Below are 138,289 nucleotides of genomic sequence, written 5' to 3'. Positions count from 1 at the left end.
TATTAATATCTTTATTATTTTTAATATTACTTTTTTATTATAGCTATTTTAATAATTTATTAGTAATAATATATTTGGTTTCTTTAATATATTTGATTTTGAAATTAAATAGTTAAATCTATATTAGCTAATAAATAATTAGAGTTCTAGACAGATTTATAATTACTTTATTTAGTTATATAACAAATATATTAGTATTTAATTTAAGAATAAAATAAACTTTATATAGCCAGAATTATACTTTTTATAAATATTTTATTAATTCTTAATATTCTCTTTTAATAATATTATATTTTTATTTAATATTATTCCAGATTTTAAACTTATATTATATAACTCTTTTTTTTTCTTTATTATTATATTAATTAAGAGTTCTATTCTATTTATCTAGGCTAATATCTATTACTAATATAATTATTTTCTAATCTTCTAATAGATTATAATATAATTTATAGAATATTAGAATAATACTAAGCTTTTTTTAAAGAATTTATATAACTTATATTTATTTATTATTTCAATTCTATATTATATCTTTCTTTATTAAATAATAAATGGGTTTAATAATAATTATAAAGCCTTTAATCCAAATATATTAATAAATAATAATTCTAATAAATACTTTATTTTTAGTTATATTATTATAATATTTCTATTTTAAGATCTTAGTAATTCCTGAATTCAAAAAACTTCTTTTAAATATTCTATAAATAAAGCCAATAATAATTATATTATTATAATAAAACTATAATTTTTTTCTAATACTAGTTTTGGCTTATTTAATTCTATTTAAGATTATATTCAGGTTTTAAAAGTATTTAAATATAAAATATTAAATACTAGATAAAATAAGCTATTTATTATAATTAATATAAGATCTTTTAATTCTAATATTATTAATAAATAATATAGTAATTTTAGGAAATAGATTTTCTAGAATAATTATAATAATTTATATAAATTATATAACGGAATTAATAATTCCCTAAAATAGTATAGTTATTTTTAATAGTTCTAAAGATATTATAAATATAGTTAATTCTCTATTATAAGTATCTAATATAAATTAATTATATTCGAAAAAGAAATTAATTAGAAAAATATAAATATATCTAATAAATTCCTTTAAAATTTTATTAATAAATAGAAATAAATTAATATTTTATAAAATTATTAAATTTATTTTTATAATAATATTAATTAATCTATAAGTTTTAATAACCTTTTTTATATTTAAAAACTATAGATTTTAATAAAATTTATTATATTTTTTAAGGATTTTATAATCTAGATATTCTAATAATATTTTTATTATTATTAGTATTAGAACTTTGAAATATAGGAAATTCTTCTTTTATTAGGCTTTATATTTAATAGTTTTAATTAGAATAAATAGGCTAATATCCTTATAAACTTTTTCGATTTTTTTTTAATTAAATATAATTATATTTTTTTAATTAACTATTAATTCTTGAAATATAGCTAGTTCCTTTTTCCAGAGCTAGTTTCTAATATCTAATTACTTAAAATATTTCGGAATAAGTTATAAATCTCTTAGAATAATTAATATTTTTAATAAAAAATAATTCTTATATTTTATAATATATTTTTATAAATATTTTCTAATTTTGGATTTTTTAAACTAATTCGGATATTTATTAGAGTCTTTTCTAGTTCTATTATTAATATCTATTAGTCGAATTTTTTTATTTTTTATTTTATATACTTTTATAACTAAAAATAAATTATAATTTTTTTTTAAAAGCTATAGCTATTTTCTCTAATACTCTTTTTATTTAATTTCCGGAATTTATAACCTTTTTATTTAGCTCTTTTCTAATTAAATATAAAAAGTATCTTTTTATCTAATATTTTAATATATTTTCTTTAAGTTTCTATATATTCCAGAATTCTTTCTAGTTTTGAATTCTATATTTCTTAGCTTTAGGAATATATTTCTTTATTATTAAAAGATATTAGTTTATTTCTTTTTTAGAAATATCTTTATTTAATACCCTTTTTATTTCTTTTTCTATTAATTCCGGAATTACTCTTAATAATATTTTAATTAGAGTTTTTTCTGCTTTAATTTTCCTAAAAATATTATTAATTTCCTAAATTCCTAAATTTAAAATAAAAGAATTAATAAAAAATCTTAATATTTTTCTGTTTTTTTTAATATTATTATTAATTATAATATTAGGTTTTATTTTTTCTTTTTATTTTTAGTTTCTTATTTTATATTATTTAATTTTTAAATTCTAGAAACTTAATATTTTTAAACTATTATTTTTTTTTCATTTTCCTATATTTTTTAAAAATAGAATAATTATAATAATACAGGTATTTTAATTATTTTTAGAATTAATAAATTTCTTATTTTATAAATTATTACTTTTATATTTAATTTTTATTTTTATTTTTATTAAAAATAATTAATTAAATAAAATCTTTAGAGTTTTTTTAACTAAAAAAAATATATCTTTATATTCTATTCCGTTTATAATTTTAGTTTTAAGTTTTATTATTCCTGTAAATTCAAATTTAGTTCTAATAATAATAGATATTTAATAATTTATAATATTATATATTATTCTATTAATATTTCTGGAAATCTTTTCGGAAAAAAATATTAATTTCAATTCTAGTATTAATTATTTCTTTATATTTAATATTTTCTTAAAGTTCTCGAAATACAAATTAGAAATATAAAGATTAGATATCTAAACTAATATTTCTAATTCTTTAAATATTTTATTTATTATATAAATTATAACTACTAGTTCTATAAATTTTCTAATATATTTAATTATATTTATTATAATAATATTTCCTATTTATAAAATAATAAAATAAGAAATATTATTTTTAATTTATTAATTCTGAAATATAATAGCTAAATTTAATATTTTTAAAATAATAATAAATATATTTTTTTTTTGAGTTTTTAGAAATAAAATAGTTATTTTTTTTAATAACCTTATTAAAATATTATTAATTTCAGGAATTCTATATTTATTATAATTAAAAGTATATTAGGTTTCTAATTTATTTTATTTATTTCTATAAATATTAATATTTATATTTTTAGCTAAATTATTTCTTTATTTATTATTTCTTAAAATAATATTTTTCTAATCTTTTATATAAAATAGATTTTTTTCTATTTTGGCTTGTTTTTAAAAAACCTTTTTAGCTATTTCTTTTTCTTTTTCTTTTCTTTTTAATAAAAAATCTATTATAGTATTAATAGAAATATTATTTATAGCCAAATCTTAATATTATTTATTAATTCCAGATTCTAAAATATTAGTAATTCTAATATAATTTCTTTTAAAATAAAATAGCTATTCAGATTTTCTAAATATAATTTACTTGCTTTTATATATAAATTCCGATTAGCTAGTTCCCTTTTTTATTTTTTATTTAATAAACTAGATATTTTCTATTAATTTCTAGATATTCTTAGATTAAGTATTTAAGTTATAATTAAATTCTTCTTTTCGGATTTGGGAAATAATTTAATTAAACTACTAGTATTTATTAATAAGAAAAAAAAATACTTTTTTATTTAGGCTTAAATAGTTCTTTATATTATTTTTTATTAAATTAATAAATATATTTATAATTTATAAGCTTTTTTATTAATAAATAATAGAATTAAAAAACATAAATATATTCTGAATTAATATTATTATTCTTTTTTCTATTATAATATTTATAGTAAATTCGTTCTTTTGGTTCTGGGTTTATATTATAGGTTATATTAATTTAAATAATATTTTCTAATATTATTTAAGATTAATTTCTTTTAAAATATAATTATTTAGGTTTTTTATTTATTCTAGTTCAACTATTATAGCTATTATAATATTCTTTATATTTTTTATTATAATTTCTAATATATTCTTTTCGAGAATCCGAATTATATTTATTAGGCTATTAATACTATTATATCTATTATAATTAGTTAAATTGTATAAATAGACTATAAATATTTTTTTGAATTATAATAATAGCTATATTAAATTATTTCTATAGATTCTCTTAAATTATTATAATAATAAATAATTTTTCTAGATTCTTTACTAGCTAGTTAATATTATTTCTCTTGGATTTATTACTTTTAGTAAATTTCATATAATTAGCTATAGGCTAAATTCTTTTTTTACTTATATTTATAATAGCTTTAGGAAATATAATAAAAGAAACTAGTAAAAAATAATTATTTTCTAATTTAAAAACTATATTATAAATTATTATATTCAAGTATTTTTATTTAAGTTTAAATATATCTAAATTATTAATAATATTAAAACGGTATTTCTTTTCTTTATACTAATAGAATATTATTATTTTTTATATATTTTATTATATTTATTAGTAAAAATATTTATAGATTTGAAATTTATATTTTTAAAAATATAATTTTTTACTAGAATAAATAATTTCATCTATTTCTTTTCTTTTTAGTAATTCCTTTAATATTTTATTAAATATATTAGTATAAGACTTAGATAAGATTTCTTTATTCTAGACTTATATAATAATCTAATTAAAAAAATTATAGCTAATTTTAAATATTTCTTAATTATATTTTCGGAATTCCTTTAATAAAGCTTTAAAGAATTTAGTTTTCTAGTAATCTCCTGGATTACTAGTATAGTATTCTAATATAGCTTTAATCTAATTCTTATAAATATAAAAAATATAATAAATAATTTTTTTTTATTTAATATTATTAGAAATATAATAATTCTTATATATATTATAATATAATAAGCTATATTTTCTAAAAATTATATTATTTTAGTAGTTTTAAGGTTTTAATTATATAATAAAAGCTATAGTTTTTTATATATAACTTATAGAAATTATATAAGAAAACTAGTTTTTCTATAGTTTTAGAAAATAATTCTTTTTTAATATTTATTTAATTGAGCTTTTATATATTATATATTATTTATATTTTACTATTTATACTTTTAATTTAATATTTTACTATTAAATTATATTTTATATTCTGGTATATTTTATATAGGTTTTTGTTTTATTATAGTTTCTTTCTTATATATTTTATAATAAATAATTTAGGGAAGATCAAAACTTTATAATTAAAATAATACTTTTATAAAGTTCTAAAAAGCATTTATAAGGCGAATTATTAGTTTAGTAAGTTTAGAGAAAAAAAAGGCTATTATAATATTTTGAGCCTAAGGCTAAAATATTAAAAATATATAAATATTAATTTTAGTATCTTATATTAATTTCTAATATATTTAGTAATTTAAATATAAATTAGCTATAAGATATAGTTATTAGTATAATATATAGGAATAATAGAAATAGAGGCTAATTATAAAAAGAAAAGAAATAAAGGAAATAGAATAAAAAATATTATATTAAAATAATATAAGTTAAACCTTAGTTAGAAATAGATTTTAATATATAGAAATAAAATTATATTATTAATTTATATATTATTTTTAGTTATAATAAAAGCCGGAATTAAAATAGCTTTAATCTTAATAATAAAGCTTATTTTTAAGTCCGAAAAAAATATTTGAATTAGGAAATATCTTTAATTTTAAATAGAATAATAAATAGAAATCGGAAATAAAAATCGAAAAGAAATCGGAAATAAAAGATTATATAAATAATTTAGGAAAGCTTTTAGAAAAAGAAAAGAATATTAAATAGAAAAGAATATTAAATAGAAAAGAATATTAAATAGAAAAGAATATTAAATAGAAAAGAATATTAAATAGAAAAGAATAGAATATTAAATAGAAAAGAATATTAAATAGAAAAGAATATTAAATAGAAAAGAATATTAAATAGAAAAGAATATTAAATAGAAAAGAATATTAAATAGAAAAAAGAAAAAGAATTTAGAAAAGTTAAAAAAATTAGTAAAATTATATTTATTATTTTTATTATTATTTTTAATAATATTATTAAATATATTTAATTTAGTAAAATTAAAAGAAAATACTATAGGTATTAAATTAAAGAAATAGGAAAGAGAATATAAATAATAGAAATTAAACTAGAAAAGCTATTATTTTATTACTACTAATATTAAAACTCGAATCTTAATTATATCTATTATTATTAACCGGTTTTTTCTAATTCCGGTTTTTAAACCAAAAAATATATTTAAATAGAAAATTAGTTCTTTAAGAATTTTATTAATAAAAGTTTTAAATATAGAAATTCTATAATTAATTATAAAAGAAATTATAGAAATTAATATTTTTATATTCTTGAAATAATATATAAATATATATAAAAACTATTATATTTCTAATAATACTAAAAGAAAAAAATCATTTATTATATTTCTTTTATTTATAAGAATTAAATTAAGGCTATATTAAAATATTATATTAATAATTCAGAAAATTATTAGAAAATTAAGTTTTTTAAGACTTTATTAATAGAATTCCGGAAATATAACTAGAAAATATTTAAAATTAGCTATAATTTTTTTAATTAAATTATTATATAAATTTAGAATAAAAAAATCTTTTTCAAGTTTTATATTAATATATTTAATAGAATATTAAAAGAATTACTAAAAAGAAAAGAAATAAATAAAATTATTTAATATTAAGAATTTATAAAAAAATTATTTATTCTAATAAAAGATTATATTTTTAAGAATATAAACTTTAAATTTATAGATATTTCTATTTATAAATATAGTAAAATATATAAAAAGATAATAATATTTTATTAGTATAAAAAAAAGAAATATTATTTTAATATTATTAATAATCCAAATATATTTAAATTTAGATAAAAATACTTAAATATAATAGTTTATAATATAGTTTCTATATTAGAAAATAATTATTTTTTATTAATTTCTTTTATTATATTTTCTGAAACTATTATAAATATAAATAAAAAAAAGAATCCAATTTATAACTAATTATATAAAACCTATTAAAAGTAGTAAATCTAAAAGAAATAATATTAATTAGCTAATAAAGAATCTAGAAAAACTATCTATTATTACTATAATTTAAGAAAACCTATAAAAATAATTTAATATAATTACTATTATAATTTGAGAGAATATTTATAGCCTATTTATATAATTTAGTTAATTATAATAAATATAATAATATTAATAGACTAATAAATATAATTCAGGTTTTTAAAAAGAATATATTAGAAGTTATAGTAAAAGATATAAAGAATATTATAGTAGCTATAATAATTAAATTAAAATAAATAAAAAATCCGGATAATTATATTTTAGAAAAAGTTAATTTTAAATATAATTAAAAAATATTATTTAAATTAATATAGCCTATAATATAAACCTAAAACCGAGAAAACGAATTTACTATAAATATTATAGTAAAAATAAAAATAATAATATTAATCTAAAATATATCTATATCTTTTAATTCTATTATATATTAATAGAAGAATTTATAAATTATAAATATATTTATTAATTTAATAAAAAATAATATAAAAAGCTATTTAAGCCTAAATAAAAAAGTATTTTCTTTTTTCTTATTAATAAATACTAGTAATTTAATTAAATTATTTCCTAAACCTAAAAAAATAAATTTAATTATAATCCAAATATTTAATTTAAGAATATCTAAAAATTAATAGAAGATATCTAGTTTATTAAATAAGAAAAAGAAAAGAAAACTAGTTAATTAAAATCTATATATAAAAGTAAATAAATTAAATTTAAAAAATCTAAATAGCTACTTTACCTTAGAAGAAATTATATTAGAATTACTAATATTTCAGGTTCTGAAATTAATAAATAATATTAAGATTTAATTATAAATAGTATTTCTATTAATATTATAATAAGTTCCTTATTAAAAATAAATAAAAATAAATAGAAATAGCTAAAAAGGTTTTTTGAAAATAAGCCAAAGTAGAAAAAAAGCTATTTTATATAAGAGGCTAAAAGAATACTATTCCAAAAAGTAATAAATAAAGAAATAGTTTAGCTAAAAATATAAATATTAATATTTTCGGAAATAAATAAAACAAATTAGAAATCTAGTATATTTTTAATTATAATAAATATATAATTTCTAAAATTAATAATATTTTAATAAGGCTATTAAAAAAAGTAATTATTTTATTTTTAAATTTTTTTAAAAAAACAAGAATATTTATTAATACTTTTTAGTTTACTATTTTATAAATAGGAAATACTATTATAATAAATATAATTAAATATATTAGGAAATCTATAAAATTAGTAATTATAATTTATATAATAAATAAAATATTTAAGGAATTAGAAATATTAGTTCAAATATTTAATATTAATAGAATTATTTAATTTGAAAATAATAGTATTAATATTCAAATATTATTAGCTTATAAATATATTATATAATTTCTATATTTTTAATTTATATTTTAAGAATTTTAAGGAAATATTAAATATAAAAAAAATAATTAATATTAGAACTAAAAGTAATATTTTCCTTAAAAAAATCTCTAGAAATATTAGTAAAATAATATATAATATTATAGATTATTAAATATCTACTATTATTAGAACTAAATTTGAATTTATAAAAATAGTAAAGTTTAAAGCTAAGGTTATAAATAAAATAAAATAAAATACGAAAATATTTTTTTTCTAATTAAAAAAGCTTTAAAAATCCTATTTAGTTAACCGTTTTTAATAAAAATAAAGATAAATATTATATATAAAAGTAATAGTTTATAGAATAAAAGATTTATTAATTCTAGAAATAATTAGAATACTTATATTATTATAATTATTTTATTTTTAAAAAATACTAGAAAATAAAAGAAAATAATAATTTAAAAGTATTAAGCTTCTAAAATTAAGAAATTAAATAATACGAAATAGGAAATTAAAAAGAAAAAAGAAAAATAGAACCTGGTATTATAACTAATAGTAATATTAGAGAAAATAGAAAAATACCGGAATTCTTTACTAATTTTTTTATTTTGGATTTAGGAATTCAGGAAATTAATAATATTTTTGAGAAAATTAAAGCAGAAAAGGCTCTAATTAGAATATTATTAAAGATAGTTCTGGAATTAATAAAAAAAGAAATAAAAAAGTATTAAATAAAAATATTTCTAAAAAAAAAATAAAGTAATATTTTCTAATAATAAAGAAATATATTTTTAAAGTTAAGAAATATAGAATCCAAAACTAGAAAGGATTTTAGAATATATAAAAGCTTAAGAAAAGTATATTAAAATATTAGATAAAAAGATATTCTTTATATCTAATTAGAAAAGAACTAAATAGAAAAGTTATAAATTCCAGAAATTAAATAAAAAGAATACTAGAGAAAATAGCTATAGTATTTAAAGAAAAAAATAATAATTATAATCTATTTCTAGTTATAGAAATATATAAAATAAAGAATAAAAAGATTTAATTAATAAATATTAATAATAAAACTAGAAAAGGCCCTAATAAATATTTAAACTAATTTAAGAAATCCAAAACTAAAAAATACTTATAGAAATATACTAGGAAATATAAGAACTATTTTTTACTAAAAATATTAATTATTTTAAAAGATTTATAACTTATTTCGGAATATTTTAAATAATTAGATATTAGTAACTAGTTCTAAAAAGAGAAATTAGCTATATTTTAATAATTAATAATTAATTAAGAAAAAGTAATTATATTTAATTAAAAAGAAATAGAAAAAGTCTATAAAAATATTAGTCTATTTATTTTAATTAAAACTATTAAATATAAAACATAATAAAAAAAGAATTTTCTATATTTTAAAATTCTAATATTAATAATAGTAAAAATATTATTAGAATATCTAAATTATAAAATTTTTAAAAAATATAATAAATCTTATTAAAATCTATAATTCTTGGTTATAAAAAAGATTACTGGAACTTATAGACTAATTAATACTACTATAAAAATGAATTTAATAATTTTATAAAATATTAATTTATTTCTATTTATTAATAAAATCTCAAAAGAATTTACTAGATATATTTATATTTTTTTAATTAATTTCTTTTTCGAATATAATTAACTTATATTAAATATTTATAATAGAAATTTAATTATATTTATAATATTCCTAGAACTATTAAAAATAATTATATTACCTTAAAAAGCTACTAATTCTATTATATAATTTATATGAATTATTATAACTATTCTAAAGAATTTATTTCCCAAAATTACTATACTATTTATTAATAATATTAGAATTAAGAAACGTTATATAGACTATAATAAATAGTTTATTTTATCCGGTATTCGATATTTTATATTTAAATACCTTTAAAACCTAAATATAATCTTAAATAGAATTAAATAAACCAGAACTAGTATTAAAAAAAAATTATAATTCTATTATAATAGTATAATTATTATTAGTTTTATTTATAGAATACTTAAAAGAAGCCTTTTAAGCTCAGGAATTATTAAGATTTTAAAATAGAAATATTATAATAATATAACTAAAACTAAGGTATTTATTAGAATTATTATTTATTATTATATTTGGATTAAAGGCTTTATAGTTATTATTAAACCTATTTATTATTTAATAAGAAAAGATATAATATAGAATTAGAATAATAAATAAATATTAATTATATAAATGTTTTAAAAAAAGCTTATTATTATTTTAATATTTTATAAATTATATTATAATCTATTAGAAAATCAGGAAATAATTATATTAGTAATAAATATTAGCCTAGATAAATGAGATAGAATTCTTAGTTAATATAATAATAAAAGAAAAAAGAAAATTATATAATATAAATCTGGAATTTGAAATATTATTAAATAGAAATATAATATTATTAAAAGAGAATACCGAAGGCTAGTAAAGTATTTATAGAAAGTATAATTCTAGTTATATAGAATTTATTTTATTTTTAAACTAGATATTAATATATTTGTTATATAGCTAAATAAAGTAGTTATGGATTTTCCTAGAGCTCTAATTATTTACTAGCTAATATAGATTTAATTATTTAATTTTAAAATTAAATATATTAAAGAAATCAAGTATATTATTACTAATAAATTATTGAAATATCTATAGTAAAAAAGTAATATCGAAAATAATAAGAATATTAATAAATAATTAGTAATAAAGCTTAATACTATTAAATAAAAAGTTTAATTAAAAAAAGTAGTTCCGGTTTAGTTATATAATATTATTTTAAGAAATTAAATTCCAGAAACCTTTATTAGATATTTAAATAATAGTATTTAGTTACTAGAAATTAATAATTAAAGCCTTATTATATCTAGAAGCAAATTAATAATATTAAAAAATAATAATATTCGGAAATTATATAGTAAAGGCTATAGCCTTTTATATATAACCTTTAGTAAAATAATAAATAATAATACTAACTTCTATATTTTATTTAATAACCCGATTATTTTATTAGATTTCTTAAATAATAGCTATTTCGAATAATATTTTATAATACTTTTTAAATCGGAAAAAGTATCTAAAACCGAGTTTTAAAAATTAAATAAAAAAGCTTTAAATTATAATATAAGAAATTAATTATTATAGAAAATAATATCTAAAATATATTTATTTCGATTTATTATTAATAATTTAAAGTAAAGAAAAATTATTATTAAAAAGCTATATAATAAGATTAAATATACCGGAAAGAAAAATACTTTTTATTTAATAGCCAGCTATTATTATTAGAAAGATTACTATAATTATATATAAAAGTATATTAATATCTATAAAGTCTATTAATATAAAAGTAAAAAAAGATAAAAAGAAGCTTTATATTTAATAAAAGCTATATTTCTTTTCTATTATATTAGAATTAATATAATTAAATTACTAGATTATAAAGGATATAATTTATTAGTTATTATTAAAAATGATTTCTCGAAATAGATTAAAGCTAGACTTTTAAAGAATCTAACTAGTAAAAAGATTATTAAATTTATTTAAAAAGAAATTATTTATAAATATAATTTATTTAGATAATTTAAAGTAAATAATAAATCGGAATTTAAAGAAATAATAATTTAGGAACTCAATAAGCTAGAAATTAATAGAATTATTATTTTAATTTATAATTCTAAAAGAAATAATATAATTAAAAGAAAATATTAATTAATTATTTAAATATTTATTATATTTATAATAAATAAAAAAAAGCCTTAGGTAAATTTATTATTATATATAAATTAACTGGATTTATTTCTTTTTATATAGTTTATAATAAAAAAGCTATATTATTTATAAAAATATATTTTTTAATCTGGAAAATATTTAAATAAAATAAAATTTATAATAGAAAAATACTTTTAAAAATATATATAAAGTAAATATAAATAAGAAATAAAAATATTAAAAAAGCCAGAATTAAAAAAAATAAAAGATATTAAAAGAGAAAGAAATAATTTAATATTATTTACTAGATTTATTTAAAACCAATTTCTAAAAAAAATCTAATTCTTATATATAATATTAAATTAATAGATTAAAATAAGTTAAAAAATATAAAACTATTATATTACTAGTTTGGCCTATATAAAATAAGATATATAAATTAATTAAAAGAATATTATATATTAAAAGAGCTTAATAGTATTATATTCCAAAAAATATATATTAGGAATTAATTTAAATAATTTATTAAAAGAAATAGATTCTAGTATTTTTCTAAAAACAAAATTAATAATAAATATATTTTTATAAATAAATATTTTAAAATAAATATAAAATTAGAAAAAGAAATAATTATAGAATATTATAAATAAAATAGTATTTAAGAGATTAAAAAAGCTATTAATATTATTATATATATTTTAAAATTATTAGAATTAAAAAGAATAAAATATATCTCTTTTATAAAAAATTAAAAGAAAGTATTTAATAATAGAAACTCTTTTTAACCTGAATTAAAGCTTATTACCTTTAATTCTTTATATATTTTTTATTTTTTTCTTTTAATTATTATTTATAGCTTTTAGAAAATATTATTATTAGATTACTATTCTGGAAATTAAATAAATCTTACTATTACTTATTTCTTATTATTATCTAATTATTACTATTAAATAATATTTTTAATATAAGATTCTATTATTAGATTTTAGAAATTAAATATAAAATATTTTTTTTAATGTAAAAATAAATAAGAAATTAAAAGATTATTTTATAGATTTTTAATTTCGAACTATAATATTTTTTAAAAAGTTTTTATAATATAAATAATAATTATATATAAAAATAAAAAATAAAAAAAAAGCCTTTTATATATTTTTTACTAAATAGGAAATCTTTTAAAAGCTTTATTTATTTTTTTAACTAGCTATTTTTATAGCTTATATTAATTTAAAGCTTAATTATAATATTTATAAATTTCGATTTTAATTTAAATTACTATTATAAATTTATATATAATATTTAAATAAATTTCCTAAATAAAGGTTATATATAAACGAAATAGCTAACTAGAAGCCCTATAAAAGAAAAGAAAAACCTTATTAGATCTAATAGTTATTTCTAAAAGAGTTTAATAATATATAATTCTAGAAATCTTTTAAATATTAGATAAACTAAATCTATTTATTTAAAGTCTATTTTATATTAAAAAACCTATTTTTTTTTAATATAATTATAATTATTTTTAAAACTTATATTAAGGCTTAATTAGTATATTATATATTTCTATTTTTATATAAAAAGAACTTTTTTTATATAGAACTCTTTTTTTAATTATAATATTATTTTATTACTAGAAATTAATTATTTCTTTAAAAAGCTAATATAATTTATTAATTCTTATTATTAATTTATTTCTTATTATTAAATATTATCTAAATAATTTCTATATTTTTAATATTAATTTAAAATATCTAATCTCTCTATATTCTATATTAATTTTAATATTAACTATTTTAAATTTAATAATAATATTATAAATTCTATTTATATTATTTTATAGTTCTTTTTTCTATAACTTTTAATATTTTTAATATTATCTTTATAAATATAAATATTATTTTAAAATCCTAATTAATTAAATAGTTTTATATTATATAAAATTAATTTTAATAAATATTAAATAAATATAATTAGTTTTTGGAAAAGATATAAATTAGTTTTAGAAAATATAATATTTTATTTTAAACTATTTTTTAATTCTATTATTCTAATTTCTTTTTACTAATATTTATTTTTCTAATATCTTTAATATATTTATATATTTTATCTTTTATATATTTCCTATATTATTTGCCTTCTTTTATATTATTCTTTAAATTAATAGAAATATTTTCGAATAAATAAAAAATTAGAATATATCTATATTATAAAATTTTTTTTTTTTTTTTTATATTCTAATATTTTAAATACTATTATTATATTTATATATCTATTATATTATCTTTCTATTTTTCTATTATTACTATTTAATTTAACTTGCCTTAATTATTTCCTAAATTATATTTCCTTAAATATATATATTTATATTCTTTTTTATAATAAAAGTCTAATTTTATATTTTATATTTTATAATTATTTCTAATTTATAATTATATTATTTTAAATATATCTAATTATTATATCTACTTTTTTTATTATATATATTACTATTTTAGCTTTGCTTTTTTATTAGAAAAAAGAAAAACTCGAATATATATAATATTTTTATATAATTCAAGTCTATTTTAATTTATTTTTTATTTTAGAAAATATTTAAAAGAAATTCTTATAATTTTAAAAACCTTTAATTTTATAATTTATAATTATTATATTAATAATATTTATATAATTTCTTTAAAAATAGCAAAATAGCCAAAAAACAGATTTTTTAAACTAGTAAAATATAATAGCTAGTTTTTATAAGCTATAATATTATTAAAAGCCTATAAATTAATAATATTAAAGTTTAAAATATTAAAAAAGCTTGAATAATTATAAAAGGCCTACTAATACTAGAAAAAATAACTATAATTATTAAATTTAATACAAATATTCTAGATAAGCTAAATAATATATATAATAAGGTTTTAAAATAGAAAACCTTTATTAGAAACAGAACTGGACTAGAATTAACTAAAAAGAAATTAAAGAACTATTAAGCTAATAATAAAGAGTTTGAGAATATTATTAAAAGTATTTCTAAAGATAAATAAAAAAAGCTTAATAAAATTAAGACTATAGTAAATAGTCTAGAAACTAAAAATTAAAATGGAATTATATTATATAATAAAGCTTTTAGCTAATATATTAATAATATTTATAATAACTTTAATAAAAACATTTATAAAATATTATATTTCTTTTTTAAAATAAAAGCTTTAATATATAAAGCTATTTAGTTAATTAATAAAGCTATTTTGGAATATATTAAAAATAAGAAATATTTATATATTTATATATTTATTAAATTAGATATTATTAAAGTATTTAAGTATATTAAAATTATTTCGAAATCTGAAGAATTGGTTTTTAAACTATTATTAGCTAATATTTTTAAAGCTAAATAATATACTTTTAATATTTCCGAAATTCTAATTAAAAGAATTTATAATAATAAGCCTTTTTCTATTTTCTGAAATAAATCTAAAAAATAGGCTTCTATTATAATTTCAATTTTAATTTAATCGGATCCAGCTAATAAGAATAGAACTAATTTAATATAGTCTGGTAATAAATCTACTAATAAGATTAATAGAACTAATATAACTAGATAAGAAGAATTTAGTAAAAATAGAAATAAATTAAGCCTAAAATTCCTGAAAAATAGTAAAAATCTAAATACTAATTCAAATATAAAACTAGTAAAATAGAAGAAAATAAAAAGGAAAGTAAAAAGGAATCTTCTATTTTAAAAGAAAAAATATTATTTAGAAAGACTTTTATATTTATATCCAGAACTAAAAAGCGAAAAGCGAAAAACCAAAAATATTAAATCCGGAAAACTTAATAGTATCTAGTATATTTGTAAAATATTAGCTAAATAGAAGTTAATATTTACTTAATAGAATAAATATATTTTTAAGAAAATATATAATAGTATTTTGGAACTCATTTATAAACGAGAATATTATAGAATTATTAATAGATTCCTTAAACCTTTTTATATAATATATATTTAATAGCTAATAAATATTCTTTTTATTAATATAAGAGATATTAATAATATTAAGGATATTTTAAAGCTAGTTATTAAAATTTATAAAATTACTAAAGGCAAGAAATATATTTCTATTACTTGAATAGATAAAGAAATATAAGATTTCTTTTTTAAAATCCAAGAAATTAAAAAATCTAAATCTAAATACTATATTTTCGATTAATTCTATTCAAATCTATAGTTTTAATTCAATATTATAGTTTCTATTTCTGAATCTGGTATTACTAATCTGAATATAAATAGTTATATTTATAAAAAGAATTACCTGAAATAAATTAAAAAGCTTAATATTTAAAAGTTTTTAATATAGGAAATAGAAATATTATAATTCTATTTCCGAAAAAATAATATAATAAAATATAGAAATCTAAATAATAGCTATTTTATTTTAGCTTTTTAACTTTTAATAGTAGATTTATTAATATAGCTCGGATTTTATAAGATATTAAACAAGTATTCTATTTATCTAATTATTTATTCTTAGCTAATCCGATATTATATTTCTGGAAATATTAATTATAATTAATATAAAAGTAATATTAAAGATCTGGCTATTACTAAAGCTTTAAATAATAAATTCTATTTTAATAAAAAATATCGAAATATTAGCTATATTTTTCTTATAAATTATAAAAAGGTTATTATTTTTAGTAAAAAGTTCTTTAAGAATATTAATTATTTTTTTATTTCTAATAATTTTAAGCCAGAAGTAATTAAAGAAATAAACAAGTATTTATTAAAGGTAATAGAAGAAAAGATTCCGAATATAATCTATTTAACTAGATAAATAAATACCTTTAGCTAGATAATTTATAAATCTGGAATTATAAATAAATAATAATTTTAGAATAATATAAAAACCAAAGAATAATTTAATAATAATTTGCTATTTAATAGATCTTTTATTATAATTTTAATAAATTTAGTTATTATTAAAAATAGAATATATAAAAATGAAATCTTTTATAAGGTTATTAAAGCCTTTTATTTAGAGCTTTTTTCTTTTATTAAAGGTCGATTTAAGGATATTACAAATAATATAAAATTCGAAGAAGCTATTTATTTAAAATATATTAATATAATTTATAATATAATTTACTATAATAAGCCTTTTTAATATCTAATAATAAAAGCAGAAATTAAATAATAGTTAAAAGCAGATACTAATTAATATAAAGAATTATATTAGATTTGATATAAGAATATAATTAAACGGGTTCGAATTGCTTTTAAATAAGTTCGGAAATATAAAATAAGTCTATTTAAGAGTAATAGATCTTATTTTAGATATATTAAAAAGAAATTAAATTAGCTAATAAATGAGAATTCCGATTATTTTATTATTTCGAATTCTAAATAGAATCTTTCTATTATTTTTGATATTTAAAAAACAAGTATAAATAAATAGGAAATCAAATATAGTATAGTAGATTATATTTTCCAAAAATTATATTATTTTGGTAATTTTAAGGTTTTAATTATATAATAAATACTATAGTCTTTTATATATAATTTATAGAAATTATATAAGAAAGCTGGTTTTTCTATAGTTCTAGAAAATAATCTCTTTTTAATATTTATTTAATTAAGCTTTTATATATTATATACTATTATATTTTACTATTTATACTTTTAATTTATTAATTTACTATTAAGTTATGTTTTATATTCTAATATACTTTATATGGGTTTTTGTTTTATTATAGTTTTCTTTTTATACTATTCGGAATAATTTCTTTTTCCAATTATCTTTATTATTTTAAATAATATAACGGATTCTAATATAATATATAATATTAATAATATTCTAGAAATAAAGCAGAAATATTTGGAAATTTATTCGTTTCTTTAATTTATTAATATTATTCTTAATAGTTTTAAATGGAATATTATATTATTTCGGGTTTTTTCAAAAATATAATAATATAATATATTTGTATTTTATTCTTTTATTTATAAAGTTTACTAAATACAAACTAGAATTTATTCTAATATTCAGGTTAATAAGATATATAAAAGAGAAACAATTATTATTTATAATATAAGTTATTAAATAATTAATATTATATTAATTTAATTAGAATTTAATTTGGCTAATAATATAATATATATTTCAAACTAGCAAATTTTCAATTCTTAAATACTTTCTAATATTATTATTTGACTATTTATAAATATAATAATCGTTTATATAAAATAATAAATATATTTAAAGTACTTTTAATTAAAAACTTAATATTTTTCTTTATATCTATTTCCGGTAATTAGTATTCTATTATAAAGTATTTTAGATTGCTTTTAATATAGCTTTTATAAAATATAAGAATCTTGTATTTAATTGAATCTTTTAGAGCTTTAATAGTAAAAAGGCTATAGTATAAAAGAAAAAAATATAGCTTATATCCGGTATTTATTAAAGTATTTAGTTTAGAGAATCGAGATCTCAAATCTTCGAGCCTATAATTAAAAGAAATTATTTTAGAAAAATCTCTATCTAGTATTTTAGAACTAGTCTTTTTATTTTTATATCTTTTTAATATAGGCCCAATTATAACTATTTCTAGTCTAATTAATATAGTTTATACTTTTTCAAATATATTATAAAGCTCTTTATTTAATAAAATAGTAGTATAGTTATTATATAATTAAATAATTGAAATTTGCTATAGTTTTATTATAGCTATAAAATGAATTACAAGTAAAAAAAAGTATAATAAGATATATAAAGGTTATAATAAAAAATTATAGAAATACAGGCTTTATTTATATAGGACCTAATTATAATAATTAGAATAGAAATAGAAATAGAAATAATTATATAGTAATAGTTTAATATTATAGCTATTTATAAAAGTTTCTAAAAGAATATTATATTTTATATAAATTTGATATAATATATAATATTTTATAATTAATATAATTATAATTACTATATTATATAAGTGCCATTTTTGCTTATTATAATATTTAATATTTTATATATTTTCTATTTTATTCGAATAAATTCAATATATAAATTTCCTTATATTTTATATTTTCAAACCTTAGAATTATATTCTTTCTTAATAAAAGCTTTATATAATAATCCCGAATTTCGGAAACAGGCCAATAATTATAATAAAATAGAATAGAATAATTAAAAGGGCTTTTAATACTATTAATAAAATAATTAATAATATAATTATAATAAAAGTATTTTTTTATTATAAATTAAACCTTTATAAAGAAATAGCTAAAAAATAATAGTAAATTAATTATAACTTTATAGATTTATATAATAGAGATTTAAGACCCTAAAACTATAAAGTTATTCCGGTATATAAAGTTTTCTACTATATAGAAATAAATGTTATTCAAACTTTTCCTTAATAATTATACTTCTTTTATATATAATAGTCGGGAAGCTAGTAATATATCAAAGCCCTAATTATATATCTGGTATATCTTTTATATAAGTCTGTATTTGTTTCTCTTTTTCCCGTTTTCCTATTTGCTTTCTTCTGCCCTAGCTACTAATTATAGGACAAGCTGTAATTTTCGGAAGCAAGTATATTATCTCAAAGCCTAAGGCATTAGTATTGTTTATAAAGGTGGCTAGCTAAATAGAAGGTACTTTAAAGTTACTCAGATAGCTATATTAACCGGTATACTTTATCTAGCCTATTATCTCATTTAAGGTATAAGAAGCTCATCCGGGTACTATTAGTATTCTCGTATTCCAGAAGAGACTGCTTTATTAATAGAGAGGGATAAAAGTCTATAAGACTTTGGATTCGGAGACTATATCCGGATTAATCTACTATATATCTATAGAAATATTAGGAAATATAGCCGAGTATTTTTTAATTCCTTTCTTGCCTTTTAATTCCAGTTAGTCAAATCCTAAGAAATAAAAGAAAAGAACTTACCAGATAATTATAATCTATTATACTTTTCTCTCTCGCTTTTATATATAGTATATCCTATATATAACCTGGTATAAATTTTTCGTCCGGGCTCCAAACTTATAATATACCTATATAATTACTTTATATAATAAAATATACTCTCTAGTATATCTTTAAAACCGGGAAATTTAAGAGATCTATAGAATTATATTATTATAACCTCTATTCTCTTCTTTTCTAAGAACTTAAAGAATTACTAAAAAGCTTTATAACGGAGATAAGAATATTTCATTCCAGATTTGAAAATATCTAGTATCCAGTTATATCGAACTATATCTGGATAGATATTATAAAAATAATATATCTTCTTATATATTTTATATAAAACAGGCGGACTTGTTTTTATTTGTATTATAGTATATTTATAGCTTAAGATAATATCTCTTTTTTAAAAGTTAGCCTAATATGCCTTTCTAATAATATCTTTAAAATATTAAGGCTAGAATATATCTAGTACCAAATAAATAAGAAGCCCTAAATCGAAATATAAAAACTATATAAAATCGAGAACCTTAGCCAAAAACGGCCTAAGATATTCCAATATAATTAAAAATAGTATTACTTATATTAAATTTATCTCAGATATTTTCTATTTATATTAGTTTTTAATTCAGAGATATTTACTAGTATAATAAGGTTTAATATTAACTAGCCGGGATCCCGTTTTATATATAACTATTCTCCTTTTTAGATATATATTTCTATATATTTATATAAGGTAATCGAATAGGGTTTTATTAAAGTATATCTTAAACCGAAACTATATCTACTAGAAGGTTTTACTAAAATTATAATTATTATATTAGATAAAATTACTTTATTTTTTATTAATATACTTGAATAGCTTACTTATAATAATATCTGTTTTATAGTATTAGTATCTCTTATAATAAGACTTCTCAAATATAATTTACTTTTATTAATATATAAAATTACTAATATTCCAATAATAACTTTCCTTAATAAAATATAAATTAGAGAGTTATAATAAGATTCTCCTAGAAGTTATATATTATAGGGATTTCTTTTTAGTACTAGCTTTAAGAACTGAGAATATAGGTAATATAAGAATAAATAAATAGAATTTTTTATTAAAGAGAATTATTTACTAATATAAGCTTAAATAAGAGAAAATATAATACTATTTCTGAATCCTATATATATTTCAGTAATAAGGGTTTAAAAAGCTTATAAAAGATATATATATCTTTTATATTTAAAAATTATATATTTTATAGCTATATAAATAATTGAATCTAAATATATTAAAAAATAGACTTAGAAATTTAATTTTTTATAAAGTTTAAATAGCCTATTATAAGATTAAGAATTCATTAAATATATTAATTTTAAAACTAAAATATATAATTCTTTAATTTTATTATTTTATTTAATAAAATTTATAAAAAATCTCTATTTATAAAATTAATTAGAATATATTTTATATCTATTCTATTTAGCTAAAACTTTCTGTTTTTTAGATAAACTGGACTTATAACTAGAAAAGTCCTGGCTTTATTATAGACTCAATTTGCAAATATCTTTTTCTAGTTATATATAATTATATTAGCTATAGCTGGAATTCGAACTTCTAGAATTTCTGAATTTATATATTATTCGAATTAATAATATCTTGGATTCTTCTATATTATTTATTTATTAAATATAAGCATTTAGGGCAAAACTATATACTATTTAAATATTTTTGAATTATATAAAAATTGTTTTTTAAGAGCCGATTTCGGAATTTAATTCTTTATAAGATATAAGAAAATTTTATTTTAATAAACTTTTTAATATAGTTGGAACTAAATATTCTGGCTCGAATATACCGAATTAGTCTAATATATTTTATATTATATAAGTAATTATATCCGGATATAGATAAAGGAAATTATTAATAAACTTATAAGATTATTTTAATATAGCTTTAGTTAGATCCGGACTTACTAATATATCTATTATTAAAAGAAAACTCGAATCCAAATATATATTAAAAGAACCTTTATTAATAATACTAGTATACTTTTTATTTATTTCTATAGTAATTTTCTTTTCTGGATTTAATTTGGAAATTGGAAAAAATTTAGCTGGATTCTTATATTAGGCAGAATTCTAATTTATTTTCTTAGAGCTCTCGAATCGTACTATTAAATCTCTTTAGAACTTTAATATATTTTTGAGATATCTAAATCCTTTAATATATTTAAAGACTGGATTTAATATAGAAAAAAATATAGAGATTTAGGCAAGTATTATAGAATATTAGTATTTGGAAAGTTTTATATAATTAATTAGTTATATATTTATATTATATAAATTCCGTTATATCTTATTAATACTAAAACCCCTTTTATAATCGAGTTTGAAATAATTTATACTATTTCCTAATAGAATAAAATCGTAAAATATTAAGTTTTAATATTAGTAATTTCTATTAAAATAGGAATAATTAAATCTAACTACTACTATTACTCTTTTAATATTAGGCTATTTATTATTAATTAGATATTTTCGCTTTAACTAATTAGAGTTATAAATAGAATATTTATTAATTATAGATAAAAATAAAAAGAAATATTCTATAAAATTCGGTATTTTTCTATTATTAATAAAAGTTAATTAATAAAACTAAATAATCTAGAAAAAAACCCATATATCCGTTTTTAAACTATATTTTTCTTTTTAATACTCTCTTCTTTTTAACTTATATTTTACTATCTAGTTATCTCGAAATATACTAATTTTATTCTCTATAACTTCCTGTATTCTTTCTATAATTCTCTAGCTTATTTACTACTTTTTTAAATATATTAATTTCTTTTTAATATCTATAATTTCCTGGCTTGTATTCTATTACTTTCTCTTTTCGAGATATATTAATATTATATTCTTCTTTTTTTATATTCTTTTTAAGATCGGAAAAATATAATAAAATAATTAATTATTTTCTGCTTTCATTATAAGAAGCCTATAAACTTTATTTATTTCTATTATAATTCGATTCAGGTATAGAATATAATTTCCTAAAAGTATAAGTTCTATATAACTAATAAAGTTATTATCGGAATTAATAATATTTTATAATATTTAAAGTTTATAAGCCTGGAATTCCTATTTCTTAAGGGCCGAGCCTATAGCTATTATAATATATATATTTTATAAACTAGAAAATAATAATTCCTATATAAAGTTAGAAATATATTATTAAAAGAATTTTAATATATATTTATAAGGTTTTTAATATAATTTATAATTTTTATATTTATATTCAAATATATTAGTATATTATTAAAAAAAGCCGACTAGTTTATACTAATATCATTTATATATATATTATTTTTAGTAATATTTATAAGTGAAATTCTATAAAATAATTCTTTTATAACTTTTATAATTAATTTTACTAGTATATATAATAATAGAATATTAATATCTCTTTAGAATAAAAAGCCGATTAGAAAAGATATAAATCAAGTTATATTATTTAAGTTTATAATTTTTAATTAGAAATATATTTTAAGAATTAAAAGATATTAAATTAATAATCGAAAATCAGATTATTAAACTATAAGCTTTTATTTAATAGGATTAATAAGAAACTATAAATATATAATTAAAAGAGACAAGTTATTATAGGATATTATATTTAATAATATCTATTATAATAGAAGTTATTAAAATAATAATACCTGAAAAATAGATTTTAATTTTATAATATTATAGCTTTAAATATAGTAAATAAGTCTATTACAGGCTATAATTATTATATTAAGGAAGTTTATAATATTATTCGGATATCCAAAATACTATATTATTTATTCTGGAATTATAGTCTTGGAAAACTTATAATAAATTTCAAAATCGAGCCTTTTAGTAATTATAGGAATTACTATTTTCTTTTATAATACTGGAATAATCCAGTTTCCGTTTTATAGTAAATATAACCGCCTCTATATAATAATATTTATAATTATTCGAATTATAGATTTTAAAGAGTTATAAGAAGGTATTTCGATATTATATCTTTTATAGATAACTTTTAAATAGGTATTTAGCTATTTCTTTCTTTATTTAGATAGTAAAATAATAATATTATTAGAAACTGGAAATAATCTAAAGATATTATAAATAGTACCAGAATTAGAAGTTTGACAGATTTTATAAACTGCCTTTTTCTACTAATATCAAAAGCTAATATAGGAATATTAAAGGAAAAAAACGCTTCTATTCTAAATAGGACCGAATAAATCAATTATAGTTGGTTTATATAAAAGAAAATCAGGTATATTATATAATAGAAGAAATTTAGAATAATTATAGTTTCCTTAAAATATTATAAGAAACGATTTTGTAGCTACTAAACGGTAATTATAGAAGAAAATACCCTGCTAATAAGAAGATTTATAGTTTATAAATCGAAAGGAAATAGTAAATAAATTAATAATTGCTTTATTCTATAATTGCCTTTTATATATATAATTATTATTAAATTTCTATTTATTAAATTTCCTGTATTAATTAAAGAAATAATAAGAACCCTTTAATAATTAGACTTGAAACTAAAACTAAAAAGGAAAGATCTAAACTATTACTATATTAATTAAAGTATTTTAAATAGATATAATTCAAAAAATAGATTCTATAATTCCGGGTATTATTATATTTTATTCCAAAATTCTATTTTAAATAAATAATTATTAATATTAAAAAAATTCAAGTAAAGACTGGAATACTTTAAGTAAAAGCTAAAGGGCTTTTAATAAGGGCCGGAAAGCTTTAAATAAAGGCTAAAAGATTTCTAATAAGAGCCGGAAGGCTTTAAATAAGATCCAGATTTAGTAAAAGAAATTTTAAAACTCTAGGTAATTAATTCTATCTAATTAGAATAAGTATTTTAATAACTTTTATTATTATTTTTAAAAGAATTAGATATATTGGAATTTATAAAAAGATATCTAGATATAATATAAATACCGACTAAATAAAATATATCTTTTTAAATTATAGAAATTCATTTTTAATAAAAAAATAATATATAAAATACCTATTTATAATTTATAGAACTAAATAATCTTAGTATTTCTAGACTAATATTATAAAATTAGAACCAGAATTCGGCTATATTATTAGATAGGACTAGTTCTTATATATTTCTCCTTTCTAGTATTTTATATATTTCTTATATATTTCCTATATATCTTTTCTGCTTTCTATATATTAATAATCTCAGGTAAAGAAATAAATATATTTTAAATAATACCTAATCTAGAATAATATAGCTTGGAAAAAAGATATTTATTAAAAGACTAAAAGAATAATAGAATATATAAATAGTTAGCCTTTAGTATTATATAATATTAGATATAATATATATAAGGCCCTATAGTTCTTTATATTATTTATTAGAAATATAGCCAGTTATTTAAAAGCTTTATTTAATTAATCTTCTTTTTATTTTAATAATTTTTTCTATTCTAATATAAATTCAAGATAATTATAATTATATATTCGATTCTATTAAATATAAATAATTACTATTTTTACTATTCTCAAATTATATTCTTTTTAAATATATTTGTTTCCTTTATAATTTATTGAATTAATTAGAATAATATTATATATAATATACTTTAGTTAAGTAATTCAGGCCTTATTTATTTTAGAAATTATAAAAGACTTCGAAAAATAAACTATTATTAATAGCTTTTGCCTAAATAAAAAATAGTAGTTACTATTAGTTATATTATATATAAATAGGCAAATAGAGCCTTATAATTATTATTTCTATATAATACTATAGAACTTTCTTTTTTATTAAATAGAACCTGCCTGTATTAAGATTTTATATTACTTTATTTATAGAGTATTACTATATTAGTTCTATATATCGAAAATGGCTTTCTAGTTTCGTTTTATTAATAGAAAATAATATTAGATAATGCAATTATAGAACTATTATTATCTTAAAGCTAGAGTAGCTTAATAACGGCTTTTAAAGGTTTTTGTAGTTCTATTATAGGTATATTTACTATATTTTCGATAATTCTAATTAGCTATTAACTAGTTAATAATAAAATACTTTAGCTTTATAAATTATTCAAATTATTATAATTATATTTCTCCTATATCTAAATCGGATATTAAAAGGAAATTATATTTAATTAAGCTATATAACGGTCTATAATTCCCTATAATATTTATCTAAATCCAGTACTAACTAATAGATAATATATAATAGTAAATTTAGTTGAGTTTTCTATTATTTAGTTCTATTTATTATTATAGTAATTACTATTTATTAAGTATTAAAATACTATTTAATTCAAAACATTTTTGTAGAGATTATAACTGGCTTTATATAATGGCTATATAAAGGAGAACTAATAAAAAAAACTTGCCAAAAGGCTTAAAAATATAATAAAAAAGAATCTAGGAAATATTAATAAGAAATTATTTTAGAAGACATATATTATTAAATTCTTTTTATTTGAATTTTAGCTAATTATAATATAATACTATTTAAATAAAAAAATAAAAAGTAAAAAAATTATAATATAAGATTTATAAATAGATATAGCTTACTATATTTCAGATTCCAGAAATAGTATTATAATTTATATTTCTATTTAGAAAAAAATTTATATTTAATAATAATAAAAAAAGATTAAAAAAAGTTTTAAAATATGTAATTATTTTATAGGATATATATAAATTTGTTTTTATAAATATTTAAAAGTACTAGTTATATATAAATAATTTCTAAAAGAATATTATAGAATATTTAATTTTCTGGAATTATTAAATCTCGAAAATATAAATCTAATACTAGAATCCAATTCTATTTCTTAATAATATCCTTATTAAATTATAGATTACTAAAAGGGAAAGATTATTAATTAGTAAAAAGAAAAGGTTATTAATTAATAAAAGAAGAAAATTATTAGCCGCTTACTATAGATTATATCTATTAAAATAGTTAGCTATATTATAATAAAAAGTATTTCAGCTATTAAATATTATATTAATCTCTTTTTTATAAATACTTTAATATAAATAATACTTATTTATATTTTTTGCCCCAGATATAAAATTAAGAGAAATCTTCTAGATTATAGCTAATAAAGAAATTGGCTAGATATATTAATAAAAATATATTATATTTAAATAGGAAAAATACTCTTAAATATATTATATTTGGAAATCCAATCCGGAAATAAAAGAAAATTCCTTTTCTTTTATATAAAGTATTTTATAAATTCTTTTACTAAATTTAATAATAGTTTATTTAGCTTAGAAAAATTATAAGTTCGAAATCTAGTTTCTAAATAGAATACGAAAAGTCTATTAATACTTTTATATATATAAAAGATATATTTGATATTATTTATATTATATCGGTTATTATAATAGGCTTGAAATATTTTTTTAAAAATATCTTATTTTAAAACCTATATTTTAAACTTCGGGTTTTATAGAACTATATAAAAAGAATTAATAAATTTGTATAATAAAAGAATATTATAAAGGCTCTTGAGTTTAATTTTTAAAACTAGATATTATTATAATAAAATAAAAGTAAAACTATAAAAAAAAAGCTCTGGTTTTAATAATATAATTATTTAAATTATAGAACCCATTTTCTAATAATAATATCGGCTATTTTTCTTTTATATAAATACAGCTATAGGACTTAGAAAGAGCCATAATAGTAATATAAGCCTTCTTAAAGGCTTTAAATAGCAAATAAACGGCTTCGAGTTATAGGTAAAAGGCTTTAAATAATAAATAACAGATTTCAAACCGGAAATAAAAGACTTTAAACTATAAATAAAAGGTTTTAAGCTATAAATAGAAGGTTTCAAATAGGTAATAAAAGATTTTAAATATAATAGGAAATCTAAATATAATAAAATATTTAAGTTAAGTAATTATATAGTAAAAATAATATCTAGATTATATTAATTTATTTTTTATTTGAATTATTTATTTGATTTTCATTTAAAATATCTGGCTTAGAAAGATATTATAAGTATTACTATAAGTATTAGCTGATTTATAACTGCCTAAACTGGATATAGGTAAATAATATATTATATATTTAATATTTAATATATCTGTTTTTCTCTCTTTTCGAATTATTTTTTTTTTTAAGTAAATAGACAAGATATAAATAATATAGATAATATAAATTCTCTAATAGGGCAGATAATTAATATGGCAATATTAGTAAAATGAGGCTAAAATAAAAAACTGCTTATATAGGAATAGGTAAAGTAAAGTTTATTAGACTAGAGCTAGTTAAATAGAATAATTCAATTATTATTTTTATTTATATATATAGGGATTTTTGTATTCCGGCCTTATATTCTTATAACTTTTATTAAAAGCAATATTTGATTTATTAAAGTAAAGCTTTTGGTTATATTAAATTAACTAATATAAAAAAATGTTTATATAATATTAAAATATTACTATTATTTAATCCGGGAAAAGGTTTCTCCGATTATCGGAAGTTTAAAAAAGGAGATTTGAGAAGTCTCTTTCTAAAATTAGAAATCCCTCTTTCCTTTAAATATTCTCGATTATATTCTTATATTCTTTTTTTAAAAGAGATTTAGGAAGTCTCTTTCTAAGATTAATAACTCTTTCTTTTAAGGATTTAAAATAATACTCTTTTTTATATATTTTTATATACTGGGGAATTTAGGGAAAAGGGTTTCTTTTAATATATTAAATAGCTCTAAAAGCAAAGAAATCTGGCTTTTATTCTTTATATTTATATTTATTTATATGGCCTCTAGTTTATAACTTATATTAGTAGTTTTAATTCATATAATAAGCAATTAGTACGAATTAATTATTTGCCTAATTTAATGTTTTTTTAGAATAATAGAGTTTAATACTATATAATTTGGCTAGTAAACCCTGCTATTTGAGTTCTAGTATATATCTTTTAAACTATAAATAATAAAAACATATCTTTTATTATAACCCGGGCTTTCTATTAATAGAAATAGACTAGTATAGCCTCAAAAAGATATAAATAGGCTTTATAGCTTAAAGGTATTAAATTAGATTATATAATACTATTTAATATAATTATTCCGGCTATAGCTATAAAATATTATATTCTATTATTAAAGATTTACTTTTATAATTCCGGACTAGTTTATATTACAATTTATTATTAAGATATAATAGAAAAATATAACCGGAATATTATAGGCTTATATTCATATTAACTTTATTAAGCTATTAATTTATACTAGCTTCCAATCTAATTATATATAGAAAAACCTATATAAATCGAATATATTTCCTAAATTATAATATAAAAATAAAGATAAGTAATTTACTTATATTATTTAAACTATAAGTTTACTAATACCTTATTATTGGCCGTTAAATACTATTATATATACCTTATTAATCTATAAATTTATTATATTATATTTAATTTTTTAATTTTATAGGCTTATTAAAGTATAATAAAGGAAGCTTTATATTATAGAATTTATATTATAAATATTTATACTAGAATAGCCGATTCTAAAAAATATAAGATATTTATTCTAATAGAAGTTATTCTTTATAATAATATCTTTATTATCCGTAATAGCTTTATTATAAACTTTTAGTAATTTTCTATATCTGGTTTTAAAAAAAGATATAATATTATTATTAGATATTTTAAATAAGGAATTTGAAACAATTAGAATTCTTTATTTTACTAAATATAAGTAAAATAAAACAAGTTATAAGTTTAGTTTAAAGATACTAGAAAAACAAGCTAGTAAATATTACAAATCATATCTCGAGAATAAAAAGAATATAGAGTTTATATATATTATTATAATAGCTAGTACTTATATTAGGCTATAAATATATCGGTATTATAAAGATTATTTAATACTATTCTGGAATAATAATATTACTAGAAAATGGAATAAATATAAAGATATTAGAAATAATTAAAATAAATAAAATTTTAAATATTAATTTAGGCAAATAAAATAATTTTTATCTATATTATATACTAGCTAGTCTAGCCACAGCTATAGTATATCTAGTACTGTTTTCTTAGGCTATTAAGCTTCCCTATTAGGGTAATTTCCCGAACCGAATTATTAAAATCCTATATTAAATTATTAGACTTCTATAATTTCCGGACTAAGTTATAAAGCCTCTATATTAAGCTATTAGGCTTTATAATTAGGGCTTCAAATTCCTATAATAGGCTATTATATATTGCTTTTATTTCCTAATACTAAAATAGTAGAAGCTAATAAATATAACTAGCTAATAAATAGAAATATTAATAATAATAAAAACGATTAGAGAAAGAAAAAGATTAAAATATAACAAGCTACTAAATCGAATAGAAAATACCAGATTATTAGAATTAGAATAATATATAATAGATTCTCGAAAGATAATATTATTTTTAAAAATAATAAAAGAAAATCGAGATTAATTATATAAGATAATTGGAATAAAATTATATATAATAAAGAAATTACTTGGAAATATTATAAGTATATTTATTTTAATAATATTTTGAATTATTAAATAGAAATAATTAAAGGAAAAATTAAGATTTTTTTTTTCTTTTAATATTTTTTTAAGTTCTATTAAATATTAATACTATTTATTATACTTTCTTCTAGAATATAAAAAAGATTTCCCGTTCAGTTTATGATTTTATTATAGTATTTTAAGAACTATTAGGTAATATATTATATAAAAGTTAGAAATATTATATTCTAAATTATTCTATAATTTTGCCTAATTTATAATAGAGATTTAATAATAGAAATCTAATATTATTTTAAATATATCGGGAAAGAAGCTAATAGTAGTAATAATTTAATAGTTTCTAGATTTTAATATTCTGAAATAGATTTTAGTAATATCCGGTTTATTATTATTATAAATATAAAAATATTACAAATAAGTATTTTATTATCTAAGAATAATAATATAGCTATTTAGGTAATATATTAATATAGCAAATATTAATTCTTTCTAGATTACTTAAAATAGTAACTAATAAGAAAAGTTCTATATTTGGAATTTTAATTAGAAAAAAAAGCAATTATAATTATAATATTAAAGCGGGAAAAGTATAGCTTTTATATAAATACTATTACTAATAATTCCAAGTTTTATAATAGTTATATTAAAGGTTATATTTTTGTAATAAAATCCTATAATATATTCTTTTTATTCTAGAAGAATTCATTTATATCTATTATTAGCTATTAGAGATAAATAAATATATAATTTAAAGATATGAGTTTTTTTATATATTATTTGAATCTGGCAAATAGTATTAGTAATAATATAAATAAATTAATAGAAACTAACTATTAATACTAATATAGCAAATATAGAACTCGGGGAATTAATAATATAAAGCCAAATATAAGCTATCTATTCTTTTAGTTAAAGTAAAAAGTATAACTCGCAACTATTATAATATTCAGATAATTATAAGATTCGAATAAAATAAGTTTCTAAATCAATTATATTATATCCGGAAATATAAATAAAAAAGCTCTTTATATATTTATCTTTATTATATAAAGATAAATATCTGAAAAAGTATTATTCGGAAGTTATAGAATTAGAATATATAATATTTCAATTAAAATCGAATAATATAATATTTAAATTATCTAAAATAAACGGGAAATTAAATTAATCCCAAACCACCTATTTCTTTAAAAAAGGCTCAATAAATAAGATTATAATACAGTTCAGGTTCTTTCTATTTTAGTCGGATTAGATAATAAAGAAATTTATTAATATATATTATAGTTATATTAGAAATTAGAAACCTTTATTTTATTATTTTATACCAGATATAGTTTATACTAGAAATCTTTCTAATTCATCCAGTCTCCTAATTAATATCAAGTACCCGAATTATATATATTCTATTAAGGCTTGAAATATATTTTACTTTAATCGGATTCCTATTAATATTATTCCTTTTATAATCTTGATTTATAATTAAGTCTTAGATATATTTTATATTAAAGGCCGAAATCGTTTTTGCAAATAAATATAATTTTTATTATAATATTATAAGGCGAATTAAAAAAATAATATAGATTACAAATAAAATAAGCTATTTCCTTTAAAAGACAAAAAATGCTATATGGTATTAATAGCCCAATATACTACCAGATATAGATTTATAGCTTAATAGGTAGTTCCGATAATAAAAGCATATTGTATTAAATGCGGTTGTATTATAATATATTCAGATATCGGAGAAAGAGAGGTATAATACGGATAGCCAGAGCTAAATATAGTATATATAGTTATATGAGTAACTATGCCTGCAGTTGCTATATAACAAAGCGGTTAAGATTTATTATTTGCAAATATTTGGAATCTGTTTATTAAATCAAGATTATAAAATCTCTTGTAAATATTCTCCTATAGTATAGGGTCAAATATAAGGGTTCGAGCAAGTTTGAAAATTGCTAGCTTATAATATTCTTTCCATTTCAGTTTTAAGATTGAATAGTACTATATATAGAAGTAAAATACAAATTAATTACTCTAATATCGGCTGGATTATAGATTATATAAAATCGTAAGTATTTGCAGATAGCCAGTTAGAGAAATATTAATATTATTATTAATATCTGAAAGGCGGAAGATTTCGGTAAGGTCGATACTTCTGTTATTATCTGGGTCTAGATATAATATTTCCAGGAATATTAGAAGTGTAATTTGATAAATAATAGAAGGGAGTCTACCAGTTCGGATATTGAACTGCCAGGTATTAAAGCCTGGGAGCCTTTATAAAAGGAACGGCCTATAGCAGAATATATAGTATTCGGTTATAATAATTGAATCTTTTATAAGGGCTTGTAGATGGGTCGGATAAGGAAGTGCCTTTAAAAGTTTGAATCGCTCTCTACTTGCTTTCTATAGAAACTCGAAACAGGTTAAAGAAATATTTACCGCCTTGGGCAGAATATTCCGTAATCGGAATAGTATATAAAGGGGAGGTATGAAAGAAGTATAATAGGTGCCTGGCGAGAAATGAGTAAGAGAGTAAGGGTATAGGGTTTGTTATTTGCGGTACCTTTCAAAAAGGTATAGAGTATTTAGAAGAGAGGAGAGAATGCCGTTACTATAAGCAAAGGATCTCGAAAGGCTTTGAGAGCCCAGCTATATATAGTAATTGATTACTTACTTGAAAAGGGAGTCGGTGTATAATCTGCCTTTGCTTAATCGCCCTTATATAATCAAATTTGCCTGCGCTTCTACCGGTATACAACCTGCCTGCGCCGAACCTGTAATCGCCCCCGTATAGTTATATTTGCCTGTACTTCTACCGGTATACAACCTGCCTGTACCGAATCTTCTTTACCCAATCGCCCTTATATAATCAAATTTGCTTATATATATATACCGGTACCAAGTCTATTTTTGCTCAATCTAATAATCAGATACGGCGAATCTTGTAACCTCTTACAGAAATTTCCTTATACCGAAAGGAAAGGTGGTACTACTTGGGAGATATAATATAAGAACTCAATATTCACTTTACAAATATTAACTGTATTGGCAAACGGATTTGAGCCTTTATCCTTTGAGTTTGTATATTAAATCAAAGCTGGAGCTATATAACTGACCTCTTGTTCGTATACGACCGTTGAAGCCCCCCTACTCCCTCTAGCCAGTAGAGCACCATATTCTACAAGACCAAGTATACTCGTATTGTAACAGGCATCAGCGGTTTTGCCCTCCAAGGATAGGACAAGTATTATATTAATATATATCTGGCCTAACTACTCTGGGCGCCGTATTACAGATATATATATCTCCTAGAGGACCTCTTAATAACCCTAATCCTTTACTCCTTTTGCTAGTACCGTTTGAGTACCAGTACCGATATAGTTCTGCCTTGCTAGGACTTATATGAATCTCCCCAAAGCCACTGGACCGCAGAGTGACTCCTTATTGAGACGGTATCGCCGATATAATTCTGCCTTTGCTAGGATCTGCATAAATCTCTCAAAGCCACTGGGCCTGGCCGACTCCTTATTGAGACGGTATCGCCGTTGTATATCTTTCCCCTACTCAGCTGATCCTTTACTCCTTATTACTACTATGGTTTGGGTATTAATACCGATATAATTCTGACTTTGCTAGGATCTGTATAAATCTCCCAAGCCACTACCACCTGTAACGCGACTCCTGCTTGATACGGTACCGAATAAACCTTACGATAGTTAGCAGGCGTAATAGAGTCTTCCTTGTCTTCCCTTACAGATCCTAGAGTCTCGAGGTCCGAACCTTTCGTACTCTGTCTAGAAGCATAGGCTAGTGGAAGGAGTCGAGTGCCTCAGATATTAACGGGATTTCAGAATTTTCAATACCGATTTTTGTACCTTTTGAGATAACTATAAAAAATCATCTATTATTCGCAAGTTCTTGTAGTATTCAAGTTAAATAAGCTCTCGGAAATTAAAGCCGTATATTCGTATATAAATTGGGTTGTTTGAAGAGAGTTGAGGAACTCTCAAAGGCTATTTAAGCAAGACTATTTCGAGTCGCGAATTTTCGGCTAAAAAGGGGACCCAACTCGGCTCCCGTAAGGACCCTTGATAAGTGTAACAAGGGAGCGAGAACGGCCACTATTATAATATCTTAATAGGTTTAAAGAGGTGGCTATGTTACAGGTAATAAGATATACAAAATTCTATATTTAGATAATATGGAAAGTATAACCGATTTGCGAGGGTACCAGAAAAGGATCCCCTGAGTATAATCCAGCTGATTTATTAGCGTACTCAGGACTCAGGGCTTAATTCAGGTTAGAGCAGTAACTTCTCAGGTCCAAAGATGGAAATGGAAAAGCCTTATATCGATATTCTAGTATAGGATTACCTATATCAAGGCTTGCAAATAGGTATCGATATATCAAACAGGCTCTATTTTAGACTTTACTATACCGGCTATAATCGCAATATAGAGAGATATAGTTAATAGGGGTTAAGATTAATTAACTTAATAAAGATACTTGGGAATAGCTTCATTTCAGATTCGGAGAAAGGCCGGCGAAAGGTGAAACTCGTCTACTTTAAAGTAAGGATACATGGATCGAGACAGAGAATAAGCAAGACGTTACGAAGGCGGATAAAAAGCGGTTTACTAATCCGATTTGGAAAAAGAAACCCCTCAGAAACCGGAGGCCCAAACCTCAAGTTTTTGAAGGGTTTCTTTCCGTGTCGATAGACATAGATGCAGATGGCGTCAACCCATAGAGTTCGTTGTTGATTTTCACTCCGGAGGTTGACCAGTGCATCGAAAAGGTTCTCTCGGACATCACAACTCTGACTATCCAAGCTGATGGATTTCATCTCTGTTGGGCCCCACACATAAGACAAGGCTTCATATTGAGGGCGGTGGTGAGCTGTTTCGGGGCGGTGCACGTCGACCGAGCGATTACACAATGGTAAGGAGGCGGGAGGCTTGGTTTGAAAGTTTTCAGAAAGCTTGACGTGGGTCGTCGTACAAATTATTCTCTCGCCGAAGACGCCAGGCAGCAAGCACAGGAGGCGAATCTCGTCTGGATCAGCAACTGGAGGGAGAGTGGTCCTCTCTGGGGAGTTTCGTTTAGCGGTCGATGGCATTGCTGAAAGATGAATGTCGAGACTGGGGGGCGAGGATTTGAGGTTTTGTGCGCAAAATTAGTGGTGGAGGCTGTGCAAAGAGCACCTGCACGAAAGCTCACATGACTGATGTCCAGCTTCGTGAAAGGTACATTGCAACAATAGCACATAGCGGCACGTGCACTCCTCTATCGTCAGGAGATACTTACTGATAATATTAAGGTTCCCTTGATCCGATTTCTCAAGTGATATCTCTACACAATATACTTCAGCAGATCCCTAGAGAACCGCTGAAACAGTCAGACTTAAACGGCACTAGACTCTCTGCTGGGATACTGACACCTGAAGTCGACGGAAAATTTCACGCAACCAGCGGCAGGAAATCAGGTAGCTCATGAGAACTATAAAGGTGCATTTGATGTTTCACTTACTTGAAAATGCGATCAAATGACAAGTCAACAGGCGGCCGTCCATCCCAGCCAAACACCTTCAATTTTATTATTTCCTCCCGAGCTCGCCATGGTGGTGGATGAGGACGGAGGATAACTGCTCGCAATGGAGGCCCCTGCGGAAGGTGTAGAGTTAGAGGTGTCAACGAACGTGAGAATTGCGTTTGTCAGAACGGCAGCTAGAAGAAACGGGTGGTTCTGCATTTTAAATGCGAAGAATTATTCTTGGTGGAGTTTTTGGTTTAAGAGCGTTTATGAAGGTGGGGTCTTAGAGGAGTGTTACATAGCTTTATGTACCCAGGTCGGAAGTGGCTAGCTTCCATCACTTCACCATGAAGTGACTCAAACTCCTGCTCTTTACCACTTGATCGGGGGATAGCTGTTATGCATCAAACCGAAGGGGGAGAACTCGTGTGCTATCCGCAGCCCGCAACGAGCTTCATCCAAGTCCAAGGAGTCTACTCCTTTGGGGTTACATTGGCTTGGCATTCCTTGACTGAGCCTCTGTACGAGCCATCATCAGATGAACATGGGTTGAGCAGCAGGGGCAACGGCGAAGTAGAAGAGGCCAGTGCCAGAGAATTGTTTGATGGTGCATCGACTGATACATGAAACCAGTATTGATCTTAGAACCAACAGTGAAGGAAAATACAAGTGCCACGTATCGCGTGGCTTGCTATTTACCTTGAAGCATGTTGATGGTCTGATAAAATGCTCTGCCGCGAAGCCAAAGGGCAGATTATGGCCACATGAGCTGCAACATTATGTCTATCGATTGTTTGGCAGGGTTTATTTCCAGGATTCTGTTGAAATCGTTCCAAAACGCTGATCGAAATGATTACGTTCTAGAGCGGAATTCGTATTTATCACACAAGAGATAATGGACAGAATGTGTTAAAACGAAACAGCTTTTCATAAATTGAGAAATTCTGCTTTATTGAGCCCTAAGACTAATAATTTTGGTGGCATACTCTAAGGCAATTAACGTTGTATTCACTAGTTGGTTGTTCTTCACCTCACAACAACCTCATGGTCTACGCCTAACTCGAATTTCATCTCGTACGCTTCTCCTTGAAATGCCGAGCTCACAATCTCTTTGTAGATCTTATCACAATCCCGACCGGAAGTCCTCTCATTCCACAAAAACCGCCTCAAGATGTGCTTCATCCGATTGAGTCCAGGCTTGGGAATAAATATCTTCCGGACACGCTTAAACAAGTCCACAAACCAAACTCTTGCACCGCCCTCAACAGCTGCCGCAGTAACCAAAACCCACAACAGAAGCTCGATGTCGTCTCCCCAGCAAGTACCAAGATCCGTTGTGCGTAACGGCTGTTTTAGTTTGCCGAGTAACAAGCTTTGCACGCCCGTCAAGAAGGTGTACGGTTTAAAGTGCATCTGGTGATATACGTAGGCGGCCAGACAACAGCATTGTTCGTACGCCCCGCTGGGAGCACGAGAGGCCTCGGCAATCAGCTCGATCAGGCAACATGCAATCCATCCTCGCTGCTGGTCAAAATGGCCTACCATAGCAAGGGGGACAATCTGACCCCTACATGACTCCTTGAGCTGCACTAGATCCCTGATCTCCTTCACTTCTTCTAAGAATTTATCGCTAAGAGCACCTCTTAAAGACCAAGGTTCAGCTTCACCTCTCGATGAGGAGAGAGTTCGAGTCTTCCAAGCGAATTTGAGTGGACTAGGACACAGGCGGAAGCGTGGTGGTGTACTTGTGTAAAGACTACGAAACTGATCGGCACTTTCGTTTTCTTAGTAACGAGATCTGAGAAAAGGACGTATGTTTAGGACTGTACAAGATTACTCGCCAATACATCAGCGGCATTGTCGCATGTAGTCTGTCAATGCCCCCACGTAAGGTTACAATCCGGTAAATGCCATACATGTGGACCCGGTGGCCGCTATGATCTTTGAACATGCACTCCTCCGAAGTCAGTAAATAGACTCGGAAGCTTTATTTTTGGAAGTGATTCGCCGACCTACATCACTTCCGCTCACAAACATTATACTGGCCAAGGCTTTATCACTTGTAGCGGCCTGGATATCATTCATAGACTAGTTGATCAACCTGATGGCATTAACACGGTGAATAAGAGTAGCAGTACTCCCTGTCTTGCGTCCGGAGCGGGCGTCTATGAGACTCGAGGAGAATGCCAAAAGAGCATGAAACATAGCTGCATCATTTAAGGCTAACGGGACCAGGACTTCTGCTACAGGATTTGGCGTTTTTTTTGAAGCATGTTCGAGGGTGCAAAGAACAGGACTCAATTCGCTAATCCCTAACAGGCAATAGACGTGAGCAAGGGTTGACTTTGCTATGCCTGGTGACTAAACGATGCCCGATGCTGCAACGGCTCTCACTTACAATGACGAAGAAGCATCTGAAGCATGCCACTATCTTGCCCTGTTGAGACAGGGAGACTTGAGAACGGATCTCTGTCACCATCCCCAAGCCTGTCGCGAGGATATCTCCGCTCTAATAAAGTCGACAGTTCATTCGTCCCATTGTAAGTACCAGTTATTGTTGCCGTGCGCTTTCCTGGATTTCTTTGCATCTCCAAACGAGGTAAAACTCACCTTTCAATACTGCGCAAAGAAAGGCCTCCCCCACACAGTCGACAGGATTTCCTGGCTTCTCTGTTCTCAGTGGATCCGAGTCCGTGGCACACGCACCTAGGGGATGTTTGAAGGAGGCGCAATTGGCGATCTTCAGAAAGAGTAAATGGACGGGCGTGAATTTTCCGCGTCTGCCAATATCGATTCATGACATGCTTCCGCACCCTCTTTCGGTGAGACGCTTCCATCTGCTGCACTGGGTATATAGCATTGAGGAATTCGAGCTCAATGTACTTGTTCGGCTGTTGCGATGCCATTTTGCCCTGGCCTCGAGCAAACCCAGGGTGACGGGGCCTGCCTGGCTATATAATGGCGTATCTCTGGTTATTGGTAACTGATTTCTTTGCACTTGATTGGTTAGGACGAGATATTCCGTGCCCGAGACGTAATATCGAGCATATAATTAAAACAAATTCAGCTCCGCGGCGATTATACGAAGGACTTTGTGGAGTAATTTTCTCAGAGACATTCGGGCAGGCTGAGACAATAAACACCGTGCGGGACGGTCGGAAGTTTGCATGGGGCTTTGAATAATCAACATGCAGTCGCACAATTTGACAGTGACAATTTATGTAAGTCCACTGCCATAGCGATTGGAAAGACAAGTTTAGCTTACAGACCGGAGTTTTTTGCTGAATTCGGCATAGTTCGGCTGCAGGCTGAGTTTACTGTTACTTCCCTCTCTCCTTCTTTCTTCGCTTCTCGTTTCTACTTACATCTCCCATCACTTTTCATTACCTATTATCTTCTTACTCTCATTATCTCATTATCGTGAAGCCTTGTGCCCCTGCAGAGCTACCCCACAAACTGCAATATGTAGCCTGGTAGAGCTGACAGAAACACACGCAACAGATCGCCTTTTCACAGTATTTGCAAAGATCTCGAGTGGCACAGCTACTCTCACTTCACGGCAGTACACGACCGCTCAACCCAACATGAACGGAATGTGGGATCCTACGAAGTGTGGATTGCGAGATCATTACCTCTTGCTTCTCTTTGGCGCCACGTTGGGAAATTTCTGGGTCGAGCTCCTGCTCATTTCGATAGAATTATGGGCCGGATACCAGAAACTAAAGGATACAGGACAGCCGATGGTTGGAAGTTGCGATGTTGCTATTTCAGCGGCTTGCCATCCGGCAGAGGATATGAAAACGGATGAATTTTCCGAGGAAGAACTGCAATGAGAGGAGATTTCAATTTGGAAGAAACAAAGATACTAACTGATAACAATACACAAGGGGCTCATCGTTGTTTGGGCCGTACTCCCAGAGCGACCTTTCTCATAACCTGTCGCATGGTTTCCGTGTTTTGTTGACATGAGGGCACGTGATCCAGGGGTCAGAGGAACTGCGCATTGTGCTTCTGCGCTTACCCGAAGTGACCAACTAATAAATGAAAGCCAACCTCAGCCACCAGAGACTCACATTCCACAAAATCTTGCAACAAGAAAGCCACGAACCGTCGCATACGACGCTTCCTTGACGCTTCCTTGACGCCTCCGCAGAATGTCGCCCTCTGTGGTGAACGAAACGCACACAAGCGACGCACCAACCTCCAAAGCAGCACCAGATCGCTATGTTTACGAGCCGTACAGCGATATCCCAGTTGAGGAGAACTTCGTGTCGCCCACATTCGATGAATCCGTGATCGGATTCCCCGAGGATAGGCGCCCTACCAGATCAGGTATTGTTGAAATGCTGGCAGTCGTTCACCTCTTGGAGGCCGCAGGGATCCCATGCTGTGCCGTTGCAGAGTCAGCACTTATATATTACGGCACTGGTCGATTGAGAAATGTGAGTTGTATCATTTATTGAATGCAATTGCGTTAACGGGCGCTCCAGGACTGGGTGATCTGTGTACCAAATGCAGACCTTGATAAAGCTTCCGCTCTTATTCGCTCCCATGACACAGCTTATTCTCCCTTTCGCCCCTCGGCTATGAAGGCATTGAGAGGCATGCATCACCTTTATCCGCGGTTTAAATTCATTGGTGTCGCCTTGTTCTTCGTTTTGACCACGGCGCAAGAGTGTCACATTCGCTGCTCCCCAGAAAACTTTGAGCGAAGCAAGACTGGCATGCCTTACCCAAAATTGTCCATCTATGCACAAAGCCTCCTGGACACAAATAACCTCGTAGACCTGGATGATCTGGTTGACGGCATGAATCTTTCGGTCGAATGGGGTCTGGAGAATTTACAACTGGATGGTTCGTTTGATGCCGGATGGGGCCGCTGGAAAATTGAGACTCTTCGACAGGCAGGAGCCTCTGGGCTGGAATTACCGCTCAATCTCGAATCACCTCGATCTCGGCGTGAGACCTGGGAGCACACTGCATCTGCCGAGCAGAAAAAGAAGCGTCAAGGTTGGAAGCTTCTTGTGAATCGTTCCACAAGGTTCTGGCATGAGGGGCAGAAGGATCCAAGATTACAGGATAGAGACTTCTGTTGATGCGATGTCATCCGCTGTGCGTAATTCGCTGTGAAATAGACTTTCTATTTCGATGAATTCTCGTGAAGAAAAAGCTGACACCCAGAAAGACCAAAACGAATGGAGATCTTCTGCCGTGCGGTAGATATGGCACAATAATATACATGCTTTTGGTCAACCCAAAACACTAACCAACACGCCTCCCCAAGACCTCTGCTGCAAGTGCTTTTTCCGGACCAGAAACCAGCTCCACAAATTGGTCACATTCATCAGGATCTAGACTCGCTCTGATAGCCCTGACTTGGCCTGCGAACGTAGTCACAAGCCAAATCACATCCGTGATATCTCTGGGCGCTCCTCTTGATGAACAAGCTCCCAACTTGCTACGCAAAGCATAAAGGAGATCCAGTGCCGGAATCTGGACTTGTTGGCCCGACAGCGATGTGACTGGAAGCAGTCGACGATGATTAGCCAGAGATCGAGGGCTCCCATTTGATCCTGCATAACGTCAATCCCTGTCATCGCCAGATTTAGTCTGAATTCTACCTACCACAGAGAATCAAATCCAGTTCTATGTTCCGCACTTCTTGGCACTGGTCCTGGCCAGGTCCTGTCCTAACAAATACTTTCATGATCGCCTCTATCATTCGGGTATCAGGAATGATCAACCTAAGCAAATTCAGCATTATGTACAAATTTACAAGAGGGGTAGTAGTCGAACCTGGATTGCGGCTCTACTACTGGCCAGAGTTGAGCCATCCGTGCTTCTACTGCAACATCCACATCTCTGGTCGGGCGAGGGCTTCCTCGTAGGTTCAGTCCAAAACCCCCCATGACGGCATGATTTATATTGGACCTCTGTAGAATATCGAAGACAAATAAACACGCTGACAGCAGATTCTCCCTTGGTGGGGCATTGGGATTTTGAGCTCGGTCTTCGTCGGAATCATAGTTTATGAGACTATATTTAGACGCCATTGTCGAGGAACCAAAATTGAAGTGGAGATTCTCCTATTAGGGAGTGGACGAACATTTCAAGATAACGAAGGGGAGCTCGAAGCCCCGATTTATACAATTTCTCTCCGCGGTTCTCTATTTTCTCCAGCGGCAGCCCAAACGCCAACATCTTTATTTTCCCTGATCGTGGAAGAAATCAGGACTCGAAGTGTGTCCCTTGGATTTTTGATTGGCTCTGATCTTCTCCGAGGTCGACCTCGGAGCAAGCCCAGGCCCGAAAAGGGGGCCGTCCAGCGCTTATTAACGACGTTGGTATCAACAAGGCGGTTCACACGGGGATCGACGTTACGGCGGACGAAGTATGATATACACAGTTTTGAAATATATACAAATGCAAGACAACCATTTAGGGGAAACTTATTGACATCCCAGGATCCCGGTTTTCATCGATATTCAAGGCATGCTCTTCGCCTCATCTACGGACCCTGGACCATGGCACGACACAGACGATTACGGAAAGCCGAAGGGTCACGTGTGCCAGCGCCAAATCACAAATCGCAAATTACGACATACCCCACCAAAAATTTCCCGCGCCTGTGACGGCGGAGTGAGGTGTGGTAGATAAGAACATTGGAACGCCGAGTGCCTGGAGCTTAGCCTGAAACCTTAGCTAAAACCAACCATGTGACACCAGCTGTCACAGCGACCACATAACGGCCCCCTCCCTGAGCCTCTACTACTTAAAATATTTACTCTCTATAATCTTTGTCTCTCTCTCTCTCGCCCTCTCTATATATAAGTATAGGGGTAGGGGGGATGGGGTGGGGGGCTGTGCTAAAAACCTATGTCGCCCCCACGAAAAAGTCAAGTACTAAATTTTTAGTACGCCTATAATTTAGCGACCGTGGCCCTATAATTTAGCGACAAGCAGCCTATAATTATAGGGCTTCCTTTTCCTCGCAACACAACTCACAAATCTCGAAAGTTCACTTATCGCCTTTTACTTTGTACTTTTACTTGCTCGCCCTCCTAACCCCCCCACACCCTCTCTCTTCTACCCCTATACTTATATATATAGAGATAAAAATTAAAGAGAGAGAGTAAATATTTTAAGTAGTAGTAGAGGCTTAGGGAAAGGGGGGGGGGCGTTATGTGGGCGCGGGCAATTTTTGGTGTGGAATATCGTGATTTGCGATTTGCGATTTGGCGCTGGCACATGTGATCCTTACGGCTTTCCGTAATCTACAAATCATATTGTTAGACTCCTTAATTAAAAGCCTCTAATTCGCTACAATTTTACGGTACATTTGATCACGGAAGGGCACACCCGGTGGCAGCCGAACGGAATAGCGCAAGAAAAGTGCCTCAATCGAATCGTCAGGTGTAACTATCTGCATTACAGCATTATTGTAGGTTTGACTTCGCCATGTCTCAGCCATTGGCACAGGAATGGCCAGATGCGCAAGGCTTTGCGAACTAGCTGATTGATTTTCCTGTCAACGGAAGTCGACGTGGTGACACAATGGTAATCGCCTTGTCCCGGGACCAATCAAGAATAAGCGTTCCAGCCGTGTAAAGCCTCCAAGTTCAGCTGCTGGCAGTTCCTCGAGTAGCAGACTTGAACTGCGAAGACGATAAGAAAATGTCTGGTAACGATGATATATTTCTTTTAGTGCAAAATGTAGACTTGAGGTGCGAACTGTTTCCCCCGTTCGTCAATACGAGCAGTTGATTAATCGGGGTGGATTACGATTCCGGCTCCACAGTGAGTCCCGATTGGTCAATCGCTCGTAACCGGGGGGGATCAGGTGCATAGAAGCGTGTGCCGACGGTATTCCTTACTGCGCAATACAACACAGCACACCATTCACTATTAGCCCGGGCTGTGCTGCGGTTGGAGCGCATAGATGATATCTCAACTTTGATATCGGTTTGTACTTTGATCAAGTTTTTGTTTGCCGCAGAAGCACGCTTTCATTCGTGGAAATCCATCTTATCCAAGAACCCCGCACCGCCGCTTGCAGATCGTAGACTTGCTCCTTGACCATTAGTGGCTCTCAATTTTGTCTCCCACGACTCTTTGCATGAACAGTTATTCAATATGCTAATCCCATTTCCCCGAGAAGGTATCTGCAACGAAGGTTGCATGGGTATTGATCTAGTCAGTTCTAAACCAAGGCACTGGAGAATACATATGTGTGGCTGCATCTATACCGAGAACTTTCCATATTGCGGGGAATCTCCTTCACCCCGCCACGGTACTGTGCTGCCTTCCTGAACAAGCACCGTCAACGGAAATAGGCCTCTGGAACTCGACACCGATGATAGAAATCCACTTGTTCCGAGGTGGAAGATATTAGAAGGTCTTTAAATCCTACAAATCGCATCTTCTGATCAAAGATATTGCGTTCTGTGCTGGGATGGTTGAACCTTCATTCCACGAATCAGGAACCGCTCTCGCTCATCTTTATCCGCCTCATCCTCTCTACGGGGGGAAACTGTGGCCCTCCACGTTTTCTCTTCTCCATCTGCATTCGTCATACCTTTTGTAAATGTTTCAGTTCTCAAAGTCTATCTGGGTCACTGTCCTCGTTGCAGCGGCTGCAGTTCAAGCTTATTCTGATCCCGGAGCTTGTTCTGGATACTGTTTGGCCCACGACCCGGCTGTTATTCAGCGCACGAGTGATGGTACCTATTTCAAATTCAATACTGGAACGGGTATTCAGTACGCAACTGCGTCCTCTTTAGCGGGACCATGGTTTATCCAAGGATACGTTCTTCCTGATGGAAGCTCCATCGCCAATTCTGGCAGCGACGATCCATGGGTAAGACCGCTCGAGAGTTCTGACTAAATGTGACTGCATACTGACCGAGTTGCTGTGCCAAGGCGCCGGATGTTCACCTTGTTGGTGGTATATACTATCTCTACTACGCAGTTTCGACCTTCGGTAGCCAGACCAGTGCCATTGGTGTGGCTACCAGCACCACGATGGACGTTGGCAGCTGGTGAGCAACAAATTTCTTTGTTTCTGCTCTCTCGGAACATGCTCGTTGGGAGTATGTTTCATGGCTTTGGTCTCCTTTTCTTTAGCGAGAATTAAGTAATGATTCGTTGTCAGGACCGACCATGGATCAACCGGGGTAGCAAGTACATCTGCGAAGCCATATAATGCTATCGACCCTAACTTGATTATTGTCGGAAGCAGCCCCTATCTCAATTTTGGCTCCTTTTGGGGTGATATTTTCCAGGTCAAGATGAGCTCTTCTCTGACGTCAACTGCTGGAGGCTCTTCTTATAATATTGAGTATAATGCAGCTGGAGACCACGCTTGCGAGGGCTCGTATATGTTCTACTATAGTGGATACTACTATCTGTTGTGGAGTCATGGAATCTGCTGTGGCTATGAAAAGTACGTTGACTCTTATCTTCTATCCGGAACTAAGCTATTAAACGTGAACTAGCACACTACCTGCTACTGGTAATGAATATATGATTATGATGGCCCGTTCTACATCTGCCACGAGCGGTTTCGTTGACAAGAATGGCGTTGCAGCCACCAGTGGTGGTGGATCAATTTTGCTCGAAAGCCATGGTTACGTCTACGGTCCTGGTGGACAGTCAGTCTTCCTCATCCTCTATTCTTGACGGACTGCCTACTAACATAAATGAGGGGCGTGTTCTCAAGTACCACCCAAGGATTGGTACTCTACTACCACTACGCGGATACTAATGTTGGACTCGCTGATGCCGACTATCAGTTTGGATGGAACGTGTTGTCCTGGGATAACGGATGGCCAATAGTGTAAACCAGTAACTTTAGGTGTGAGAAGGAAATGAAAAGCTCGTAGGGTGCAAGACTTGTGTAATTAAATAACATTGCTGCTGTGATAATACACTTGCTCTATCTGCGACACGCTTTGGCGGCATTACCCACCAGACCTTTCCTGGAAGAAGATAGTAATAAGAAGACTTTTTGAACTTTGTCTCGCGCTCCGAACCCATATCTCTGAGAATTACCATGAGTTTTGCAATCGCAAGTTCCCCACATATTTCTTGAGCTCTTTAGAAATATGAAATAAGAATATAATTATAAAGCATGAATTTTTATATATAAGCTATATATATATAATATTAAATCAAAACGTTTTATAATATAAGAAAAATATTAAATTAAAAACATTAAAGTTTAGAAGTTATTAAATACAAATTATAATTAATATATTATAAAGTAAAATTAAATAGTATTTCTTTCTTAAAATAAGGCTTCAAGAAACCAAATAACTCAAAAATAAAAGGATTATAATTAATAAAATAACATAATAACTAATATTAAAAAGTACTTAACCTATAACTAATATTTTTAAGAGTAAAGATTAATTCTTAATCGGCCTAAAGTTGTCAGATTTGGTACTTCTCGGATGGCCAATAATAAGAAGATACAGGGTAGAGTGCGAGGCTGATCTGCTCCTCACACGGCCACCCGCGGAACCGGCTGGGAAAGCGTCTTTGTGTTACCACAGGAATTTGAAATTCTCCAGAAATAAGTTGCTCCTTTGAGGTCATGCTTACGAGTGATTGGCAGAAATAACTTTCATTGCGTTTCGGGTCGTAATGCCTGTTTCGTGAGGCCACAAAATTGAAGCATTTCTTGACCTCTGTGGGTTCGCAGCGTCCACTTCTGCACCTGGACAGCTCATCTCTATGTCCTGTCGGCTCCAAGTTCGGCACCAGGTGGGTATTGAGCCAGCCTAAATTTTCCTCTTTGTGTCTATGGCTTGACGATATTGGCACAACGCCAGTGAGCCTTTAATCAATGGCTCATGAGTACCAAAGTCTAAGTGAAACCTATGAGAGCTCGTTTGGGTGGTTTAACCGTTTGAATAATGCGAATGAAAGAGCAGTTCTCAGAGCCTAGAAAAGGTTAATGTCAATAAGGAATTATTCGGCCTCGATGGTTCTTGGGCAATCCATTGCACGGAAACGCTCAAAAGTTTCAATAAATAACTAGAAATTAAACGAAAGCGCGACCATGACAATATCTAGCAACCATTTAATATTTGAAAGTACTTGTACAGCATAATAATGTTACTCAAAGGAAGCTTGGATCTTGAGAAGTGTTTTGATTTTATTCTGAGTGACGTCCGGAAAAAGAATGACCGAAACGTTCCGGGGACATGCCCTCCCATCTTCGCTCTCTCGCGAATGAGACTCCTCCAGAGCTTTGAACATCACATGGTGCTGAGAAGTCGCTCAATCACATTAATTCACTAGCATCTTAGTGCGTTCCTTTTTGCATAGATGCCTCAAGCTCGTGCAGTCTCGATTCTCTAGTGAGTTCCGATGGCCATCCCAATCGTCCATGTTGCTCGAGTTCGCTGGCTGGGAATGCGGGGTGCTTCAGCTCTCTGCCCGTGCCTCCCTCTTTTCTCGCACTGGCCGGTACACAGACCTGCGCCAGCGACGAGAAGGACCCCGAGAGCAGCGCCAACTCCTATCCCAGCAAGATGCGCCCCGGTTTAGACCCTCACCACCACTAGTCCTGCTGGGTGTAGATGAAGTGGTAGACGTGGTGGAGGTGGAGGTGGTCGTTAGCGATGGCGATTGGGTTGTCGACGACTATGCGGTCAGGTCTCAGTAAGTTGATGAACAGTGTTAGATACCCACGCACCGAAGTTACGCCAGCTATATCAGAAGACTGGAATCTAACTTGCACGCCAAAGGCGTTAAAGTCACCACTATTGTTGTAGGTGAATGTAAAAGTGTCTCCATTAGAAGCCCAAGTTGGGTCGGCGGAGAGGCTACTGAAAGCAGACGCGCACCCTCTGTAGGAATTCTTCCATATGACTGGTGGCCCTGTGTATGTAGGGGCATAGAAATACAAAAGGCCAAAGTCAAGACAGCAAGCCACTGTGGTCTCAGTAAGAGAAGTAATCACATTCGAGGTCCAGCAGGCCGTAGTATGTCCACTTGGGCAAATTCTAGGTGAATAATGGTAGAAACGAATGTCTTGATAATTACTTGGAAAACACCTATCGGTGCCAACGGGGCCACCGAAACCCCCCGTTCCTCCCGGATCTGTGGTGATATAAACGTTTGCGAAAGACGAGGCGCAGGATGGGGGAGGAATTAAAGTCGTTGTTAAGGGACCAAGGCCGGTCATCCTGAGCAAGCGTTGGCAGTTGTCCGTAATAAACTGGGAAGCTTATTGAGAAAGACGATCCGGAGGTGGGATTAACATGCATGCTTGAAATTACACGGTGCTGAGACTTCTCTCTTTCTGTGAGGGTTCTTCTTTGTCGGCGGGATGATAGGTGTACGTCGCGGGTGAAGTTTTCGTGCAAGCCACTTTCATCGCATATCGTCACCCAATAGGAACCCGCTATAGGCCCAATCAGAGTTCTCATGATGCAGCGTGATATGAGAATCCAATCCCAAGAACCCCGCCGTAAATCCTGGATCCATGATCTCTTGCTCAAGCGGGTAGTCAGCACCGACGTTGAAATTCTGCCCGGGAAAGGCAGGGAGACCTTCGAGATTGAAGCCTGAATATGGTTGTTGGTAATTGCCAGCTATCTGAGAACCATTTGATGCCCCCGCGCCTGTTTGCAATGGTAGGTACTGGTTAGATTGTTGAAGCGAGGAAGGCGGCTGTGTCGGCTCGGGAATTCCGTTTCTCACGAAGCCATCTAATGGATCGGGAAACAGGGATTCCAAGTATCGCTTTGCGCGACGATCGAAGATGGTTTGCATATGCCGCTTGACAATCTCAACGCTCCTGACTAGACCAGGCATGGTCGTGGCAGACTTTTGCAAGACGCCGAGAAAGAACTTCAGGCCGAGCTTTTCACTTGGCACTTCCGACGTTGGAACGGAAACCGATTCTTCTTGCAGCTGGAAATGCAACACAGCAATAGTTGCTGCAATGTATGTGCTGTAGCAATTGAGGTATGTGGTGTGAACGTAGCCAAATGTGTTTGTGAGAAGTTCCAGAAGATCGTGGATAGACGCGCATGATGCGATGCAGATTTGATATGAACGGGAGATTGCTGGACTTTCGAACTCTGTCGCGCCTATGATGAAGGGTCGGTGAAGCAGAACGGATGTCGTATGATAGAGGAGATTCAAAGACACGATATGAAGAGGTGGGCTGGAGTCCGGGAGGTTCTTGATGTTGAGGCGGAGGTGTTCTGGTAAATCTATCCACCATTTTTGGATTGATGAGGAGATTCTGATAAACGCCAAGTTCTTCGTGCTTTGCGATGATTGTTGATCTCCGTCAGGCCGGGGTTCTTGAGAAGAACCATATATCTCAAGCATGATAGTGCTCAGGATCATGGAAAGTTTACATAGGGCGGTGAAACATGATATCATGTAACCTTTCTGCGGAGAATAGAAAGGTCTCGTCTGGAGGTCTTCGGATCCATAATATGGCTGCCACGGGTCATTTTCCGTAAAGTCGTCCACTTTGTAGCAATCAGATTAAGATCAAGAATGAACTGGCGGAAAAGGCAATCTTTGCCAGAACAACTCACTGAAAACAGGATCATTCGACTCCACTGCGGGTGTGAACGCCGGCATACGGCCAAGGTAGAGACTGATAGCTTTGTCCCACGTGTAGCAGCCCCAAAACAATCTCTTCCGTATTTCGATGTCTTCAGCTGCCAGGTTCTTAACGTAGCCTCGCAACCGCTCTGGAGGAAGATGGATCCCAAGGTCTATGGCAATCCTGAATGCCATGCCAGAATAAAGCCAGGCTACTACAGTGAGTTGAAGTCCTATAGGCGATTATTTGACCTACCTTGAGATGAGTTTCCGAATGCCACCTCTCGAGCTGATTGTTGTAGAAGCGCCTGGATGGTAGGGATCGAGCTTGGGCTAGCAATTTTCATCGCGAGTGACAAGTGTGCTTGATGGGAGAGCGCACCCATTACGGTACTTGCCGAGTCTTGATCGGGGCGATCTTGAACTCGAAAGCGTGCGCAATGTGCAAGTAATACTTTCAATAAAGTCTCCGAGAAGTACGAAGTTTCGGGCTGGTTTGGGGAGCTGAGTGCCATGCCTCCTACTAAAGTTTAGCACAGTGTCCCCAAAGGAAAGTATCCCCAGACTTACTTGTGAATGCTGGACGATACACGAATTGAAACATTGGATGTATCCAACACCAGTGGAACTTCAACAGCTCACTTGCTACTTCGCTGGAGACCTCATTTTGAACAGCAGCCATCTTCTCGACAGCCATGGCTTCAAACCGTCTCTGAGCTGCTGCATTCGAGACCAGGGAGAGCTTGATTTTATCGTTCTGCTGAACGCTGCTTTCTTGACCGGCAAGCTGTATTTCGTGCGACGGGTTGCACTCTGAATTCGAACGGCCAGTATTCAATGCAGTGTGGGCTCCGATAAGCTCGATAAGCGACGATTAGATAATCGCGCTAATTTTTCGATAATCGATAATCGACCATCGATTACGATAATTATCGAACTAAGGCCTTGGCAATACTACAGGGCCACTACAGGGCCAATGCGCTAGGGCCAATACGCTATATTTATAGGCCTCATACCACCTTTTCTTTACTATAGCAGAATTCCGATTTAGTAAAGGCGGTATAAGGCCTATAAATATAGCGCATTAGCCCTGTAGTAGCCCTGTAGTACTACCAAGGCCCTGGACCCACTATTATTAATAGATTTAGTACTGTAAAGGCGGTCTAAGGCCTGTAAATATAGCGTATTGGCCCTGTAGCGGCCCTGTAGTGGCCCTGTAGTATTGCCAAGGCCCTGGGACCCACTATTATCGATGGAATTATCGATGGGCTCGCTCAATGGCTGGCGGGCCCACTTTTATCGATGGAATTATCGATGGGCTCGCTTAATGGCTGGCTGGGCCCACTTTTATCGATGATTATCGAGGTGATGGGGCTCGCTTAAGGGCTGGCTGGGCCCACTTTTATCGATGGAATTATCGATAACTGGATTAAATACTAGCTAGTCTACGTTATATAATAGACTATTAAATAAAAAGTTAAAAAGTCTAATAGTATAGTAATAATAGTATACTTTTATACTAATCTTAATACTAATCGGTTTATAATTGAACTAGAAAGCCGTAATAGGGCTCGTTTAATGGCTGGGCCCACTTTTATCGACGATAATTATCGATATCGATCGTTTATCGATCGCTTAGCCGATAACGATTACTAATCGATAATTTCGATCGATAATTTATCGGAGCCCACACTGATTCAATGGAGCCTCGTGGAATAAAGATGTAGGGTTATGATAGCAGACGCTCCCATGCTTGTCAACAGATATTTCCGATACCCAGCGGTCGCAGTCTCTCTTCCGCTCATGGCTTGCTTCGAGGTTCTGATACGATGGGCTACTCAAGTCGCTGATGTCCTCCAATGAATGGCCTTCGTGAGGGGATACGACAGTCATGCTGTCAGATTTTCTCGGGGTATCCTCGCCATCCTTTGGGTTCGAGGTTAGGGACGAAGAGACAAAGATATTTCATGTTTGTTCAATACATACTTCATTTGTTTGCCAGCTCCTTCCTGTGCTGCTTGCACTTCTCTCCTGCAATAACTTTTCAATCTTGGACTCAAGCGACCTCACATATGCTAAAGAGGGAGGTTTATCATAATGACAATGGCTATTGTGGGCTATACAGGTTGAACACTGAGGTTGCCGACTGTCACATTTGCTCTGAAGATGCTTCAGTCAGCTCCAGTTTCGAGGACTACGCAGGGCAGAGACAATGGGCAAGGAAAGGGACGGGCCCGACAGGTTACCTTGCGTCGCCGGCAGTTACTACAGATTGCCCGTCTCCTGCTAGGTGTAGATCCATGACCTTTGGTGCTTTTCTTTGCCTCGTCCATTGGTCACAGAAGGATCGAAGCGCGTGTGACGCCCGTCCGCAGCGTGGCGTCCAAGTACCGGCGTAATGCCGGGCGTGAGAAGTCGTTTCGACAATGTAAAGGTCGGCGCGGTGCATGCCCTTGATTGAGATTATAGGTGTTTGAAGAAAAAATAGACTCGTGGCGACTTGATCTAATGTTGAAGTTGGACGCCGCGGGTGAGAGTTTCCTTGAAATTAGTCCCCGCAGAAAGTGGAGTGCGGAGAATCTCACGCACGTGACTTAGACCGTTAGACAACCCTAAACCCGGGTTGCTTTCCGGAAATAATTTCCAGTCAAATATTGGAATACCCTTGCTGATTACAGGGTAGGGATTTTGGAATGACCTGGGTTTGGTTTCCGGGATCCGTCCAGTTGGATTCGGAAACCCTCTTGCTGATGGCCCCACGAGGCGATTCGCCGCGGAGAGTGAGGGAAGGCGACTTTTTGAAATTTTTCATTTCGTAGTTATCGAGAATTGTTAAAGTGTTCCACGTGAACACGGCGCAATTGAAACCACACCTCAGGAATGGCAGAGGATGACAACCAATAGATATGCCTTCACCGCTGTGCAATTTTCTACGCTTCGCCATTCAACACGCCGGTGTTCTGTTCTGCCAGTGTATCTGCCTTCAGAGCGGGGCGGTCTGTTTTCCCTGCAGTTGTCTGCGCCGGACAAACGTTAGCACAGTTTCTAAAAGCCAGTCGAGCAATCGAAACTTACACCTCCATCAACCGGCATTATCAGGCCCGTAATCCATCTGGCTTCTTTACTGCACAGAAATAAAATAGCTAGAAACTGTCAAAATATTTCCCTCGTGGTTTGCTTCTAGACATACCATAACCAACATCCCACCCAGTCCCTTCTTGCTTGAGTAGACTCTGGTTAATTCTCGCCTGACGCATCGCATCTGTCATTCCTCGCCCTCTTACCATAGGAGTGAAGACCATCCCTGGGCAGACGCAGTTTACTCTAATGTTTTCAGGTCCGTGTTGGGCGGCCATAGCTCGAGTCATCTGAACAATTGCGCCCTTCGTAGTAGGATATAGGAGGCTTGGATTGCCACCCAGAACTACGTCGTGTCAACTTTGAGGAAAACGAAAATACGTGAGACTTACGACCGCTCACGGAAGACATGTTGACGATTACACCTCTGCCATTCTTCCGCATTTCTGGAATTGTATGACGAGCCATCAGCACCATGCTCGTGACATTGATCCTGAAGTCACGGTCCCAGGCATCCATATCGATCTTCGTCGCATCTCCCATGGCTCCACCAACGCCAACTGTTCACTACTTAGCACTTTTCACTCGACCCGGTCAAGGCCGGCTCACCAATGTTAACCAGAATATGAACAGCTCCGAAAATCTCGACAGTTTTCGCAACTGCATTCTTACATGATTCTTCGTCCGTGACATCCGTTTGAATCACTTCTGAGATTCCGCCCTCAGCATCAATCATTCCTTTTGTCTCGGCAGCCCACTCGGCGCTGAAATCTACCAGAGCTACCTTAGCTCCTTGTCGAGCGAGGAGGATTGCTGTTGCTCGACCATTGCCAATTTCGCCTATGAAGGTTGAGAAAATCTGAGAACTGAGAGAGTAAGAGGACAATTGGAAACTCACCTACCATTCGAGACCCGGCACCAGTGACGATTGCTACTTCGCCGGTGAAGTCAAAGGCTGTCTTTGGAGGCACCATTCTCCAGTTAAAAATTCTGTTTGGGAAGGAGGAGTTGAGAGGACAATGAAAATAATTTTATTAGTGTATAATTCGACAAATTGTAAGTGTGGAGGTTGAAGTTTGAAAGAGGCAGTGTCGTCGCGGTCTCCTGCATTTGACAGTGAGATACCATTTTGTCATCATTTTGCCGTCAACTGATCAGCATTCAGCAAGTTCGATCCCGTTCTGCCTATCCCGAAGTGTACTTTGATGAGTCGGCCAGTTTCCGCGGCGTCCTTTAGGGGAGCCCCCGGTACCCCACACGCACTTGGAAGTGGCGTCTTGTGAAGTCGAGGAGTTACCGCGGGGTACAACAAACTACTGGTAGCGTTGCAGTCAACCCGTTCCTCATTTTTGACCAGGTACTTGTACATACCGAGGATAGAGAGGAATGAGTTCAAGCCATGTCTGAAGTAACTATTTGCCAACTGGGAAATTTCCTTTCTCGGGGTTTGAAGCAGTTCGGGTGCACAATCAGAAATGTTCTCTGGCCTTTAGGCACCAATGTATCTGCACAAAATTGTATTCTAGCTTTCTAGAATGACATTTATTTATTTACGCCAGTCGTCTCCCTAAATTACTTTCTCTGTGACAGCCAAAAATCGAACCACTCTATGATGCCCTTCAAACTCTGCTCTTTAACATAACCTGATAAGCTATTAGCATCCAGAACCAGCTTAAAAATCACAATGACTCACGCTCATACGGGTTCTCCATATTCCCCCTCAATGCAAATCCATGCTCGACATTTGCGAATAACTGCAACTGGTATGGCGTATTGCCAGTATGAAGAAGGTCCAAGGCTCTTCTCCGTGACTCGGTATCAAAAGTGTGGTCAATATCTGAACAGGAGAGGAATAATGGTTCTGAATACTCGTCAGAAATTCCCAGAAATGGTTGCATCAACAGGGGATATTACTCTTCAAGTTCATAAAGTGGTGCTCCTTGAGAAATGCAGGATGGCCAAAAGCACCAGCGGCGACTTCATCGCCAGCAAGCTCATTACATACATAAGGCGCACCGAAACAGTATCTATGCCAAGTCAGTCCACCGGAATAGTACAGCTCTAGACTAGTTTCATAACTTACCCGACGCAAGCGTACTTGGTTTTCGGTTGGCCATACTGTTGCTTGACTTCTCTAATCCATTTCGGAACGTTCTCATCTGCAAAAGCAGTGTGTTTTCGTTTCCAAGCTTCATAATCAAAATTTGGATCAGATTGATCATGTCTATTCTTTCTGTGCTTCCAAACGGGGTCCTACAACCACACTTTAGAATAGATATCTTGACGAAAGTGGATTCTCAAGAGGACTCACTCCTTGAAAATAATCCAAACCAAAAACGAGATATCCAGCATCAGCAAACCCATCCATTATCAATAGCCCATTGTTAAATAAGCCCCAGACATCGGGAAAATAGAGTAAGATGTTGCCATTGACCTTCCCCTCCGGTGCCGTCGAGATATATGTTTCGATGCCTGAAATGGTGGTCAGACGGCCCCGAGGTTCTCCTTCATGAATTGTGCCTTTCAGGCAGCAAGCCCCAGAAGGTTTTGCCAGATATAAATCTGCGTCTCCCATGGTATAGAAGGTCCCCTCTTCGGAGAATTCAAGATACGAAAACCTGATGCTATGGAAGGCAGTCAAAAACCGAGTTCCAAATAGGTGAAAGCAGAAATCAAGAGCGAGCCTGTTTAAATCTACGGAACTTTCGCAAGTACACTTTTGAGATCGATGGATCATCCTCCCCTGTGCTCGCCAGTTGCCACTAAGAAAGCAGACTCCTCCACCCCTGTGGTCGCCGACGGCCTCTTCCCGATTCAGTGCTTACCTGTCGTGCAGAGTGGGGTCATCGGCGAACGGCCGCGGGCTTCGACGCTGCCCAGCCCCCTTTGTGCTAATGCCCTTGGCATATGCATCCCCACAACTTTTCATGCCAGACTAATTTACCCCGTCCTCATTCTCCAGGTTGTCGGGTCCAAGTTTATTTAAGCTGGGGACGATCTTCATCCGAGTTTCCCTGATCACTCCGCTACCTCGCACCGCCTGTCTATCTGGTGTGCCTTTCAGATCAAAGTTTTCGCAGCTCTTGACATTGAAATTCTTCACCTCCAACCGACATCATGGCGGAAGTTAAGCCAGAGATCGGCCAGCTCGAATCGCACCAGAACAATGCTGCAAATGATATCGAGAAACGTCTGGAGCCCGTCGAGAGTAACGTCGATGTTCAAAAACCTGGAATTGTCAACGAGGTGGGAAGCTCAAGGTTACTCTAATGCTATATCTAACTGATTTACTTTTCTAGGATGCTGCCGTTGGTTACCGACAATATCACGAAGCTCTGCAGCTGGAATTCTCTCCGGAGGAAGTAAGCTATCTGAAACTCTCCAAACATTGCAAATGCACGAGTCTGACTTCAACCCCACAGGTAAAACGAGTGCGCTGGAAAATTGATTTCATCGTTCTGCCTATCTTCTTGGTTACCCAAGCTCTGCAGTTCATGGACCGGACTGCGTTGAACTATGCGAACTTATTCAACTACCAAAAGGCATTGGGCCTCAAGGGCCAACAGTTCAACTACCTCTCAGCCAGCAAGTGTCCCCAAGTAGCGCAAGCTATAACCCAACTAACACGCAGCAGTGATCTATGCAGGATACTTCTTCGGCCAATATCCATGCGGTTGGCTCATCGGTCGTTACCCTGCACAGAGAGTTGTTGGCGTCAGTTGTCTTCTTTGGGGGGTAATGGTTCTCGCCCTGACCGCCTGCCGAACATACCAAAGTGCTCTCGCAGTCCGATTCATCATGGGCATATTCGAGGCGGCTGTAACCCCTGGCCTTACTTTGATGACTGGATTCTGGTACACGAGGCGAGAGATCCCACTCCGTCAATGCATTTGGTATTCATCTCTTGGCTGGGGCGGTATTGTTGGTTCATATATCTCGATGGGTGTCTCGAAGCTTCCGGCGAACTTGAAACCGGAACGTTGGGAATTGATATTCTTTATTGTAAGGCTGTTTCTACTCGATTTATATCAACGCTAACGTGATTTACTCCAGCTTGGCGGGGCGACTTGTCTTTGGTCATTCGTGATCTTCTTCTTACTCTCTGACTCGCCAGCAAATTCCTTCTTTTTGACTGAACGAGAACGGCTCATTGCAGTCAGGCGAGTAGCTGGCAATGAAACCGGAATCAAGAACAAGAAGTTCGTGCCGAAGCAAGCTCTTGTTGCTTTCAAAGACCCGAAGGCATTGCTCCTCTTCACTTCAGTCTTCGCTGCGTAAGTATAACTCCGAGGGACTGATCAATCCGAGACTGATTGTGTTTGCAGAGCCATTCCAAACGGTGTCGTGAACTCCTTCTCCACAGTCATCATCCGTGATATGGTAAGCCCCGGCCCAAAAAGTCTATTGCAAGAGCTGACATGTGTCAAGGGGTTTTCAACGACTCGAACAACGGAACTCAAATCCGTTGGCGACGCAGTCCAGATCATCGCCCTCATTATCGGAGGAGCGATCACCCTCAATGTCCCAAACTGTCAGCACCCCCGCTCTCCCCCTTCTCCTAAAATGAGCTCACATGTTTCACGCAGCTCGCCTCTTAACTGCAACAGCAGCAAATATTCTCTGTGTAGTAGCAGCGGGCTGCATGGCTTACCTCCCGCGCTCGAACACTTGGGGCCGTCTCGTCAGTTTCTGGCTCGTGAACGCACAATCCGTCGGTTTTACCATCTCGCTCATTACAGTGTCCTCGAATATGGGTGGATATACCCATCGTTCAATGGCTAGTGCTATGGTTTTGTATGTCTCTCTTCCATTCTCTCCCCGTACTTCCACCTTCACTAATACTTGCATGAACAGTACGGCGTACTGTTGGGGCAACTTCGCCGGCCCCTTCGTCGTAAAAGCCTCCGAGGCACCCACTTACCACGGTGCAACGATCGGTCTCTTGGTAGGGTATAGCATCAAGATGGGCTGTCATCTGACGATGCTGGCATATATGTTCTTCACGAATCGGTATAGGGATCGGACGTATGGACCTGCCGATAAGGAGCAGAGTGAGGAGGCGGGGATGCAGGATCAGACGGAGTTTCAGAATAAGGACTTCAGATATGTGCTTTGAGGTGGGGAATGAGAAGTTGTAATGTTTTTCTTCTGTTTTTTGGAAATAGTTGCCGACTTCCTGGAGAGGCTCGCTTAATTTACGAACACTGTTCATTGCTGCTCCTTCCTCCTAAGAACGCCACCATTAAATGCAAACACGAACCAAAGCGCGAACATAACTGCGTCCCTTTGGGAGTGCCCAGTAGAGCAACGAAGACACAACGATGGAATTGTGGACAAAAAGAAACGCGTCTCAAAGTGACGAGCCCTCCAAGATATTCATAGCCCTCTTCAGAGCTTCGATGTCTAAATCAATCTCTGCTCGGAGCGCCAAAAGTTCCCTCAACTTCTCCTGGACCTTTCCATTGCCAGTAACGGTCAAGTCGCTAGTGATCGTCATCTCCGGTGAAGACGCTTCCTCGTCCTGAACTTGCACCTCCTCCATACCTTCGCCCTCAAGGTTAATGCGTGCTTCAGATGTTCGAATTACGGCAAGAGCAGAGTTTGGTGATTGACCGGGATGCCAAAGTTTCTGGTGCTTGAATAGATTGTATTTGCGAGGGAAGCCTTTGATGTGACGTCTGCATGAGGGGATGGGGCAGCAATGCGTCTTGTCTCCGTGAACTTCGCGCCTGTGCCTGTCGAGGCCACCCTTGTCGCCAAATCGAGGGTGCTTGCAGCCTAGCACATTGCAGGTGTAAGGCTTATTGTGTTTGCCCTCATGTTTCCTGACGACCGTGAGTTGGTTTGCTGACGTGGTAAAGGAGCTGACGTTAAGCTTACCGTAGAGCAGACTCCGTGAAAAATTCGCGGTCCTCTGGGCAATCAGGAAACCGGCACCGAAGTGGCGTTTTCGTGTTGGCCTCAACAACTTCAGCCAATTCGTTACGGGGGTCAATGTCTGCGTTTCTAGTGCTCATGTCAAGGTTCTCAAATTGATCGTCATGAGATTGAAAGCTAGCAGAGTCTGTTAGTCTTTTGAATGGTTTTGCGCCAGAGGTTAACTCCAGCTCACGGTTAGGTGTAATACTTTGCATTGGTATTTTGAAAGGAATTTTGGTATTTGAACAGTTCTGCAGCTCCAGAGTCGAGATAGTTTGGGTCTGTGTATACGGTTAGCGATAGCAATTTGTTTGATGGCTTCAACCGCTCACAATTTTGATCAGGTGCAATGCCAGGCAGTGAAGAATAATTCAATCTTGAATCTAACAGTTGTAAGCAGAGAACGATATTTTGTTCCGGAACTTCAAAAAGCCAATGCCGCTGGTCTGAACCGGTGGCTGACAATAAGAGATGCTGGCGGACAACCAAAATGTATTAGAAGGCTGGGTGGAGGTTCCCACGTACTGTTTGTATCGTTCTGTGAAGCGATAGATTGCTGGGCGAGAAACGAGGAACCAGCACCAGCTTTACTCATCAGCAAGAGCAACCGACTCCTGAGAATAAGAAACGTCGTACCTGCGACATTGAATTCCTGCAGGAAAATGGGGGAGGGCAAAGACGTCAAATCACGGGCGTGGCTGTGACTCGGTAGAGTGGAGTTGGTGATGTGGCAAACGTCGTTGCTTCGAGTGAGTTCCAACCAGTCATCATCATACTGGTTGATGCTAGAGAAGTCAGTCCAGTTCTCCATAGTGGATACGGTTTATAGACTTACATCACGCCGTGGGACCCGAACCTTTTCAAGCAAAAATTTGGCAGCACTTCGACATATACAGAATTGTCTTCGGGGAAGTTCCTCCATATATATTTCATTTCAGTATTTCTCGATTTTGAACATGCATGTATGCCCAGCTGAAAGTCCCAACAGAACGCGTAAGCCTAACATCATAAGCCAATTATGATTGAGCAAGATGACTCTTCTTTAGCCCTATTATTTCAATATCTCCCAATGCGGAGCGCATCGCCAGTGAAGGAGTGCCTTGGTGACTGCCCTGGGCAGAAACGCCCAGATTCTGAGGCCAGTGGCGTCCCAGACCGCCATTTGGCAAGCCGAAATTAGGTTCCTAGTGTTACACAGGGCAGACTTGCCCTGATTCTGGGGCAGTTCGGGGCGAGGCTGACTGCATCACAGCACACCGCTGGGCGCCCTTGCCCCGATTCTGAGGCATGAGGCAAGCTTGCCCAATTTTTAATCGAAGAAGAAGAAAACGCAATAACCAATTAACGAGATCATTCTCTGTTGGTTTTGTCCACCCATCAATTGCAGCAATCAGAGGTGAAGAGCGTTCAACTCAATGCCCCGCACAATTTTCACATCTCAAACCACGAAGCGTACCAGAGTAGATTTTCTTCCCCATTATGCTATTCACTAAGAAGGGAGATCGATCTATGAGTCCCCTTCCCATGCCTGCAAAATGAAGAAAACTCAACGGTATGATGTGCAAAAAACGCCAGCAAAATGTATATATGCCTGAAACGCCGAATTCAAAAGCCTGCCACTCCTCATTGATTCATGATCCATAATACCATCAATGCTCATTATTCACCCTTTCACCCAATCCCGCTCAACTGATATCGAGGAGCACATAATTCAAATCCGATTTCGAGAGCAGTTGCATCACGCAACAATCGCCTTCGCAGCTCCCCCCATACCCCACTTGAATCGTCGTAGACTGCCTGTACTTCGTGCTACTTCACGACCACAGGAACCGCCATCAATGATCGTCGAGCCATTCAGCCCACCTAACACTTCCTGCCTGCCAACTTCGCGTCCAATAACATATCCCGCTCCAAAGCCCACCACAGAGACCAGAACCACGACACCGGCAGACACAACCCACGTCAACAATGTGGGAGAAATCAAGGCCTCCTCCTCTACCGCTTGCATACGCTTCTTCTTCAATGCTCGGGTCTTCTCTCCTGGTTTGGAGGCGGCGGCCTTTCGTTTACCCTTCTCGACTGCTTCTTGGCTTGATATCGAGGGGCTGCTGCGAGCACGGGTAGAGGGACTCATGTGCCTGCTTGTGTTCGCTGTTGGGGTCGTGGGAGCCATTAATTCTGATTCGGGCACAAATCTTAGACCCATCGGCTCATTGCCCATTGTAGTAGGTTGCTGACCTCGTTTCGGCAGACCCCTCGCGGCAGCTGCCCCAATCGATAGCAGTGTTGTAAGAGAAGCTCGGAGCGCTGCATCGTGGTCTGCTTGTGGGTTGTAGGAGGAGCGTTGTCGTGATACGTTTCGGGATGGGTATGGTGGTCTCGTGCTCGAGCCGGCATGCGGAGGGAAGTAGGAACTGGGGAGAGAGGATCGGTGGGATGGCGGAGGGTGTGAGAACGCGTTCGGTTGGGGTGTAAAAGCCGGCTCTCCAGCATCTGTTCTCTTTCCCAAGGCTGTGGCATTTTCGTCATCGTCATCTGAATCGGATCCAGCATCGTATTCTGTCCTCGAAACTGTAGATAATCGCGTGGTCGGGATTGGGATAACGTGTTCGTTGGAGCTGGTCATCACTTGGTCGTCCTCGCTCTCGCTCTCTTCGTATTCTTCCTGGCTGCTTGTATTCTGTCGTGGGTGGAGGCTGGTTTGAGGAGCTCCTGCTTGGACCCGCCGCCGCCTTCGCACATTGGAATCCTGCTGTACTCGAAGACCAGTAATCACAATCTCGTCGCCGATGGAGGAGAGGGAGGAGGATGATGGTTGCGAGGCTATCTCGACCCAGGATTCTGGGAGATTTAGCTGATGGTCTGGATTTGCAGAGGGAATTCTACCTTCACTGCGCAGCCGCGGAGGAACTCCTGATGATTGTGCCATAGATTCTGCATTTTTTGACCGGTTGCTTTGGGCCATGGTATCTTGTCGAGGCGGGTTGTTGTTTTGTAGAGGAGGCATGATGGTGAAGGCGGGGTTGGAGAGCGGTGAGGTTATACGAGGAATGTTGGCAGATGGGGCCCAATATTATGCCAAGTCAATCGAGACTGTCCCGTGGGCTTTGGATACCCACGATGCTATCTGCAAACGCAGACAGACCGCTCTTCTGGCTGCAGCGCTTCGTCGTCGTCGAGGTGGTGAATCGAGGAATGGGGGTAGTTGGCGCTTGGCAGTTCTCTGAGCGGGGACAAGCCGAGTACCGGTCGTTTGAGAGCTCGAGGAAAAAAGAAAGCGATTGTCGACGAAGCTCAAGATCAAAAGAAGAATTGTATCCTGAAGCTTGAAAGTTGAAGGTTGAAGGTTGAAAGTTGCGAAAAGAATAGGTCAGATGGTCCCGCGCAACGGCGCAGGTGGTTGCGTGCTGACGATGATCGCTCAGCCCCGTGTGGAATGTCTTGGGTTTGGCGCTCCAGAGTCTCAGCAGAACAGGTTCGAGGCGGGCAGTGACGATAACGATAAGCCTGAGACGGTGAGCCGAAGAGGCGTGCAGATCTCGGGGATCCACATTACCGAAGTAATTCCCAGTGATTCCGTATCTTCTTCTGAGAAGATATTTGAACATTCAAATGGAGTGCACAAAGAGAAGTAAGAGAAGTTGAAGTACTCTTGTCTTCTCAGCTGGCCCGCAAGCAGCCACCAAGCCAGGAGGGGGGAGGACAGCGCAAGGTACGGATTCTCAGGCGTGTCAGGGTCCCGTGCTCTAAATCCGTTGCATCACGCTGTGAACTTCGAGGTGCGGAGTTGTCGAATCAGAGAATTAATTCCCCGTGTTAATTCATGATTGGTTTGGATGTGCGATCGTCCCCTTTTCAAGGAACACCGGAGTTTGGTCATGTGGTTTCATGTCACATGAAATGAACATCAATCCCAGGTTTTCTTTATTTGAAACGTCTCGCTAGAACTCTATTTCATCCTGCACATCTCTCTTGAATGGCCAGGAAACCTCAACTGATATGATTTGATTAGGGAATATATGGCTTAATCCGGTTTGATTCGTACGCTCTAATGAAATCAAATCAAATCATTTAACACACTGCCACTTGACTAAGCTGTGTCTTAGAAGGGCTTCCGACGGAGGCAGATGCCTGCCTGCGCTGTCACACGGTGTATCTTCAATCATTCCAGATTTGTACTCAGTCCACACATCTCCTCGCTGTCACGAAGCAATTTCCATTTCTTTCAACACCCCTTCTGATAATAACGCGGAATTTTAAGATCTTGCCTGGGCCAAGTGGTGGACAGGCATGCATTTCCAATTCCCATGCCGGGATTTTTTGATTGATCTTGAAGTCAATTGACCACCCAGTCCCGGCTCAAGTATATTAGGCAATGCAATAACGATCGTAACTAACACCAGCACCACCACCACAATGAAGATTGCGCTCGTAAATCGCGTCGATCTGAGCATATAAAGACTTCTTCTACCCCATACTCAATTCCAATTTCTCATTCGACTGCACTCAAGATGTTGACCTCAATTGGGCTCACAGCTCTCTTGACTCTCCTAGCTGCTGCATCCCCACTTCGAGTCCGCACTCCGTATGCTGTGAGGGAATCTCATCTAGTCCCTAGAAATGGTCCTGAGTTGGCCCCGCACCTGCAAACCATATATTCAATCTCCAAATCGGTCTAAAGCAAGGGAATTTCAACGAACTCGAGAGGCACCTATATCAGGGTATGTATACCACAAAGCATTGCAACGCAACTAAGATTCTCAGTCTCCAACCCGTCACACGAGCAATATGGCCAGCATCTCAGCACACACGAGGTGAACGCCCTCGTCAAACCTATGGATGAAGCATTAGACTTGGTACACTCGTGGGTCGAAGACAATGGCATCAAAACCTCAAACTGCGAGTATAGCCCCGCCAAAGATTGGATCAAGCTCTCACCCCCCATAAACGCCATCGAGAATCTGCTCTCCACAGAATACTCCGTCTTCCAGTACTCCGAAGGCGGGTACACCAAAATGGTCACTCCCCCAGCACCTCCACGACCACATCACCGCAATCCAACCCACAACCTCCTTCTCCCCCGGAAAGCTCGGCTGGACATTCAAAGAAGTTCTCGACATCTCCTCCGCGATCCCTCCACAGTCAACAAATGGGACCCCTAGGAACACAAACCCGGCCATTGCAACAGCCTGCAACGCTGCACTCGTGACACCCCTCTGCCTCCGCGCCTTATACGGAACAGTGAAGTATACCGTGCAATCCACAAACACCAACAAAATCGCATTGAACGATTTCCTTGGCGAGTCTAACAACAGATCAGACACCAAGATCTTCCTGCAGAAATATCGACCAGATGCAGTTTCCGGCGTAGATACATTCAAAGTGGAGATCATAGCCGGCCGAAAAGATGAGCAGACGCAGGACACCGCTGCTGAGCTAGCAGCAGGGAAGGACACGGAAGGGAACCTTGATTCCGAAACACTTATTTCGATGGCCTACCCGATCCCTCTCATTCCTTACCGTACCGGAGGACATCAGCCTTTTACACCAGATTTGTTCCGTATCTCGACTGGTTGAATTACGTTCTGAATCAGGCGAGCTTGCCCCATGTTATAAGCACGAGTTACGCAGACGACGAGCAAACCGTCCCCCTCTCCTACGCCCTCAGCGTCTGCTCTAGCTTTGCGCAGCTCGGCGCCAGAGGAGTCTCCCTCTTTTCGGGATCAGGGGACTTCGGCGTTGGGCCACCAGGTGACTGCCTCGCCAACGACGAATACCATGCCTCGACCTTCTTGGCCCGGTTTCCCACTTCTTGCCCGTATATCACGAGTGTGGGAGCAACAAAATTCATACCGGAAATTGTGGCCACGGATGGGAAGAACAAGTTTGCTTCTGGCGGTGGTTTAGTCGGTACTTTGCACGGCCGGCGTATCAGGATGCTGTGGATTCTCCCTATGTAAAGGCGTTGGGAAACAAATTTTGGGACTTTATAATCCTTCGGGAAGGGCGTATCCGGATCTCGCGGCACAGGGGTATCACTACTCTACGATTTGGAACGGCACGCTTCTCCCCTTGGATGGAACGAGTGCGAGCACACCTACTGCTGCTGCGATCTTTAGTTTGGTGAATGATGATTTGATTGCAAAGGGGAAGCCTCCGATGGGGTTCCTGAATCCGTGGTTGTATAGTGTAGGGTATAAAGGGTTTATGGATGTCGTTCATGGGAGTGCTGTTGGTTGTGGCACGCATGGCTTTCCGGCGAAGAAGGGGCGGGATGCTGTGACGGGTTTTGGGACGCCGTGGTTCCCTAGTATTGGGGAGTTGGCTGCGAATGCGAGTGCTATTGTTCTCAAGAGATGATTTGCGGAGGGCCGGAGATGATCGTAGAGGTGGAAGTGAATAAGCAAGAGAAGACATATTTGGTGTCAATAATAGGTACTACTACTCGAATAATCTTCCTTCGTCCCTGGGAATGCACCGACTGGCTCCTGCCTCTCATCTTCTTCGCCTGAGCTGCCGTCTCCGTAATCATCTGACCGATCCGGGGGTGCTCGCATACTCTCCAAGATCGAGGCATCGAGAACTGGTAGAATGAGTGGTTTCAAAGCGTGAATTTCGCGTCCAGAAGGCATGGTTGCCACCAAAGGTCCAATGGGAGGGATAGCCTGCGTGTTGATCTGCAGCAAAGTTAATACAAGACTCAGGTTCCAAGGGAGAATGGCTTACAGTATCATTCATCTTCACCCACTTCTTCTCCAACATCTCCAGCACCCTCTGCTCTTCTGCCCTCCCCGCATCAGCGCCCCAATGAGAACTCTTCTCAACCCTCCTGTCCTCCCTCTTCTCCTCCCACCCCTTCTTCAGCCTCCCAAAGCTCAACCCCTTCTTCGCCTCTCCCTCTCCGCTCTTAAAGCCCAACTCATGCATTCCAGCATGCAACCACGCAATCCCCTCCCCATTCTTCCCACCCAACTCGGCATCAATCCCAAAGAAGCGACACGCTTTCCCCCTCCCTGTCCTTCTCAAATCGTCCACATAGCCCACCAAACCACTATCCATTTTCCCCACGCCCTTCCCAGCACTAGCACCCAGCAGCGCCAACGCATTAGCAGCGTGCTCCGCAGCCGCTAAACACAACCTCGCAAATAAATGCGCTCGCACCTTGGGGATTTCGGGCGCTTTGATCATCCATTCTTTGTCATTCTTGTTGCGATCCTGTGCAACGGCTGCCGGGTAAGGGTCGTCTTTTGATACAGCGAGAAGTGTGGCTTCTGCAAGTGCGAGCGAGGAGAGCGCGGAAAAGGTGGATTTTGTGATGTCGATGCAAGGTGGTGATGAAGCTACGGAATCAGAGCGGTGAGAGAGGTAGGCGTGGATTGAGGCTGCTGAGAGCAGATGCTTTGTTGCTGTTTGGATGGCGAGAGTTCGGGCTTCCGTTGACGGGGATGAAGCGGCTGATGAGTAGAGGGGTTGCAGTGAAGACCGAGAGAGTAGGGTATAGGTGTATGCTAGAGTTGATAGGACGAAGTATATCTCAAATTCCAGGGACTGGATCTTCAGACGCCCTTTTTCCCGTCCGGGGAGAGTGGAGTCTGACAGTGTGGGCCGCCATTCGACTGTTGGTGTTGACTTGAGGACGACGTCGAGCTCTTCTCCTGCTATGGGCTGACTTCCTAATCCAGAGTCTACTGCGAGAAGATATGGGACGTAGTTGTTTAGAGATAGGAGAATGGATGCTAGATGTGGTGATTGCTCAGATGGAGGGAGCCGTTTGTGCTTCTTGAGAGCATCTCTAAGGACACCACGGTAGGTGCTGGCTGAAAGGGGAAGAGAGGGATGCGAGTCGCTTCCGAAGTAAGTGGAGAATGAAAATGAGGATGTCGTCGGAAGTGTAAATGGGAAAGGCATGTTGACCTGAGCTGGCAGACCAAGAGCAGCTCAAGTGTAGCCTCGATGGCGGGCCTGGAGGGGTAATTTTGAGAGCTCTGGTGCTGCTCCAGGGCCGGTTTAAGTTGGATAAGACAGAAATTTATTGAAGCCTTTATGAACTGCTTGAATGTATTCCGAAAGTGACAATCAAGTAAGCCGCATTGAGATTTGTGGATGGAGACGTAGTGGATGAAACTGAGGGGTTTTGGCAGTTGTTGTCTTCTGCAAGGCTGTGAAGGTCGAAATTAGCGAGGTGCGGGTGAGAATAGTGAGAAACCATCGACGTCACCCCCCCTGGCGGGGATCTACTAACACATGAAAACATAATGGTCATGATTTTGTTGCTCGCAAATCTTTTTTGAATACTACAAGTTCACGTGCTTCCGAAGTTTCAGAGTTCCTTGGCATAAAATCACACGAAAATACTCACATCAACCATGTCTGCCTCCCAAAACCAGTCCAGTCTCAACGAAGCACGAGGTGCTGGAACAACCTTCGGCCCCGACGATGTCAATCCCTCCTCCGAAGCGACTCCTGGAATGTCAGTAGGCTCCGCCACAGTAGCTGGCCATGGTCAACACCCTCGGGACCTCGGAGACGACAGCAATGCAACAATGCCAGGATCAAAAATCGGACCACAGAACGAAGATCTCGACGGAGAGCAAATGCGCGCTTCTGGTGAAGGAGAAGTCATGGATGCCCAGTTCAACAAGAAGAATGCGGGATGGGGAGAGCAGGAGAGTATGACAAGTGATCTGGATAGACAGAAGGCAGAGCAAAAGGGTGCTAGGGAGGAGATAAAAGCTGCGAGAAACGAAGGAGCAAACGTAGATGGAGGAGCGGGAAACAGGGTGGAGAATGAAGGGATGAACTCTGTCTGAGATATTTGGGGTCCATAAAAGCATCTTTTTGGGTATTGTCAAATCTTGTATAGTACATACCAAGCCTTAACGCCGTCGCAATGCATCAAATCATCCCACCCAATACCTAGAATTCCATTTCTTCCACGGTATCGTCCCCCAAAGAACTCAAAGCTGAAGACTGTCGCCGTGACGATGGCATCGTAGATTCTGAGTTTAGGGGGTTCTTGAGCCTCTCTGCCCATTCCTTTAGACTTGTGACCTCGCTGCCCTCGACCTTGATAACCCTCGGTTCTGCAGGCTTCCCAAGTACGGTCCCAATGTATCTCGTCTCTGCGTCCGTCGTGCTGTGCTTCTTCTTGAGAACTGGACCTTGTTAGACCTATGATCTCCATCTGCCGAGGAGACAAACCAGTCAAATAATCCTCCTTTGCGCCATCACTTCCCTCCAACGCAACGCGCCTGATTTCGGAGTTGACCTTTCCCATTGCCCATGCTACGAACGCATCCACGCCTCGAGTATCTTCTTGCCCATAAAACTCCTGCTCCTCCATCACTTTCTCCGGAATCAGCGCCCCGCAATCCTGCATAGCCATCCTGATATCTTGGATCGAAATTTCTAGCGAAAGCTCGGGTTCGTTGTGATTGACGGAAGCGTGTCTCGCGGTGGTTTGCGCAAGAAGGAAAATGTACCTAGCCGCAAGATCTGTGAGGGTGTCAAGCACAGATGGACGCGTCGAGTGGTAGCCTGCGGCCCGCAGAATTTGGAGAATGCAGGGCCGCAGAAGGGAATGGTGAAGCGCTTGAGGAGTTGTCATTTTGGATTGTGTTATCACAGGAGGGACAACTCAAGGTCAAGGGATGGGTGATGTGGGAAGCTTCATGGCCAGCGTGTCAAAGCCACTTGAGCTGTAGATGTTTGACAAGCACTGAGAATTTGTGTGAGAAAGTGAATGTGATGCAAGGTTTTCCTTTGAGGGAAATGGGAATATTTCGGCACTAGTTGTCTTAGTGGCTACCGTATCAAATTTCCATATCATCATCAGCCTTGCCTTCCCCACAACTTCGACATCCAAGAGCATTCAACTCCATGCCGCACCACTTCTGGATCCGAACGTCAACAAGAACGTAAGGACCGCGCATACAGCCCTGACTGTACTTGCGCGAACATATGCCTTCATCAAGATGTCGTTCAAGCTCAAGTTGAATGTCAACACCGCTGTCCCTTCCACCACCTCGCTCGCAACTCCTGCTCTCGCCACGCCTTTAGCAACACCTGGCGGACGACCGAAACTGAAGATCACGAATAAATCTGTGCCCCCTACACCTGCTACTGGAGAAGAGCTGGTAAAGGGCAAGAAGACCAAGGCAGGCAGAGCCCCGAAGCCGAGCGCGAAGGTCGTTGAGAGTCGAAAGCGCGTCAAGGAAGAAAGCGATACCGAGGGAGAGGGGTCTACAATCCAGGTTGCAGCACCTGCAGCCACCCAGGTCTCGGCACCGCCATCGAAGAAGATCAAGCTCAGCATTGGAGGTCCGAAGACACCTGCTACTCCCGTTGTACTCAAGGCCAAACTCAAGGGCAAGCCGCCGGTTCGACCTTTGGGAGAGGGATATGATTCAGAAGCTAGCGACCGCGAGGAGGACCCAGCGATCGAGGAGGAGTTCGTTTTGCGAATGGCTCCAGGAGACGATTGCGACTACTTGAGAGAAATGATCAATAAGAAGCTGATTGGTACAGCGAAGTCACAAGGTGGACCAGATATTCACATGAAGTTCTTCCTCGACGGACGCCGGGCAGCTATCACGATTCGAAAGAACGTTTATGCGGCTACACTAGTTGACCTACCGACTGTCATTGAGGGGATGAAGAGTTGGGACAAGAGAAATTGGTTGAAGAGTGCGGATATTTGCCAAATGCTTTGGGTGTTTGCGCCGATCAAGAAGGAAGAAGAAGCTAAGACTATCCCATTACCAGCCGCCGTTGATGAAAAGACACACCAATTCCCCCACGGTCTGACACCTCCTATGCAATATGCTCGTCGAAACCGATTCCGACATCGCCTCCACAAGACACAAATCGAAGAAGTCGAGGATGAGGTGAACAGGCTTCTGGCGGCTGACTTAGACGCCTCCGAGACCTACGCTACGTTTATTGATCCGGACGTGGACGATAGACGCGCGAGTCAAGCATTGAGTCCTGGTAGCAGTGGTGGAGACTATGATATGGGCGAGCAGCTATACTCAGAAGATGAAGATGCGGAAGGAGAGGCGGATGAGACTGAGTACTTTACCGGCAATCATCACGGGAATAATCTTGAGGAAACTCAGGAAGAGGAGCCTGAGGGGGATATCTTTGATCTGGATGCTGCCCTGGCTGATCATGTTGAACCTGACACACCCATGTCGACTGCAGAAGCAACACCTTCCCAGGCGAACGGAGCCGCAGGTACTCCCATAGAGGATAGCGGGGATGAATCACCGGAGGATGATGGTGATGATGACGACGAAGACGAAGAAGAGGAGATTGATGAAGAGGAGAAGGCAAGGTTGGCACAGATTGAAGGCACGAGGGAAGACATTGCCGATCTGGAGAAGCAGATTGCCAATGTGCAGGTTCAGTGGACTGCCCAGTCGAATCAACTTCTGCGAAGGCGCTTGGAGGATAATTTGAGAAAGCTCAAGCAAGAATTGCAGCTGAAGAAGTCCTCGATTGGAGAGGGCGAGGAGAATGAATGATTATGGGAAGGCTTTGTGTGGTTGGGAAGGCGTTTGTTTTGCAGCATTAACGCATATCCCCGGCGTTGAATTTTCAGAGCCTCCATATTTGGGAAGTTCTCATTGACCACAAAGTCCCTATGTACGATATTCAGATAAAGGGAGGCTTCGATGGCTTCGATTGGCAAGCTGCCAGTCTATGATGTAGATACCAAAATTCTACAACATGTTCCATGCATCCATATTATATACAGTCATCCCTCTCCCATCTCCACTACATCCCCAAAACCACGCCTATTATACACCCTCCCTCCCAAGTCCTCTTTCGTGCCAAGCTCTCTTACATGCTCTTCAGATAATTTGCCTCTTTAATCGACTTCCTTCTCTCCTCCCTCAGTGCAGCCCTCAATTCTTGCCTTCTACTATCCGCTTCCAACGCACCCTCAATTGTCCCCTCTTCATTCCCCGGAAGGTCAATACTCTGCTGCGTCAATGGGATCTTCGGTTGCAACGCCGACATATCACCCGATGCTAACATTTGCGCCTCTAGCTTCCTCTGTTGCTTTGCTGCTTTTCGGCGGAGCTTCTTGGACTTGGCTATTCAAATTGCCCAATTAGCAAAGGTAATATGGTAACGGAGGAGGAAACTAGAAGAGGCATACAAAACAAATCCCCCACAGCACCCTCCTCATCGCTTCCCTTCTTCTTCACATCCAGACACCGCCATAACCACTCAGGATACTCCTCATCTTCAAGTGCGACTGGATCATTTCTCCCCTTCAAATAATTCAATCCCTTCAATCTCGTGCCTGCTTTGCAATTAGATATCGGGAATTGTAGACTACTCTTTGGTTTTGTTGGTAGGGGGGTGGAGGAGGGCGAGGGTGTGAGAGGATTTGTGAAGGGTTGCGCGAGGCCGGTGGATGTCGCTGCTGCTGGGGACGTGGACTCGAGAAATGGTCGGGAAGTCGAGAAGAGGCGGGGGATGGAAGATTGAGGAATGCGGGAGGCCGCCCGTCGCAGGCAGCGCGTGCAGATCATGGTGCTGGTGAGGTTGGACCTGGATGGTGTTTGATGGTTTAGTTCTGGGGATATTTTTTGGAAGTTGTACGGTTGGCGAGAAGGACAATTTGCGTCTGCAATATCAAGCTGCACTCATGCTGAGAGGCAGGAGTCTGACCATGATTAATTTTTGCAAAAAGAGAAAGGGATTTTGTGAAATGTCTCGTAGGTACAATTCAGGCCCTAAGATTAATGCCGGCTTTCAATTGAGCAACGTGAAAGATGAAATTAGTCAGGAACTCCGGCTGCTGCGCCTCTGTGAAGCTTCTGCGGTCTTTCAGGTCAAGGAACGAGATGATCACAATTGATGGATGGACAATCGATGTTTGCACAATATATCCTATTTACAATTGTACAGAATTGAAGTACTGCTGAGCTCCAATCGTACGATTCATGAGTGGGCAGAGGAGGATGCCAACATCCAGCTCGAGCAGTGATCCCCAAGCTCCAGTCCACATCTTCGGCTTTCAAAGATGATCATCTAAGTTACAACTCTGGCCACGGACTGTAGTCTACTGCCAGACATCGTCCACCTATTCCTTCGGCACGTAGTTTTGTTGCTGAAACAGATATCCCTTGACCTTCGACTCCTTCAATAGCTCAAAGTAACGCTCTGTAGAAGCACACCACGTTAGCAAATTGTGCCGTAGACCTTCCCCAGCATGCAGAACCACTTCGGCCGCCCCATCAGTCCTCAATCACATCCAAAGCTTACCTCTTAGGGCTCCGCACTTCTCCAAATGGTTCACCCCTTCTCGGTAATAGCACTTCCCTAGTTCCTCTCTGACTAATCTCGCCATCATGCTCTTGACCCATTGCTCTCGTATAATCGCGTCTTGTGCTTGTTTCAATCGAGGTGTATCGTCGTAGTCAACTCCGTCGAAGGTCGGAGGAACCTTTGGCTTTTTCGCAAGGAACGCCTCGGACTCAGGGGTAGGCATTGTGAGGGGAGGTTGTGCTCTCTGGACAGGAGAGGTTCGGAGAGAGCAATTGATGGGTTGGTACGGAGAACAAGCAGTTGACGAGCAGTCGTCGCAATGAGGAGGTGGTGATGCTTCAAATCGCAAGTCACGTTTCCGAAAATGTTAACGCCTCATGCTACCAGGCCACAATTTGCGGGCTACACCGCCTACACCGCTTAGCGCCGCACTACGATAGGCTAGCGCAAAGAAAAATTCGTTCTGATAAGAGCTTCTTTTCCCCACCGCCTCGATCTTTTCCTCTTCCCAACCTCTCCCCAAAAACATCCATCTCGAACATCTTCTCGAATCTCCCATCCCCCCATCTTCTTGTATCCGTTTTCTTACGAACATCCATACAGCCGACGCAATGGCAAAGACCAAGGAACCCAAGACTGGCAGCAAGTCCAAGTCGGAGGTCAAATCTCTCTCAGCTGTCAAAAACGCGTCTGTCACTAAACCCTCTCAGACTCCCATCGCCAAGTCCAAGCAAATCGCCAAGAATGTTGCATCCAAGGTGAACGGCAAGAAGGAGAAGAAACCAGTCGTTAAGGCTGCCACTCCCTCCTCTGACGACGAGTCCGACTCGGTCTCTTCTGCGTCCGAAGACTCGGCCAGCGACTCTGAAGTTGAGGTCCCTGTCAAGGCTGCCCCAGTCACAAACGGCAAGGCCAACGGCAAGCTCAATGGCAAGACGAACGGTGCTGCGAAGAAAGAGGTAGATACCTCTTCTGAATCCTCTTCCTCCTCTGATTCATCCGACGATGATTCCGAGGAGTCCGATTCCGATTCTGAAGCTGAACCTGCAAAGCCCGAAGCCGCTTCCGACAGCGAGAATGACGATAGCGACAGTGACGACTCTGCTTCCGACTCTGAGGAGACGAAACCCGTCGTTGCAAAGCCTGTTGAGAAGAAGATTGCGGCACCAAAGGCTGCTACAAATGGCGCTGCAAAGCCGGCTGTCAAGGCTGTAAGTTCTTCTGTGGAGAAAATATCATTCAATAACTAACATCGCAGGAGGAATCCGAGGAGGAGGAAGACAGTGATGATTCTGCTTCGTCTGTTTCCAGCGACGACGACGATGATGCATCCGATTCCAGCGATAGCGAGAGTGAGACCGAGGCACCAAGCAAGAAGCGCAAGGCCGAAGAGGAGCCAGTTGAATCCACAAAGAAGACCAAGACCGAGACCGCCGTCGAAGACAATGGATCCAAGAACCTGTTCGTTGGCAACTTGAGCTGGAACATCGATGATGAGTGGCTGTACCGCGAGTTCGAGGAGTTCGGTGAGATCACACGCGCCAATGTCTTGACTGACAGAGAGTCCGGTCGCTCCAAGGGTTTCGGATATGTTGAGTTCGCCAGTTCAGCATCTGCTGCTGCTGCTCTCGAAGCTAAAAAGGGCTCACTAATTGATGGTCGTGAAGCAAATGTCGACTTCTCCACTCCCCGTGACAAGGCCGCACCAAAGGACCGCGCACAGAACAGAGCTCAGCAGTTCGGCGATTCCAAGAACCCTCCTTCCGACACTCTCTTCTGTGGTAACCTCTCATTCGACGCTACCGAAGATGTTGTTGGAGAGGCTTTCGGCGAGCACGGTACAGTTGTCAATGTTAGACTTCCAACTGACATGTGAGTTTATTTGCCCTAAACACATACACATGTTACTAATTATTTGATAGGGATTCTGGAAACCCTAAGGGCTTTGGCTATGTTACCTTCAGTTCCGTCCAAGATGCCGAGAAGGCATATGAACAAATGATGGGCGCAGAAATTGCTGGCCGACCAGTCCGACTTGATTTCGCGACTCCACGCCCTGAACGATCCGAGGGAGGATTTTCTCGAGGGGGCGGCCGAGGTGGCGGACGAGGATTTGGCGGAGACAGAGGACGTGGTGGTCGTGGAGGTAAGCCTTACTACTCATTTCTTTTCCGGTTTTGATCGCTCATCTCCTGGGCCCTCTCATGTCTCTTGCCTCAGAAATAACCGGTACTAATTGATCTATAGGTGGACGAGGTGGCGGACGCGGCGGTTTCAATGACAGAGGACGTGGCGGATCGAGAGGTGGCCGTGGAGCTTCGACCAACCGTGGAGGTTTCGGAGACTTCAAAGGCAAGAAGCAGACTTTTTAAGTCTAGAGGCATCGCTTGAGGACTGCATGCCCGTCAACACTGCCGCACAATTCTTCTTCGGAAGATAAGTGTTGACTTGTGGGTCGTTGGCTTTGTGGGTTGTGGGCTCTTGACTATACTGCTTCGGCAGCTGTGGGCTTTGAGATCATACTTGTGGGCTTGAGACATTACACAGTGGGCGTTGGCTTGTGGCTGTCCCTTTGGCCTGTCTGCACGCAGCAGAAACTGGCCTGGCTTTTTGACTTTACACATATCATATGGGCGTTTGGGATTCATGACCGTTCTGTGGGCTTTGGCTACGAAGTCGAGATGAACCTTCTTATATCTTCCTCCCTTTTGGGATGGGTATCTTGGAGCGGATCGAGCTTCATGTGGGCTTCTCGAAGATCAATCATCCTGTGGGGCGTGGAAAAGTTCTTGTTTGTTTCCTTGGCTAGCTGTACGTTTCGATAATGTTGTGCGTAGTCTCGCACGTCTCTGTACCATATGGTGAGTATACCTTGCTCTCTGGATTGGTTGCTGCTTGCATTTCCTCCCCCGCAAACCATTCATTTCTGCTTATGAATTGAAACATCAAAACTCAACAATCTTGCTCCGCTTGACGTGATATTCATGCTTGCATTTTGTGAATCCCGCCATTAGCAATGTTTGGTGTCAAGACCCATATTATCATTGATTGCGACTGCCTCCACTTAGGTGCTTACCAGGACTGCGAGTTGGAAGCCAATAAACTTCAGGGTCATTTTGAAGGGATAGGTTCGCGGATATCCCGAGGCGACCTAGTTGTTTCCGAAATTACGACATCTCCATCTCTGTTATCCCAGCTTAAAAGACATTCCACGATTGATTTCGCTTTCGGGTTTTTGGGCTCGCTGGCGATAATCGACGATCAGCACTCAACCTAGACAAAAAATACCACGCCAGTATCGTGAGAGCTGTAGTTGGCAGACCCAGCAATCGCAGCAACCAAAAGCCACCAGATGCCTTCAATTTCCCTTTCACGCTATCTAAAAAGTCGGCATTGAAGAATTGAGTTCCGAAGAGTGACTGCAGGATATCAGCAGAGAGAAAAACTCAAGCGAAAAGGGTCAACATACCGCAACTCAGTCAGTGGAAGGAAAATCAGAGTCATGATTGCGATTGTCTTCATCGAATGGCTATCCTGCTGGAGTATGATGCTGTCTCTCTAGGTCGTCTGATGGAATGCCTCGCTAATATTAGCTTTAGGAGAAAATACTTACAAGATTGATCACATTTTTTCAATTGATCGAACTCGAAGGCCCAACGAGTTGAACGCACTGAGCATATATTGCGAGTCCTTTTTTGTGGCCGGGATAGCAGGATGCGGTGCAAGATCACGAAATTGAGAAGGATTGAACATCTCCCTGTGTGCTTTCCGTATCGCTTTTGCAGTGTCGATAATAGCATCGCAGGCTTCCTTCAAGTGTATGGCGATCTTTTCCAGATTGTGAAGAATCACAAAGTTCGCCTCGTACTCTTGTCATTTCCTGCTTTTGTGCGTCCGCGTATCTGAATATTTGCTGTCAACAGTCAGCAGAATTACCTGCTCGGATAGAATACAACCCTCCTCCTGGTGGTTAAACACTGAGATCAAATCCCAAATAACCGAATCCATTCGTGAGTATAGTTCATCCAAGATGGTAACAAATAGAGCATACGGGTCGTAAAGCGCGCTCTGCACATTGTCTGCATTCTCTATGAGCCTTCTCAGCCGCCCCTGAATTCTCGGGTACGATCCGACGCAGCAGAGGAAATGTCACCTCCTGCTTCATTCCACTTCACGAAAAGGCCTCCCTGGATCCAGCTTGGGCCGCCGGCTGCCAAGTGGTGTTGCGATCCAGAACCGCAGATATCAGAATTGCTATTAGCAGTGAGATTTAACACAATGTTTTGGCACGGGGAATGCAACCATGAATCTAGCCCCAGTCAGAAAAACACAACAACAGGTTAGGTGGTTCTTGCCTTGGGTGTTGTGATTTGCATCTCTTATACCAAAAGAATTTGTCACGCCGACAACTCGCTCTTCTAGAAAGACACTAGGGACGGAGAACCCCTCGAAGATTTCCTTCAACTCTAATATATTGTTTTTATCAGGCTCGTCGACTCCGGGGAATCTGTAGCTTGTTAGTTCTTGCATATGTGAAGCCCGGTGTTAAACATTTTGAGTTTCTAGTTTGGTGGGACTAGCGCTTGGAATCTTGCTCCGTTTTCTTCGATTTCTTCTCACACCGCCTGAATGTCGTGTTTCCCCTATTTCTCTGAGATGCTCCCTTAGCTTAAGTTTTTTCGTTGCAGCTCGTTTCTAGGATTTGGATTAGCAAACGCAAGTTACTTTGTTAGAGCGTTTCTTCACCTGTGTCACTTGGTTTAAATACTATTTGTTTTGATGGACTAATGATCTTTGATGTCGTAAGCACACCACCACCAGAGGAAAATTAAGCGAATAGATGGCCGCAAAAGGGGGTGGATATATATTTGACTATGTTCGTTATGTAAGAGATTGAAGGCGCCTTATCGATCGATCTCTTCGTTTGGAAGTAGGGTGATGACGAAGACACGCCTTCTTTGTCAAAAAGAGGAAATTCAGTGGAGCAAAGCGTTGATGGGGCCACCCACGCTCGATGCGTTTCAATGTCTAGGATAGCTCGTGCTCAGACCCAGGCCGAGAACGTTTCCAAGGCTTCTCCTAAACAATCTATAAACCGAAGTCGCACAGAGGTCTGTTCATGCATCTTACCACGGCCCGGCATTGAAAACAAGTCAGTGTACAATTGGAGATCAGACCCCTCGCTTGGATTCAAGGACAATTGCGAAGCTCATGTGAAATCTAGCTCGGAGCTTGATTATACTATAACTCCACAATCTCTCCAACACTGTATTCTTTTTCTTTCTCGCAAATCCTCATGAAGATGGCAGAATTCTCCACCAACGATCTCTATACCTGCAACGGCTGCCGCTCAGCAATCCTCGCCGACCGAGCTCGCGTATCCTGCCATGGCTGCCCAAACTACCATCTCTGCGCAAATTGTTCCGTCATAAAGCAGTTCAATAGCCCGCATGCCGAGTCCCATTCAACAATGGTCTTCAAAGTTTCTGGGTTCGTCGGTCCCCCACCGCCTGGATTTAACCGCCGAACTCCTCCTCCGTTGCCACCGAGAACGATGTCCAGCACGAGCACGAAGCAAACCAACAGGCTTTCTGAGATCCCAACTGCGAATTGGGGTGCAATATGGAACGTTATTAAGGCTCCACTGGAAAAGAAAGACAAGAAAATTCGCAAAGAGGGCATAGACGGAACTGCCAGAGACCAAGGGACCGAATTGAGGCCAGCCAGCGAATCACCGCCTCAAGACGGGTTCGAAATTGCGCCCTTGAACAGGCACCCAATGAATCAATTCCCACCTTCACCACCAAAATCCGTGCGGCAAAGAATCGAAAAAGTTGACAGTACAGCACCGTCTTATCCCCGGCCAGCGAAATGGGAGCTCTTGTTTGAGGCTGACCATACGCCAACGCCGATTTTCGTGGCGTTGATGAGCACAGTGTTCAGCCATTTAGATCCGCAGCACACCGGATATTTGAGCCCAGAGGTATATTCTGGGTTCTTGGATATTCAGGGATATCCTCTTCCTGGAAATATCTGTAGGTTGCATCTTCTCTACTCAGCTACAATTGCATGGCTGATATCAATCAGGGAAAAACGCGCTCGACAACGACGCGGGTGACGCCTCCTTAGACGTCGCTGACTTAGAACTCGGCCTCCACTTCTCGGGCCTCGCCATCTCTCATACCCTCGCTACGCGGCACAAGTCTTCTCTTTCATACGACCAAGATAATATGAAGGAGCCTACCTCTGCAGTAGAAGAAAGAATCAAGGAGTCAATGCGTTTTGGGGCAAACATGCCGATGATTTCTAGACAGGGGTTTATTGACCTTGGCAAAAGGGAGTACTTAAGGGACCCGGATGTAGGGTACAAGTATTTAAAGAGAGTGGTGTGTGAGTATGGGATATGGGGTGAGTTGGGGGAGATCCGGAGGAACATTTTGCCGGCCAGCGGGGCGGGCGAGGAAGAAGAAGACAGACCCCCATTGCCCCCCCGAGGCAACTCTCTGAGCCATATGAAGGTTGATGGGGGAGAGAAGAAGGTTGAGACATTGCTTAACGGGGATGGCTGGGAGCAATCTTCACCTGGAACCATCTCTGAAAACCCGGTCGAGATCATGGATGCGGGACAAAAGGTTACAATGCTACAACAAAACGAGGAGATCATAAAATCGGAGGGGGAACGGGAAACGAGCAAGAACACAGCAGGGTCGACCGAACAATGCGATGAGATGCCCAAGGACCAGGAACATAAAACATGGTGCGCAAATCTACAAGAGACGGATGCGGCTGAAGCAACAAGCGAGAGGGATGATGATGAAAGGCTCTCACAGTTTGTAAAAATTTGAATCGAGCCTAGGGAATGCAAGCTTTTTCCGGCGGCCGCTGGCTGTCTTCTTTTGTTCGGGGCGCTCCTACGGCTAGCTCTCCGGTGTATCTACAAACCTCAAAGCAGAGAATAAAATTTCATCCCCTCATTCCACAATTTCCACTCCTGCCAGCAGCAAGCATTGTATTAATCCGAGCCTCATTCAACAATGTGCTTACTAATATTAGAGCTAACGGGAAAAACTTGCCGTCTTCGGAATACCTGCAGATGGTACTGGGGCTGGTGCTGCTGGTGTAGCGGGAGCAAATACGGACCGTAAGAGAGAAGACATTCTACGGACTGTAAGGAGCGTTACGGGCCAGGGGCAGGCCCGTACAGCGATATTAGTAACAATCGTCTAAATCGCATTTTAAGCGCGAGCGCAAAAAGGGTCAGGAACACCAAACCCATAATATTAATTATATCGACTGCATCACCATTTATTAATAGAACTCCATAATTTTAATTAAAATAGATGGGGGCATTAGTGCGATTAATTTAAGGTACTATAGTTCTCTCCTGGACTTATAATTATTAAATTATTTGAGATCGGGCAAAAATGCGATTTTATAGCCTCGCGCGCCAAGCTTCGCCAAGCCCAGCCCCTCGATTTTCGATTTTCGTACCCCTCCAACCTCTTTCCTAAATAACTTTCAGACTACGCTTCTAGACTTAGTACTCTCGGGCTTAAATAGTTTATATAAGTGTCCCCTTACTCTCTTTAAGAGCTTATATTATTATAATAAGATTTGGGACTATGGCCGGCAAATTAATACTATTTTATACCAAAATTAAGAGTAAAAACTGCCCTTTATTAAATTATATAATTAATCTGCTTCTAGCTAAAGAGCCCTCTTATCTAAAGAAAGACCCTAATATTCCCTTACTCTCTCTAAGAGCTTAGACTATTTTAATAAGGTTTGGAACCGTGCCCGGCGAATTAATACTATTTTATACCAAAATTAAGAGTAAAATCGCTATTTACTAAACTATATAATTAATTCGCTTCTAGCCAAATAAATCTCTTACCTAAAGAAAGCCCCAAATGCCCCCATTAATTTGAGCCTATTGCTGTTTTAATTAAGGCTATCATTATTGAGAAGTCATAGAAAATAATTTCGTGGTTTTGGTGTTCTCGACCCTTTTTGCGCTCTCGCTTAAAATGCGATTTAGACGATTGTTACTAATATCGCTGTAGCGGGTACAGGGGTTGACTTACGTGCTTAGTAAAGGTAGTTGTTAAAAGAAAGAAATTTTAAAATTCGAAATTAAAGCCTACCTTATTTAACTTACCTGGAAAAAATCGCTAGCCTTTTAAGAGTGAATTTAAAGTCAAAATAAAGGTAAAATCTCTCAAACTAGTGCCTAAGCCAGAGTTAGTCATGTGACCTCGTCCGAGCGTAATGGAAAATCAAACAAAACCAACGGCATTCGAACTTCTCACAAACATGCAAACGCCTTCTCCAGCGAATCCAATCCTGCTTTTATTATGCTTTACCTCCTCCCTCGGGCATGAATTTCTGCTCGAACTTTCAACAAGTTAACATTCTACCGCGGCCATCACAGCACAACAGGGAGATTCATCACGATCGGTCCCCAAGGGACTCCAGTCACCCGTGAGATCGAGGTCTGGCTGGGAGGCCTGGGGAGTGCGTATGTCATGTTCGGCCCTGAGATTAGCCGGGCTTTCCAAACAGGGACTATACTGCAGGGCGGCTGTTCCTGGCACAAGACCAGGAGTTCTATCCGCTGAACTTCCACCGCAATACCCGACACTTCTCTTATAGTATTTTGCACCTAAGATAGTTACTTTGGAGCTAAATACATATTATCCAGAATCGTCCCCTTATCCTCGACTCGAGATACCCCAAGATCTTCCACAACAATCGAATGCCCGCAGCAGCCCAGCAACTCTTCATGCGTATGGAATGATACATGCGATTACGCTTGATGGGGCGCCCGATGGTAAGCTTGCGCATTGTGATATCTATCCTCTGCTAATGGTGGACAGCGGAATTTCAACTGAATATGAGAGAGACAGTCCAGCGGTTGCAGCCGGTCTTGGATAAGGTCAAGGATACATAGAATATCCCCAAAGACAGCTAGCAACTCTTTGGTGGGTTCTGCAACTGTATCACATCGAACAGCGCTTGGCTCGGAAGCGCCATGGGGCCCATTTGTCAGAAGCAGCATCAAGCGTGGCGTCTTTTCTGTCTCTCGGGTGTCTCTCGGATGTTGCATTTTTACCTGATATCAAGGCGGATTCTATCGCAAGATCATGGTATAATTCGCCCACTGTTACACGAAAGTTTTCTTGAGCACTTGAGAGATCCATCAGGTTTGATTCACGTACGAGCGTATTCACGTACGAAGCGTATTTAAGTGTGGAGCGCATTTGCGTACGGAGCACATTGATATACGGAGCGCATTTATACGAGCGCATTTACGTACGGAGTATATACGCATACCTTGAGCATACGTGATTTGTTGGTTTTGAACGAGCAGGGATGACACGGCGATCACATGATGTCTCGACATATCAGGACATCCCATCCGTCGTTCCTCTCGCCCAAAAATATCTATCAACTTCCGACCTCATGCCTCTAAATTCACGGAGACTACCGCATCTATTCCGAATCTCCCAGTTTCGACCCATTCATCAAAGTATGTCTTTAAATCTAAGACAACGTTCAGTGGTCTCCTCTTTTATCTGCACGTCACCCTCCTCTCCAAACGGACTCACCTTCGCGCTGTTCAAGCGCAGCAATGATGTCAATTCATACCAGTAAGTGCCCATATCACTTCACTGATGTCTTTAATCCTTCCTTCATTTTGAAGGAAACCCCGTGTGGAGTCGGTGGACAATGTTTCACCGGGACATGACGCTGATCACCTGACCAGGGGCAAATGGGCTGTCTGCTCCGGCTCCATCGACGCGGATGATCCCAGTCCCGAAGCAGCAGCAAAACGAGAAATTCAAGAGGAGACAACGCTCTCAGATGTCGACATCACTCTCCTCCGAAAAGGAAAGCCGTTTAGTCTTACAGATGAACGCTTGAACACGAGATGGACCATCCATCCGTTTGCGTGGCAGCTGAAGGACGGCGCTAAAGAGATCAAGTTCGACTGGGAGCATACGGAGTACAAGTTCATCAAGCCTGAAGATATCCATGAGTATGATCATGTACCGCAACTTGAGGTGGGGATGGAGAGGGTGCTTGTTCGCCCAGAGACCGAGGAAGCGCTGGCCGTGTTGAGGAATGATCATGAGAGCGGTGCTCAGGCGTTGGCTGTAAAAGCGTTGGAAATGCTGCTGAAAGCTGTTCGGGGCCGGGAACTTTCGCAGTTGGCGACTTCTGAAGAATTCTGGGCTGAGTTGAGATGGAGAACATGGCATCTTGCAAAGAACGGAAGGCCGAGTATGGGAGCAGCGATCGAGGCCGAACTCTTCAAGACCTTGGACTTTGTTTCAACGCGGGTGTCTTCTTCTGTGTATGAGGGGATCGGCGGTATTCCCTTGTCTGATCTCAAGGGCATCACGGAGACAGCAATTTCCGAGCGAATCTCAGCCACGCAACACAGCTTGGAAAGCCTCGCACAGTACTGTCTTGATTGTATGAGACCAAAGAGCTTCGAGTCAGTCACAAATATCGTGACCCTCTCCTCGTCCGGATCGATAACTCGGACTTTGGCCAGATTCGTGGAAAGCACGACAAAAAATAGAGGATACGTCAAAATCACAGTTCTCGAGTCACGCCCCGGCTTCGAAGGTGTAGCTTTCGTCAACACTCTACTCGACTCACTCCGGGAGGACAAAGACATTCATTCCCACCTTAAGATTGAGATTGTTTCCGATGCCAGCATTGCCACTGTTATTGGAGATGCACAGTACCTGATATTCGGTGGTGACAAAGTCCTACCCAATGGCAACGTGAGCAACAAAATCGGTACCCTCACAGCGGCCATGTTATCAAAGGAGCTGAATCCAGCATGTAAAGTCCTTGCATTGTTCACTACGAATAAGATCACCGGCTCAGGATTTGACTCGGAACATCTGAAGGTTGAGTATAATGATCCGAAAGAATTGACTAGTGCTTGGCCGGAGAGTTACAGGCAGCAGCTGAATGAAAATCAAGAAAACGGATATCAGGTTGAGGTGAAGAATGCATATTTTGAGTGGGTACCCGCGAAGTATATTGATCAGTATATCTCGGACATAGGCGCGCTGGAGAAGGCAGATATTGAACGATTGGCCAGTGAGGGCGAGGAGCTTGAGAAGAGGATATTTGGGGACTTGTGAGTGTCAGTTGCGCATTCACAATCAGGCCCCATTCATACATAGTTCAGGATACGTTACTTTAAAGGGTATTTACACTCGTCGACTAAACCAGGCCAATGAATGCAACCACTTCCAACCAGAAGTTACAAAGGTTCGCTTTAGGGGCTAATCCATGGGCTTCCTCATCTCGTTAGAGTTCTTCTATTATACGCCGTGTTCCATAATCCATCCTCAACAATTTTAGTTGACCCCGCCACCATAAGGCCTCGGTTTCCTACCCTTCGGAAATGGTACCTCTACGACTTGTACTTTCCAACTTTCTTTCATAGTGCGCCTTCTAGCCCATTCACAAGCTTTGCAGTCTCAGCTTGAGTCGTCATGTTGAATTCCTTTACTTTCTCGCCCAATCTTGCAGGTTGTAGCTTGCTTCTCAGCCTCTTCCTGAGAGAGCTTTCCCCGGTCCTTTGGCTTTTCAGTCTTTGTTTTGTCTCTCTCCTCCACCTTGGCCGGGCCTGCCCTCTTCGTTCCCTCTCGTTTTGCGGAATTGATTTTCTCTTCCTTCTTAGTTCCGTCGAGCTCCTTCATCACATCCTTCAACTTCCATTTGGCCGCCTCCAACTTTTCTTCAGCTACAACCAGTCAATGCCTAGTCGCTTCGAGTTCAATATTGAACGCATTCTTAGCTCCCTCTAACGTTTCTTCAGCTGCAACTCGTTGATTCTTGCTTACCTTTAGTTGCCCCTTGAAATCGGCTTTGACAGCATCGAGTTCAGCTTTGGCGGCCCGCAATCCCCCTCTGGTTGCGGTGATTTCAAGCTTACTTGCGCCGAGCTCGTGAATGAAATTCTTGGTTTCCTCCAGTTCTTTATTAATAGCAGCCAATTTGTACTTTGAACGCAGGCTCGCTTCGAGTTCCTCTCTGAACGCAGCTCTAGTTGCCTCCAGTACATCTTTTAGCATCTCTAGTTCATCCTTAGTCGCTTTGAGTTACTTGACTGCATCCTCATTCCTGCCTTGAGCATCCCTCTCAACGTCCTTCTCTGTCTCGACAGTAGCTGTAATGTGTCAATACTCTTCACCTAGAATCGGATTATCTACCTTAACGAGATTTTGTTCTTTAACACCGACATGCTCTGTCCTGGGCGGTGGTGTTTCGGAGCCAATTTCTGCCTCCACACGCGAATTATAGTTGGTGGCCATCCTCAAAGCGTATAACTTGGGGGAAGCTAAGTTGATGGGGGGGGGGTAACTTGTGACCTTTGGTAACTCGATATCTTTGGGACGGAAAGGTATTTGGAAAACTGAAAACCCGAGAAGAGGGAGGAAGTCACGTGAAGGGTATTTAAGCTCGCCGTGTTGGAACTGCTATAATTCATCTGAAGCCCTGTGTTATGATCGAGTGAAGACGAACCTTCCACGTGCCTCAAGTTCACCGAATCACTCAAAATCCAGACGCAAAGCAATGGTTCAAGTTCTTCCTTCAATTGGGAGTGAGAGAAAAGATGGGACCAGAAAATGCAGAATGCACCGCGCAATAACATTCATAGGCTTTTGGGGACGATGTTGCATTGAATAAGTATATTTCTTTGCTAACTTCACGCCTGCTATTCAATGACTTGCCTGTGGGAATCTAGTTATAGGAAGCTCACGGGTTCACTCGACCACTCGTCACTCTCGTGAATCCCCAACTCAGCATTTTGAGCCCTTAGACCAAGCCTCCATACTCTCACGCCGTGGCGCCTAGTACACTCTCCCGCCGTAAGGTCTAGGTGTTCTTCCAACAACAAAGGGAATCTCAACAGCAGGTCCTTCATTACTGTCCTCTTCCTTGTCAATAGCGTTTTCCTTGCCGGTATTCTCCCCGGCTTGAACTTCGCCTTGCCCATCCAAGCTGAGATTTTCCATGGTAGCGGCGACGGATTCCTCTTTCTGGGATGGGGCATCCTTCTCCGTAGAATCTATTGAAGGGGTAGCAAATTTTGTGTTTGCGGGCTCGTTCTCTTTTTTAATATATCTCTCCTTCTCGAGGGAATCCTTTTCATTGATGGCGGCTGGGTCTTCTCTCAAGATTGGTGTCTCGGGAGTGATCTCTGCTTCCCCGCTTGGGTTGATGATGATAGGCATTGTCAAAAGCCTGAAATAGATGTATGAGCGTTTGGTGCTGTACTGTAGTCGATGTGCGATTTAGTAGCCCGATACTGTTTCTTGCTTGGAGAAACTAGGAAATAATAGAAAGCCAGGCTACGGATGAGACGCTTTTGTAGACTCGAATCCGCTGTGAATCACCCAAGGCTCTCTAAACAGGAAGGAAGGACATAAACAAGCAATAAAATCAAACAAAACTCAGCTACAGCTTTTTTGTATTCTCTGAATCAACCTAGATCTACGCGCACAGGAATGATTCAACTTGACTTTAATGTTCGCACTGCCCCCTACCCAGACAATACGGATTTAACAGTCTCCTTTAAATCGCCCTTCGGCAGGCCCAACTCCTTATTCGCAAGCTGCTCCTCCTTAGGAGAAACCCCAATGCCATCTCCAAACAACAGTGGCTTCAAATAATCCCCAAAAGCTGAGTAATCGCCCTTTGCCAACTTCTCATCTGCGAGCTTCTGACTATCCGCTGTATTCTTCTTTACAACCGTCCACTTCTTCCCAGATTCCTCCTCCAGTGCCGCTAGTATAGCATTTTGTGTGGTTACGAAGGAGGCAACCTTGAGGTACTTGTTCGCTGTCTCTTCAGGGTGTTTGAGGACTGAAGCGATTGCTTGGCCAACGAGGGCGAGATTTGATCCCGTGAAGGGCTCGTTGCCGGAATCGTAGATGGTCGCGGTCTCGGTTGGAAGTGAGAAACCCAGTGATCCCACTTTCAGGCCCTAGAAAGATCTCATTAGATAATGCTCAATATATCTCGAAGGGGTATGTACCCAGTCAAAGAACATTCCCGTCGAGATCCCAGTCCACGAGAAATGCTTATTCTCTTCCGCAGCCTTAGCCAACACCCCCTGCAGCGCAATCTTTCCACCTAATATCTTTTTTGCGCCGCCTGTGATGGTTGTAGTATCCATCCCAAACTCGCTCGGTATAAATCTCTTTACGCCTGCCTTGACTGCCGCGTCGACAACCGCCTGCTGCTGTCCCAATGCCGCTGTTGCGATCGTTGATACGACGGCATCTTGTCCCTTGAAGGCTTCTGCAATTGAGTCGGGGGAGGAGTAGTCGGTTTTGTGGACCTTTGCGCCGGGGAGTACTGTCGAGGTGGAGTCGATTCGGGTCAGGGCTGTTACGGTGAAGCCAGCATCGAGGAGGGCTTTCACGACAGCTGGACCGAGATTGCCTGTTGCCTGAAGCTTATTAGCTACTATCTCGTTCTCAATTGGGGTTGGCATACTCCAATGACAGCTACGCTCTTGATTGTGGTCATTGTGTGCTGTTGGCGGAGGAGGTTAGGTGTGTAGAATGTTAGAATTATAGAGAAGAGGGCAATTGATATAGTGATGAAAATTGCTCTTCGACTGCTGCTTTGGGGAACAGGATCTGCCATGCTGGCGCAATCGAAGAGGTTTATAGCATCATTTTTGAGGACTTCGGCCCCACGCCCTTGCAGGAGGATTGCACACTGGATGCGGGGCTCCAATCAAGGCGGCAGATTTTATGGGAGCCGAACGAGAGGGGGTATATTACAAAGCATTGAAGTAAGTCTGGGATGCTTATGAAGCAGTTGCGGGATGAAAAACCTAAATCCCATGGTGTGGGATGCGAGGAAGGGAATCACGGGAGTTCAGGAATCGAAGTTCGGCAAACGCTGAAAGATGTTTCGTGTTGCTTGGCGTTGGAGCGACTTGCTTAGTGACTGGCGGGGTAGATTCAGGGGCTCCGCCCAAGTTTCTCGAGTTTGGAAAACAGCAAGGAATTCTGCTTTCATACTATTTTGCAATCAATACCGAAGAGTCTTCTCTACTTCTGGCCTAAGTACAGGGATCGATTTGTAAATAAGCTTGTATGTCTGAATCTCTATCATACCCCGAAATGTGAACAGGTGCCTCTAACTCCCCGCTATAAAACGCCTGGGTATTCCAAACATGCATATTTCCCCAACCGGGAGCCTGCCACGCCTCCAAAAAAAAAAACAACAACACAAAGATCAACATAGCTCCAGCCCGAGAACGTTGCACCACCTCCAATCCCACCTCGCTGCCTCATCAATCGCATCTGCGTTCAACATCCCAAGCTCCAGCTCTTCAAGTTGATGCCAGATATTGATCCGTCTGCTCACCGGCCACGGTGGAATATCCCAATACCTGCTCACCAATCCCAACTCCGTAGCCTTGCCCACCTGTCCTCGCAGGAAAATCATCTGCTTCTTCGTCAACCCATTCCGAGGAATCTTGCTCTTCCCGCCCAGCACGCCGGTAAGTGAGGTACTCGTGTAATATGAATTCGATAAATTGTAAATATGTGATAGATTGTGCAATGGTGCATCGAAGAACACATCTCGATACGTGCAGTTCGAGTATGAAGAGTTGAGCACCGCTTCGAATGGTGTATTTCCTGTCCCGACGTGTGTGATGGGACCCGGAATGACTGCAGTCCCATTCCAGTACGTGAGCCAACCTTTCTGACGAAATGGTTCAAGCTGTGCTTGCACTGCTGCCAGGGTTGAAAAGCCTTCGGTCTTTAGGTCTGTCATAAGCACGATGCCTCGCGAGGGATGAGTATCCCAGACACCATTGATTCCCGAACTCGAAGTCAAGCTGCTCCCCGCATTTTGATTAGTGAGAATGTCAATCAAAGGATCAAGGTACAGAGATCGTAATGTCAAGTTAGGTCTCAAGGACGAATTCGTATGGCCAACGTATAATTCTCCATCGATGAGATGACAATCAGCTTCCACACCTGTAATTCCCAGGGACAAAGCTTCAAACAGCGGAACTCGGCGCCAATAATCATTGTGCGAATGAATTTCTTTCGGGACGACATCTCGGCTGAAGTTTGGAAGCCAGAAGGTTGAAGTTGAGTTGGCTCCTGGTTGTACCCAATCGGCAACTATTTGGGTGAGGCCGTTGTCTGAAACTCTAGGAGGAGAGAGTCGTCTGACGAGGGCAAGGAGGAGGGAGTGGTAGATTCTGAATTTCTGCCATGAGTACTAGTGGGAGAGAAAGGGTGGGGTGATCCTACATGACAGCGAAGATGCCGAGAAGGAGAGCAGCAGAAAAGAGGCACAGGAGTCTCCGGATGAGTTTAGGCCATGGCGATTGCTCTGATTTATTCCGGAAGTCGAACACTCTTCGAACACTTGAAGCAAACCATTTCCGCCGATTCTTTTGAGAAGGTTTGGGGCGACATTCTTCAATATCGACGACAGTGACCCTCAACTCCTTGACTTCCGGCTCAATTTTATCTTTGCTCTCGTTGCCCATAATTCCGTGTCAGGCCGTTTGCCCAGCAAGGGTGCTCAGCAACAGCACTACGCCAAGGCACCTCCGCTAGAAGCTTGGGAGTCGGTGCTCAACAAGAAAAGGGGAGATGAACTCGAGACAATATAGATTAGGCGAAACCAAAACATCGCGCCAGTCATTGACGGGAGATATCGCCCTCTTTATGTCTGCCATTGAAGTGCAAATTCTCTAGGCTCCAGCTGGATAATCTGGAAGATGTCGCGATTTTCCGAGGCGTTTCGGGAGAGCTAAGGCGAGCCTAGATCCCAGCCCTGACTCGAATCGGGTCTTCCTCCGAGAAACCAATACAGTAGGATACGGTTGGTGGTGGAAGAAGCCATATGGAATCGTTTGTTTGAGTTGAATAGATGATACCTTAGTAGAAGATCGATCTTATGCTTGAAGTCCAGTTGTTTTTTGTTACCCGCAATAAATCAATTTTAAATAAAGTTATGCTCTCCAGAAACCAGTGCGACCGCCTGCAGCGGGGCAATATGGACCTTTAGCGACCCCACCTTCGGGGAGGTCCCTGTTCTGTAGGGGGCTAGAATCTCACGTCAACTTCTGCAGGAGATACGCGAGGACTCTGCTGACTTGCTAAAATATGCTTGGGTAATTCCTTTTCCGTTTCGGGATGCCTCGACTTTCTGGGTTACTATTCACCTCTATGCAGTACATAGTTCTCCAGCTCCCTTTTCCCTACCTTCCAGTCGTCAACCGTCCTCCCACGCCCCATCAATATATATAAATCACTAACAAACCAATATTTACCACGAGTACCTTCTTGGCGCAGGAGAATTGGGGTAGAGAAGCCCAGAGCTAGCACGGTAATATCTCCGGGATTAACTTCAGAGTCTTGCGCAAATGTAAATATGTAAATACTACTAGACTTGCCTCTTTCTTGATTATGCACTGTTAGAAGGATTCGGCTGGTAGAAGGTAGGACTGCCTTCTGTAGAACTAACCAGTGGCGGTCGGATGGGGGTCCTTGTCTTTTGCAGCTCTGGCGGTCACCGACTGCACTACAGGATGGAATATGCGGTTCAGCCCCATCTCTAATTGCGACCCAAGGTCTACCACATGGCTCCACGACTCCTTAGCCTTCTCATAAGTGCTATGTTAAAGCCTAATGTCTAGCCTAACGGGCACCAGCGGTTCTCGTAAGTGTTCTTAGTCCATTCCAGACATTCAAACTTAACTACTTTACTGCTTCGGCGCCTGAGGGAATGTATTTTGAAGGATAGGACTCAACGCAACCGGTTGCTCCATGGTCTCCCACGGCGAGCCTGCAGAGTTTGGAGCAGAATTTATCCTTTTCATGGCCCCCATAATTTTGTATGGTCCGGGGTGGTGAGACTGAATGGCCATGATGCCTCGGCTCCTTCTCCCAGAGAGATCGATCCGATATACAGCTCGTGTTTGGCTGTGCCGAACTGCAATAATGACCGACGGAGTGCTTGCCCAGGGATATCTCACCATATGTCGACCCTTGCGGATACAGTAAGATTTTTGCCCCGAAGAACCTCTCAGGTAAACAATGACATCGATGGTCTGCCCAGGGTAATAAATCGCTGTATTCCATTCATGGCTCGGATATAGATCCGAATCGAGATTTTGGCATGCGAAAGAAGGTTGTAGATGTAAGTGGAATGCTTGTGATGCGGTGAAAATGGGTTGAAAACAAAAATGAAATGAAGAAATGATACGAACCATAGCCACATTTTGTAGCCCTGATTGAAATAAATGGTAGGAGGTCAGACAGGGCTGACCATTCAGAGTCTTAGCCATCTGTACCAAGCCACTAGTGCCACACCAAAGCTAAACTTTGCCAAATGGTCAGATATCCAATGAGAAAGAGTGGAAGTTCTTGGATCCTTGGGCGACAGCTACTGAAACCGAAAGCATGTCTAGAAATCAAAGAAACCAGAGAACGGGAAACAGGAACGGCTCGGCACGAACTCAAGAGTCAGGACACGGTGGTGGCCCAGCTCGACGTGGCGGATTTCCCGAGGGACTAATACGTTATGTTCCTTGGTTGTACGGGTTCAAAATGAGCCCGAGGGATGTAAAACAGGGTTGGACAACCGGCTTCTTTAGAGTTCTAAGTCTTCCCCGACGTATGGGTTCGTGTTGGATAGTTCTCGCGGTAGGCTTGCTCCAACGGGACGTACATCGACGTCAATTGTATATCCATGTCCATCGAGTCCATCAATCTCCTATGCTAGTATTCACGTGAGAGTGTCCCAGCGTTCTTCCTCCCCAGTATGGTTTTAGCGATCGTCGGCGCGTCGGCGGTCTCGAATTCGTGTGTGCTATTTTCCCCATATTCCTACTTAGCTGGCTATGGTTAAATGAGAAGATCACTTGTAGGCCGGTAGTCTGTTGTCGAGAGGGAAGAGGATGGAGAAAATCGTCATACGACTCCTGCAATATATATTAGCAATCTGGTCGTCCATAAATAGTTGCAACTTGCAACGGCCCGTTTTAGAGACTTACTAGTAGCGCTAATTGCATAGTAATTGGCCCATTCACAGGTCTGCAGCGTTGAGATCCTGGGCCATGAATAAGGAGGCATATGATTGATGGAGGAGTTTTAAGTCACCATGGGTCTGGTGGGTTAGGCTGGTGGATGACTCAGCAAGTGAGTCTCTTTTATTGCGACGTCCTGCTTCTATCTCATCCTTCACAATCTTAATTTGAGAGAAAAGGTAGGTCGAACGCGAGGAAACTGAAAGCTTGAGTTCTCACGCGCGAGCCAGCCAGTGAATATTCAAACTGACACCTTGAGCTTGACACCGACTCCTTCGGTTACCGAGATTCCGTTTTCAACCCCGTTCCTCTTCTCATTTTGGTCTTCAAACTCCTGCATCTTACTCCAGAGCAGGCATGGCTTCTTCACAGATCATTGTCCTGATAACAGGTGAGATCCGAGTTGATTTGAGTAAGGTATAAACTGACGAAGAGACATCTAGGCGCCAATCAAGGCATTGGATTTGAAACGGCCAAAAGCCTCCTGTTTTCCTTCCCCAATTACCACATTCTCCTCGGCAGTCGTGATCTTAGCAAGGGATTGGAAGCAGCATCAAATCTCCAGCAACTTCCTATCAAGGGCACGGTGACCGCAATTCAAATCGATGTCACCGACGATGCTTCGGTAGATGCTGCCGCGAGACACGTCAATGATACCCTCGGACGCCTCGACGTGCTTGTCAACAATGCTGGGATCGGGGCACGACACAATGAGACAGCGCGAGATGCCATGAGAGAAGTTCTAGCTGTCAATGTTGTCGGTGTAGTCAGTGTCACAGAAGCCTTCTTACCGTTGCTTGGGAAGTCCTCAGCCCCTCGTTTGATCTTTGTCTCTTCTACTACCGGCTCGATCGCCATTGCAGCAGACCCAAATGGGCCTTTACACGGCGGCGGTGCCATGGACTATAGATCTTCAAAGGCGGCGCTGAACATGTTGATGATTTTATACTGGAATCGCTTGGGGCGGGAGGGATTCAAAGTATTTGGTGCAAACCCAGGCTTGATTGCAACGAACTTCCATGGAGGCGGAAGACCTGGATCCGAGCCGGAAGTTGGAGGCGAAAGAATTGCTGCTGTCATCAGAGGAGATAGGGATGCGGATGTTGGGAAGGTCTGTAATGCAAACGGTGTTCTCCCCTGGTGATGGGGAAAAGCCATAAAATGATCGATAATAGTTCCATACGGCTACTTGCTTCGCTCGTCCTAGTCTCGAAGTCTTTATGTTAAAGCTGAGGGGCTTTCAACGATGAATCTTGTTTCTCACTCGTTCCTTGATGACCCGAAGCCGAATCTCTGGATGACGATCCATTCCCATTTCTGAACGTATGAAGCCGCCGTCATGTTGACGTTGACTGCAAATCTTTCCCCCCATTTTGAGTAGATACCAATGCGGGGAGGAGTAAGTCTAAGTTTGGAGCAAATTTCCCGGTGTCCGGGTATTTGCCTCTACCGTTATGTGACACCTCAGCCCTCTCTCTTCTCTTCTCTGCAGCAGCCTATCTTGATCAAACTTTGGTGTGAAGTTGTTAGGAAAGTATAATAAAGTGAGGAACCAACTCAACTATTCCGAATCATAGAAGAGACAAACTTTAGCAGAGGAACACACTCTCTGTGAGAATCTACCAAGGTTTGGTATCTCTGTATTAGTAATTGAACTCTAACCCTTTAATCTTCATTTCATATTCGATTGATAGGCATGGCCGCCCCTACTCAGACGCGAATCACCCTCGGCTCGCCCTCAGCTCAACCAGCTCACCTAAGCTGTCTAAGCAACCTGAGCAGCCCCTGAGTAGCCCCCGAATAGTCCACACGAAACTAATAAGGCCAGATGCTCGCTTAGGGCGCATTATGTCTTTTTTTATTAAGTCTTGGCGTTTATTCCTTGGAGCCTCTTTAGGCTCCTAAGGATCCTGAACAGGACCGCCTCGGACTCTGCAAGACCGTAGACACCCTGGAAACTGGCACATAGATAATATATCCCTATCCCAACTATGAAAAGTAACATCCTAGGATGTTGAACCGATTTTCTAGTTGCCTATCCTGTAATTCAAAAAATAAACCATAAGGAAATCATACCTAAAACCTGTCATCGTACTTTCGAAATTGAAGCTTTCATACATTATTGATCATCCGCATCCGCCATAAAGGTATCTTCCGCCGGCGCCTCTATCGCCTTCTGGCCAACCAACATCTCCAACCGCTCCGATTGCTCCGACTCTCCAGAAAAAGCCTTCAACCTCTTGTTTCCAATCCTATAATCCTCCTCTACAGCCAAAATGCTCTCAGTCTTCCTATCAAATATAGCTGGGAGGCTGAAATCAGCCTTGTCTTCCACAGAATACGTTTCTTGCGCTGCCATATTAAGCACCAATCGCAAGTTCTCGTTGTCGCCCGTATTTACTAGCGTTGAATAACTCTTTTCTAGGGTGGATGACTTGGGGAGGCGCATGAGGTTGGAATTAGTTACTACGCCCCCTGGACCGACGTTATGGAGGATAATGGCGCTCGAGTCATCACAGTTTTGATTGAGGGCTGAGAAGCTAAGTCCTGCTGCTGAGGCACTGAATACGGGTGTACCGGCGGATTGTATAGCGCTAGACGTGGAACTCTCTGAACTGATGTTCTGTCCAATCGTAATAATTTGCATGCTCTCGTGGTTTGAATTAACTATTGGAGCTATCACCGTTGTGGGTGTGGTTAAAGACGACGCCTGGGGAGCTTCGAGGGGTTTCGCCCGTGGTGGTAGGTGCTTGGTCAAGTCGATGAAAACCATTTGGTTGGAAGAAGGATCGGTTCCTTGAAGGTAGTTGCCACAGACAGACCAGCAGATGTTATCCAGCAGAGTATCGTGAACTGTAACGAGCTCTTTGTCTAGGTTTCATATAGTTATTACAGAATCACCATTAACAACATGAGTGAGTTTCACTTACCTTTCTCCATGAAGTGCCAAAGCGAAATCGTAGCAAGCCTGCAAACCGCAATAATCGGCAAAAACGGATGAAACCATAGAAATCTCTCGACCGTTTTATCCTTTGTACTCGACCGTCTGAACTGAATGCCCACGCTTGCTACAAGACGAAAAGATGGTACCCAATTATTGAATTGCGTATCACTGTACGCGCTTACTATCCAGCGCCTAGTATGAGCCGTCGATGGTGGCCCACTACCATTGATTTGTATCAAATACTTCTCATTCGGGGATATGAAGTATTGAGCCCAGGAATGGCATTTGTGGTCGGCGGGGACGATTTTGAACCCCCTTGTAAAAGAGAATCGCTTTCGTCCTGTATGTAACGGGCGTGCCATGGTAAAAGCATCCATGTCGAGGGTGTGTTCACACCCAGGGGGTGGCAGGACCTGAAAATGGCCTCGGTCGTCTATTTTCTCCAGCACTGAAGCCGGAGCGATCTTGAGCAAAATCCCGTGAACGACCAGAAGAGATAAGGATGAGGAAAAAGCAACCGGGAAGCGGAAATGAGTGCGTGTTTGTTTGGTATATTCCAGTGATTTGTCGTCTTGATTCTGAAGGTTTAGATCCAGCAGCTGCTCTTGCGGAATCTCAAACCTGATGCATTCGGTTTGAGACATCGTCTTTAACGACCATATTTGGTATGCTACTTTCCAGTATTCAGAGCCAGCCGATGCCTCACCTTTCATGCATTTTGACCTATTCCCCGAGTTAGTACAAGTATCATTCTGATGACTATTAGCCAACTCACGCTGACGTCCATATCTTAAACATGCCCACACTTCCACCATCGGCCGACACTTGGGAAGTTATCAGTATAGAACCTTCATCTTGCTTAGGGTTTAAGAAAGTCATCTTCGCAGTGCCACTGTTTGCCCAAAGATCGAATCTTCCAACCGCGTTGATGCTAGGCATCCAAATCTCGTTTGGCTCCTTCCGCAAAATATGACACCAGTCCGCATTCAGTCGACTCAGCTCTGGTGATAGGCGATTCAATCTGCTGACTACAGACTCGACTTGTAGCTTCCAGATTTCGGGATACTTTCTTTGAAATGCGCCTACGTAGCTTCCCACCATATTTAGAGAGGGCACGTTATGGAATGTATAGGAGGTTTCTATCCAGCAACTCAAGAGTTCCTTGTTCCATACCGCCTCGGCCAAGGCTTTGAAGAATATCCCATAAGATTCAGCGGAGTATCTAGATGACCCTAGGTCATTCAATGGTAGGCTTTGGCATGCGTGAGTAGGCCACCACTTTGTTGCGTAGGAAAGCAGAGGATATGTTGCTTTTAGATCAGTGGCCTCAGCCTTCTCTGCAGCAGCAATTGGCTTATGGGGAATATTGTAGATTATGTACGAGAGACAAAGGGTCGCTATAGAGCAATGTGCAAGTTCTTTTTGGATATGGAAGGTCCGCGAGAGCTCGGGGTTGTGTAATTCCGGGTTAGGGTCAACCAAAAATTCCTGGACAGACAGATGAATGAATCTCAAGGTTCCATCGGAATAGACCTCAACAAATGAGCCGCAAGTCTCTAGTAAACATTCTTGAAAGTCGGAAATGTAGTCATCAGATGTTATGGCTCGATCGATTTGAACCGCAAGTGCTGTATGGAGCGTTTCAAGCTTTCAAGGTGTTTGTGCAACAACAAGCCACTGAAACATCCTCTTAGTTATCGACCACAGCGATTTAGGAAGCCGTCTTTTCAAATCTTCAAGGATTTGCTTGTACATGGCGTCCAGCCCTTCGAGTATATGGATGTCGTTAATGGCTTGTAGTCGATTGTTCGGCGTTAGCAATGGGGAAGAAAGATAGCCGATCATCAACACCACCCACAAGAACATGGAATCTGCCCGGCTGACAATCTTTTCGACCGTTTCTGTGACTGTGAGAGAATCCGGAAACTTTCCTCGTTTGTATAGAGCCTGAATCTTTGGCTCGAGATATCGCTTCATGTCGCCGAGATTTTCCTCCGTTTCGAGTCGGAACTGAGAAGTGTTGCTTCCTACGCTCTTCACAACGCATAAATGAGGCCTCCCTAAACACACAACACTGCATTTGGATCCTCGAGTAACATTATCGAGGGTTTCCAGAAGTTCTTCCCAGTCTCTGCACCCATCGAGCGCGTCGAATATGAGAAAGGATGCACCAAGCCGCCCAAGGAAAATGCGGATTATAGATTGAATTTCCCTCTCAGTCGCAGTGCTCTGACCACTGCCCATATCGTCCATGAGGAGAACTGCTAAATCAATGAAGTCTGTGTCATCTTTGTTATCGTGCAACAGTTGGGTGGCAATTGCTCGTAGAGCACTCTCGTTTGACGTCGAATCATGATGCTGAGCGTTGAAGTAAAAAAAGGCGATAGCCCCTTTATCTGTGGGTTCATCTCTTCCAATACATCTCCGAATATCTGAAATAATACGCGTAGAGAGCACAGTTTTACCGTACCCGGGCTTTCCTTCAAAATGGTCAGCAATCTTGAAGTTAGTCAAAAATTGAGATGCTGAGTACCTGAGATGAAAAGGAGACGTTCCGAAAATTCAACGTCGTTGAGCTCACGTTTAAACTGATTCTCTATCCATGATTTGTATTTGTGATGCCGTATGAACCAATTCCCAGTATTCTCGGTCCGGTGTTTCTCGGCAGCATTAAACGATGTCGTCCAGTCCGAAGCTGCCATCCAAGCCCGTAGGCCTCGAACCTTCTCAGCTACACAATGTCAAAATGGACCAAAGATTCTATAAAGTAATATGAAAACGCACCCATTGACTCTTTCATGTTCCTTTCGGCCCTTTCTGCCTCATCTGCAGCCTTTCTAGCAAAATAGTCTTCGAGCCTGGCTCGCTGTCCTTCGTCTTGCTGAACTCTAGCAACCTCGAATTCATCAAGCCTCTGCTGGGTTTTGTCATGGTAGTATCTGCTTTCCTGCTTTTCCCTATCCATACCATTCTCCTTGGCCCCTGGCCATGGTGTATAGTGCAAATTCGAGCAAGCCTATGCCCTTCCTCCTGCCGTACTCGATTTGTGAAAAAGTCCAAGTCACAATCTTTTTCATCCAGGAACTAATCATATCTGGCCCGTACATTGGGCACACTCTCAAGATATTACAACCCGAAGGAATCATTAGAGAAGGCATCTCGAGAAGTCATGGCCCATCTCGTCCATATCAACGCCATCATTGCCTTCCTTGATCTCACCATCCTCGACCTCGAATACTCGGGCTTGTACGACATCCAGACCGCATACAAAGCTTTGGTATACAGGGTGAAATTCAAACTCGAATTCAGCATTCTCAGCCGCCGCGTCGACTTCACCAAGAACAGCAGCATTGCATCTCAGAGCAGTGAGCGTGGTCTGTTCAAATGGACACATTTGATAATGGAAGGCAAAGGAGGCAGACGAAGGAGACGGGCAGGGAGCTGGATACAAGGCATACATCCATTCGGCCGGAACTCAAGATCCTAATGGAGGGGATGAAATCAAGCAAACCAAATGCGTGGTCATGACGACACAAGTGTCGGTTCACAGAGATATGGACCGAAACGAACAGGACAGTGAGGAGTAGCTTGAGAATATTGACAGTAAATCGGGAGTGACTTCTGGAGTAAATGAGATCGGCAATGATATCATATCGCCATCGTCTTCGCAGATCCGTTTTGTGAATGGTGGATTTAGATTCGTGGTGGGCAAGCTGGCTTTGGTGGGATCTGAATTGTGGGACTGCCGTAGATTCTGATAAAAAGCTTTTTAAATTGGGAAATTCGTTAGAAATAGAGATACCACTTCAGCACCGACTCCCACGTTCTCGTTTTCCAGGCGGAAGTAGTCGCTGTTTACTCTCTGCCTTGAACGTGGGGCACTTCTGGCGTGCTTCCTTTGACTCGATTCGTGACTTGGGATCCCAACGAAGCATTTCTTTGATTAGGGCAAAGGCCCACTTCACTTCGTCACTACCAAGTGCTGATGTGACGCCGATTGTTGAGAGCAACTCTTCATCATAAAACTTCCATGATATTCTTTGGAACCTAGCTCGGGAACCACGCAGCAATTCGTACGCAGTCAAACCCATGCTCCAAACATCAGCGGATATGTTATAAGTAGTATCCAGAGGAGCGGTATTCTCCTTGAGGGCAATAATCTCGGGCGCCAAGTAACGAATCGTGCCTTTCATGTGGTCTTTGGAAGAAGTTTCCCACGTGGCACAACCAAAATCGATGATTACCGCACGAATAGGGGAAGGCGAAGCGAGAATGTTGTCGGGTTTTATATCTCGATGCATACAACCTTCTGCATGAAGAAATGCAAGTCCGTCGAGCATTTGTTCGAAAAGCAAGAGGCGAGAGGTCATTGGAAGCGATTGAGATGGAAGCAATTGACCAAGCGTTCCACTGATAAGTGGCTGAGATATGATGAAGCATTCAGTGGCACCAGAGGAGGTGCTGGGTTCGATTATGACGGAATCGATCAGCGAGCTTACAGTGATCTGATGGATTTGTCAACAATGAGTACACTTTAGGCCCGGAGACAATAGGAAGGGGATAAATGGAATTCATACAGGCGGGCGTTCCGATAATAGCCTTTTCATTGCATCGATCTCGCGACGGGCATGACGCAGACTACTAGAAGATACTGCAATAATCTTCTTCACCGCAACACTGGCGCCTGTATCCTTGTCCACTGCGGCACACATCCAACAGGTCGATCCTTGTGTGAATGAGCTTCTAATGAAGTATTTGTTCATAATCATGTAATCAGTTTCCGCGGGGGTTGGATCCACAAATATTCCCGGCCGGTCCCCCTGGTAGTTGAGGAACTGCGAGAGCTGATCAAGTTGAGCTCGGTATAATGACTGGTCGATGTTCGTGAAGGAGAGCTCGTACTCCAGATCACCAAATGCAACGACTGTCCTTCTCTGACCAAACGCAGCAACGTTGGTTGGACTTAGATGCCTCTCGCCAACTCGCAACTTCTTATCCGCGATTAATAAAAGAATATGGGATTCTAATGAATGTAACAAGCGCGCATGCCGCCCCCTGAGAAGTGGCTCCTTGATATTGGCTGTGAGGAGGATATCTACACCACCGCCCGTGACAGAGCTTGAATAATTATCACGAGTGTTCCAGCGTCCCTTCCCTAGCACCCATCCAAGCTGCCGGTTCCCCGGGTGGAGATCCATATTCAGTCTCCAAAATCCACTGTGGACCGAACCCGGGTCCTGAGGTCTTGTGGATCGAGCAAGCTCATCACTAGTTGACTGTTCGTCTATTTCTGGTTCTAGATCTTCCAACCTTCGGCGAACGTAGACAAACTTCCGATGCCAGAGGTATTTTTCAGGAGACTCCTCCATTGCAAGATGCAGGTAGTGAAAGGCGATTCGGGCGGATCTTGAGATGGGAATAAGCCTTGCAAAGTCGCCACTTGGGATATCTTCATCTTCAGCATTTATCTGAGTTGGTTCGGGGGTATTTGGTTCTGTGGTTGACTCGCTGGTGATGGAAGGATGGAAAGACATGGTGGGAGGAAGCGGAACGCACGCCGGAGGTAACCAAGCTGGGCTGGACAGTGTGGGGACGTGTCTGGAGGTGTCGGACCCAAATTTGTAAGGCTTCCGACATTTGATTATGGTGAATATGAATGAGCTTCGTTACAGGTTTGCTGCGCTCGCAGGGGAACTCTGTTCGTTATGAGTCAATGCTGTTCTGTTTCGAGAGATTGGGCTGGTGTGGGTGGTGGGCTTGAGAGCTGATTAGTCATCTAGCGCTCAGGGTTCCGGGGCAAAACCAACCTCATCTCATCCATTCTCGACATCTCCGTCCGAAAATACACAACGTTTTCAACATCAGAGCTCAGTGCTTACGATGGCGCGTAGGCATCTCGCATCTCCATCATCGGATGGGATAGATGCGGATCATTGGCCTCACCTCGAACAGCGACAGCGCGAATCTTCAGTTGGCAACTTCAATCTCCAGTACGAGTCACCCGTCATCGTGCAGATGAATGCAGACTATCTACGATGTAAACTCGCCCAAATCGACACTCTTCCTCGAAAATGGATGACTCAGGACGAGCTCTACTATATGGCAAAGGCGCCAGACCTTTGGCCATGGCAGCGCACCGATGTCTTGACTCCAACACCACCCGACACACCCGACAGCATGCGGGAAGCGTCGAGTTCGGATACATTTGCTGAGGGAAGCAGCTGGATCCGTAACTGCAAAGAACCGCGGACTTCTTTACAGCAGAAGACGCTTCCCTCCAAACCTATTCCACCGAGACACGATTTGCGCAACAGACGGCCGAGCAAGAAGCGAACAAATGATGGGATACGGAAGAAGCGGACCAGCAAACGGAAGCACACGATGGTCACAAGGTCGAGATGTCGAGGTCGATGCTGTCGAGAGCAAGTCGCTGGCTAAGAGCCAATAACATACATTCAGAAACATCAATAATGTGCAGTGTACCGGCGAGTCGAGGTATCTTGGTGACGTATTGAATGGAACCCATTAGCTAGATGGGTCACATGCCAAATCCAAAGACCTGGACTATGAGGTTCTTGTCCCTTATCCACCTTGTGGTGGTGGAGCTGCTCGAAAGTCAACTGGCCGAGCATAATTTATCGAAATTGATCTGCTATTGGGGTAAGCTCTGCACTAAAAGCCTCTACAGAATGCCTGCTAATAATTATAGAGTGCGAACGACCTGGTCCGAGTTTTTGCCGGGGGGGCACAGTTGCAACAATATGTGGTTGAGATGAGATGTTCTGGTCATGGAAGGTGAGATACAGGATTCATGATAGATTGGCTCTACCCCGGGTATTCATGTGGAAGGGGAAGAGGATCCCGGCCAAAGCAATACGAGTGCTTGAAGAAGTGCATCTCGGTACTTGTCTGCCTAATCAGCCACGGTTTCTTGCGCCAAAAATTCCGAGACGCTCTCTACGCTTTTGCATCGTATTGGCATCTTGAATCCTGTCATCTATCATTTTATTATTCTTCGTGTTTGTTGCATACTGCCTTCCTGACTTCGTGTACTGCCCTCTCCATATCCTTTGAATTCGGCATTGTAGAACTTCTCCCGCTCCATAAGCATGCGTTGTTCTGGATCAAGCAAAGCCACAAGAGCGGAAGCACCAAATGGAGAGTGAGCAGACAAACAAGACATCGATGTAAAGCTGCTGGATGTCTACATACATGCCTTTCGAAGGTTTCAGGGCTACTAGGAATGCTCCCACGAAAAGTTCTGAGTGCTCGATGTGTATTCAGAGGAGAGCTGCGGGATATGAAGCGGCGTGCTTCATCTTTTCTTCGACGAGGGCGATCAGGATTTTGTAACTAGCTAGTAATTGCATGAGGGACGAGGCGTTGGAATTGCTAGGATAATTGCAGATTCGCTTGCAAAGGCTTCCCTCCATCAACGCCGACCTTTTTCTCCTACTTCCTCCACTCTCCTCCCCACCCAACCTCCAAATCCTCCAACCTGCTCTCCCGCTCTCGCAACCACCGACAACGCCCTTATGATTCTGTAAGTTGCTCCCATCATCACTCCACTTTACGGTTGAATCTCCTCGATCTGCCTGTCGCAAGCTCCTTCCGCCTCCCGACTGCGCTCCTCGACCAAAGTTGATGCACTTCTGACCACCTCAACAGTGAATAATTTCGCATCCAATCTCCTCCGCGATAACGGCGCAGCGCCCTCCTCCGATAACATCTAACCTGCTCCATAACACGAGCGCACTCAATCTCCGTGACAGCAGTAATTATCAGGATTTTTGTAACTATTCGGTAGAGGGAAGGGGCGTTGGAATTGCTAGTATAATTGAAGCGGCCGAAGACCGCCTCCCCCGCGGCAAGGACAATACTACGTGGTTAAAGAAGCTCGCGCAAGTAATGTTCCATTACGAAGGCAAGATGGACATTCAAACTACCAAGGGCCTCCTTCCAAACATCTTTCAGGAGGACCACGAAACCCCAGGAACGGCCGAACTTGCCAAACAGATCATCAAGGTACCTGACGAAATCAAGAATAAGGTCATCCCCAACATCGGCATCGCGATCCTCATATAAGTCCCTTTCAAGGCTTCAAATCACCTTTTTCTCGAATGCATTCTCATCTTCTGTAAATACATGTTAGACCGGCCAGATTTGCATGATCCAGACCTCAAATTCGGCAACTTCACCGACAGATTGGCCTCCTACCAAGGGATCCTCTACCAAGGGCCATTATTAATGATTATTTAGTATTACGAGGCGTTCCCTATACTGGATATGAAGTTCATATTCTCGGTCACCCTATAATATCCGGTACGGGATCTACTATATCTGGATATTAACGTTATTAAGACGAAGATACAGAAAACCATATCTTTTGGGGATACTCGATTTTATCTTAGAAGGGTTTCTTAATATAGATCCGGCAGATAATAAGTCATAGTTTAATACCTATCCAGAATAGATACATTCCGTACCTCTTATTATCCTTACATACACCAACAATACCTACAGGTTAATATCCAATTTGCAGTCGTCAATAGTAGTATCTATTAAAGAAATTACGTTATTTATATTAATAATTGACCAGTCCGTTTAACTATTAACAAAATCTGGTACAGAAAGCTATAGGATAAAGACATTTATATACTACTCCCTCCTTGCGAACTACCAGGCCATAATAATAATTTCTAGCCTATAGGGGAATACCGCCAATATAACCCAAGCTAATAAATATTAAGGCCAATAACCTCTAGCTAATAGTGAATAGTACAGACTTCCCGACTCTAATAAGGAAGAGGAAGAGGAAGAGCAAGAGCAAGAGCAAGAGCAGCCTCATTAGCCTTTAGCCAAAGCTCTTGGCAAGTAATTAGTTTATCCTTCTTATATAAAGAAAGAAAATAAAGAGGAAAAGGAAAATACTAGCCAAGATACTAATCTTATATAAGCCCTTTATTAATATAGCTCCTCTTACTAGTATATTTTAATATTTATCTTATAAGCAAATTGTAACAACTAGTGTCATACAAGTACTACGGGTTGGCTTCAGCTAATGTTTCAGCTAAGATATCAAGCTAAGGTTCAAACCAAGCTCGATATTTCAGTGGTCTTGGCTATACCTACTTATCCACTGCCACACCTCACTTCTCCTCTCCCTAGCTTTAGACTTTGTAAGACAGTGGAATCTTAGATCTTTAAGCCTTGTTCCATTGCTTTGTTTCTGCTATTACATAATCTAAAGCTCTTACCCTACGGACAGTAATATTATTGTTTATTAGAGCTATTACTTACTTATTGGAACTCCTGTCTACCTAGCCTGCTCGCATGAAGTGTGTCCTTATTATTATTGTCATTGTTTACGTAGCACTGTCTATAGTTTTTTTTACCTGCAAGACATCAAAAAGCTCGATTTTGGCTAGCTCACTACCTCATTATTTATTGGAACCCTTACCCTCATAGGATTTTTACTTTTGTTTATACCAACTCTACTAACATTCCCTTAAGAATGGACACCTTCCAAACCCAGGTCCAACACGAATTCGATAGCTTACGGGCCAAAATTGCTGCCTTGAAAGCTACACTTGCTTGTACCAAAGCCCAGTTAATGGCATCTACGGCAAAACCTAGTTAAAAAAACAAAGCTCCCAGACCCCGAGACGTTCACTGGATTAATATACAGATTTAATATCTGGCTCCTTTCAATCAAGGCCAAGCTCTCTGTCGATGGATTAGCAATTGGAGACTCCACTGCCCAGTTTTACTACATTCACCTCAATCTGGAATCCCTTGTCCAATTAATGGTTTTGCTATAGCTTCCTATATAAAGCACACTTAATCGTGAGATTACTATACAGTTCTAGATTAACTTGCACGGGTTTACGATAATTCAAACAAGTAAACCGAAGCCAAAGACAAGCTATATTTGCCTTGCCAAGGCAATGATTTTCTCCCTGCTTATATTGCCAAGTTTGAATATACCTTATATAAAGCAAATGGGTAAAGCTGGCAAGATGTCAATAAAATATCCAGTTTTCGCAATGGCCTTAACACTGCGATTTGCTCTTGTCTGGCCCAATAGCTTGTTTTACCCCGGGTTTATACTAATTTCCTGCGAACTATCCAATAGCTTTTGTCAAAAACAGCTGCCCTGCCATATGTCACTGCTTCCAAAATTGCTAGCGATCCCATGGACATCAGTGAACTGACAATCGGTACTCTTATGTTATTTGATCTACCCTTACTGGCTATGCTAGTTTGTTTAATCTCAAAGGAGCTTTGCTAACTATACTATCAAACTGGCAGATGTGTCAGATGCGGGTCCCAGGATTACTTTATAAGGAACTGCTCCCTAGCTCCTGCAAGCTCTTCTTCTGGCAAACGGGTTATAATTGCTATAGTCAACAACAATAATTCTGGTACGGAAAGCAATTCTGATAAGTCTGGTGAAGTATGCCCGGATATAGACTAGAGAAGGGGCATTACTACTAGTATTTAGAAATAAGGTCCTTTTCCTTTGTTTTGTTGTTTTTAATATACTTGCTTTAGCTTTCCCTTTGTTTACTAGTGCTCGGGGTCAAGCTTTTTGGAGAGGGGTAATGTGACATCTGGTATGGAGTAATTAGAGGTAGTCTAAGATTTAATGCATTCTCGCATTGCTAGTAATCGTTTCGGTTGCAGCATTTAATTTAAGTCCTAAAATCCAATGAATAATCCAGATTGTGACTTCTAATTCCACTTTCCCCTCCTCTTTATTGGAGATTTATCCTTAATTAAAGCGCAGAATACTTCTGCGAGCATGCATGCAGATGTTTCCCTCCTTTTGCGGCATTTAACTCAGGCAACGGCTGCGAAGTAAACAACAGCCGTGCACGCGTCCCACGCTCGTGCATTACTGTGGATTATATTTATTAGAGCAAATCAAAGCAATTGAAGTTATTTTTAGACAAAAACGATCAAGAAATGCTATCAATGCAAATACTATCTCTATTGTTCCCCTTTGGCGATTGCTAAGCCTTTCCCAAAACGGCATAGAAAACTCGGAGTCAACAACGTTCTAATTTCGTCTCCTTACTCTCCTTCCTCCCTCACCGTCAATGGGACCCTTCAATTGTCCCATATTGAAGGCTTCCTTGTGTCTGTGGCTTTGGAATTAAATCGCTATCGCGGGAGTTGTATGGTGTCACCAGGTCTTGCCACTTGGTATCTCTCAAAACTACGTTCTTCCATTTCGTGTGGTTTATTGAACCTATAGCCTCGTCTCGGAAAGGCCATTTCTTTCTTAAAGTCTAGCTCAGCAGATAGCAACCCCCTTCTTTGGTACAGGTCTCAGTTGACTTTGCATCCTTTCTTCGCTACTTAATGGCGCAATACTCCTTCTCGGTCTTTAATCGCGGTAAGAAGCAAAAGCCCCACGGCGATTTTGATGCATTCGCTCTAAACTATGCGCTACTATACGCAATGGACAAGGTGAAGCATCAGTACTCCACTGCAAGTAGCGAAGTCGTTCGCGTTTTGGATATTATGCAATCATATAGTAGCAAGGTTAACGAGGAGTCGACTAGGCCTTGTCAAATAATAGACTCAGATCATTCGAATTTAGCCAAGGCATAGGCAGGCTTGATATTCCTGGATATTTGGACAACATGTTTTCAATCTAACCTTTTCAACGCAGATTCATCACCCCTCGGCTCTTACACTGAGCATTGTGTGCTCGAGGAAAGTATTCATTGGATAATCGTGGTTTCGGTCCTGCTTAGATGTCTGCACAAGGCGATGCGGAATGGAGTTGCCGATTTGGTACCGCTTTTGGCGCTTTTACTTGTTCCGAAGAATGCTTTGAGATGGGAGGAAGATGTTTATTCGGACGGAAGTTGGCGCAAGGGGGGAGATGAGAAGGTTACGTATTTGCTTTATATTGAAGAGTGGAACAGGGGAAATGTTGGCTCTATTAGGGAATATGAATATTTGTTATCAAGCGCATGGGGGCATAACACGCAACGCGGTGTACAGCTTTGAAGGTAAAGAGCATCAGAAGGTTGCTATTATCTATTCCAAGTCCACTACTTCTTATTTTTATAGCGAGAAGATTCAGTCAAGAGATGCGTGCTGTAGAGATGAAGCTTCGATATAAGCATCGGTCCCATCGCCGGTGTTCTGCTTCTTCCTCGAAAACGCTTGAGTTGTGACTTTATCTAACGTTCTTTTCACACCTCGAATGCTCATATGAAATTTCCCGGGCAATTCAGAAACTGCTCCGGAGGGTTCGTTGACGCCTAACTCAACTCCGCTTGCATTCTCCAACGTCGGTTGCTTATTGTGAATGTCATCTTCCTCCCGTGAACGTTCCGAGGGCGTTCTATCTGGTTGCGAGTCTTCCAAGGGCTCTTCAACGGGTGAGGGCTTAAGACTTGATGAGCCATCAAGTCCAGAAGTGGAAGAGTTGCTCCCCCCCAGCCCGCTGTCGAGAAACTCGCTCCCTTCCTCCTCTTCTGAGTCTGACTCTGCCTCTTCAACAGGCTCTCCTTTGCTCGGCCAGCGTAATCGGTATTTCCTATTTTTTCCAAAGATGACTGCTCCGAACCGGTAGTCGAATACTCTGGATTGATCCCTGGAGCTCGGAGAAGACGAAAAAGCTTGTACTCTGTCACAACCCGTCTTCCAACTGCCACGCTTACATTCACACGACTCGTAGAGTTTGTCCGGTATATGGCAATATATTCCACTTGCAAGTTGCAAAACATCATCATCGCAATCCCCGTACTGTCTGCGGATGTCCTCTAACGTAGACACGCATGCAACAAGATGATCTCTTCCCACGGGGACATGTTTCCAGTGCTTGCAGAGCTGGTTTGATTCTTGCGCCGGCCGAATGAGTTCCCCAAATCCCTTTCCGAGGAGGGTGATAGTATGTGTACTTCTGATGAAGTCCACCCATCCCCAACCACTCTTGCTCAATTTTGCAACTCGAGGGCGTAATATATTTTGGCCATTGACAATATCCATAAAACCAAAGCCGAGCAACTTCTCGCGAGCCATGAAGCCTAGGCCTATAGACGGCGAAATTATCATCTGTGTCTGTCGGTCTTCGATCTGCTCCAGAATGTGATATGTTTCCTGAACCAGGTCTTCGTAGGTCCATCCAGTCGTTTCCTCTCGTAATATTTCTGATACTCCTTCCTTGCTTGTCTTTCGGACTGTTGAGATCTTGGTATCTTGAAGAAGGATGAGCTTCCGATTTCGAGGGTCCAATAATGCCTTTTTTGCACCAGAAGCCCTGTCCTTTGGATTGGCGTAGCGGAAGTCGTCGAGATTGAAAAACTCACTCTCTGAATATGGACTCGAGGAGAGTTGCGTACGTGTAAGATGCAGAAGTGCGCTTGTGCCATCTACCAACCAGCCTCGGCGATCTCTCACATCATAGATTACGACCTTGATACTGTGTGCGTGGAGAATCTGGAGTTGATATAGACGTGCATGAGAGAGGTGGATTGGAATGTTCTGGGTGCCTTTGGTGAACGAGGCCTTGCCCGTTATTATCTTGCCTGCACCAATAGAGAATTCGTCCAAAGTAACTCCAGCTGAGGCAAAATTGGATCCAGCCCAATCTATTTCGTCGTACTTCGCTTCCTTCGTTCCTAGCTATATATCAGCTTTGAAATGGGGAGATGATTTGAACACAACTTACCAATATGAACCTCGACAGAAGAAGCCCAGCCAAGAAAATTCCTTGATTGTTCCAAACACCCTATATCAACCTCTTTGATTCGGGCACGCCCTCCGCAAAGGATATCAGCTGAAAGATATGACATCCTCTTTCCATCGTGACTAAAAAGATAGTGCCATAAAACAGAATCTTTAATCCGTTTGGTCGGACAGAACATTGTCGAGAAACCTTTAATTACAAGTCCGCCGCCAAAATTTGTTACCCGAGATGCTTGACTTAGTCCTGCCATCATGTCGAGAGCTATTTCCAAGCCTTTCTCTCCGTGGGCTCTAGCTAGAATTGGATAGCCTTCGACAATGATAGGGTTCTTGAAGAGGGGACGCCAGCAGGACCCATTTGTCTGCGCTAATGGGTGAGCGGGCTCAATTTCCCTAATTTGAAAATTGAAAGTGAAAGTTGGCGTATTGCCAGTTGATAAAGTGACTGACGGGGTCGAATATGCCATCCTATGATCAGAAGGTGAGGAACGTAAGGCAGCAGCTAGCCATGCCAACTGCTGTCCGATCTCTGCTATTGCCGGTTCTGTAGCTACTACCAATGCAATGGTGACTGAATCTCGGACCTCGATGGTAAGTTTCGTCTTGTCGGTCATTATCGCTACGCAAGAGTGATCAGCATGGATTTTACATAAACCCCAAGTGCCACTCACCTTTGAAAGCTTGCCCCTCGCCCTTATCCAGAGCTCCTTGCAAGGCAAGTAAAGTCTCCATTCCTGTCACTGGCCAAACTTGGTCCATGTATTGGGCACAGGTCATTGCCTGTACATTATCTCCGGATCCAACCACTGTGATGAGAGATTCAAGCTGTGCTTCATGCTCATCGGGATATTTCGCCTGAAGGAACCCACGCAAGTCCCAGGAGAGTTCGAACCGAGCTTTATGTGCAGCTTGACCATACTTAGATTTCACGGATGCTGAGGCCAGACCGTTGAGTATTCGTTTCTTGATCGTATCCGCCGGGGTTCCGGCTATCTTAGTGAGTAGCACCTCAGTTCTTATTCTACTTAGAAGCCATTGATAGGAATGGCTGTCAGTAAGAAATTTCCAAGCTTCGGGAAATTGAGTAATAGCGTAGAGCCCCTCGACTTCTTCGATATCCTGAATATCCTCAAGCCCCTCCTTCTCTTCGATGATAGTCGGATCCGATACTTCAGCAGCGAGCGCGGCTTGAGGTTCGTCGATGAGAGGCTTTTCAACATTCCATAGGAGAATTTTTTCAGCCAGGCTGACTTCGTCTTGGTTTTTCACCTTTGTGCTTTCTTCTTCGATCTCTTCGGGCTCTTCGATCTCTGCCTTTTCCGAAACAAGAGAAGCTTCTGCCAGGCCGGCAATCAAATTTGCAATACGGCTTAAGAAAATTTTGTTAGTCTGATATTCGTAAAAGAGAGTTTTCTTGCTTTTTCGGCAATGAGCTCTCCTGACTATCGCAAAGAGAGTCGAGGAAGAAGAGGCTCACTGTCTATAGTGGCGAATAAAAGTAACTGCATTCTTCTGCTCCCCTGCGTATGCTCCCATCCCGAGTCTAAGAGAAAAGTCTTTCAGCAACTCAACAAGGGTGTTCCGCATTGAGGTTTTGTTGTCAACTTTGGACAAAACTCCTTGAAGTCTTTGGGTTATTTCGCGAGAAAAGGCGGCTACAAGTTGCTCTTTGACATCTTTAGGAACATCAAAGTCTTGATTGTCAGTACAAACTGTACGGGCATCGTCTTGCTCTTCATCTTTAGCATCTTTGGCAGTGTCTTCATTCTTGCCTGTTGAAGCGTAACCAGAATCCGTGGCTGGTGGGCCAGTATTTAATGCCCCCAACTCTGTTTGTGAGTTAATGCAATCAGATAATTGAGTATCTGAGCTGATGTTCTGTATATATTGGTCGTCATCCATACTCTCGGTTTCACGCGGGGAATCCGATACGCCGATGGCTCCTTCGGTATATTCTATATCTTCTTCAAATGGAGGATTTCGTGGTTCTTCTGGAACAAGCAAATTTGGAGATAGATAATTCCCTGATTCAAAGCGAACGTGTGGTGTGCTGTACCCTGAGCCCTGGTGTAAGCTGGGGAAGGCGGGAGGGAACGTGGATGCTGCGAAATCTCTATGTTTAGTCCTCGGAGGAACAGACTCGAATGATAAGTCGGGAACAGACTCGAATGATAAGTCGGCTTCCATACGTGGATAAGTTTTAGGTGCTTCACGCCGCCATCTTATCCCTGTCGAAGGCCGTTGAGGACGCTGTGATAGCACTTCCCTCAACTGGGGGTCATCTTTGTCTCTGTCCACGTGATGAACTCTCACATGTCTAGCGTGCAAGTCAGCAATAGTCCCGTAAAGTATCTGGGCCTATGGAGATATTGACCTTTGTAAGATATCCGGCCTGGGGTATTTGTGCTCCCTGTCAGGGCAAAAAGGGCAAATATATCCAGGAGAATCGTGGACGAGTCCATGTCGAATCATCTCATTCTTTCTCTTAAAACCCTTGCCATCTTTACTACGCGGGCAACCTTTTACGCTACAATAATGAGGACGATTTGATGAATGAATATTGGCATGGGAGTTTAAGAGATACTATAAGCAGTTAGATGTTGCAAAAGAGTAACAAAGGACACTACATACCTGGGTTTGAAAAGGCAGGGCAGTGCAGCCTGGGTATGTACATTGGAAACCACCGATTTGTGGATTGATGATACCGTCAATACTCATCCGGTCAATGGCCATTGTCGTAGGGGTGGAGCCCCCCTGATCCGTACTTGGGGTCTCCGTGTTGCTACTGCTATAATCGCCATAGCCAGAGTATTGTGGACCATCAGTCTGAGACAATCTTCGATGGCTATTTGCATTGAAGTAGAAGTGGTCTCGGCCCGGTGAAGGTGGTCGCGCTGGAGGGGACCGTGAAAAGGCCGAGTCCCCAGCTGCAGCGGCCTCGGCGAGGTAATTAATATCTCCCAGTTGGGCAGAAATGGATGGCCGAGTAATATTGCGAGTAATATTGCCTGTACCATTGAACATTGACAAGGCTAATTGTTGGGCGTATTGACGATTGGGTGACAGTTCCCCGGCCGCAGGAGAGCCGGACATCTCGCACTTGATTGCTGGGTCCCGCGAAGACTGCGATCCTGGCTCGTCCATGTATAAAGTTGATAGTGGAGGTATAGTTGGCTGCCTCAATGCATCTGAGGTCAGGGCAGCAAGATCGTTTCCGAGAGACGGAGACGTCTTACGTGTTACCTGTTCGATAACTCGTTCCTCTTCGTTGGACTCATAGTCGCTTCCAGCGAGTTCCTGTCCAAAATCCCATCCACCTGGGTCAGGCTCATCGTAGAATAGGTCATATCGACCATCGGACACTCTATTTGGACCAGTGTGGTCTCCTCCTTCGTAATATTGACCATCCGTGAGGGGAGCGAAAGGGGGTGGAGATGGACTCGGTTGGATATTTACTTTTACCGGCCTCAAAGGAGGGCTATTAGTAAGACTGATATTATCAGGGTCCAGGTACTCATAGGGGCCTGGATCGTATAATCCATCCGTCATTGTGCAGGGTTGGGATCGAAATTGTGATGTGTATTTGTCAAATTCCTCACTTACCGTTCTTCCTTGTTTTTGGCTTGGCTTAGATTAGGAGAGCAGCAATGGGATGCATCGACAGACGTAGAGCCGAGATGTCGTTGGAATTGAAAACGTGGTGGAATTTAGCCTATTAGTCAGCCTGTGGCGGCGTAGCGGTGCATGCGAGCTTGTATGTTCGCCTCGTTTTTGCGAACCTGCTGTCTAAATCTCCTCAAGGCAATCGAGGACTAGGCAGCCTATTAACGAGATTCGCGGGATAATTCCTCGCATGATCACGAGTTGGACTCGTACATGAAACGAGAGAAGCCAAAGCATGACCCTGCCTTGGAAGTTCAGACTTCGAGGTTCACGGGCTGAATGTGTAGAAGGACGGATTCCTCTTATTTTAACGACTATCTTGCTGCCACAATTAGATTGAGTAATACCCCGTGGATTTTATATCTCTTTCCCCTCAAAATTAGAGCCTGGAAATTAGTTTACTAGAGTATTAAATTATAAGTAATATTCTATATATTCTTCTTGTAAGATTACTTATATTTCCTTTAAATAAAGACAGTTATATTATTATAGTAATTTCTTTTAATAATTTTATAAAAACGAGATATTTAATTTTAAATTAAACCAGACTTTTAAAAGTTGTAATAGCAGAATTAATATATATAATAGTTAAAGGCTCAAAGCTCAATAAATCTCATATATTGAAAATACTAAGCTAGAGAGCAAAGAAGGAAGAAATGCCTCGACCTTTAATATTACTTTGCCCATGCCTTCTGGCTTAATTCCTGACGCAATGCAAAATGCGCTCTCTGAGGAGCATAAATTGAGTACTCCAGAGGAGCTTATATAGGGGTGAAACATGCCTAGGAGCTAAACCCCTGAACACATGATATATGCACGCACAGGGCACTGAGGAGGGGGCCTCAGTGCCATGTAACAAATATTATTTAACTTAGCTTCCTTGGTTTTCACCGTTTTATCTACACCTGTTCTTTCAGTCTCCTTACCTCGTCAATCTCAAGATAGCCCAGCAGTACAAGTGCTGTATGGCACATATTATGGTGTACACAGCCCTGAATACAACCAAGATTTCTTTCTCGGCATACCCTATGCGGAACCTCCGGTTAGTGATCTTCGATTCCGGCAAGCTAAATCTCTGAACATGTCCTGGTCTGGAACAAAGAATGCCACTAGAGTGCATGCGACTAGTGATTGTTGCGAGAGCGAGGGGTCGCAGCGCTGTGCTCGGGCCAAGCTGCCTTGCTTTGCCAGCTACTGGCTCGCATCTAGATACGGAGATCGCGGCATAAAGTATCGGGAATACAGGGCATTATTTTATGAAGGCCACTAAATGCCCTGTAAGGTCTTACTTTAATCTCCCTGTAGCTAGTCCCAGTCCCCTGTAAGCCCCTATAAGCTTACTAAAAGTGCCCTGAAGGCTTAATATGGGCTTATGCAGCTTGACAGGTGCTGAACGCCCCCAAACGCCCATAAATATAGGCGAGTCCACTAATTAATAGCGAGTAAAGGGGGGGTAATTAGCCCTAATGCACACCTCTTCACACACACTTGGTTCTGAATTCTAATTCTAATTTATTAAACACACTTCATTGCTTTTCACTTTTAGTTTGATTATTATTATGGCTACTTTTGGAGGTCTATTTGACTTCCCTGACTTATCAGATGGCCAATCAGAGCTCTCCTCTCCTCCCAATTCGTCAGATGACGAACATACCGAAGATGAAGAGGATGCGTAGTATAATTTACCGTCAGATTCGGACGATTCAGACGATGATTCAGCTGAACCAGCCCTTCCATTACCCGCTTCGTCAACTGCTTTTGTACTTGCTACTCTTGGGCCCAAAGAGTACTCCACTGGTGCCAGAATCAAGGCTATTTATATGCTTGAGGACAAGAAGTCTTTGGGACAAATCAAAGAAGCTACAGGAGTACCCAAAACAGCTCTTTATCGACTCGCAGCTGTGGCTAGGGAGCGTGGATGGGTAGAGAACAAGAATATGCCTTTGGAGGTCTCCCATGTACTCAATGCACCAAGATCTGGTCGACCTGCAATCTTCTCCGAGGCAATTAAGTGTGTTTTGAAAGTTGTTCTTCAAAATTCTACTACGAGAGGCTTTTCTTGTATAACGATTGCAAAAGAAGTAAGAAAGCGGGGTCATGAGATTGCACCAAGAACAATTTGGAAGGTTCTTACGCATGCAGGCTACTCTCAATGTAAATTAACGGTCAAACCTGGTTTAAACGAGCTAAATATGGCGGAGCGATTGGCTTGGTGTTTGGAGAGAGAGCATTAGATACTTGAGGAATGGAAGGATGTCATTTTTACGGACGAAACTGCGGTGTAATTGGGAAGTACGAGAGGAAAGAGAAGAGTATGGAGATTACCTGGAGAAGCGTATAATAAGCATTATATAAAACGATATTGGAAAGGCTTTTCTGAATTTATGTTCTGGGGATCGTTTTCATATGACAAGAAGGGGCCTTGCTATGTATGGGAGAAGGAGACTCCTCAAGAGAAGAAAGAGAGAAAGGCTGATTTGGATGCGAGGAATTCGTTAATTGAGAAGGCGAATAAACAGAAGTGGGAAAAGGAGCAAAGGAAGTGGCTAAGGGATTGGATAAAGGCATATGGACGGGCTCCTGGAGGGATACGAAAAACTTGGAAGTACAATGAGGCTACTGGTGCATTTGTGGTAAAGAATGGTCGAGGCGGGATTAATTAGTACAGATATCAAAAGAAGATCCTCATTGAGAAGCTTTTGCCCTTTGCAAGGGAATGCCAAAAGGATCGACCCAATATGATCGTTCAGGAGGACAATGTACCAGTATACAAATCTCATTACCAAGGAGCAGTTTATAGCTTGTAGAGGATTATGAAAATGCTCTGGCCAGCAAACTCACCTGATCTCAATATAATTGAGAAGGCTTGGTTTTATATGAAAAAGGAAATAACGAAGCGGGGGCCAACGACTGATAGAAAGAAGCTCAAAGCAAGGTGGGAGAAGTGCTGGCAAGACTTACCCCAAAGTAAGATTCAGGAGTGGATTGAGGCAATTCCTCATTACGTGAAAGAGATAATTCGTTTAGAAGGGGGTAATGAGTATAAAGAAGGGAGGAAAAAGGGGGAAGAGAAAATTACTATATATTAGAATCAAAGTTATCAAAAAACAATCAAAATCAGAGGCTTATCAAGCAATAGCGGGGTAAGCCACACTTTCAGGGGACCCTTACAGGGCTTACAGGGAACCAGGAATAGCTACAGGGAGATTAAAGTAAGACCTTACAGGGCATTTAGTGGCCTTCATAAAATAATGCCCTGTATTCCCGATACTTTATGCCGCTATCTACGTACTTGCCCTGTATTCGGGTGGCATCATATACTCACCAATTACCAACTGGCCAGAATTTAGCAATTATCAAACGTATTAATCCAATACGAACTTACTAGATGTCCATTCTCGCAGTTATACCAATGGCAATGACCTGAATGAGTCGTAATGCCCTGAGAACCACTAATTATCGCAGCCTTGATCGCGTTAATCTGCCTATGACTTCGGACCCTGGGCAGCCTCGCTTACGTGGCCGCTGAACGGCACGTAGACTCTAGGCAACAATATCACGTCAGTTAAAGCGCATTATATGATCGCTTTCTATTCCGCTCTTCTGATTATAACCCTAAAATATCAACCGTAACCTGTATACACACCAAATTATATCGACACTTCTATTCTATAGCTTCTACGGTCACAGTGTACCCTGGAATGCGTCACACACCTAACAGTTGTCTACGCACGGCGTCCGACGTGCGCAGGGGGATACGCAGCAAAACTGCCTAATCAATCCTACAGATGAGTCGGTCCTGGATGGTATTGGGACCTAATATCGCAAACCCTTATTCCAAAGGGTCGGGGTTGCTGGGGCCAACACGATTAACGTCCAAACGGCTTTCAACGAGCACATCAAGCGCCATTTCTTCTCCTGCCGATGCTGTTTGCGGTAACTGCTCCGACCTGGATCTCCCTGGCATCTTCGCGGGTGGTTTTGTGATTGAAAATGGATTCATATCACGAAAAAGTCAACCTTTCGCTAGATGGCTCTGGCAAAAAGCGGAGAACTGTCAGTTTTGCAACTTCTTGGAAAGAGCCAGTGCATTGCGCCGCACTTCTCCTTGGTTTCAACGAGATAACGCGCACCTCAAATTGAGATGGTTGAAGAGAGAGCCGAGTGAATTGTTCAATTTTGACGAGGAGGAAGTGATTCTTCGTTTGGCCTGGGACCCTTCTATTTCAGAGGACTCGGGTCATCTTCACAGGAATATCTCGTATTGGGATCAAGTCCTGCTTGGCTGCTCAGCATCAGACGATTATCTTGGGCTCCAGCAGCGGGATTGTTCGATCGGGGTGGTAACACCATATATAGAGTCACTCGAGACTCTGAGAAACAGTATTACAATATGTGAGAAAAGCCATTCGTGTCTAACTAGCTCCAAAGATATGCGAGAGATCCCATCCGTTCCAGCCCGAGTCATTGATTGCACGAGTCGTCAGGTGGTCACGGCTCCACGGGCCTGTCGGTATCTGGCTCTAAGCTATGTTTGGGGAGACTCGAAGAAGCCTCCATCCGTAAAGATTGGTGAGACTCTTCCTGTTTTGCCTCAGACTATTGAAGACGCGATCGCAGTTACTTCAAGTCTTGGCTTTCAGTACTTGTGGGTCGACATGTACTGTATCCTTCAAGACAATGACGAGGACGTTGGCAATCAAATTCGACACATGGACCTTGTCTACCGCAGAGCTCAGGCAACCATAATTGCAGCGGCTGGGAGTGACCCTACTTTCGGTCTCCCAGGCGTGAGCTCTGTCCGAGGAATCCACCAGGCTAGCGTCAAAATGGAAGGAATCTCACTCGCTACCTTTCCGTACGATCCTTGGATGCCCGTGAGGAATTCCAATTGGGAAAACCGAGCGTGGACCTTTCAGGAAGGCCTATTCTCCCCTCGGCGAATATTCTTCACAGCAGAGCAGATTATCTTCAACTGTTCTGTTGGATGGCACTGCAAAACGATCCGCCCGACTCAACGAATTAAGGTCACGGGCGCAATCAATTCTCTGAATTTCTGGCCGTCGTTCTGGAGTCCCCAGTGTCCGGATTGGGCGATCTTTGATCTGATTGAGAAGTACAGCTCTCGTCAGCTGACTTTTACCGGGGACATTTTGAATGCATTCTTGGGAGTTTTACGTGCCGCTGAGAACCTCCCTTCCCCTGTCAGACATCATTGGGGCATACCAATACTGTCCCCTGAAAGAGGTGCCTTAGGAAGTTTTATCTTCGGTTTATTATGGACATTTACTCAATGGAAACCACAAAAAATGCGCCGACGAGATGATTTCCCCAGTTGGTCTTGGCTTGGATGGGAACGTCCCGTAATTTATAGGGAGCGGTACACTGAACCCACGAGATACCTACCACCCCCCGACTTCTGCGTTAGTATCGAGCTCCTTAATGGATCCACAATCTCATGGGCAGAATTTGAGAGGGCATTAACAAGCGACCGATCCCCTTTGCCAACGACAAAATTCCTCACCATTGAGGGATGGACTGTACCCGTCAAGCTGAAATTTTTGAAGCGGAGACATTTCAAACCGACCATGGGCTCATTCTTTACCGTCTACGCCGATTTTGGAGCAGAAAGCCAGAGTGGCTCGTGTTTTGATATACATGTCAACAATGTCAACAATGGTCCTAATGATGCAGAATATCCCGAAGTTGAAGGGGTGGCGAAGGTTTATAACGGAATCGGCATCCCACTACACTGCCATAGCAAGGTGAACCACAGATACCCAATCCTGATTCTTGTGCAAAGAGATTCATTCTGGGAACGAGTGGGTGTATCTTTTCTGGACTCTTGGCAAGCGGGTCAGTCTTTAATAAAATTAGAGCAACGGAAAATTCGCCTTGGATAAAAATCGAATGCAATATATCAAAATACTGGATATCTAGAATCGTTGCTCAGCGGTTATGACTCGTCCGTGCGAGAGACGTTGTTATTGCTGGACGTTTCCCAAATACCAGGGTTTGCGGGTAGCTCCACTCGACCAACTACGGGCTGATTTAAAAAAAAATGACCCATGAATCCTGGGGCTGGACCTTCATTCTCCTTCCGCTGTTCATTATAAACCTCCTTACAACGTTGCTTGAGCCACCCTCGATCCGCTATGACATTGTCATACATATAGATGCAATTCGAAGGGGACATTCTTGCTAGCATGCTAAAGCATGGCTCGCTGATATCTGGCGAGAATATCACACTATCTCAAGCTGCTCTTGTCTGACTTGGGACACCTTTGAGTCTTGAAATCAACTCCTAATTGATCTAGCTTGTTCTATGTCGTTTGAACATAATTCCAGAGATGTGTAGCCCTTCGGGGTACACCTTAATGGCTTCTAAAACTCGGTGGAGATGCCGCGAGGTTGAGGACGATCCGTCCTCTCTCATCCTTTACTTGCCCGAAGCTTTGCTAAATGCTATCTAACCGTGGTGTCTTCTTTTCCTAATACCTCCTCGCACTCGACCAAACGTTCTGAGTTCTATTTGGCCTTGAAATCATCCAAGTCGTTATCTATACAGCTTGACTAAGCTGCTCCCCTATCCAAGGACTTCGCAGCTTCCGTGAATTCCTTTTCCGATTTTTCACGAGTTGGCAAGAGCATAATGGGGTTTCGGACCGTCGAGAGTATTACCCAATCTGGAGATGCATCAGCTGGGACTGGAGCTGCGGAAAGCGTCTTCATGTATTCTTGAGCCATATTATTGATGGTTTTGGCTCCACCCCTCTAGCCACATCAGGCTAAAATCATCATCTGCTGGGGGTCCAAACAGCTATATCATTGCACATTCATACATCCAAGAGACTAACACCCTCCCGTGACCCAATCAACGCAATTCACGCCCTCTTCACTGAGCCTCACATTTCCCATCTTCACCAAGTCTCGCATTTCTCATATTCTTTCTCATACTTCTCTGTTTTAATTTACACTTGGCAAAATCTTGTTTCTGGCGTCTAGAGATGCTCAAATTCGGAAAGCAGAAGGTTTCTTCACGCCTCGAAATTCGAGACAGTGATTGTTTTCTCCTTTGCAATCGCCTGGGGCTATGTCTCGGATCCTTTGGTTTGGAGAGAAGGCTAGCTTCCAGTACTTCTATCGTCAATCGAACTTCATAGGCGTCACAACCCAACGATTACATCGAGACCTACAGGATCTTGAAATCTCACAACGTTTTGTGCATATCTTCACATTGCGGAATTGTATGGCCTCAATTCGTCTTGGCAGGCTCTTCTTTACGCTTCTGGAGTGTCAAGCGCCAGCTAAGATGCACTTTCAAAAGTTGGCTTGCTAAGATGCCGGAGACCGGGGATTCTTACAAGACGGGAAATCTCACAAGGCGCTTGACAGCAGCAAAGCATCACGCAATACCTCTCGCACCCTTTAATACTCTTCTACACTTCAAATCGATACTGTCATGATATTTATAGCTGCACTCCCATGAGTTCCGTATAACTCATTCCTTTCACATGCGGCGCCAGGGGAACCTGCGCGCCATCGACCAAGGCAGTATTTCGTGAGCAATGACTACAATCTGAACATGCAAGCTCAACGCCGCCATATTAACATTGGGCTTCAATTCTAAACAGTTCTTTCTCGCAGAATCTTTGAATGCCACAGCCTCGCGTTGCATTTACCATAATGGCTAGGAAGCACATTCACGGCAAGATACTTCTCAATATGAACTCGTCGTCTATTTTATCCAGAGTTCATTCTCCTCTACTCGCATCGGCCTTCTCCAGGGCCTGTTCAGGTTGCATTAATCCGGAATATATGTTAGTCGTTATTACCAGCCAAAGCAAGTCCACTTTACCTCCAAACATCTGCATCTTGCAGGTGCATTGCCTGCACTTTCCGCATTTGGTTTATACATTTATTTACAGCGTTTGGGTATAGTTTTAGACGCTCCGCTCGCCAAATACGCACAACGTTCCACAAAGACCAGAGCAAGTTCTATGCTACATCAACGCCCATATCTTTTGGGGGTCAAGAGTGCAGTTGTTGTTTCAGCGACATCACGTTTGAACGGCAAATTACAGCCCTGACCCAAAGTTTCAAAGATGTCCGTGACCCCATGCGTAAGGCTGCTACCGGGACGTTAATCCGGACCCGATTCCCGTGACCATAATATATCTGATTCAAAGGTGCAGCCCCTCAAAGTTTCGCAAGATGTCTCAAACCTAAAAGTTAGCGTTTCCTCTTGCTTTCAGCGGCTGCACTCGCTGCGAAAGAGGTGCAGCCTGTTTTGGCATAAATACTATTCAATGTCAATACCCACATCTCCTTGAGATTGCAAGTTCATCTTTTCTACGTCCTGCCGTAAAGTTTAGTGACCGATGTCGTCATTTGATTCTAATTACAGAGGCAGCACTCGACCTTGAGATATAGCTGTCACTAAAGCAGCTAAACCCGCCACGGTATTAATATTAATATCTTTTCAAACTTACGAGTGCAGCCATCCTGAATCTCAAATTACATTTGGTGAGCTAATAACTAAAAATGTACGAAATTTAAAGGGCTGCACTTTCTCTAAAGGTATAGCTGCCACTCATAGCTACTAAATCGCCACGATATTAATGTTAATATCTTCTGGAACTTATAAGTATTACTCTCGTATTTCTCAAATTATGTTTTATAAGCTAATAGCTAAAAATGCAAGAAATTTAAAGGGCTGCACTTTCCCCAAAGGTATAGCTGCCACTAAAGCAGCTAACCCGCCACGGTATTAATATTAATATCTTCTGGAACTTACGAGTATAGCTATCCTGAATCTCAAATTATATTTTACAACCTAATAACTAAAAATGCACGAAATTTGAAGGGCTGCACTTTCCCCAAAGGTATAGCTGCCACTAAAGCAGCTAAACCCGCCACGGTATTAATATTAATATCTTTTCAAACTTATGAGTGCAGCCATCCTGAATCTCAAATTATATTTTGTGAGCTAATAGCTAAAAATGCATGGAATTTGAAGGGCTGCACTTTCTCTAAAGGTATAGCTACTACTAATAGCTACTAAACCGCCATGATATTAATATTAATATTTACCGGAACTTATAACTATAGACCTTGCATTTCTCAAATTGTATTTTGCAAGCTAATAGCTAAAAATGCATAGAATTTGAAGGGCTGTACTTTCTCTAAAGGTATAGCTACTACTAATAGCTACTAAACCGCTACGATATTAATATTAATATTTACCGGAACTTATAACTATAGACCTTGCATTTCTCAAATTATATTTTGCAAGCTAATAACTAAAAATGCACGAAATTTAAAGGGCTGCACTTTCCCTAAAGGTATAGCTACTACTAATAGCTACTAAACCGCCACAATACTAATATTAATATTTACTAGAACTTGCAAGTATAGCCCTCTCAAATCTCAAATTATATTTTACAAGTTAATAACTAAAAATGCATGGAATTTAAAGGGCTGCACTCTTTGCAGAAGTATAGCTCCTACTAATAAGAGCTAAACCGCTATAATATTAATATTAATATTTACTGGAACTTAAGAGTATAGCCCTCCCAAATCTCAAATCATGTTTTCTAAGCTAATAGCTAAAAATGCATGGAATTTAAAGGGCTGCACTTTCCCCAATGGTATAGCTACCACTAATAGCTACTAAACCGCTGCAATATTAATATTAATATTTACTAGAACTTAAAAGTGCACCCTCCCAAATCTGAAATCATGTTTTGCAAGCTAATAACTAAAAATGCATGGAATTTGAAGGGCTGCACTTTCCCCAAACACATGGCTCCTACTAATAGTATTACAAGCTGGCCTAGTATTAATATTATTATTTACCGGAACTTAAGAATATAGCCCCTTCAAATCTCAAATTATGTTTTGCAAGTTAATAACTAAAAATGCATGGAATTTGAAGGGCTGCACTTCCCCAAAGATATGGCTGCTACTAATAGTATTGGGAGCTAGCCTAGTATTAATACTTCCACGCTTCACTGCCTCAACCACATCTCTAATCTGCGAGTGCAGCTTCTCACCGCATTATCAGATTATCGCTATACCAGGACTAATATCTTCTTATAATTCCGGGAGGTATGCTCTAGTATTTCTCATTGCTCTCATATATCTCCTTGCCCCGCCCCAGGTTCATTACTTCCCAATTACATCCCCAACCTGCAAGTGCAGCCTTCAAGCGACCCTTTGCAGCTTTCTGAACTCTCAGGGACTGCGTTTTTAATATTTCCCGTTATCTCTAATAATTCCCATGGGCTGCGTTCACGATTCAAGAGTAGCCATTACCAAGTCCGCGGCTTACAGCCAGCTTGCAGTTAATTACAGCCGCATTCTTCTAGTGCAGCCTTTCTAACTTTTAGGTATTGCATTTTAGATGTTCTTGATTGTCTCTAGCAATTCTTATAGGCTATATTCACGATTTAAGAGTAGTTGCCTACAAATTCTGCCCGCATTATTGACCGACTCATGGCTAATTACAACCGTACCGGAAGTGCAGCCCTTGAATACTCTCGCAAACTTTACTTTACTCACGAAATAGCCATACTATAAAATCTCAGAGGCTGCACTTCTCAGTTATAGTCTCTCTTCGCTAGGACAAGAACAAGTAGCAATAGTATATTAGCGGGAACATTACTCAACCATGCAACTATAGGACCCTAAAACCAGTAAGAAACATTAAGAGACACTGGGGAAACTCTTATATAAATGCCAGAGCTTGCACTACTCATAAAAAGTCTGTATGCTTTCTTTTATAATAAAGACAAGCAGTATAGTAACCTAGCAATTACATTACTTATTTATGAGAGTATAAGACCCAAATCCCGTGAGAAGCATTATTAGGCTTTGGGAATATTTTACTACAAACGGTAGCACCTGCACTACTCACATGAAGTTTATAATCCCTTGCCTCTAGCATGAAAATTTGCGCATATAAAATGCCAGTAATATTAATACTCGATTATACAAGTACAGGACCCCAAATCTTGTAAGAAGCTTTATTAGGCATTAAGATAATCTTAATATAAATGTTAAGGCCTGCACTACTTATATAAAATCTGCATTCTCTTGTCTTGAGTGTGAAAATTTGCGTATATAAAATGCCAGTAATATTAATACTCGATTATACAAGTACAGGACCCCAAATCTTGTGAGAAGCTGTATTCGGCATTGAAATAATATTAATATAAGTATTAAGGCCTGCACTAGTCAAATAAAGTATATATCCTCTCATTGCATGTGTGAAAACTGGCGGGTATAAATTTTGGTAATGTTCTCACTCGATAAAAGGAGTGCAGGACCCTAAATCCCATCAAAATCTTTATTGCGTATCGGGGAGTCTTTGATATAAGTTGCAAGACCTATACTATTTATAAAGAGTAAATATTCTCTTTTGTCGCGGGTGTAAATATAGGCGAATGCGCATATCAGTGGCATTGTCACCCACTTGTCTTACTATAAAGTGCCAAACCCTGCGGAAGGCATTATTGGGCAATGGAAATATTCCAGTATCAATGCCAGCACCTGCACTACTCAAATATAGGCTGCACTCAAGTCGCAAATGTTATCCAAATATGCTATAAAGATGATACGTAGGCTAAAAAGAAACTGGGATTAGCCAGAAACATTAATCCATTCCCCTAAGCGAGGAAATAAGTCTTGGGTCTCGGATTTACATGCTTGGGAACTTCTAATATTGCACTGGCTCTCAGCCACAATCTTTCTCACAAACATTAGCACGGTCTAATACCATTACACCGAAACATAACTTTCCTGCATTTTATTCCATCTCATCTAATGGATCTGGAAGCATTCGTAGGTGATAACAGCTCTGCATTAGCCGCATTGCAAGTCAGCATTCTGTCTGGTATTGCGTGCTCGTTACACCCTCGAAGACCGCCATGCAGACAGCTGCATTCAAGAGCAGCGCTTTTAAATATTAGTACCATACTCATTAATAATGTTTACCTTATCCCTATTAAGACTGGCTCCAAGGGTTCGAGTCTATTAGTCGCTCAATCTGTAATGACTCCCAGCGCTTCCACTTAATATACACGCGCGATTAAGGTAACATTTATGCATTTCAGCCTAAAGCCAGTGTGGGCTCTGATAAGCTCGATAAGCGATGATTAGATAATCGCGCTAATTTGTCGATAATCGATAATTATCAATAATTAGCGATAATTATCGTTCTAGGCGGTGAGGGACCCGGCAGAATCTGCCCCTCCTGCTCTCTGTTCCAATTAATTAATTAATTAATTAATTAATCTTTATACTAGTTCTTTAAAGAATATAACTAATTTGAGATATATTAAAAAAGTAATAATTTGAGTTATTGCTTTATTAATCTAATGGCTAGCTAACTGCTTTGCCTTAGATATAAAGGTTAATTTCCTAACGCCTAACCTGGTTACTTTGCCAGTAACTCAAGTAAACTAACTATCCTATAGTACTACTATAAGGCGTTCGCTAACCTTACTAATGCCTATTATTCCTAATCTCATTCGTTAGACTAGCTTTATATTCTTTTTCTGGATAGTAATCCGCTTTATATAAATAGTTATAAGGTTTATTACTAGAATTAGATTAGTATAAAAATTAGTATAATTAAGAAAAATGACTTATATTCAAACTCTGTAATAAGAAGCATCTCCGCAGACTTTTATAAAGTATATAAAGCCAAAGCTTGGATATATATATTTTATTTACTTTCCTGAGCTAAAATCTCCTTTACTAATTAATAAAATAGTATCTTTGGAATTAATAAATTAGTACTTCTCTAATATTTTCTGATTTCTTAAAAGGCCTTGGCTATAAATCCAGTTAGTAGATATACTAATATTTTTACTAATTAACTAATTACTAGATCTGAACCTATATTTTCTCTTCTTTTATATAATAGCAGAAATACGGCCTTTTCCGCCAAGTGTCTTTCTTAAAGCCTTGCCTATAAAAGCTTTCCTAGAAGTAATATACTTACTATTAGTTTGCTTAGTTCGTACTATAATTAAATAATTAACTAGAGATTATAATTACTATATCTTAATTAGTATAGTAATTAATATAAATCAAGAGATATACTATAGAAGGAGTTAATTAAGGAGTTAATTAAGAGATTAATTAAGGAATTAAAGTAGTATAATTAAAAGAAAGGTATTAGCTAAGATAAAGTAATAGGAAAAAATAAGATAATAGCTTAAAAAAAATTTCATATATCTTAAAAGTAAATTATTTTATATTATAAAGTTAATTTTATTTTACCTTATCTTGCTTACTTTTTAATCTCTTCTTAACTACTTAACTATATTACTATATAACTTTATACTATAACTTATAAATTAGTATTCTAATATATTAATTAATTTACTAATCTCTATATAAATTATTCTTATAGTATATTCTATAGTAATAAACTATAATTAGTATACTAAATATATTAGTAATTGCAAAATATTACTAATTATTATTAAATTATCTCCAGAACCTAAAATAAGTCTATACTTATATTATATTAATCTTTATACTAATTATAATATTATAGGATAATAGCTATATTAATATAGTATCTTAACTAGCTTCTTTTATTAGATCTGTCTATATTACTACTTATAAGAGAAAAGTACTAATAGATCTATCTTAAAACCCAAATATTATAAAAGTATATAAGTATAATAAAGCTCTTATAAAAGACCCTATTTATATTAAGATTAAAAAGACAAAGATAATAGATTAAGATATAATTATAGTAATAAAATATAAGGTAATAAGCTCGGTAGTATATAAGAGTACTTTACTATTAAGATAGCAGGAAATAGTATAGGAGTCTATTACAAGTATTAAATTAAGGAAATATTTTTAGAATATTCCTATACTAATCTTTATACTAATCTGGCTTTAGAAAATAATAAAGAAAGAATTAGAAAGTAGTTAAATAATTACTTGGCTATAGTAAGTATAATGGCTTATATATAGCTTGGGATAATAATAACCCGGTATAGGAAAATATTAAATATAATTCCGAGAATAATATATAGTTTAAGAAAATATAGAAAACTAAGGAAAAGCTTAATTAAGAAAAAAAGATTAAGCGAGTTTTAGAGAATAAAATAAAAGAAAAGACTAATAGTATATAAAGAGCTTTAGCTAAAATATATAACCTCTTTTTAGATTAGTATAAAGATTAGTATAAAACTAACTAAAATAGAAATATAAATATATTAAATTTATAATATAGCAAGAAACTTAGTAAAAGAAAAAGAGATTCTTATTTTATAAGATTAGATTATTATATAGTAGGTATAAATTTTACTTATTTTTATATTAATTACTAATTATTATATAATAACTATATTATATTTATTAGTCTTACTAAATTCTTTATATTAGGCAAAAAGGCTATTTAGAGAAACTTGGCTAGTTAGGTATAGAAAGATAATAAATAGATTAATCTTCCTAGTTCTATTACTTAGTAGCCAGAATCCGAGGCTGAGTTAAATACTACTAGCTTTTACTTCTTTACTAAATCTCGAAAAGGCCATAAAGTAATACTACTACTAGTATATATTAGAAAGAAGCCAAAGAATAGCTTATACTAATATGTTTTCTTATCTAATTCTAAGTTATAGGTTATAGAAAATACTATAGCTACTTAATAATATTTAAGAAACTTCTTTAGTAAAAATAGTAGTTAGCTAAATACTATATCTTTAAGATACTAAGAGTTATAAATTATAAAGAAAATAATTATAATTATACTAATTTTTATACTAATCTTATTATTTCTTACTAGTATTAATAAAAATATTTAAAATCCTACTTCTTTTCTAATACTTTAAGTATTCTATTATCTCTAAAGTCTTAGCTATTATTTAGGTCCTATTTCATAATACTATATAGCAAGTACCTAAAAAGATTTACTTTACTTTAGTACTTATTACTAGAATTAAGAGAATATTAATTATTATAAGTAAGAGCTTTGGCTAGTACCTTCTTTATATATCTTAATATTACTATTAAAATATAAATAAGTTCCTAATATTATATAGCTTTTTCTAATAATAATTCTCGTATTTATCTTAACTTACCGGCTATATATATTTCTCTAATATCTGAGTAATCTTATTAAAATTATCTAGTTTTCTTTTTACTAGCTATTTAATTTCCTTAACTAGTACTAAACTATTAGGGGCAGATATCTAATCTTAATATTTCTTCTAAAGCTTTTTAACTTTAGTTAAGATAGGCTAAACTCATCTTTTTTCCTAATTAGCCCTAATATACTTCATATAGTAATTCAGATAAAGTATAAAAGTAATAATATAAAGAGGTATATTATTAGACTTATAGTAATATATATTAAAAATTTCTTATTTTTTCTGGATTTGAATATAAAAGTCTTTATTATTTATATATATATTCTATTATATTATAGTTAGTATTATTAATTCAAGTAATAAAAATTATTACTTACTAGTAATCTATTAAATACTTAAATTAAAATATTTATTATAAAAAGTACCCGATTAATAGTTATAGTATTTCCTTAAGTCTTAAAAGTAATTTTATAGAATAGTTTAAGAAAAATAGAAATTATCTAAAGCCTTCCCTAGTTTTCCGGACTAAGGTAATCTGATTTTAGATCTATAAAATACTTCTTATAATAAGTATTAAGATAAATATATTACTAAAAAATAATATTAAGTATTATATACTAGCTATTCTATTATATCTAATTATTAAGAGAAATTATTTTTCTAGTAAGAACTTTAAATCTAGTAATCTAACTAGAAAAGTAACAAATATATATAATAATATTATAAAGCTAGCCTAATAGTCCTAAAAATCAAAATTTCATTTATTTTTCCTTATTACTTAATAGGGCTTCTAAATCTCCTAAATTCTTTTACTTATTAAGCGCCTCTAATTCTTTATTTATAAAAATATTATAAAATAAAAAGGCTTATATAAAAAGATTAATAATATATTCTAAATAATAAACCCGCTATTATAAAGTATCCTATTCTAATTCTTCTTCTCTTAGTAAATAAGCCTGAATAGTTTAATATAATATACTATTTATACTAGTATTATTACTAATAATAGCTCTAAGTTATTTAGTAATACTATAGTCTTAAAATATAGGTTATAAAACCGTAAATTGGTTTTCTCTTAAATAACCTAGTATTATATAAAGAGCTAGAAAGGCCTTTATATAATTCTTATCTTATTATTTAATAAAATATATAATAATATCTAAAAGAAAATATTCTTATAAAAAAGTCTAGATATTAAAAGTAAGATAAATACTTGAAACTATAGACTAGAGTTTTTATTATATAATATTCTTTAAGCTAACCTAGTATTTTCTAAGCTTTTTTCTTATATAAGAGTAAGTTATAGAAAGAAAGAACTAAGATTCTAGATTAAGTACTTAATAAAAGATATGAAATTCGGGCTATTTAATTACTTAAAAAGATAGATTATAGATAATAATTAATAAAATTAAAGCTTTATAAATTACTATCTAATTAAGGTATTATTAAAAGATATATATATTAATTTTAGTTATTTAACTAGATAACTCTACTTATAAATAAAGCTATTATAGCTAGTTAATTACTTTTAATTAAAGTAAACTAATTTCCGATCTGCTTTTAATAGTAATATTATATACTAACTTGAGATAATTATATTAATTAGTAAAAACTAAAGTCGAATAAATATTTAGTAGATTTTCCTTTTTATAAAGAAAATAATAGTAGTATTTGGGTAGTTCTCCTATATCTGGATATCTAAAACAAATATAAGCCCAAATAGCTCTTATAAGTTTTTCTCATTTGGAATTAGATTTAGATCGAATTGAGTCTATATTAGTAGAGGCTTAATAAATTAATAAGACAGATTTAGAAGCCATATTTAAATAATAGAAGATAAAGTACTATTATATATTAAAGAAAGAATAAAAGAAAATATAAAAATTTTAATTTTTTTTAAAAGAAATAGTAATATAAATCTTAGTATTATATATTAAATACTAGCTAGTCTATATTATATAATAGACTATTAAATAGAAAGTATAATAGTATATTTATAATAGTCTACTTTTATATTAATCTTTATACTAATTAGTTTATAATTAAACTAGAAAGCGAGATATTTATATAATAGAACTTGCTTAATAGCTAGCTAGGCCTATTTTTATTAATAATTATTAAGGCAATAGGGCTTGCTTAAGAGCTAGCTAGACCTATTTTTATTAATAATTATTAAGATAATAGGGCTCGCTTAAGGGCTAGCTAGGCCTACTTTTATTAATGGAATTATTAATAACTAGATTAGATACTAGCTAGTCTATATTATATAATAGACTATTAAATAAAAAGTTAAAAAATCTAATAATATAATAATAATAGTATACTTTTATACTAATCTTAATACTAATTAGTTTATAATTAAACTAGAAAGCCGTAATAGGGCTCGTTTAATGGCTAGGCCTACTTTTATTAATAATTATTAAGGTAATAGGGCTCGCTTAATAGCTAGCTGGGCCCACTTTTATTAATAATTATTGAGGTAATAGGGCTCGCTTAAGGGCTAGCTAGGCCTACTTTTATTAATGGAATTATTAATAACTAGATTAGATACTAGCTAGTTTATATTATATAATAGACTATTAAATAGAAAGTTAAAAAGTCTAATAGTATAATAATAATAGTCTATTTTTATACTAATCTTAATACTAATTGGTTTATAATTGAACTAGAAAGTAAGATGTTTATATAATAGGGCTTACTGGCTGGCTGGGCCCACTTTTATTAATAATATTATCGAGGCAATAGGGCTCGCTTAAGGGCTGGCTGGGCCCACTTTTATTAATAATTATCGAGGTAATAGGGCTCGCTTAATGGCTAGCTGGGCTCACTTTTATTAATGGAATTATTAATAACTGGATTAGATACTAGCTAGTCTATATTATATAATAGACTATTAAATAAAAAGTTAAAAAGTCTAATAGTATAGTAATAATAGTATACTTTTATACTAATCTTAATACTAATCGGTTTATAATTGAACTAGAAAGCCGTAATGGGGCTCGTTTAATGGCTGGGCCCACTTTTATCGATAATAATTATCGATATCAATCGTTTATCGATCGCTTAGCCGATAACGATTACTAATCGATAATCCCGATCGATAATTTATCGGAGCCCACACTGCCTAAAGCTACGAAGAGAGCGCCAAATGATTGAGCGGACACTATTACACACCATGGAAAGTAGTATAGAAAGACTTCTAGCTCAATATCCATCTCCTCCGCCGAGCTTGTTACTCTCTTCATCGCCTGATACCCAGCCCCCATGTGCCTGGTCGGAAGCGTAGCATCAATAAATTCTATCGAAGGTACTGTTCAGCAATCCCTGCCATTGATGTTTCCCCGGGTGATCGCGCGGGTTCTTTGTGGGGAGCGCCGGTCTATCAACCAAGCCCTCTTCACACCACTAAGGAATCTGAGGTCCCCTCTATTAGCTCAGATCAATAGACCTTCCATCTCGACCTATCTCTGACGTCGGTATTGATGTATAAACCCCTGTATAACTCAATCCCGTTGAGTCTGGGCCGGGAAGGAAGTACCTGCTGTTAATATGTAGCCTATGCTATTTGCAAACATGTGGGTACGCTTTCGCCACTCCGCTACCAGGCAGATGCACTGCAAAAATCTGCCAAGTTGCCCGGAATCCATCCCTCTTTAGGATAGCCTCATTTGTCTATTCTCTGTGAAATTTATTAGATCCGGTTCAGGTAGACATCTAAGGTATAACTGTATTACCGGATAATAGACCACAACTCTGTCAAGCGCTTTGCGGGAAGTTGAACTCGGAGATCCCGCACTCCACGACCAGCTTTATTAATACCATCTCCGTCTCGTTCCATGCCAATCATGTCCAGGATAATGGAGTTCAAGATATCGAAGGTGATGAGGTCTGAGCCGGTCAGCTGCGAGCGGAAGATACAGTGTATGCAGAAGCCAAAAAGTCCATTGACCTCTTGAAAGCTCAGGCCTTTCGGTTGTCCGTTCAATAGTCTTGTTTCATGTCTGACAACAGTCGGATTATTTGGAACTCGCGTGTAGATGAGGAACGTAAATTTGGGACCAGCTACAATACCGCTCAAAGCTCTTACTCGAAGATTGTAGGCTGTTTACCCTTTAATTCGCAAGAATATACAGCAACAGATTCAGTTCCTTGAGGGTTCGTGTATGCCTTGAGCGGCTCCCCTTCGTTCTCGGGATCTACCCACCTGCCATCGGCCAGGGAATATGCGGCAACAGGGAGGTGATTCATACAGGAGAAGTACCACATGTTGCGCTGATTGTTAATGCGGCATCCTTAATTCTTCCACTTCGGACCGTTATATAGCCTGTAGCTTGTATCAAGATCTCCTGTCTTGGGAGCCGAGATATCCATACGGTCGAAACACAAACCATGTTAGTAGTTGGGGATCTTGGCCCGGGCCTTGTATGTGCAGGTACCCAGAAGTTTCCGAATTCAAGTCGGCTTGCTTGGTGGCATTGAGCCACTCTATTGAGTCGCCCGAGCTGTGTCTGGAAGCATGCATTCGGACTCTGTGACCACGGGTAAATGCAGAACATGCAAGGGCTTCCGCATTATTTACAAAAACAGGCTATCAATGAATGTCTCGTTGAATCTGGTGCGTATACTATCAAGTAGTCCGATATCAGGTTCAAGCTATCTACATAAAGTTTGTTCATGTATGCATTACCCGGCTCCCCTCCGATCTCAGAATCTGCTTACCTGCCTTCGGCCAAGTAGTGCCTAAAATTGGCCACACCAGGTCACTCCTGCAGTGGTTGTTTCCACCGGGACGAATGGGTTATTGGTACACCACGGTGGTGGTAATTTGGGGGTGGTATTACTCGTTAGTGCCCATCCCTAATACTGGATTTTGTTCCAAGGATACAGAGGCTGTCAAAGATCTTCTTCACTCGCAAGATCTTGGAAGCAGCAAGACTAGAATCCGACTCGAGAACTTTTAGACTGTGTATCGAGACTCGAAGTTATTGATTGTTGTGGGTTCGTATATTGAAATCCTTTTACTAACGGAGGGTGGAGAAGCTCCAACGTTCGAATGTTAGCATGCCCCCCCTCCCCCCCCCCCCCCCCCCCCCCCCCCCCCCCAAAAAGCGATGGCAAGCGGAGTGAGTTATAGTTCAATGTTTATAAAGCAAAGACGAATAATTTCCCGACGGGAGACAAAGAGGTAGCCATGTTGACTATTGGTCTCATGAAGTTGAAGGCGATCTAAGGATCTTGAATCCGTTGTTGTCGCTATATTTAATGTGCCTTTGGCGACCACAGAGTACTACTATTTGTAACATATATATACCAGGCAAGCGGTGCCATCTTCAAACAGAGAGTAGCGAAAGATGGGAAGGGATGAGGGTGGGTTGGGATTGGGGATACATTTTGCAGTTGATCGAACCGAGGGTATCCTCGGGTTTAGCAATAAACGAGCAGAAGCACGAACCAATATTCGCCGCGTTAAGTCTGACATTGATTGTATTACTACCCCCATCCCCCTCCTTGCTACTTGGTTGTTCGACGTTTTGGAACTTGGGCACTTTGTGGTGTTCGTTCTATCTAGGCTCTCGGACGGTAACGCAGTGATCGAGGACACTAAGTCGATCTTGGTAGAGGGTTACTGAACCTCGCTGGACAGTCTCGATCGAGGCGTTGAATATGGTGGCATCTGTCCCCAGCCATTCAATTGAGTCGGTCGAGCCGCGTCCGGAAGCGTGATTTCGTGCATTGGACTCTGCGACCACTGGTGAAGTCATCTCGAAAGAAGAGAGGACCCCCCGAATGACGGTGGAGGATAATGGGCATGGTGGTGGGAGGGTGGCGTTTGCAGAGATAGATGGTCCAAATACTCTTCCAACTCTCAGGCAACACAACCATCACCTTACCCTCCCATTCCATTACCACAATTTATACCTTGGCCTATTGCCTCGTATGTCCTGGTAATCTCTCTCAAGTTCGCGACCTCTGTCTCGACTGTCATCACGCTAACCTTGCCCTCTGTATTCGTCTTGGTATCCACCAAAACCCTCCGATTATCAGAACCATTGCTGGAGGTTCGTGGACATGTCGGAGCGTTAACTAACCCCTCGGGCCTCTTGTGTGTTCGCTGAGGGAAAATCTCGAGTGGACACACGACCGATTGGTCTCGAAATGTTCTCGGTTTGACGCAAACGCGTTGTCGTTGTGGGACAACGTCTTGAGAAATCCAGTCTTTCCAGCCTTGTTGTTTCGCACGGGTGGTGATGCTGTTGCTGCCCTGGCTTCTCCTGTTTAGCCTTTTCCCGGACCACCTTCCGGTCTGCTGTATTGTTCAAATGCCTCGCCCTTGTGTGCTACCAGGAGCCGGCATTTGAGCTTTATGTCCTATAGATCGAGGCCGTCGCGAACTCGCCAATAGATTGTTGGAACGCTGTGTACTTTGGGTCTGTTGGAAAGTTGTGTACTGCGGGTCTGTTGGAAAGTTATGTACTCCCCGGGAGAGCTGAGGATACCCTAGTATTGTCGCGAACTCGCCAGTAGATTGTTGGAACGCTGTGTACTTTGGGTCTGTTGGAAAGTTGTGTACTGCGGGGAAAATTTCCTGTTGACTATAGCAGCAACTTCCTCGAGATCCCTCAAGCGGAGTCCGGAGCTGTTGTCTGTTGATTGACATAGCCTGTTGGTGCCGTTCGCTGTCCGGGCATGTTCCGCGATATTGTTGGTCGTCCTGCTGCGGTCTGGTTGGTTTATCCTCGTCCGTTGGGAATTTGAGAAAGAGGTGGTCGTTGTGGTGCCGTGATCTCAGACCTCTTCGACTATTTAGCGGGCTGAGGTTGGCACAATGCCTTCACACTCTCCTTTTGAGGAGTCCTGAGCTTGTTGTCGGAAGTTCTTGGATCTCTACCCAAGCGACGCTTGGAAGATTCGCCCTCACTGCCATCGACAACAGCATCGCATGGGATAGCGCAAACTTCAGAGGAGCCTCCATTTTGGGGAGAGTCATTCTTGCGCTCCTCTCCAAGTAATTGCGATGAAGTCCTTGAAGCTGGCTGGCCCTTATCTTGTGTTAGCAATCATGTTCCTAGATGGAGCACAAACGAAATGAGAAGTTCTGACATACCTCGAGCGAGAAATCCGTTCTGGTGCCGGTTTGCAGAAACTGTCTGGAGCCGAGTCAAAATCTGCGACGAACAAAGCCACGGTGTCTCTTATACCATTGAGGCTCTTCCTGGAAGATTCTATTTCGCCTAGGTATGCTCGAAGATTGCTTTAAAGACCCCGCAGTGGCATGGGCAAAATCAAGTTTCTTCGTAACTGCCTGCCAATCAGGTCTGTACCCCCCATGATTCCACGCAGAAACGGTAACAGGTCGCTTCATACATAACGAAAACCGGGAGCTAATCTGTTGAGCTGTAGGAAGAGACAAAGGGTAGCTTGCTGCGGCAAGTATTCAGATGCCATCGGACAAGAATCTGTTCAAGAAGGGATTGCTGTAGATTTGTGCAAGTGATGTAGTAAAGGAGACGTCTCTACTGGGTAAGGATGTCTGGGCGTCAAGTCCCATTCTGTGTGGTTACTTGAAGTTGGATTTGAGGTGAAAAGGTGTTGAGGTATATAACTAAGTTTGGAAAGGAAAAAATGCGCTGAAATAAAATGAGGATGAATGCTGGGGAAGGAGTGACTTCTTTTATAAAAGATCCGGGCGTTTGCAATAGAGGGTGTTTCCTCTCTTGCTTGGGTGTGTGAAGGCATGAAATCAAATGATTGCCTTTCTTTGCCGCTTGCCGATGAATTAATGACCTCTTTGGGTCATCTGACATCGAGTGGCTTGTCGGATTGAGATTGTGAGTATCTCAACTCTCCCGTGATTGCAAGATTCCAGGCTCGTGGCAGGATTTCAGTGGCAGCCTTCGACGGACGGGCGTTATTTGATTCGATGTATTAAGAGCCGTGAAAATCTGATGGAGGCGTTTGTTAACTCGACGCTCAAGGCTGACTCATCCTAGAATGCGTGCATGAAGTGAAAAGTTTGCAAATGTCAGGATGTTGGAAGGGACCGTACCGTGGGCGTGGCTACTGAGATGCCACTGTTCAAAACCATCCCGTGGCCTTGCGAAACTCCCAGACGGCCCTTTGCTGCGAAGTGGGTCCGTCCCCTCAAACTCAACTTACACCGACCCCCAAAGCATCCCGTATGAAGGTTGTGCCCGGCCCTCCGATTACTGCCCGCATGTGTTGGCTTTTGGCTTCCTTTCCTGCCCACATATCTCCTCGTGGCCCCTTTGTTGCTTGTGGATAGTAAGTCAAACAAAGCAGAACGGCTCAGGATTTGCGTCAGGCGTTCAGGACCGATGACCATTCAATTGCGCCCATCAAACGTCATGCATGGTATCAAACCCAGCTACGGCGTCGTCCATTGGCTGGGTAGCGATCTTGAATCGTCTTCATCCTGAGATTCCTCGCCCATCAAGAACCAAATAGGTATTGCGCCATGGAGAACCTTTGGGTGGCCAATCGTTGAAGCTAGCCTCATGTAATGAGCAGGTCACGCAACAAGAGAACGCAAACTCGGGGGAGGTTCGTCAGGGAGGGATCTACTCGATATCACCTATCGTCGAAAGACTGTATACCACGTTCAGTCACTCTCTTCCAAGAATTCGGCGTTCTCGACCACGTTCTCGCCGTCTGCTATCTAAGACAAAAGGCCGTGAAGTGCCTAGAGTCTGAAATGCCGAACAACCAAGTGTCAAGGAAGACCAAAAGGTTGTCAATTCCAAGTTCGAACCCCAGGGAATTCCATGGGTGACAATCAAGCCGACTACTCTGAGCTCAAACTCTGTGGATCCATATTCGGTGACAAGGGTTTGCTGTTTCCACGTGTTGTTATCAAAGCGGTCGTATCCTCTCTCTCGTCGATCCAATCCTGCTCGCCCACGTTCCTATTAATGCCGAGATGTTAGCTTGCGCATCAAATCCCATTTTCTATGAGCCAATCCTTGCTAGCAAAAGACAAAGTCTGGTCTTATGATGTGTTGAATTGGAAGTCAGGATGAGTGCAAAACGGTGTTCTGATGAGAGAGAGTTGTTTCGTTGTTGGAGATAAGCGGAAAAGGGTATCGCTAAAGCTGTGCTGAAATTGTGTGAACGGGGAAAGGCGGATGGAGATGTTTTGAGTTCGAGTATCGAAGGGAAGAGTTTTCGAAAAGTGTTGAAGCGAGATTTGAAATGAGGCCAAAGATCTCTTGCCCATGCATGTTGGATGGTTCCTCACAAGAAGTGCTGTAAAAGTGTCCTGAGAAAAGGAAGGGGAAGACAAATGGAAAGTGGTGAAGGGAGGAGTGCTGAGAGTGAGCATTGCTGACTGAATGCGGTTGAAGGAACGCTGCGAAAAAGGGGTTCGTGAGAAGTGACCAGTGTTGGCAATAGGTGCCGGGTGAAAAAAAGGTGACCCGAAAGGCGAGCGCAGAGAAAAGGGAAGTGCTGAGACCTGCATCAGAGGTAGTTCTCTCGATCAGCCTCCATTGTTTAACATCGTCGTCAATGGAGGCTCGGAAGCCTTGCGATAACAACGTTTTCATAACCATATAATACGGTTCGCGTCAGGAAGTATGAAAGGGGATCGCTGATGCTCTCACGAGGAAATTTGGATGACTGCTGTTGAGAATAATCCAAGGAGGGCAAGGAGTGCGTTAATAAATAGGAACCTCACGAGAGCATGAACTCAAGCCTATGGGCCGGCAGCACATCCGGTCAGGGAGAGCTGAGATGAACATCTTTAGATCTTGGGTGCTGAAGCTTTGGAGTTCTGAAGGCCTGGAGGTGAAGGTTCGGAGATCAAAGTCTGAGGGTCGAGGTCTGAAAATGAAGTTCTAACGCTTGAAGCAGTGAAGGTGAAGGTGAGAAGGTTGGGGTTCGAATATCAAGGTCTGAAGATGAAGGGTTCAGGATCTGAAGTTCCGAATGTCTGAAACCGAGGTCTGGAGATGAACGTCTGGAGTTGAACGTCTGGAGATGAACGTCTGGAAATGAACGTCTGGAGTTGAATCTCAGGATCTGAAGATCAAGGGCCGGCGGAGGACGGCGGAACAGAACAAGCAATGGGAGGCCGTTGGGTAACCACTAACGTATGAGGGCGGATAGACGGTGAAGTCACGAAGATGATGTCCTGAAGATGGGCGGTAGAGGGGAGGAGCTAATGAGAAAGCTCCGATGAGAAAGTTAATGAGGCTAAAGATTTGAGGTGGGTGACCAGGAGGGGATGCGCTGATGGAGGCCTTGGGCGAGAAAACCTAACGGTGGGAAAACACCGAAACCTAATGGGGATGCGATTCTGGAGTTGGGGTTGGATTAGCGAGCTCCGGGGTCAACGATATGCGGCTCATTGCATTCAAGTGCCAATGTTCGACGGAGTTGCGGTACAGCATACAAATGTCAATTGTTCCAGCTGTCATTGGAACATTCATAAGGAGATCAATTGACTCTTGGAAAATCTTCAACACATTGATTCCGACAGCGTTCTCCAAGGCCAATAGAATCAGTCTATCGACAAGATCATCCCCGATAACATGCGCAATCAATGGGGTGGCTACAACAGAATTCTCACAGGGTTTTTGGCTCCAAGCTCGTGTCAAGGACTGACGCGGTGCAGGAAACACTCTCTCTTGTAAGGCGAAGAGGTGCTGAAGAGAACAGGATTCCTCATAACCAAAGCCGGATATACGGTTTGATCTGGAAACAGGCAGCGTAATTTCTGGAGCTTACGAGCTTGAGCGAAACCCATGTCTTCTTCTGGACGTTGATAACTTTACCAAAAACGTTGCCGATGCCGTCTTGGAATCACCAGACCACCACCTCATTCCAACTACAGTTACCCAGGAATGACGGATGATCTTGAGAGACATGGATGCGGGGCTGCTTGGCGTGATCGTTGACAGCGTGGTAAAGGCGTACGAATTGCCGCTTCTCATCTTGGGAGGGGAAAGGTAGAGAGATACAGGTGCTCGCAATTGACAATACAAGTTATCCGGTCTTGGATAACCCGCTCGTCCTCATCCGATCTTCCGCTCGTTGGTTCATCGTCGTACTCTAGATCAGAGGATATGGCTAGCAGGAAGGACTGGACGAGTCATTGACCAGACCCATCTACCTCCGTCTACGATATTCCGAGCAAACCCCAGTCCCAGGACATCCAAGTTGCTGTTTTTCCCGCCAGCCATGTTCGGTATGGAGCGTATGGGTCCTCGATCTAAATTTGTAGCTTGCTCGAGGTTGTTCTTCGTTCTGGGCTTCAGGGAGAGAAGGAAGGCAAGAATTGGGGGCGGCTGGAGTCGAACTAGCTCAGTACCATTATCAAAACCACAGCGGCTTTCGGATCCGCCTGCCTTTCGGTGGCACCCTTCCAGTATGCTGTGAATAGTGTATCTAGCGAGCTCTACCGTTAAGCTCCACTCCCTGGTCCTGCATTCCCATCCTGTATGTGTTTTCAATCAACCTTCCCTGAATCCGCAGATTGGTAATTCGAATATGTAGACGCAGGTCAGAGGAGACCGTGGATCGATATTTCTAGAGGATGCAGCGGCATATCTATCAGGGTGTTCGAATCGTGGTAGCGGGGATTCGTTTCCTTGCAAGAACGGAGGGTATTATCTATTGAAAACTGAACCATTAGCCTTGGCAGACGACAGGAAATGTGGATAGAAGAGGGGA

General features: G+C 38.5%; 32 protein-coding genes across 32 annotated transcripts; 14 read left to right on the top strand and 18 right to left on the bottom strand.

Annotated features, from left to right (window-relative positions):
* Positions 1-37,218: 37,218 nt before the first annotated feature.
* Positions 37,219-39,098, bottom strand: K444DRAFT_638336 (uncharacterized protein; the record flags this gene model as incomplete). The annotated part of the gene is made up of 4 exons (XM_024884239.1): positions 37,219-37,956; positions 38,209-38,262; positions 38,591-38,699; positions 38,803-39,098. The coding sequence occupies 4 exons, from the start codon at positions 39,096-39,098 to the stop codon at positions 37,219-37,221; spliced, it is 1,197 nt and encodes a 398-aa protein (XP_024726612.1).
* Positions 39,099-40,346: 1,248 nt separating this feature from the next.
* On the top strand, positions 40,347-41,288 carry K444DRAFT_638335 (uncharacterized protein; the record flags this gene model as incomplete). Its single annotated transcript, XM_024884238.1, has 2 exons — positions 40,347-40,634; positions 40,683-41,288. 2 exons carry the CDS (start codon positions 40,347-40,349, stop codon positions 41,286-41,288), a joined length of 894 nt encoding a protein of 297 aa, XP_024726611.1.
* A 166-nt stretch (positions 41,289-41,454) lies between these two features.
* Positions 41,455-42,245, bottom strand: K444DRAFT_548288 (uncharacterized protein; the record flags this gene model as incomplete). Its single annotated transcript, XM_024876365.1, has 3 exons — positions 41,455-41,765; positions 41,818-41,936; positions 41,989-42,245. The coding sequence occupies 3 exons, from the start codon at positions 42,243-42,245 to the stop codon at positions 41,455-41,457; spliced, it is 687 nt and encodes a 228-aa protein (XP_024726610.1).
* A 2,531-nt stretch (positions 42,246-44,776) lies between these two features.
* K444DRAFT_548779 (glycoside hydrolase family 43 protein) lies at positions 44,777-46,031 on the top strand (the record flags this gene model as incomplete). The annotated part of the gene is made up of 5 exons (XM_024876396.1): positions 44,777-45,049; positions 45,112-45,230; positions 45,344-45,634; positions 45,687-45,842; positions 45,896-46,031. The coding sequence occupies 5 exons, from the start codon at positions 44,777-44,779 to the stop codon at positions 46,029-46,031; spliced, it is 975 nt and encodes a 324-aa protein (XP_024726609.1).
* Positions 46,032-47,516: 1,485 nt separating this feature from the next.
* On the bottom strand, positions 47,517-48,479 carry K444DRAFT_281845 (uncharacterized protein). The gene is made up of 2 exons (XM_024871569.1): positions 47,894-48,479; positions 47,517-47,841 (listed from the first exon to the last, which is right to left on the bottom strand). Exons 1-2 carry the CDS (start codon positions 48,383-48,385, stop codon positions 47,623-47,625), a joined length of 711 nt encoding a protein of 236 aa, XP_024726608.1. The 5' UTR covers positions 48,386-48,479; the 3' UTR covers positions 47,517-47,622.
* A 94-nt stretch (positions 48,480-48,573) lies between these two features.
* K444DRAFT_548439 (uncharacterized protein) lies at positions 48,574-52,100 on the bottom strand (the record flags this gene model as incomplete). Its single annotated transcript, XM_024876372.1, has 7 exons — positions 48,574-49,688; positions 49,758-49,979; positions 50,024-50,287; positions 50,338-50,616; positions 51,459-51,693; positions 51,754-51,927; positions 52,014-52,100. The coding sequence occupies 7 exons, from the start codon at positions 52,098-52,100 to the stop codon at positions 48,574-48,576; spliced, it is 2,376 nt and encodes a 791-aa protein (XP_024726607.1).
* A 583-nt stretch (positions 52,101-52,683) lies between these two features.
* K444DRAFT_657703 (NAD(P)-binding protein) lies at positions 52,684-55,420 on the bottom strand (the record flags this gene model as incomplete). The annotated part of the gene is made up of 10 exons (XM_024886183.1): positions 52,684-52,784; positions 52,843-52,910; positions 52,958-53,191; positions 53,238-53,405; positions 53,455-53,685; positions 53,744-53,800; positions 54,539-54,706; positions 54,760-54,872; positions 54,929-55,098; positions 55,157-55,420. 10 exons carry the CDS (start codon positions 55,418-55,420, stop codon positions 52,698-52,700), a joined length of 1,560 nt encoding a protein of 519 aa, XP_024726606.1. The 3' UTR covers positions 52,684-52,697.
* A 369-nt stretch (positions 55,421-55,789) lies between these two features.
* On the top strand, positions 55,790-58,074 carry K444DRAFT_576877 (MFS general substrate transporter). Its single transcript, XM_024877554.1, has 9 exons — positions 55,790-56,091; positions 56,145-56,207; positions 56,268-56,430; positions 56,480-56,847; positions 56,899-57,119; positions 57,171-57,225; positions 57,274-57,376; positions 57,432-57,639; positions 57,700-58,074. The coding sequence occupies exons 1-9, from the start codon at positions 55,963-55,965 to the stop codon at positions 57,959-57,961; spliced, it is 1,572 nt and encodes a 523-aa protein (XP_024726605.1). The 5' UTR covers positions 55,790-55,962; the 3' UTR covers positions 57,962-58,074.
* A 4-nt stretch (positions 58,075-58,078) lies between these two features.
* Positions 58,079-59,015, bottom strand: K444DRAFT_281818 (uncharacterized protein). The gene is made up of 3 exons (XM_024871568.1): positions 58,973-59,015; positions 58,726-58,899; positions 58,079-58,670 (listed from the first exon to the last, which is right to left on the bottom strand). Exons 2-3 carry the CDS (start codon positions 58,860-58,862, stop codon positions 58,196-58,198), a joined length of 612 nt encoding a protein of 203 aa, XP_024726604.1. The 5' UTR covers positions 58,863-58,899; positions 58,973-59,015; the 3' UTR covers positions 58,079-58,195.
* Positions 59,016-60,365: 1,350 nt separating this feature from the next.
* On the bottom strand, positions 60,366-62,123 carry K444DRAFT_281749 (uncharacterized protein). Its single transcript, XM_024871566.1, has 2 exons — positions 61,651-62,123; positions 60,366-61,605 (listed from the first exon to the last, which is right to left on the bottom strand). The coding sequence occupies exons 1-2, from the start codon at positions 61,769-61,771 to the stop codon at positions 60,503-60,505; spliced, it is 1,224 nt and encodes a 407-aa protein (XP_024726603.1). The 5' UTR covers positions 61,772-62,123; the 3' UTR covers positions 60,366-60,502.
* Positions 61,911-62,462, top strand: K444DRAFT_281772 (uncharacterized protein). The gene is made up of 2 exons (XM_024871567.1): positions 61,911-61,935; positions 62,025-62,462. The coding sequence occupies exon 2, from the start codon at positions 62,139-62,141 to the stop codon at positions 62,397-62,399; it is 261 nt and encodes an 86-aa protein (XP_024726602.1). The 5' UTR covers positions 61,911-61,935; positions 62,025-62,138; the 3' UTR covers positions 62,400-62,462.
* An 813-nt stretch (positions 62,463-63,275) lies between these two features.
* On the top strand, positions 63,276-65,124 carry K444DRAFT_657700 (subtilisin-like protein; the record flags this gene model as incomplete). Its single annotated transcript, XM_024886182.1, has 6 exons — positions 63,276-63,374; positions 63,446-63,485; positions 63,529-63,769; positions 63,927-64,319; positions 64,364-64,665; positions 64,727-65,124. 6 exons carry the CDS (start codon positions 63,276-63,278, stop codon positions 65,122-65,124), a joined length of 1,473 nt encoding a protein of 490 aa, XP_024726601.1.
* Positions 65,125-65,189: 65 nt separating this feature from the next.
* K444DRAFT_548385 (uncharacterized protein) lies at positions 65,190-66,672 on the bottom strand (the record flags this gene model as incomplete). The annotated part of the gene is made up of 2 exons (XM_024876370.1): positions 65,190-65,441; positions 65,491-66,672. The coding sequence occupies 2 exons, from the start codon at positions 66,670-66,672 to the stop codon at positions 65,190-65,192; spliced, it is 1,434 nt and encodes a 477-aa protein (XP_024726600.1).
* Positions 66,673-67,026: 354 nt separating this feature from the next.
* K444DRAFT_622336 (uncharacterized protein) lies at positions 67,027-67,896 on the top strand. The gene has a single exon (XM_024882080.1). The coding sequence runs from the start codon at positions 67,131-67,133 to the stop codon at positions 67,572-67,574; it is 444 nt and encodes a 147-aa protein (XP_024726599.1). The 5' UTR covers positions 67,027-67,130; the 3' UTR covers positions 67,575-67,896.
* Positions 67,897-68,280: 384 nt separating this feature from the next.
* Positions 68,281-70,289, top strand: K444DRAFT_638323 (uncharacterized protein; the record flags this gene model as incomplete). The annotated part of the gene is made up of 2 exons (XM_024884237.1): positions 68,281-68,494; positions 68,566-70,289. 2 exons carry the CDS (start codon positions 68,281-68,283, stop codon positions 70,287-70,289), a joined length of 1,938 nt encoding a protein of 645 aa, XP_024726598.1.
* A 319-nt stretch (positions 70,290-70,608) lies between these two features.
* Positions 70,609-71,309, bottom strand: K444DRAFT_548473 (uncharacterized protein; the record flags this gene model as incomplete). The annotated part of the gene is made up of 2 exons (XM_024876376.1): positions 70,609-70,865; positions 70,931-71,309. The coding sequence occupies 2 exons, from the start codon at positions 71,307-71,309 to the stop codon at positions 70,609-70,611; spliced, it is 636 nt and encodes a 211-aa protein (XP_024726597.1).
* A 328-nt stretch (positions 71,310-71,637) lies between these two features.
* K444DRAFT_622333 (uncharacterized protein) lies at positions 71,638-72,403 on the bottom strand. The gene is made up of 2 exons (XM_024882079.1): positions 72,046-72,403; positions 71,638-71,943 (listed from the first exon to the last, which is right to left on the bottom strand). The coding sequence occupies exons 1-2, from the start codon at positions 72,269-72,271 to the stop codon at positions 71,864-71,866; spliced, it is 306 nt and encodes a 101-aa protein (XP_024726596.1). The 5' UTR covers positions 72,272-72,403; the 3' UTR covers positions 71,638-71,863.
* Positions 72,404-72,659: 256 nt separating this feature from the next.
* Positions 72,660-74,880, top strand: K444DRAFT_711562 (RNA-binding domain-containing protein; the record flags this gene model as incomplete). The annotated part of the gene is made up of 4 exons (XM_024888253.1): positions 72,660-73,259; positions 73,322-73,920; positions 73,971-74,179; positions 74,296-74,880. The coding sequence occupies 4 exons, from the start codon at positions 72,660-72,662 to the stop codon at positions 74,418-74,420; spliced, it is 1,533 nt and encodes a 510-aa protein (XP_024726595.1). The 3' UTR covers positions 74,421-74,880.
* Positions 74,881-76,905: 2,025 nt separating this feature from the next.
* Positions 76,906-79,013, top strand: K444DRAFT_670570 (uncharacterized protein). The gene is made up of 2 exons (XM_024887645.1): positions 76,906-78,083; positions 78,136-79,013. Exons 1-2 carry the CDS (start codon positions 77,345-77,347, stop codon positions 78,891-78,893), a joined length of 1,497 nt encoding a protein of 498 aa, XP_024726594.1. The 5' UTR covers positions 76,906-77,344; the 3' UTR covers positions 78,894-79,013.
* A 2,442-nt stretch (positions 79,014-81,455) lies between these two features.
* K444DRAFT_622327 (nagb/rpia/CoA transferase-like protein) lies at positions 81,456-83,364 on the top strand. Its single transcript, XM_024882078.1, has 2 exons — positions 81,456-81,698; positions 81,815-83,364. Exons 1-2 carry the CDS (start codon positions 81,580-81,582, stop codon positions 83,211-83,213), a joined length of 1,518 nt encoding a protein of 505 aa, XP_024726593.1. The 5' UTR covers positions 81,456-81,579; the 3' UTR covers positions 83,214-83,364.
* A 191-nt stretch (positions 83,365-83,555) lies between these two features.
* On the bottom strand, positions 83,556-84,392 carry K444DRAFT_638318 (uncharacterized protein; the record flags this gene model as incomplete). Its single annotated transcript, XM_024884236.1, has 4 exons — positions 83,556-83,821; positions 84,014-84,142; positions 84,184-84,247; positions 84,291-84,392. The coding sequence occupies 4 exons, from the start codon at positions 84,390-84,392 to the stop codon at positions 83,556-83,558; spliced, it is 561 nt and encodes a 186-aa protein (XP_024726592.1).
* A 338-nt stretch (positions 84,393-84,730) lies between these two features.
* On the bottom strand, positions 84,731-85,316 carry K444DRAFT_711538 (uncharacterized protein; the record flags this gene model as incomplete). The annotated part of the gene is made up of 1 exon (XM_024888252.1): positions 84,731-85,316. The coding sequence occupies one exon, from the start codon at positions 85,314-85,316 to the stop codon at positions 84,933-84,935; it is 384 nt and encodes a 127-aa protein (XP_024726591.1). The 3' UTR covers positions 84,731-84,932.
* A 308-nt stretch (positions 85,317-85,624) lies between these two features.
* Positions 85,625-86,616, bottom strand: K444DRAFT_648671 (NAD(P)-binding protein; the record flags this gene model as incomplete). The annotated part of the gene is made up of 3 exons (XM_024885489.1): positions 85,625-86,068; positions 86,120-86,536; positions 86,584-86,616. The coding sequence occupies 3 exons, from the start codon at positions 86,614-86,616 to the stop codon at positions 85,625-85,627; spliced, it is 894 nt and encodes a 297-aa protein (XP_024726590.1).
* Positions 86,617-91,379: 4,763 nt separating this feature from the next.
* On the top strand, positions 91,380-92,397 carry K444DRAFT_576844 (NAD(P)-binding protein). The gene is made up of 2 exons (XM_024877553.1): positions 91,380-91,550; positions 91,603-92,397. The coding sequence occupies exons 1-2, from the start codon at positions 91,517-91,519 to the stop codon at positions 92,301-92,303; spliced, it is 735 nt and encodes a 244-aa protein (XP_024726589.1). The 5' UTR covers positions 91,380-91,516; the 3' UTR covers positions 92,304-92,397.
* Positions 92,398-93,137: 740 nt separating this feature from the next.
* K444DRAFT_281381 (uncharacterized protein) lies at positions 93,138-95,478 on the bottom strand. Its single transcript, XM_024871564.1, has 3 exons — positions 94,879-95,478; positions 94,090-94,826; positions 93,138-94,024 (listed from the first exon to the last, which is right to left on the bottom strand). The coding sequence occupies exons 1-3, from the start codon at positions 95,202-95,204 to the stop codon at positions 93,279-93,281; spliced, it is 1,809 nt and encodes a 602-aa protein (XP_024726588.1). The 5' UTR covers positions 95,205-95,478; the 3' UTR covers positions 93,138-93,278.
* Positions 95,479-97,170, bottom strand: K444DRAFT_281375 (uncharacterized protein). Its single transcript, XM_024871563.1, has 3 exons — positions 96,888-97,170; positions 96,637-96,819; positions 95,479-96,583 (listed from the first exon to the last, which is right to left on the bottom strand). Exons 1-3 carry the CDS (start codon positions 97,066-97,068, stop codon positions 95,754-95,756), a joined length of 1,194 nt encoding a protein of 397 aa, XP_024726587.1. The 5' UTR covers positions 97,069-97,170; the 3' UTR covers positions 95,479-95,753.
* Positions 97,171-97,909: 739 nt separating this feature from the next.
* On the bottom strand, positions 97,910-99,301 carry K444DRAFT_548477 (kinase-like protein; the record flags this gene model as incomplete). Its single annotated transcript, XM_024876377.1, has 2 exons — positions 97,910-98,608; positions 98,681-99,301. The coding sequence occupies 2 exons, from the start codon at positions 99,299-99,301 to the stop codon at positions 97,910-97,912; spliced, it is 1,320 nt and encodes a 439-aa protein (XP_024726586.1).
* A 6,785-nt stretch (positions 99,302-106,086) lies between these two features.
* K444DRAFT_576840 (uncharacterized protein) lies at positions 106,087-111,341 on the bottom strand. The gene is made up of 6 exons (XM_024877552.1): positions 110,445-111,341; positions 110,188-110,396; positions 109,291-110,130; positions 108,485-109,182; positions 107,797-108,432; positions 106,087-107,746 (listed from the first exon to the last, which is right to left on the bottom strand). Exons 1-6 carry the CDS (start codon positions 110,955-110,957, stop codon positions 106,200-106,202), a joined length of 4,443 nt encoding a protein of 1,480 aa, XP_024726585.1. The 5' UTR covers positions 110,958-111,341; the 3' UTR covers positions 106,087-106,199.
* Positions 111,342-113,257: 1,916 nt separating this feature from the next.
* On the top strand, positions 113,258-114,094 carry K444DRAFT_711521 (uncharacterized protein). The gene has a single exon (XM_024888251.1). It carries the CDS (start codon positions 113,297-113,299, stop codon positions 113,708-113,710), a length of 414 nt encoding a protein of 137 aa, XP_024726584.1. The 5' UTR covers positions 113,258-113,296; the 3' UTR covers positions 113,711-114,094.
* A 1,009-nt stretch (positions 114,095-115,103) lies between these two features.
* Positions 115,104-117,719, top strand: K444DRAFT_622321 (HET-domain-containing protein). Its single transcript, XM_024882077.1, has one exon. It carries the CDS (start codon positions 115,280-115,282, stop codon positions 117,377-117,379), a length of 2,100 nt encoding a protein of 699 aa, XP_024726583.1. The 5' UTR covers positions 115,104-115,279; the 3' UTR covers positions 117,380-117,719.
* A 12,609-nt stretch (positions 117,720-130,328) lies between these two features.
* Positions 130,329-130,864, bottom strand: K444DRAFT_638309 (uncharacterized protein; the record flags this gene model as incomplete). Its single annotated transcript, XM_024884235.1, has 2 exons — positions 130,329-130,660; positions 130,708-130,864. 2 exons carry the CDS (start codon positions 130,862-130,864, stop codon positions 130,329-130,331), a joined length of 489 nt encoding a protein of 162 aa, XP_024726582.1.
* An 847-nt stretch (positions 130,865-131,711) lies between these two features.
* On the top strand, positions 131,712-132,315 carry K444DRAFT_281068 (uncharacterized protein). Its single transcript, XM_024871561.1, has one exon. It carries the CDS (start codon positions 131,861-131,863, stop codon positions 132,188-132,190), a length of 330 nt encoding a protein of 109 aa, XP_024726581.1. The 5' UTR covers positions 131,712-131,860; the 3' UTR covers positions 132,191-132,315.
* Positions 132,316-138,289: the final 5,974 nt, after the last annotated feature.

Source organism: Hyaloscypha bicolor (genome assembly GCF_002865645.1).
Source record: "Hyaloscypha bicolor E unplaced genomic scaffold K444scaffold_189, whole genome shotgun sequence".
Classification (NCBI taxonomy): Eukaryota; Fungi; Ascomycota; class Leotiomycetes; order Helotiales; family Hyaloscyphaceae; genus Hyaloscypha; species Hyaloscypha bicolor.
Note: the sequence above shows the minus strand (reverse complement) of the source record. Positions and strands in the feature narration are given on the sequence as shown.

Excerpts from the sequence above, each read along its gene's own strand:
- K444DRAFT_281845 (XM_024871569.1), bottom strand. The coding sequence starts at position 48,385 with ATGACCGGCCTTGGTCCCTTAACAACGACTTTAATTCCTCCCCCATCC. Across the intron at positions 47,842-47,893 it reads ATATAGCTGGCGTAACTTCG|TCGTCGACAACCCAATCGCC; the intron begins GTGCGTGGGTAT and ends CTGACCGCATAG.
- K444DRAFT_576877 (XM_024877554.1), top strand. The coding sequence starts at position 55,963 with ATGGCGGAAGTTAAGCCAGAGATCGGCCAGCTCGAATCGCACCAGAAC. Across the intron at positions 56,208-56,267 it reads TGGAATTCTCTCCGGAGGAA|GTAAAACGAGTGCGCTGGAA; the intron begins GTAAGCTATCTG and ends TCAACCCCACAG. Across the intron at positions 57,120-57,170 it reads TTCACTTCAGTCTTCGCTGC|AGCCATTCCAAACGGTGTCG; the intron begins GTAAGTATAACT and ends TTGTGTTTGCAG.
- K444DRAFT_281818 (XM_024871568.1), bottom strand. The coding sequence starts at position 58,862 with ATGAGCACTAGAAACGCAGACATTGACCCCCGTAACGAATTGGCTGAA. Across the intron at positions 58,671-58,725 it reads TTCACGGAGTCTGCTCTACG|GAAACATGAGGGCAAACACA; the intron begins GTAAGCTTAACG and ends CACGGTCGTCAG.
- K444DRAFT_281749 (XM_024871566.1), bottom strand. The coding sequence starts at position 61,771 with ATGCCTCCTCTACAAAACAACAACCCGCCTCGACAAGATACCATGGCC. Across the intron at positions 61,606-61,650 it reads TCCGCGGCTGCGCAGTGAAG|AATCCTGGGTCGAGATAGCC; the intron begins GTAGAATTCCCT and ends TAAATCTCCCAG.
- K444DRAFT_281772 (XM_024871567.1), top strand. The coding sequence starts at position 62,139 with ATGGTCCCGCGCAACGGCGCAGGTGGTTGCGTGCTGACGATGATCGCT.
- K444DRAFT_622336 (XM_024882080.1), top strand. The coding sequence starts at position 67,131 with ATGTCTGCCTCCCAAAACCAGTCCAGTCTCAACGAAGCACGAGGTGCT.
- K444DRAFT_622333 (XM_024882079.1), bottom strand. The coding sequence starts at position 72,271 with ATGCCTACCCCTGAGTCCGAGGCGTTCCTTGCGAAAAAGCCAAAGGTT. Across the intron at positions 71,944-72,045 it reads GAAGTGCGGAGCCCTAAGAG|AGCGTTACTTTGAGCTATTG; the intron begins GTAAGCTTTGGA and ends GTGCTTCTACAG.
- K444DRAFT_670570 (XM_024887645.1), top strand. The coding sequence starts at position 77,345 with ATGAAGATGGCAGAATTCTCCACCAACGATCTCTATACCTGCAACGGC. Across the intron at positions 78,084-78,135 it reads TCCTCTTCCTGGAAATATCT|GGAAAAACGCGCTCGACAAC; the intron begins GTAGGTTGCATC and ends GATATCAATCAG.
- K444DRAFT_622327 (XM_024882078.1), top strand. The coding sequence starts at position 81,580 with ATGTCTTTAAATCTAAGACAACGTTCAGTGGTCTCCTCTTTTATCTGC. Across the intron at positions 81,699-81,814 it reads AATGATGTCAATTCATACCA|GGGCAAATGGGCTGTCTGCT; the intron begins GTAAGTGCCCAT and ends TCACCTGACCAG.
- K444DRAFT_576844 (XM_024877553.1), top strand. The coding sequence starts at position 91,517 with ATGGCTTCTTCACAGATCATTGTCCTGATAACAG. Across the intron at positions 91,551-91,602 it reads GATCATTGTCCTGATAACAG|GCGCCAATCAAGGCATTGGA; the intron begins GTGAGATCCGAG and ends AGAGACATCTAG.
- K444DRAFT_281381 (XM_024871564.1), bottom strand. The coding sequence starts at position 95,204 with ATGGTGGGAAGCTACGTAGGCGCATTTCAAAGAAAGTATCCCGAAATC. Across the intron at positions 94,827-94,878 it reads TTTAAGATATGGACGTCAGC|GTCAAAATGCATGAAAGGTG; the intron begins GTGAGTTGGCTA and ends CTCGGGGAATAG. Across the intron at positions 94,025-94,089 it reads TTGGCACTTCATGGAGAAAG|AGCTCGTTACAGTTCACGAT; the intron begins GTAAGTGAAACT and ends ACCTAGACAAAG.
- K444DRAFT_281375 (XM_024871563.1), bottom strand. The coding sequence starts at position 97,068 with ATGGATAGGGAAAAGCAGGAAAGCAGATACTACCATGACAAAACCCAG. Across the intron at positions 96,820-96,887 it reads GAACATGAAAGAGTCAATGG|GCCTACGGGCTTGGATGGCA; the intron begins GTGCGTTTTCAT and ends AGAAGGTTCGAG. Across the intron at positions 96,584-96,636 it reads ACGTCTCCTTTTCATCTCAG|GAAAGCCCGGGTACGGTAAA; the intron begins GTACTCAGCATC and ends ACCATTTTGAAG.
- K444DRAFT_576840 (XM_024877552.1), bottom strand. The coding sequence starts at position 110,957 with ATGGACGAGCCAGGATCGCAGTCTTCGCGGGACCCAGCAATCAAGTGC. Across the intron at positions 109,183-109,290 it reads TTTATTCGCCACTATAGACA|CCGTATTGCAAATTTGATTG; the intron begins GTGAGCCTCTTC and ends AATTTTCTTAAG. Across the intron at positions 107,747-107,796 it reads TTCTGTCGAGGTTCATATTG|GAACGAAGGAAGCGAAGTAC; the intron begins GTAAGTTGTGTT and ends ATATATAGCTAG.
- K444DRAFT_711521 (XM_024888251.1), top strand. The coding sequence starts at position 113,297 with ATGCTTGAGGACAAGAAGTCTTTGGGACAAATCAAAGAAGCTACAGGA.
- K444DRAFT_622321 (XM_024882077.1), top strand. The coding sequence starts at position 115,280 with ATGGTATTGGGACCTAATATCGCAAACCCTTATTCCAAAGGGTCGGGG.
- K444DRAFT_281068 (XM_024871561.1), top strand. The coding sequence starts at position 131,861 with ATGTGCCTTTGGCGACCACAGAGTACTACTATTTGTAACATATATATA.